Source organism: Bubalus bubalis, chromosome 6, assembly GCF_019923935.1.
Source record: "Bubalus bubalis isolate 160015118507 breed Murrah chromosome 6, NDDB_SH_1, whole genome shotgun sequence".
Classification (NCBI taxonomy): Eukaryota; Metazoa; Chordata; class Mammalia; order Artiodactyla; family Bovidae; genus Bubalus; species Bubalus bubalis.
This window is the reverse complement of record NC_059162.1, coordinates 55,809,047-55,953,225: the sequence shown is the minus strand read 5'-3', so window position 1 is coordinate 55,953,225 and position 144,179 is coordinate 55,809,047.

Here is a 144,179-nt window from a genome sequence, read left to right as displayed (position 1 = left end):
GAAATTTCTAATGGAAGTATTTCTATTTTTTCCCTTGTTGTCTGGCTCTTCCAACTTTTATTCTTATTTTCCTCTACAAAGTTTTGTGCATACTGCTTATTCCTTAACCTTACATTCATCTTCCTCTCCAAGAATACATTCCCAGCCCATCCTGTGTGTGCACGCTAAGTTGCTTTAGTCATGTCCAACTCTGTGCGACCTTATGGACTATAGCCCAACAGACTCATCTGTCCATGAGATTCTTCTCCAAGCAAGAATACTAGAGTGGGTTGCCATGCCCTCCTCCAGGGGATCTTTCCGACCCAGGGTTTGAACTCTAGCCTCATATCTCCTACATTGGTAGGGAGATTCTTAACCAGTGGCACCACCTGGGAAGCCCCTCAGTCCATCCTACAAGGCACAAATTAAGCCCCCATTTCTTGGTGAAGATTTCCAACTGTTCCATCCCATGATGACTCTTTCATTCTTCAAGGTTCTTGGTTTTCAAACTTGAAAGCACAGTGAGCAATTTTCCTGTGATTGTTTGACTTCTGTTCATGTTGCTGCTACTGCTGCTAAGTCGCTTCAGTCGTGTCCGACTCTGTGCGACCCCATAGATGGCAGCCCACCAGGCTCCCCTGTCCCTGGGATTCTCCAGGCAAGAACACTGGAGAGGGTTGCCATTGACTTCCCTGGTGACTTCTGTTCATACTACCTTTCAAAGTACTTCTAAGCCTCTGAGGTCAGAGATAGTCCTATACAAGGCCACTGCACTTCTGTGAATCTTTAAGGTAGGCATTTTGAAATAGTGCAACTTAAAATATTAGTAACACTTTATGCACAAAATTTGAAATAATTTTTAAAAATTAATTTATAATTTTAAAAATTTATTAAGAATCTTACAACTTCAAATGTATTCTTTTTAATGGCTGAGTAATACTCCATTGTGTATATGTACCACAGCTTTCCCATCCATTCATCTGCTGATGGACATCTAGGTTGCTTCCATGTCCTGGCTATTATAAACAGTGCTGCGATGAACATTGGGGTACACGTGTCTCTTTCCCTTCTGGTTTCCTCAGTGTGTATGCCCAGCAGTGGGATTGCTGGATCGTAAGGCAGCTCTTTTTCCAGTTTTTTAAGGAATCTCCACACTGTTCTCCATAGTGGCTGTACTAGTTTGCATTCCCACCAACAGCGTAAGAGGGTTCCCTTTTCTCCACACCCTCTCCAGCATTTATTACTTGTAGACTTTTGGATCGCAGCCATTCTGACTGGTGTGAAATGGTACCTCATAGTGGTTTTGATTTGCATTTCTCTGCTAATGAGTGATGTTGAGCATCTTTTCATGTGTTTGTTAGCCATCTGGATGTCTTCTTTGGAGAAATGTCTATTTAGTTCTTTGGCCCATGTTTTGATAGGGTCATTTATTTTTCTGGAGTTGAGCTGTAGGAATTGCTTGTATAGTCTCGAGATTAGTTGTTTGTCAGTTGCTTCATTTGCTATTATCTTCTCCCATTCTGAAGGCTGTCTTTTCACCTTGCTAATAGTTTCCTTTGATGTGCAGAAGCTTTTAAGGTTAATTAGGTCCCATTTGTTTATTTTTGCTTTTATTTCCAATATTCTGGGAGGTGAGTCATAGAGGATCCTGCTGTGATGTATGTCAGAGAGTGTTTTGCCTATGTTCTCCTCTAGGAGTTTTATAGTTTCTGGTCTTACATTGAGATCTTTAATCCATTTTGAGTTTATTTTTGTGTATGGTGTTAGAAAGTGTTCTAGTTTCATTCTTTTACAAGTGGTTGACCAGATTTCCCAGCACCACTTGTTAAAGAGATTGTCTTTAATCCATTGTATATTCTTGCCTCCTTTGTCAAAGATAAGGTGTCCATAGGTGCGTGGATTTATCTCTGGGCTTTCTATTTTGTTCCATTGATCTATATTTCTGTCTTTGTGCCAGTACCATACGGTCTTGATAACTGTGGCTTTGTAGTAGAGCCTGAAGTCAGGTAGGTTGATTCCTCCAGTTCCATTCTTCTTTCTCAAGATTGCTTTGGCTATTTGAGGTTTTTTGTATTTTCATACAAATTGTGAAATTATTTGTTCTAGCTCTGTGAAGAATACTGTTGGTAGCTTGATAGGGATTGCATTGAATCTATAAATTGCTTTGGGTAGTATACTCATTTTCACTATATTGGTTCTTCCAATCCATGAACATGGTATATTTCTCCATCTGTTAGTGTCCTCTTTGATTTCTTTCACCAGTGTTTTATAGTTTTCTATATATAGGCCTTTAGTTTCTTTAGGTAGATATATTCCTAAGTATTTTATTCTTTCCATTGCAATGGTGAATGGAATTGTTTCCTTAATTTCTCTTTCTGTTTTCTCATTATTAGTGTATAGGAATGCAAGGGATTTCTTTGTGTTGATTTTATATCCTGCAACTTTACTATAGTCATTGATTAGTTCTAGTAATTTTCTGGTGGAGTCTTTAGGGTTTTCTATGTAGAAGATCATGTCATCTGCAAATAGTGAGAGCTTTACTTCTTCTTTTCCAATTTGGATTCCTTTTATTTCTTTTTCTGCTCTGATTGCTGTGGCCAAAACTTCCAAAACTATGTTGAATAGTAATGGTGAAAGTGGGCACCCTTGTCTTGTTCCTGACTTTAGAGGAAATGCTTTCAATTTTTCACCATTGAGGATAATGTTTGCTGTGGGTTTGTCATATATAGCTTTTATTATGTTGAGGTATACAGAGTGAAGTAAGCCAGAAAGAAAAACACCAATACAGTATACTAACGCATATATATGGAATTTAGAAAGATGGTAACAATAACCTTGTGTATGAGACAGCAAAAGAGACACTGATGTATAGAACAGTCTTATGGACTCTGTGGGAGAGGGAGAGGGTGGGAAGATTTGGGAAAATGGCATTGAAACATGTAAAATATCATGTATGAAACGAGTAGCCAGTCCAGGTTCGATGCACGATACTGGATGCTTGGGGCTGGTGCACTGGGATGACCCAGAGGGATGGTATAGGGAGGGAGGAGGGAGGAGGGTTCAGGATGGGGAGCACATGTATACCTGTGGTGGATTCATTTTGATATTTGGCAAAACTAATACAATTATGTAAAGTTTAAAAATAAAATAAAATAAAAAAAAAAGAATCTTACAACTTCATAATTTTACATTTAAGCCTTATGAAAGCATCTCTTTAGCTGCTAAACAGAAATATTCTTCTTTTGCCAGGATCATATGAGCCATACTTCTATTTATCTTAAGTCATTTTACTATTTTGTAGTTATTTTAATTTCAATACAATTATCATTTTAAAATTACAGCCTATTAAAAGTGAATCCAGTCATTTGTCCACATTAATGCTAATAATTAGTACTAAAGAAATATGCCCCAAATAAATAACTTTGAATTAGAAGTTAGATTTGATAAGAAGATAGCAAGAAAGCCAAATAGCACCATAATGCACTGTGAATCACTTAGGACAAAGAACTCTGAAAATTTGGAGAGAATATGGTGAACAAAAAAGAAACACCAACATTAAACACATTTTTGTATTCTCAAAAACTACACAATAATTGGTCAAGAATGATTTTTTAAGTGAAAAAAATAAATAAACCTCCCTGAGTGGTGTGGTTATGAGATCAGTACCCTTAATCTGCCCCAAAGCTATGAAGGCCAGAGATGTATGAATGAATTGTGGCATGCCATCCCCGATTAGTATGTCTTACATTAGTTATGTAAATTCTGAAGAATCTCACACAGCTCTCTTTCATTATGTTGCTCCCTACAGCATAAGCTTACCAGATAAAATATAGAATGCCCAGTTAAATTTAAATTTCAGATAAATAATAAAGAAAAAGTTGGTATAACTGTTCCTTAAAAAATACAAGCAATTTACTTATAATAAAAATATTCATTGCCTATCTAAACTTCAACTTTGACAGATTATTCTCTGTTTTAGAAACTAACTGAATGATTTACAAGAATTAAAAGACTATTGTGTGTGTGTGAGTGTACAAAAAGGCAGTTTGAAAGATACTTAATAATGAGTCATCTGATACTGCCTTTCACCACTGTGGTCCAAATGCATTTTGGGCTTTTCCTTGGGTACTTATTCATATAATCAACAAATATTTATTGAGCACCTACTAAGAGCCAGCCACTGTTTGAGGCTTGGGAGACTAACAATGAACAAAATGGACAAATATACTGCTTTCATGGAGTTTACATTCAAGTGCAGAAACAAACAAAAAGGCCTAAAAATGGTGTAGTTTGTCTGGTGGTGATAAATTATCTGCTGCTGCTGCTGCTGCTAAGTCACTTCAGTCATGTCCGACTCTGTGCGACCCCATAGACGGCAGCCCACCAGGCTCCCCCGTCCCTGGGATTCTCCAGGCAAGAATACTGGAGTGGGTTGCCATTTCCTTCTCCAATGCATGAAAGTGAAAAGTGAAAGTGAAGTTGCTCAGTCGTGTCCGACTCTTAGTGACCCCATGGACTGCAGCCCACCAGGCTCTTCCATCCATGGGATTTTCCAGGCAAGAGTACTGGAGTGGGGTGCCATTGCCTTCTTCGGATAAATTATCTAAAGACAAATAAAACAGCATGAACAAGATCAGGGGTAGGGAGTGGAGCTATCCTGAAAGAGGTGATCAGGGAAGGCCACTTTGATAAAGTCCCATTTTAACATATATCCAAGGAAGAAAGAGTTTGACCCATGCTGATATCTAGGATAAGAATATATAGACAAAGAGAATCTAAAAATAACAGTATGCTTGGTATATTCCATGAGTGGTAAGAAAACCAGTGCATCTAGAATGGAGAGAGCAAGGTGGAGAGGAAGGGAGAAGAGAAGAAAGAGGTAGCAAAGGGGCAGCATTCAGGTTATTTCTGAGTAGAACATACCTGGAATGCAAAACACGAAACTTCCCCAGGGCAAGGACCATGAAGTGGGGAATACTGTTTGTACATGAGAGTGATCTGGCTGGGCTATTTCTTTCTATGGAACACAGCTCTGATTTAGCAGGAGGAAAGGCTGGGAGTTGTTCTTTCATTGTTCCACTTGGTTTCCTCCTAAAGTTGAAAGTTTGAATGATTAGAGTGGGCTTCCTACATCTAAAAGAGATGACGTTTGGTTGAAGCCACATCAGCCAGTGCATTATCTGGCTAGAATAGCTAAGAGAATTCTTGCTCCACAGTAACTGATAATCCTTGCTTCTTTAGTAGTACCCATATTTCTGCCTGTGTGTATTGTGTGTTCAGTAGCTCAGTCATGTCTGACTCTTTGCGACCCCATAGACTGTAGTCCACTAGGCTCCACTGTCCATGGAATTTTCCAGATGAGAATGCTGAAGTGGTTTGAGGTTTCCGACTCCAGGTTTGCTGTTTCCTTCCTGAACCAGGAGTCAAACCCATGTCTTTTGCATCTCTTGCATTGGCAGGCAGATTCTTGACCACCAGCACACCTGGGAATTAGGCATATTTCTGGCTAAGTCGTAATAAGTTAGAAGTAAATGTTTGCTAAGGGCTTCCCAGGTAGGTAGCAGAGTGGTAAAGAATCCATGAAATGTTTACTAAGCTCAGTTCTTGAGCCCCTCAATCTTTAGGTCCATTCATTGGATTGATACTATCTGGTAACTACAAAAGCCTCATCATTTCAGTGAGGATGGAAGTTTCCTAATTTGCCCTATTTTTGCATGATATCATTTGTTGATCTGTTCTTCTCTCAAATGTGACACTGTTCCAGAGATTCTTCTAAATTTTTAACTCAAATTGCATCAAGTAATTACAAAGAATGGTCATTAGTTATGCTTTCCTTCATTCTTCCTTTCTTATTCTAGTGCTATCACTACAGACAATGCTGCTGTTAATAGACAACCCCACATTGTATTCCTTTGTCCTGGTATCTTCTGCTAATCACTAATAGGCATATTTTGACTGCAGAAACAAACACTAACATTTTGACCCCATCTGGAATTTATTTTGTGCATGGTTACAAAACCCAAGTCTTAAATGTCTGAAAGTGAAAGTGAAGTTGCTCAGTCATGTCCGACTCTTTGCGACCCCATGGACTATAGTTTACCAGGCTCTTCTGTCCATGGGATTTTCCAGGCAATAGTACTGGAGTGGACTGCCATTTCCTTCTCCAGGATTGCCATTTTCTTCTCCAGCGGATCTTCCCCACCAGGGGATTGAACCCAGGTCTCCTGCATTGTAGACAGACGCTTTACTGTCTGAGCCACCAGGAAGTAGTAAATGCCTGTAGCCAGGTAACTGTCCTTGACTTACTGGTGATATTTTTTTTTTCTCTCTGCCTTTGAAACACATATTCAGTCTTCCTTTCCTGCAAATTTCAGTCTTTTAATCTTTGAGCTGGAAGACCTCCACAGTAGTCCCATAGCTTTCCTCTGTTGATCCATTCACTCTTATTCAGTGAAATTTCTTTCAATTTTTCCCTTCTATAAGATCCTTTCTTTTTTTTTTTCCTCTGTATAACATGGGAGCTCAATAAATATGGATTGTGTGACTAGTTTGTACAAGTCACAGTGTCTGATTTTCTTTATTTAACATTTCCTCAAGTATCATATCCTTGCAGACACCTATTTTAATGAACTACCTCTCCAAAGCCATCATCATTTACACATATTTGGCAAAAATGCTAAAGTTAAAAGCAAAGAGAAGAGGTGAAGTAGAGTGATGAGAGAGTTAATTATCAGAAAATATTCTATGAAGTGAGTGAATCAATGACCCATTCAAATTCAAATTTACATTGTGAGTCACAAAATCTCTATGCCCTCAAAGTTTCCTGGTTTGTCCCACATGAGAGATAATTAGCAGATACATTTTAAAAAGCCACCATGTCTCTAATCCACAAAGCTCTTTCTCTTTTGGTAACATTAGTAAAAGAAAAACACATTTATTTTCCTTGCTAAGCTTAAAACAACAGGCAAACCAAGCTAAGGTTTCTTCCTGCCCTGCCCTGCCCACTCTCTCTTGGCCTTTCTGCTGAATTACAGTCTTACTGTTACTCTGAGTGAAAATTAGGATGAACAGACAGTTACCTTCAAGTAGAGGGCCAGGTTGGGATTTGGGGGGCTCACAACTGTTCCCCAGTGGTTAATCCTTTCATTTCTGGAAACATAGTCTTCCGATGTATTTGTTCTTCTGCCTCATGAGGATGTTCCCCAAACCATTGTGTGGTTCTTCTCCTTACTGTGCTTTTTCCTAAATTCTACTATGGCAATCTGGGCACACATCCAACATCAGTAAATGAAAACCTCTTCATGCAGCCCAGCTTCAACACTGCATACCAGCAGTTAAAGGCTGTCTTTCCTGTCCCACATCCAAACGTTAGCATATACAATATCAATAAGCTGTGCCTTTCATCTTCTCAACACTGTGGAGGTGTTTATATTTGTGTGGGACATTTAAGCAGTTCCAGCCAATGGGCTTTTACATCGGGCTAGGCCCCAGGCAGGGAACAGCCTCAATTGGAAACAGGAACTGAAAGTGTTCTTGGTAAAACTCTGTATCTGCCCAAATCTAGCTGTCTAACTCAATGCCTGACCTTCTTTAAAGAGGTCATCCTCAGAATTATGGGGCAGTTTGATAAGCTGGGATATACTAATTTATTGGCCATTAAAAAAAGAGGAAATTTTATTGTGGATTACTCTGCTTTCTTGAAGATTTTTTTTATAATTAAAAACATCTGGAAGGCATTTTAATATATCATAAACAAGAGGAAATCCAAAGCACGTGACTTCTAAGAAAATGATGCAAATTGAATTCCTTGCCAAAATTTACTGTAATCTGTTTTTCTTTTTTTCCGGGGTGGGAGTTTGAAGGTGGGGGATTCAAGAAAAGAGGGCAAATGAGAATAGCATCAAGAATTCTACAGAGAAAAGAGTTATTTCAAAATTAGTCTACTGCTATTTTTGGCCAGTGTTAGAAGACGTTACACATTGGCAGAGTCTCTGAGATACATTTGGTTTCTTCTTAAAAATTAGTGATTTTACTGGTAAATTTTGTTATGAAATAAATGAATAATTACATAAACATAAACTCAGTTAAGAAGTTGTAATAAGAAATAGAAGGAAACATCTTCCAGGGTGAACTTAGGTAAAGAACAAGCTATGCTTAGTATTTTATTCTACTTCTCTATATCTATCATTTATTTGGATAATAGCATACCAAGGTTACATGCAGTTCTAATAGATAGTACCCAAAATTGAGGCCTGCATACAACATTGCAATGTTTCTCAATTTGTCTTTCACCAGACAGGGCATAAGCTAGCTTACAGTATAAGTGATATATTTTGAGGGCTTCTTCTTTATTTAACTCTGGAAATAAATGGGAAACAATCAGTCTCAAGAATTGAGTTCTCTTAATATGGTGGGTAATACACACATACACACACACACATCTCCATAAAGCAAACCAAACAGTAGCAATGTGGCTAATGGTTACTTTATTTGGCTTTCAATTCTTGGATGTACACTTGATAATTGTATAAAAATAACTTTGTTTAGGGCAGAGTATGTTTTTAAGTGTGTAATAATTTATAAAAGCTCATTAAACTGCTGTAAACATGTACTTACACAAAGTATGTGAAAGAATCAGTGGTATTTTAAAAGATGCAGGAATCTCTTGTTTTCCTAGAAAAATTCCATATCTGGCATTTTGGAAAAGCATGTTAACTAAAGGGAAACAAACCTCTGTCCAAATTGTATCTTTGCATTTCATAGCAGTAACTTTGAATTTCAAGCTCTTCACCTCTAAAACAGGAAAAAAAAAAAAATTACCCATATCTTCTAAAAATTAAATGAGATAATACTTATATATAAAGAATCTGATACAGCTTCTGGGATATAGTGGGTCTTTGAGTGATAACTATTATTATTATTGGTATTAATTGTATTATTATGCAAAGAATTTTAGCAAAAAAAAACAACAAAACAACAAACCAGCCAGTACTTAGACTTTTTGTTTATTGTTCTAATTCTTTTTCAGAAAAGTGATATTCTGCTTTGCCTCTCTCTTTCTGCTCAAGAAGTTAATCAATTGATTGAATGATTAACTCATCATTAACTTCAGTGCATTTTATCATGTGGGTGTGGGCTCTGCCTCTACCCTTCCAGGCACTGAGGCAGTCACCTTAGAAGACTTAGAGGTGGTCCTAACATCCAAGGAGCTCTGCTAAGTCACTTCAGTGGTGTCCAACTCTGTGCAACCCCATAGATAGCAGCCCACCAGGCTCCCCCGTCCCTGGGATTCTCCAGGCAAGAACACTGGAGTGGGTTGCCATTTCTTCCTTCAATGCATGAAAGTGAAAAGTGAAAGTGAAGTCGCTCAGTCGTGTCTGACCCTCAGCGACCCCATGGACTGCAGCCTACCAGGCTCCTCCGTCCATGGGATTTTCCAGACAGCAGTATTGGAGTGGGGTGCCATTACCTTCTCCGAAGGAGCTCTAGGTCTATGTAAAGAAGTAACTAACTAAAAAACTCCCATTCATTTAGTGCCAGAGATCGTGAGAGATGCAGAAGATAAGAAATGAAGAAGAGAAGCTTCCTGCTTGGTAGGAGGCGTCCAGGAAAAGGTCCTTCCTAGCATAGGAACATACGTGGAGGTAGCAACTAGCCGACTGAGAAGGTTATCAGTGTTGACTGCGGGAGCTGAGGTGTGAGTCAGAAGTCAACATATAGTTTTACACAACGTGGTAGATTGAAATAAAATCCATAAAAATAAGTATTTAGAGTTCCATTAAAAATATTGATAAGAATAATCTTGCTTATGAAAAATGTTATGAATTAATTAAGTCCATTAGGAAGTGTATAAATCTTACCAGGAAGTTTACATTTTCCAAATAGATGGAGCTAGCTATATGGGGCTTGAGGATGGAGAGAAAGATCTTCAAAGAGGATGGACACTGAAACTGGAGAGACATGGTTCTATATTCTAACTCTAACTGTCCAACATGAAGCTTTGAGCCAGTTGTATAACCTTTCTTAGCTTTGATTTCCTTACCTGCAGAACAGCAATAATACATATTTAGAGTTGTTATGAGGATTAGCATTAATTTACATTAAGAGTTTGGCAGATAGGTAGCATTCAATAAATGATGTCTGTTATTATGGCCATTATTATTATCATTATTAAGAAAGCCAAAGGACTTGTTTAATTTACAATCACTTTCCTGCAATGAAAATATAATTCATATAATTTATAAATTTACACATGTTATTCCTTTATTGGTGTAAGAATTAGGTAGTGTTGGTCATTGGCCATGATAAGTGGTGGAAGTTTTAATTATTTACCATTTTCCAAGAACTTTATTTTAAAAATGTAGAGTATAGCTCTTTCAAAATGACAACCAATGTTTCATCAAACTTAAGAAAAACTAATGTGAAGAAAAAAGAATCATTTAAAACCCATTCCTGAAGTAGATGATTGTGGATTATATCTACCACTTTTGACTCCTCTGTCTTTAATGGAAGCTCAAAGCAACAGCCTGAATAATATTCAACTACAGATGAGGTGAGCGAGAACAGACTTTTATTACAAAAGAAATTACGAGGCTAATTTGCATTGAGTAGTTTAAACAAGTCTACCAACTACACTGATCTGAGAAAATATTACCCAGAGACAGAAATGGAAGAGACTAGGCTAAGATAATGCTTTTTCATTTTTATATTCATATTTTAGAATCCTATCTTAAAATAGGTTGTCAGATGGGTTAATGGTCCATTTTGATACTAAATACCAAAAAAAAAAGTTTATTGAAACTGCACTTTGAAGCAAGCTTCCATAAGCCCAAATCTAATACTTGTTAGTTGCACAAGAGGCATGAAGAACATTAAAACCTTCCATGAGAGAAGTATGTTTAGTAGACCAAGGATTCCATCATAAATATTGCTATGAGGAGCATGGTATAAAAAAATTAAAGCAATCAAGTGCAGATAAAATATGAATATGACAAAAACATGTGCTGTATTGAGAGAAAGATATGGAGAAGCAAAATAAAATGTACTAGTATACATAGAATATTAATAGCTGGGTCACCAATTTTGTTTAAGCCTGACATGTTATCTATTGCCTTCATAGGATTCAGAAATGTCTTTTTCTCATTTTGGATCTTGGCCTATGGTGATATTCTTTAGATTGCAATAGCTACTCACATGGTTTATCAATTTGTATTGTCAACCAGTCCGTGTACATACATTTTGAAGAGATATTTAGCTTTTGCTAGTGGAGCCATTTCCAGATCAGAAAGTAAAACAAAGGAGAAACCTCTCAGTTTTATGTTAAGAAATAAAGCAAAAACAAACAAACAAAAAAGAACTCTCTAGAATTAGAACAAGGTAAATATATTTAGAACAAGATAAATATGCTCAATGATCATTAACTCTAACCTTATGCACTTAAGGTTGACAGACATCATCTAACAGATAAAAAGGGTAAAAAATATTTAGAGATGTTACTCACACTGCCCATGTTTAAGGTATTACAGCTGTAAGAGACCATCAGTAAATTTTAAAACAGTGCCCAATTACTCTTTCTCTGTGCTCAGTTACTGATACTATCTGCCAAGCTATAGTCAAACTCAGTAAATAAATAAACCAATAAAACCCTTGGGGGAAAGTCCTTAATCTACAGCACAGTGATTTTGTAGCTTGGAAAAAAAAACTTTGGAAAATAAACTTTTGCAAAATAATACTAGGAACTATATTTATCTTTCTACCTATGGTGTTGAAAAAACACAGGCAGTGCAGTTTGTTGATTTAACAGAATAATGTTGAACCAAACCGGGTGCTGATATGATTCTGGAGAATAAAACAGACTTGGTCTCTGTCCTCATAGAGCTTATGATATTATTGCTTAGTATCCCAATTATCCTTTTTTTTACATTCAGGAAAGATAGGTATTAACCAATCATCCAATCATATAAACTCTACCTAGAATTTAAAGAGCAAAGGTGTGCATGCTAGGAAATAATGTTGGGAAAGTGGGAAATCTGAAGTCTCGTACATAAACTTCATCTCAGTAGTAGCTCTCAATTTCCCAGTGAGTAATAGTACAAATAAGATAAAATTTCTGTTTTTTTTTCCTGCATTATAATATTATGAAAAATGAAAGAAATACTACAAATCTATGAGAGAAAATATGCTATATAAAACCTAGATATTCTTGTTTATATTTATTTATTCAGCACAGTTTGGTTGCATGCTCATTAGGCTCAAGAAGAAACTCATCATGGTCCTGCTCACTTTTATATACTTAGAATATAGTATGTTCACCAGAAATCTTAATAAAAGACAAAGAATAATAATGATCATGTGGCTATAGAAGTAAAATGTTCTGAGATTGGGCTCTCAGATGATGAAAATAGATCATTTAGACTGGAGAAATGGTCACTGGTCTGAGCCTTAACTTATAGGTAAGATGTAGGTTTGTGGAAATGGAAAAGGAAGAATCCAGGACAAAAAAATATGCACAGAATCAAAAATGCCTTCACATTTGGTCAATTAGATAATCTGTCCCCCAGGTTTTCCCAGGTACTTATGAAGCAAGTGTAAGCTAAGAGGTCAGGATCCTGTTATGTGACAGGAACGTAGAGAGACAGGCTAAAGTGGAACTAGAGGCTAGACTATGGCTGATCTTGACTGAAAATTAATGGCTTCACTTTGGTAAGCAAAGACAATCACCAAAGTTTTGCTTATGGTCACAGCTGTTCCTTAGGAAGATTAATCTAGCAGCATTTTCCCGAGTTGGTTAGAGATAAGGCAAGGCCTAGTAAGAAGCTGGCCAGGAGCAATGGAAATGATAAAGTCTGGAGTGGTGTAAATATTAGAGGACTGAGTAGTTGAATGGACTTAGAAGTTGAGGAAAAGAAAATAGTCCAAAATTAACTCCAAGTTTCAAGCTCAGGTTACTGGGGGTTATGATAATAAACAGTGAGCTGGAAAATGTTCAACAATCAGCTATAAAAAGGGAAAGAAAGAAAGAAAGAAGAAGAAAATGAAGCCCTGATTTGTAGGATTTGCCATTATCTGTGGTGTAAATATTTCCAGTATGGCCAACCTCAGTGTTGGGAAGAGACACACACAGTAAGCCCTCATATGCTGGTAAGAGTCAGATCTAGCATACCTCTGCCAGTGATGGGCATGAAGGAGTGAAGTTGAGGAGCTCTGAGAAGGGAGCTGGGAACCTCAACCCTGCACATATTGAATTTACAGGGATTAGTGGTTGTTCAGTCACTCAATGTGTCCAACTCTTTGCAACCCCATAGACTGCAGAATGCCAGGCTTCCCCATCCTTCATCATCTCCCGGAGCTTGCTCAAACTTATTCCACTGAGTTGGTGATGCCATCCAACCATCTTGCCCTCTGTTGTCCCCTTCTCCTCCTGCCTCCAATCTTTCCCAGCATCGGGGTCTTTTCAAACGAGTCAGGTCTTCGCTTCAGGTGGCCAAAGTATTGGAGCTTCAGCTTCAGCATCAGTCCTTCCAATGAATATTCAGGATTGATTTCCTTTGGGATTGACTGGTTTGATCTCCTTGCTGTCCAAGGGGCTTTCAAGAGTCTTCTCCAACACCACAGTTTAAAAGCATCAATTCTTCAGCTCTCAGCCTTCTATATGGTCCAATTGTCACATCCATACATGACTACTGGAAAAACTATAGCTTTGTCTATACAGACCTTTGCCAGCACAGTAATGACTCTGCTTTTTAATATCTGTCTAGGGATTAGTGAGAGTATCGAAATTGCATGCATGCATGCTAAGTCACTTCGGTTGTGTCCAATTCTTTGTGACCTTATGGACTGTAGCCCTCCAGGCTCCTCTGTCCGTACCCTTCTCCAGGAGATCTTCCCAACCCAGGGCTTGAACCTGTTTCTCTTATGTCTCTTGCATTGGCAAGTGGGCCTAAATGGTAACATTTAGTAAACAGTTGGAAATCTGGATTGTAGTTCAGTGACTAAATCAGTTTTACATACATGTGTGTGTGTGTGTATATATATATATATATATATATATATATATATATGGGTTCTGTGCACAGAAATTATATTAAAGGTAAAGAAAATTACCTTAGTAGAGAATTCAGGGAGAGACAAATTAGAAATAATGACAGATCTGAGAAAATATCTGATTTGGGGAGCAAGAGGAGGCAGGAGAATAGTCTGGAGAGGTAGGGGGCAAATCAGAAGAGTGTTTCATTCTAGAAACCAAGAAAATGCATCTTAAGAGGGCTTGGCTAAGGTGCCAAGGGTGGCAGCGAGGTCAAGGATGATTAAATTGAACTAAAAGTCTTCATAAAAGTCTTCTGGATGAATCTCTTTAGGCCACTAGGACCCTGAAGGATGCAGTTTCAGCAGAGTTGTGGGTTGAGAGAGCTTCAGCAGTGTATATCTTCTCATTCTTTTAATGTATTTGAAAGCAAAAGGAATGAGAAAAAATGAAAGGGTAGCTCTTGTTTTTCTTTTCTTCAGATAAACTACACTGTACTGTCTATAAAATGTATAAAAAAGAGCAACAAATATCTATTAAATACCTATTATAAACAGTGCACGTACATTGATAATTACTCCAAGTCTTGCATTGTACAGTATTCTGATTATTTCATGTATACATCCTCTCATTCTCTTAATATATTTGACATGTTAAATTATATTATTTACATTTGAAAAGTTCAAATCTTATATTGTCCTTTTGTAAACCTTTTTTTCCTATACAGGGAACAGTTATAGGCTAGTTAAAAAAATATTAAATGATTCTTATTGAATTGGATTGAAATTTAAAAAAAAAGTTTATTCATTGATATCTTTATGTATAGTACAACATAGTAACTCTTGTGTAGCTGAAGATAAACTATAGTATATCTTTGTTTAAAACACTGTGCTTTTTTAAAAGTAGGTTCTGGAGAAAAGGAATGGTTCCTCTAAGAAATGAATTTGGAAACAAGTGGAAGATAAGAGTAATTTGTCAATATCATCAATTCAGCTGTAACAAGGATAAGACTTTTTGAAATGAATTAATTGACCCTCCCCCATCCAGCTAGAGGCATTCATTATCTGAGGCAGGATTTGGATTATTAAAGCAGGGATACAAAGAGGAAAAAAAATCAGTGTTCTAGGAAGGCTGCTGTTTTTATTTTTTATCAGTGTGTAGTGAGACAAAAGTTTATGAATAAGGATTTGTGGCAAAAGAAAGTGGCTTTCTAAATTCCAAGAGCTACTTACTTATACAAATTAAACCTTGGAGATATGAAAATATGCTTTAGTATATATAGAAAGAAAAAAAAATGTAGGGAAAGCTCAACTTCAACAAAACAAAGCAAAAGATATGGTCCTGATAGTGATTCTGAGAGAATTCAAGGGGAGGAGGCAAGAATCCTAATTATGTGTCCTGGTTTTCCCCTAAAGAAGTTGCACAAGGTAAGAGGGAAGGTTTGAAAAAATTCTCTGTACTAGATGTTTCAGATGTAGCTCAGGAAAATGACAGACCTCTGAAGAAAATACCTCAGATCAGAATGATGGTGACCATATGGAGCCAACTAAGATGTTTCTAGGATGTCCTTTAAAAGTTGCTGTCCTAGAAGTGTTTCATCAGAGGAAAGTCCTGGAAAACCTTCACAGGCTTGCTCACATCAACATCAAGGTAACCTCTATATGGGAGAAAGGGCTGCATGGCATACTGAGGCAGAATGGAAGGGATAGTAGGGAAGAAATCTAGATGTTCCTTAAGAAAGTAGGAGGCGCAAGAAAGTAGTTGAATTGAGAAGCAACAGATGTTCAATGAGACCACCATAGTGAGACTAGGAGCAGATGAAAGGAAATTAACCAGAGATTCTTCAGAATCAATAAAAGCTGAGGTAAAGCTGATAGACCAATGGAAACTGAGATAGATTTATCTTTGACATTTACAAGCCATAAATTTCAGTAATGGCATTACTGAATGCCACCCCAATCCCCATGACACACCAAAAACAACAAAAAAAGCAATATTAACAACAATTCAGTGGGCATTAGTGCCATATGGCTAGTAACTAAAGAAACCAGACCACCTTTGTCACATCATAGACCAGCAAAGATATGAAGGACAACATGTAGACCACCTTTCTCTTTGCAAGGAGAATGCTGAAGCTTTTCCATAAACCCAGACATCATCTCAAGAAAAAGGACTGAAAGAAGAGAAATACCACTATGAAGAAGCTTACCTTTAAATTAACAGAATATTTTCCAGAAGACTGCTTAAATGCAGAAGTCTGCGATTCTTTTAATTACCAGGTGTAGGTTTGTATTTACTTATACCCAACAGGATGGAGGGCTTGAGCATTAGTCATGGCAAATGAGTAGCAGCATTTCTTTTTTGCACCTTTTGAATCACAGACTACACATTTTGATACATAAACTAATAGGAGAGTAACAAAAATGTTGGAAAACATGGTTTGCAGAAAGCCATTTTTTAAGTTGTCATGATATTTTGTTGTCATTTTTTTTATTTACAGTGAAAAGTAGGTAAAAAAACAGTTGGAAATATAAGTTTTCCTTTGTACAAGAAAATAGGGTATGTAGTACAATATGAATAGCAATGGTAAAGCAAGGCCAATCTCACATCACAGGATTGTTATTAAGATGAGTGCTACTGCTAGGAAACTGAACACAATCCACATTTCAATACCTGAAGCATCATGCTGCTGCTGCTGCTAAATCGCTTCAGTCGTGTCCGACTCTGAGCGACCCCATAGATGGCAGCCCACCAGGCTCCCCCGTCCCTGGGATTCTCCAGGCAAGAACACTGGAGTGGGTTGCCACTTCCAAAGCAAAACAGACACTGATGTATAGAACAGTCTTATGGACTCTGTGGGAGAGGGAGAGGGTGGGAAGATTTGGGAGAATGGCATTGAAACATGTAAAATATCATGTATGAAATGAGTTGCCAGTCCAGGTTCGATGCACGATACTGGATGCTTGGGGCTGGTGCACTGGGGCGACCCAGAGGGATGGAATGGGGAGGGAGGAGGGAGGAGGGTTCAGGATGGGGAACACATGTATACCTGTGGTGGATTCATTTTGATATTTGGCAAAACTAATACAGTTATGAAAAGTTTAAAAATAAAATAAAATTTAAAAAAAAAAGTGAAAAGTGAAAGTGAAGTTGCTCAGTCGTGTCTGACTCTTAGCGACTCCATGGACTGCAGCCTACCAGGCTCCTCCATCCTTGGGATTTTCCAGGCAAAAGTACTGGAGTGGGGTGCCATTTGAAAGGAAAAAGCTTGTTTTCTAAAACAAGCAAACTGGGATTAAATAAAGTAGATTAGGATAAAGTTTATTACTAAAGGTATAGCTTCTAGAAAGTTGTGTTTACTTAAATCTTGCTCTAAACTGTGTCCCTCTTTTGATATACTGTGGAAATGATAAAATGTAGCAATTTATCTGGGCTTCCCAGGTGGCACTAGTGGGAAAGAACCCGCTGCCAGTGCAGAAGACATGAGACCTGGATTCAACCCCTGGGTTGGGAAGATCCCCTGGAGGAGGGTATGCAACCCACTCCTGTATTCTTGCCTGGAGAGTCCCATGGACAGAGGAGCCTGTTGGGCTTCAGTCCATGAAGTTGCAAAGAATCGGACACAACTAAAGCAACTTAAGCAAAAACATGAAAAGCAATTTATCTATTTTTATTTTAATAAATGTTTTATAAGTAAAAGGTTAATTGAGGAAAAACATATACTGTATAAAATTCAGAAATGTATTACTGTACAGTGCCTTGTGGGACTTCTCAGGTGACTCAGTGGTGAAGAACCCACCTACCAATGTAAGAGACATAAGAGGTGCAGGTTTGACCCCTCAGTCATAAAGATCACCTGGAGGAGGGCATGCAACCCACTCCAGTATTCTTGCCTGGAGAATCCCGTGGACAGAGGAGCCTGGCAGGCTACAGTTCCTAGGGTCACAAAGAGTTGGACACGACTGAAACAACTTAGCACACACACACCCTTGTAGAACGGGCTCATGTTCGCAAGTCAAATATTATCAATAGCCTGTTGGCAGATACTAAAACAGGACATGTAGTTTCAGGGACGTGTCCCAAAGCTGTTAGGTGGCAACAGGTATCACTTTAATAAAGACATCATTTCATAAGTAATCTGTTTAAGATAATTATATTATCATAGAAGTTGAAGAAATCTTGTCAATTTGAGATTTGGGGTTTTTAAAATATAAAAATAAGATTGGAACTGTTTCTTTCTGGCTGAAAACCCTCAGTTCATTGGAAAAAACTTTGGTATATTTACTTGTAAGATGTATATTTTTTGTCTCCTGGTGTCTTCCAATGCTCTTGAAAAAGTCATTCATGTTTACTGTTATATTACTTTTATGAAGAAAACAGCTACTGCTTCATAGTTCTGCAAATACCATATAATGTCACATCATTTTTCAAATTTTATAATAAAATATGGAGATAACTTGATAATTATATCTGCTTCTTTAAAATATTCTCCCTCCCAATCCATGTCCCTCCCTCTCAAAAAGAATTTCCCACAGTTATGCTTTAGGTGTAAAAATGTTATTACAGTAAAGCTGGAAGCATTAAAAGGAAATACAAGCTATAATATGGATATACAAACATGTTTAACTTAACTAGTAATCAAAGAAGTAAAAACAAGATTTCAAATTGTTGCTCACTAAATTTAACAAAAAGTTATGTGTTTTGTTTTTATTATTAATACTGGGCTCTAAGAGAGATACTCTTATTTACTGTTGGTGGAAGTATGAGTGCAAGCACACATGCTAAGTCACTTCAGTCGTGTCCAATTCTTCGTGACTCTATGGCCTGTAGCCCTCCAGGAGCCTCTGTCCATGGGATCCTCCAGGCAAGAATATGGGAGTGGGTTGCCACGCGCTCCTCCAGATCTTCCGAACCCGGGGAGCGAGTCTGCGACCCCTGCGTCGCAGGCAGATTGTTTACCATTGAGCTGCCTGGGAAGCCCAGGTAGAAGCACAATTTGGTGCAATCTTTCTGTAAAGTACTTTGAAAATATGTATGGAATATCAACAAATGTTCATGGAGTTTGAACCACAGTCTCCATACCTAAGAATCTAAAGATATGTCAGGGAATCCTGTGAAAGCACTTTCACTGAATATTTTAAGGGAGAAAATGTCGATGCACGATACTGGATGCTTGGGGCTGGTGCACTGGGACGACCCAGAGAGATGGAATGGGGAGGGAGGAGAGAGGAGGGTTCAGGATGGGGAACACATGTATACCTGTGGCCGATTCATTTTGATATTTGGCAAAACTAATACAGTTATGTAAAGTTTAAAAATAAAATAAAATTAAAAAAAAATGGAAAATGGAAACTCTCTAAATGTCCAAAGATATGAAGCTAATTAAAACAGAACTGTTTTTGTTTGCCCAATTTAAAAATGGCAATATGGGCTCTTGAATTCAACTCTCTACTTGCCAACATCAGACTTGACCCAAGGGGCCATTTCATTCTGGCATTAATTCCTTTGTTAATGATGTACTAAGTTGTTGATTAAGAACATTTTCAAAGGAGAGATATATATATAACAACAGAAAATGCTCACCATGAAAGTTTTGTTGGTGTGGGTATATTTGGGAGGGGGAGAGAAATAGTCTAAAGTGCTAATAGATTTTATCTTTCAGTGGTAAAATTTTCTTAACTTTTCTCTTTTTAACATTTCTTCTTTAATATTTATGAGTTTCACAAATTTGCTACCAAAAAGTACATTCGTTTTAAAATCAGAAAGAAAATAAAATTATCAGTACTGAAGACAAAATAAGTTCTGAAAATTTCGTATCTATTATATTTTACAAATAAAATTCAAGTTTCCCTAGATTCACCTGTTTGTAAATAATATCCTATTAAATATTTTCATAAAAATAGAAATGAAGTTCAGATACTTTCAAAAATTAAGTTAGACCTTTGTCTCTAAATCATGAATAGCAAAGGTAGTATTTCACATTTTTATAGTAATCCACTTTTTCAAAGAAGTTACATATATGTGAATCATCTGTCTCTTTTCCTTCAACCTGATTTCATTATTGAATCAGAGAATGTGAGCTGCAAGAACCTTAAGAGTCAACCAATTGAAATCCTGCTTAGTGCAAAAGAATTTATCATAACATGTCTGTGAAAGTGTTAGTCGTTCCCCTTGTCTGACTCTTTGCAATCCCGTGGACTGTAGCTTGCCAGGCTTCTCTGTCCATGGAATTCTCCAGGCTAGAATACTGGAATGGGTAGCCATTTTCTTCTCCAGGGGATCTTCCTGATCCAGATTGAACCCAGATATTGTGCATTAAGGGCAAATTCTTTACCATCTGAGCCACTAGGAAGCTTGAGAGACACTCTACTCAACCTTGTAAATGTTTCTAAAGCTCATGACACCACAAGAATTTTTCATTTGCTGGACAGTTTTAGTGGTTATAAAGTCCTAATATTAAATGAAAATATGTCAAAAGAAAGCAGTGGCTACTAATCTTGAACTTTCTTATGTAAAAAGGAATTGGCCATACCCAATCCTGAGTGTCCATTTTTCTAAAACTGGTCCATAGACCACCTGCATGAAACCACTGAGAACTTCTTTTGAAATGTAGATTTCCAGACCCCATCTGACACCTTCTGAGCCAGAATATCTGTTGGTGGAGCTAGGAATATATATTTTTCACTAGCTTCTTACTGATTCTTGGATGTCTGGGTGGATAGAAGGTCCTTCTGAGAAGGAATGAACCCTTTTAGTTTCTTGCTTTGCCTTGGCGATGGCCTTGTAAGCTCCTGAATCAGTTTTCCTTTAGTCATCAAATAGGACTTGAGGGCCATTTCCCGCTCCAGCGTCACTACTCTTGTAAACTCCCATTTGTTCAACATCATTTACTGTGTCAGGCACTATACCTTGTGCTGAGGACACAAAAATTGAGTACATGTGGTCTTTGCTGGTAAGGAGCTCATTGCTAGGCACAGTATCCTCTGGTCTACGTACCTGACAGGTTGATCTTTCCTGGTATCAGGATTCGATTCTTTTTCCTCTATACCTTTCTCTGGAAGATAATTCAGTTGGAAAGCTCCTATCTCAAGAATACATACTAGGATTTACTTTTCTAAGAATTGGTCTCTAGTGATTAGAACCAATTCTGTCCCTTTATTTTGGAAAGTAGTCCCAGTTATATTCTTTCTAAACTGAAGTGAAATTTACATAACATAAAAGTAATTATTTTAAAGTGAAAAATTCAGCGATATTTAGTTCATTCATAATGTGTAATCACCATCTCTACTAGTTCTAAAACATTTTTTAGAAACCCAAAAGGATACATCATAGACATTGGGCAGTTTCTCCCCATTCACTGTCTACTTTGTGAATACTTTTGCTAGTTTCTTTTCTGTTTAACTTCTCATACCTCTTACTCTCTGCCCAGTTAAGACTTTTTATGCTAAAAGATAGTTTCTGACTTCATCAGCATTTATTCTGTTTAGTGTTCTATATTGTTGGCAGCTGATATCATCTTGTTTTTGTATTTCTGTAATGAGCATTTAAATTCCAAACTGTCTGATGTAATAAATTATTTTTTGTAATAAACATAGAATAAACTATTTTAACTATGAAAGTTGTATAAATGTATTGTGGACATTTAAATAATGTATAAATAAAGTAAAAAGTGAGAGTATTTCTTAAATTTACCACATTTACCAGAGAAACTATTGTGGGGCATTCCAGAATATTTCTTGATTCAATAAAGGCATATACCCCTCTCCCAAATTATATCACATTAGTCATGTCATTATATCAATAATCAGAGTTTTAACCACTTGTTCATTTATATTGCACTGTGCTGTGCTAAATCACTTCAGTTGTGTCCAACTCTTTGTTTCCCTATGATTTGTAGTCTGCCAGGCTCCTCTTCCATGGGATTCTCTAGGCAAGTATACCAGAGTGGGTTGCTATGCCCTCCTCCAGGGGATCTTCCCAACATTTATATTATGTTTTACTTATTCATTCATTCTTGAAACCACTATTTATGGATGCTTTTAAATGCCAAAAATTTTTCTAGGCTATGGAGATTGAGGAGTGAATAAACATCCATGTCAACATCTGTCAGGTCATCATTTGAAATAAATATACAGACTTACATCACCTAGATAGTCCATAATTTCACATAATTCATTTAATCATTCTTCTACTAAACAGCAAAAATTCTTTTAACTAACCTTTATTAATTAGCTACCAGATACCACAGGCATGACACTGAGGTAAGGAGTACATTTGTTTTTGTTTTTATAACTGAAATCTGAATGAAGTAGTGGTTAGTTTCACTTTTAGTGTTAAGTTAACCTCTTTTGTATCTGAAGCAACATTAAATTTTTGAGGAAGCTGTGAGTAAAGCAGACTCAATCATTCCAGCTATGCACCCAGGAGTATAGAAATACATTTAACCCACCCTAAACGATTGTAGAGCAGAAGAACTATCAAAATAATTAAAACCTTCCAAGCAAAGGTACCAACCATTAAGCGTAGACCTGACAAATGAGAACAGATATAACATAAAGAAATGAATGTCTACTAGCTTAGGTATACACTGTAGGGATATCCAATCTTCAATGCACTTGAGTCTTCTCTGTACCTTTTTGTGTTTTGCTCATTTGTTTTGTTTTGTGAGAAATGGGCAATATTGGTGCTTTTTCATTTACATATTTGGCTATGTAGAAACCCTGGGGAATGAATCATTCTGGATAGCTGAAAATTTTAATCATTTTTGATGGAAATCTTTCTAAAATGGATTTCACACTTCCCTGCCTTCTTAAACAGAGTGGATGGAATATAATTAATCTTTTTTTGATGACTTGGTTTTATCATTATGAACATTAATGACTGTGCTGTTCTATCCAGAGATGCCTTCCTAGACACTGCTTGAAGTATGTAGGATGGCCTGTGGTCCTATTAGTCTTTATGAATATTTGTGTCTAGGTTATATTCTTCCTTTACTAGTAGATCCCCGGTTGCCATTCTTGCTGCTCATAGTGAAGCAAAAAGAGATGGGATTAGAAGGAAGAGAAACTGTGTTCAGATCCAGCTCTTAATTTGGGGGTCAATTACTCAACCCAATTTCTTTATCTATAAAATGATCACAGCAACTCACTTAATTGAGATGTGAAAGTGAAAAGTGAAAGTTGCTCAGGCATGTCTGACTCTTTGCTACCTCATAGACTATACAGTCCATGGAATTCTCCAAGCCAGAATACTGGCATGGGCAGCCTTTCCCTTCTCTAGGGGATCTTCCCAACCCAGGGATCCAACCCAGGTCCTAGTGAAAATACCTAGTGAAAAATAAACCAATGTTAATTCCTGTTTCCTATCAGGGTGCTTACTAATAAAAATGAATTTTGCAATTTTTATTCTGCTGTAGAAATGGAATCTGGGTGGTTGAGTTGAAAGAATTACATACAAATTCAGATTAATGAATTTTTTGAGGAGTAAGACACCAGTACTCTCAGTTTTATTCCATATAGACTTTGTGACATCGACATTGGGCACTTACAGATACTTCTTAACTCTTAACTATGTAAAACATAAAATGGAGTTCTGGAGGGAAAAAAATGCAACTCAGGTATTTTGAAATCCACATGTAATATGGAAAATATTTTAAATCAGTTTAATTATTCTCTTCTAGGTTATGAACTTGGTAATTCTTAGAAAAATACTTTTTAAAATGTAATCAACTATACATACAAAGGGCCTATGACATACTAGGTATATTTCTAAATTCTGGAGATAAACCAGAGAGAGAAAAAAGAAAAGAAAAAAGTCTCTGTCCACATGTAGCTTACAGTTTAGTAGGAGAGATGGAAAACAAAACACAGATAATAAAATATATACAGTATCATTTTATATGTCTTAAAAAAAAAATAAACCAGGAGAGGGGACATACAAAGCAGGTAGTCAGGGGAGAGATTCAATTTAAAATACAATGGTTAATAAAGACCATGGATAAGGTGCGTATGGAGAAAAGCTTAAAGGAGAGAACCTCAGATACATTTTGCTGGAAGGCTCTTTCAAGAAGAGGGAATAGTAAATACAAAAGAAGGCAAGAAAGAACTTACTGAGTTCATGGAATGGAAAGGAGTCCCAGAGACTGGAAAAGAATAATTCTGTCAGATGGTAATGAGAGCTAAGTTCAAAGGTCAAATGCAAAAGGGTATTAGGAGTGTCTGGGCTGATGTCATGGGTGGTTGCAACTTTAAGTAGATAAAATGACTCACTTGAAAAGTTGGCAAGGAAGCAAAACTTACAGGTTCTGGAGGTAATAGCCTTCTAGACAGGAGGAATATCAAGTAGAAAGGCTCTAAGGCATGTGTCTGGGTGGTTCAAAGAACAGGAAGGAGACCTGATAACTAAAATGGAATAGCCAGCTTGGAGCATTCTTGATGTGCTTAGTCTCTCAGTCATGTCCCACTTTTTGCAACCTTGTGGACTGTAGCCCACCAGGCTCCTCTGTCCCTGGGATTTTTTAGGCATGAATACTGGAGTGGGTTTCCTTTTCTTCCTCCAGGGGATCTTCACAACCAAGGGATCAAACCCATGTTTCCTGTGTCTCTTGGATTGCAGGTGGATTCTTTATCAGCTGAAATAGCTGGGAAGTATACTTGGAGGTGATGATAAAGTGAAAGCAGAATCAAATGCATGGCTACATCATAAAATCTAACTTATTATTTATGGATATAACAGGAAACCACTGCAGGTTTCTTAGCAGAAGAGCAGTTTTGTTTATTTTTCCATAGAAATTAAAGAGATTATTCCATTTATTGGATTTTGAATAGATAATAGGTGATTAAAGGACAGATCAAGGCGAACAATTAAAAATAATCCAGGAAAGCCCTGGGGAAAATCCTGCAATAACCCAGGAAACACATGATGATGGCTTTCATGAGGTTATTTGTGAAAGAGATGGAAAGATGAGGTTGTATTCTGGATATATTAAAAGCATAGCCTATAGCCCACTGCCTGAGGAATATCAGAGGAATAAAGGAGTAAATTGCACCAGAAAGTAGTAAGTTGAGTAAATAAGAAGAAAGATTTACATTCAAAGAGGCAGTTACTTTAGCCAAGAATTATCTTTCTTTGTGAAACAACTTAAAAACTAGATGGAATACATGAAATAAAATCTTTCAAGATATTTACCATTACTAATGAAAGACAAGGATTCTTGACAGAGAAGAAATAAATAAGATGAATCACACACTTGCCCTGACTTGCTCTCTGGAGAGAGCTGCCATGTAGTAGCTCAGAGAGAGGTAACCTAGATAAAGCCCAGTGGTCTCCCATAAGTTGAGAAAAAATAGACTGGGGCTTTGAGAAGCCAAGGAATTAGGAGTTTCTGAAAGAGAGTAAACATCTTCCTGGGGTACTCTCTCTGTTGTTTTAAATTCTTTTTAATAAAAGGAAAAGTATTGGGCTTCCCAGGTGGCACTAATGGTAAAGAGCCCACCAGCCAATGCAGGAGACATAAGAGATTCAGGTTTGATCCCTGGGTCAGGAAGATCCTCTGGAGGAGGACAGAGCAACCCACTCCAGTATTCATGCCTAGATAATCCCCATGGACAGAGGTGCCTAGTGGGCTACTATCCACTGGGTCACAAAGAGTTGGACATTACTGAAGCAACTGAGCATGCAAAAGAGAATAACAGAGAGGAGAGAACTGTCTAGAGAGAAAGTTCCAGAGATCTCTAGAAGGAAGGCTCCCCTCAATGTTCAGCTGAGTACTGGCAGGTACAAATGTATGAGGAAACTCTCTGTAGCTGGAAAAGTAAACCCCAGAAAAAGTTTAAGTACTTTGGGAAATATTTTAGCCATTACTTGGATTTTTCCCAAACCCAGAAAAAGTTGAAAAAAACAATGCCCAAAGCCTACACGGAAAGAAGTAAGTTTTTGTTCCCAGGCAGAGTAGAAAATCCTCATAACTAATGGTAGATAAGATATACACTCACAAAGATTTTTGCCTCAGTAATAGCACAAAATTAATTCTAGACTGAACACTTTTCTGCCCCTGTCTAAGAAAGCTAGAAAGCAGGACTTAAAAGGGTCCAACTTTTTCCAAATAGCTTAACTATACCCTAGGTCATAGCTGAAGAATATTTATAGAGTTGTTATCCAGCACTCAACAAAGCAAAATTTGCAATGTCTGGCATACAATCAAACATTATCAAAACATGCTAAGAAACAGGGAAACACAATTCCTAACGAAGAGAAGAATAAATGAATCATGAAATCACACAGATGAGGAAACTAATAGAAAAAGGATATTAAAACATTGTAACTGTATGCTACATGTTCAAGAGGGTTAAGAGGAAACTGAGCATGCTAAGTAGCAAAGAAAGAAGATATATGAAAGGCCCACACGAAACTTCTCAGGCAGAAACTGCAATTCTGAGATGAAAAACAACAATAACAACACTGGATTGGATTAATTGGATATTAAACATTTCAGAAGAAAAGATAATGAGCTTGAAAATACAGAAATAAATTACTCAGAACTCAGAGGGAAAAGACACTGAAAATAATCTAGGAAAACGTAATCAAGCATTCGTGATTTGCAGAAATACTTTAAGCATTCTGACACATGTAATAGGAGTCCCAGAAGGAAGGGGAAAAGAAAAGGCAGAAAGGATAAGAAAAAAAAAAAAATATATATATATATATATTTGAAGAAATAATGGCTAAAATATTTCCCAAAGTGCTTAAATCTCTGAAACTACAAATCCAAGAAACTCAATGAATCCCAAGCATAAGAAATTTGAAGAAAACTATATCAACATTCATAATAAATTGTTTAAAATCAGCAATATATTTTGCTTCCAGGGTGGCTCAGATGGTAAAGAATTCGCCTGCAATGAAGGAGACCTGAACTCAGTCCCTGCGTTGGAAGATCCCTTGGAGGATGGAATGACAACCCACTCCAGTATTCTTGTCTAGAGAATCCTCATGGGCAGAGGAGCTTGGTGGGCTACAGTTCATGGGGACACAAAGAGTCAGACACGACTGAGCAACTAAACACACAGTAAGAGGCAAAAAATCTTAAACACATTTGGAAAATTATGTAGATGAACAAAAATAAGATTTATTCAGACTTATTTTAGGGGAAGAAAAAGAATGCAGGCCAGAAGACAAAGGAATATTATCTTTAAAACATTGCAAGAAAAAAAAGGCTAACTAGAATTTTATACCCAGGTAAAATATCTTTTGAAAATGAAGAAAGAGTAAGGCTTTTAAGATATACAAAAGAAGAAAGAAATCATCAATGGCTCACCTGCACTATAAGAATGATTAAAGGAAGTTCTTCAAGCAAAAGGAAAATTATACCAAAAAGGAACACTGCATCCAAGACTGAAAGACTCCTAAGATAGTAATTATATAGGTAACTATGTATATTTTCTTATTTTCTAAATCTCTTTGAAAGATAGTTGACTATTGAAAAAGCAAACAATGTATTGTGGAATCGATAACATCTATAGAAGTAAATGCATAAAAACAATAGAACATGGACAGGGTGGGATAAGTTAAATTATGTCACTGCAAGTTTCTGATACATTAAATAGCATAAGATCACTTGAAAATATTCTGTAATAAGTAAATGATACATACCATAAACTAGTCAAATAAAACACACAAAACAGAGTTATAGATAATAAGCCAAAAGAGCCAATTACTATTAAAGAGAAATTTTAAAATAGGAAATAAAGAACATCAGATAACTAGAAACTGTTAGAAACATTCTTTACCATCTGAGCCACCAGGGGATACACCAGTAGAAACATGGTAGATTTTAACTCAGCAACATCAACAATTACTTTCAAAGGTAAATATTTTAAATGCCCCAACTAACCCAGGTCTCCCACATTTCAGGCAGATTCTTTACTAGTTGAGCCACAAGGGAAGCCCAAGTATACTGGAGTGGGTAGCCTATCCCTTCTCCAGCAGATCTTCCCAATCCTAGGATTGAATCAGGGTCTCCTGCATTTCAGGCAGATTCTTTACCAACTGAGCTATCAGGGAAGCCCATAACTAAAAGACAGGGATTATCAAATTGGAAAAAACAAGAAGACCTTGCTTGCAAGAAAAACATTTGCAATATAAAGACACAGACAAAAGGAAAGGAGAGAAAAAGTATATATAATCTGGTAATACCAATCAAGAGATTTTGGAGTAGTCAAATTAATATCAGATAAAGTGGATTTTAGAGCAAAAAATATTACCATGGGTCAAGAAGTACATCTTACTAATGAGATATGGGTGAAATCATCAAGAGGATATAATGATGGGTGGATGGCATCACTGACTCTATGGACATGAGTTTGAGCAAACTCCAGAAGATAGTGAAGGACAGGGAACCCTGGCAAACTGCAGTTCATGGGGTTGCAAAGAGTCAGACATAATTTAGCAATGGGACAGCAATAACAAATGTCTATGCATTTAATAACAGAACTTCAAAATATATAACATAAAATCCATAGAGCTATAAAGAGATATAAACAAATATTTAATTACAGAGATTTTTAACATTCCTTTCTCAATAATTGGAAAAGAGATGAATAGAAACCAGTGAAGACATATATTTGAACACTATATCAACCATATAGATCTAGTTGATATTTTAAAAACACCTTATCTCAAAACAGAAAAATACACACAGAATTTACCAAAATAAGCCGTGGTTTAGGCAGTAAAATAAGTCTCAAGAAACTTAAAAAATACATACTTTCTGTCTACAATGTAGCTGTATGCAATTTAAGTAGAAATCAATAGTAGGAAGCTCTTTGGAAAAGTCCCCAAATATTTGGAAGTAATTAACATAAGTGTAAATAACCAATGGGTAAAGTAAGAAATCAAAATGGAAATTAGAAAGTGGTTTGAAATCAATGAATATGAAAACAAAACATAAAAAAAATTTGTGGGATGCACTACTGGTGGAAATGAAGAAGGAAATTTATATTACTAAACTACTACTAAATTACTATATCTACATTAGAAATAAATAAAGGTATAAATCAGTAGCCTTGGCTTAAGGAATTATTAATAGAAAAAATAAACAAAAGTAAGCAGAGTAAAGAAAATAATGACGATCAGAGCAAAAATCAATTAAAATTTTAAATATATATATCAGGGAGTTGGTGATGGACAGGGAGGCCTGGCGTGCTGCAATTCATGGGGTCGCAATGAGTCGGACACGACTGAGTGACTGAACTGAACTGAACTGAAGATTAATGAATCCAAAAGCTGGTGTTTTGAACAGATCACTCAAACTGATAGAACTCTAACAAGATGATCAGAAAAAAGAGAGAAGATTCAAATTGGTAACATCAGGAATGAAAGAGGTAACATCACTACAGCTTTCACAGGTATGAAAAGCATCATAAGGGAATATTATGGCAGCTTAGAATAAATAAATCTGACAATTTAGGAAAAGAGAAAAATTTCTTCCAGTCACAAACTATGAAAACATAATAAAAAAGAAACAGATAATATAAATGGTCCTATATGTAGAAAAGAAATTGTTACATAGTTAAAAACCTTCCCACAAAGAAAACTGTAAGCCTAAATGACATCACTGGATCACTTAAAGAAGAAATAATACCAATTCAGCACAAACTCTTTTAGAAAATTGAGGTGAGGGGAATGATGTCCTAGTTCAGTTTGTGAAGCCAGAATTATGCCAATAAAATATCAGGGAAATAAAATAAACAAAGAAACAAAAAACAGCTATAGACCAAAATCCTTCATAAACAAAGATACAAAAATTTAATCCAACAATATATAAAATGCAAATATACCATGACCAAGTGATGCTTATGCCATGAATCCAAGACTGGCTTAACATTTGAAATCAATACGTTAGGAATACATGAGCATTTATTCAAATTGTTAAATTGCACCAATGAAAAACATACCTCTAACATTAAAATCAATTATAATCTTGAAAGATTGAATGCATTGTCCAATCTACTCCAGTAAATGGGAAGAATGCATACTATTGTTATTTTGATTCAAGTTGTACTGAACACTAGATAGCAAAATGAGACAAGATATTAACTTATCTAGCTTAGATAGGAAATAGTAAAACTCTCCTTATTCAATGACACAATTGCTTATGTATAAAATATTACATAACAATGAGATACAATGGTATGGACCTAATAGAAGCAGATGATATTAAGAAGAGGTGGCAAGAATACAGAGAAGAACTATACAAAAAAAGATCTTCATGACCCCAGATAATCACAATGGTGTGATCACTCACCTAGAGCCAGACATTCTGGAATGTGAAGTCAAGTGCGCCTTAGGAAGCATCACTACGAACAAAGCTAGTGGAGGTGATGGAATTCTTGAGCCACTTCAAATCCTAAAAATGATGCTGTGAAAGTGCTGCACTCAATATGCCATTGGAAAACTCAGCAGTGGCCACAGGACTAGAAAAGCTCAGTTTTCATTTCAATCCCAAAGAAAGACAATGCCAAAGAATGCTCAAACTACTGCACAATTGCACTCATCTCACATGCTAGCAAAGTAATGCTCAAAATTATCCAAGCCAGGATTCAGTAGTATGTGACCGTGAACTTCCAGATGTTCAAGCTGGATTTAGAAAAGGCAGAAGAAGCAGAGATCAATTGCCAACAAGCACTGGATCATCAAAAAAGCAAGAGGGTTCCAGAAAAACATCTACTTCTGCTTTATTGACTACACCAAAGCCTGTGACTGTGTGGATCACAACAAACTGTGGAAAATTCTTCAAGAGATGGGAATACCAGACCACCTGACCTGCCTCCTGAGAAATCTGTATGCAGGTCAAGAAGCAACACTTAGAACTGCACATGGAACAGCAGATTTGTTTGAAATCAGGAAAGGAGGACATCAAGGCTGTATATTGTCACTCTCCTTATTTAACTTATATGCAGCATACATCATGCGAAATGCCAGGCAGGATGAAGCACAAGCTGGAATAAAGATTGGCAGGAGAAATATCAATCACCTCAGACATGCAGATGACACCACCTTTATGGTAGAAAGTGAAGAACTAAAGAGCCACTTGATGAAACTGAAAGAGGAGAGTGCAAAAGCTGGCTTAAAACTCAACATTCAGAAAACTAAGATCATGGCATAAGGTCCCATCACTTCATGGCAAATAGATGGGGAAACATGGAAACAGTGAGAGACTTTATTTGGGGGGGGGGTCCAAAATCACTGCAGATGGTGACTGCAGCCATGGAATTAAATGACACTTGCTCCTTTGAAGAAAAGTTATGCCCAACCTGGACAGCATATTAAAAAGCAGAGACATTACTTTGCCAACAAAGATCTGTCTAGACAAAGCTACTGCTTTTCCAGTAGTCATGTATGGATGTGAGAGTTGGACTATAAAGAAAGCTGAGCACTGAAGAATTGATGCTTTTGAACTGTGATGTTGGAGAAGATTTGAGAGTCCCTTGGACTGCAAGGAGATCAAACCAGTCAATCCTAAAGAAAATCAGTCCTGAATATTCATTGGAAGGACTGATGCTAAAGCTGAAACTCTAATACTTTGGCCACTTCATGCGAAGAACTGACTCATTGAAAAAGACCTTGATTCTGGAAAAGATTGAAGGAAGGAGGAGAAGGGGACAACAGGATGAGATTGTTGGATGGCATCACTGACTCGATGGACATGAGTTTGAATAAGCTCCAGGAGTTGGTGATGGACAGAGAACCCTGGTGTGCTGCAGTCCATGTTGTCACAATGAGTAGGACATAAGTGAGTGACTGAACTGAACTGAACTGAACTGAACAATGAGTTAATTTGTCAAAGTTTCAGGACACAAGTTCAGCATACAAAAAGATCAGTATATTTTGATATGCTAATGCTATGCTAATGCTGTCGCTTCAGTGGTGTCCAACTCTGTGCAACCCCATAGATGGCAGCCCACCAGGCTCCGCCATCCTTGGGATTCTCCAGGCAAGAATACTGGAGTGGGTTGCCATTTCCTTCTCCAATGCATGAAAGAGAAAAGTGAAAGTGAAGTTGCTCAGTCGTGTCCGACTCTTAGTGACCCCATGGACTGCAGCCTACCAGGCTCCGCTGTCCATGGATTTTCCAGGCAAGAGTACTGGAGTGGGGTGCCATTGCCTTCTCCGTTTGATATGCTAGCATTAAACAATTGAAATTGAAAATCAATATCATTTACTAAGTGTGTATACTAAGTCTCTTCAGTTGTGTCTGATGGTTTGCGATCCTACTATCTGTATTCTGCCTGGCTCCTCTGCTGATGGAATTCTCTAGGCAAGAATACTGGAATGGGCTGCCATGCCCCTTTTCAGTGGACCTTCCCAGCCCAGGAATTGAACCCATGTCTCTTATGTCTCCTGAATTGGCAGGCAGGTCCTTTACCACTAGTGCCCCCTGGGAAGCCCCTTTACAAAGCATAAAAATACAAAATAGTTAGGAATGCATACATATACAAAAATATATGAAGAACTTTTATATTGAAAACTAGAAACTATTGAAAAAGACTATATAAAGAGATATGAATCATAGATCAGTATTTCAATATTGTTCAGATATCCACTATCCCTCAAATTGATCCAGAGATATAATACAATCCTAATTAGAATTTCAGAAAAAATGTTCAGTGTTGACATTAACAAGCTGATTCTGAAATTCATGTAGAAATGCACTGAACCTAGAAAAGCTAGAGTGAATTTGAAGAAAAATAAAATTGAACAATAACAGAAACTGATATCAAATAGAATTCAGAAATAGACCCACATATACATGGTCAATTTTTGACAACAGTGTGAAGTAACTCAAGGAGAAAAGATAATATTTTCAACAAATAGAACTGAAATAATTGGATATCTCTATGTAAAAACAAACAAACTTCAATTTTTACTTTGCATTATGGAAACATTAACTAAAAATGGGCCTTAAACTTAATATAAAATCCAAAACTATAAAAGCTCCAAAGGAAAAAAAGGAGAAAAATCTTCATACTCTTGTGTTATGCAAAGATTTCTTAGCTACGTTAAATGCAAAATCCATACATTAATAAATGATAAATAAAACTTAATCAAAATTTAAAACTTTTTACTTGAAAGAGAATGAAAAGCAAGACAGACTGGGAAGAAATCAAACTCAAAAATAAGGACACGAACAATACAGTGAAATATGAGTAAAAGATTTAGGTAGCTGTTCCACTGTACCTCATAGGCCTACAAGACCTGTGCTTGCCTATTTAAGACTGAAGAAAGACCTCAGTGTTTCATAGAGACAATGGTTTAATGGAAGGAGGAGCTGACACTCTGAAGCAAAGTCTTAGAGTAACACCTCCCTGTGTGTGGATTGTGGCAGGTAGGACAGGTCATGGTGGCAGTCTTTTCTCCCAGGGAAGGAGATTGCCATTTATAGGGATACTGACATCAGATGGGCTCATTAGTTACCAAGGGAACCAGTAGATAGGCACGCATTCCTCACCACTCCTTTGATAAGAACAACTATTCACTGGGGCAAGTATGTGAGTAGGGTGCAGGTGTAGCAGACCCTGGACAGGCAGGGGATGTACAGAGAATAACAGAACAGCTATCTTGAGAACCTTGACCACACAATAGCTATTTCACCAAAGAGGATATATGAATAAAAAAATAAGCATATGAAGTATGCTTAACATTATTAATCATTAGAGTAAAAAAGATTAGAATCAAAATGATAAACCTCTAAATACCTTTTCAGTTAAGTTCAGTTACTCAGTCATGTCCAACTCTTTATGACCCCATGAACAGCAGCACACCAGGCTTCCCTGTCCATCACCAACTCCCGGAGCTTGCTCAAACTCATGTCCATCGAATCAGTGATGCCATCCAACCATCTCATCTTCTGTCAGCCCTTTTTTCCTCAGGCCTTCAATCTTTCCCAGCACCAGGGTTTTTTCCAATGAGTCAGTTCTTTGCATCAGGTGGCCAAAGTATTGGAGTTTCAGCTTCAACATCAGTCCTTCCAATGAATATTCAGAACTGATTTCCTTTAGGATTGACTGGTTGGACCTCATTGCTGTCCAAGGGACTCCCAAGAGTCTTCTCAATACTACAGTTCAAAAGCATCAATTCTTCAGCACTCAGCTTGTTTTATAGACTAACTCTCACACCCATACATGACTACTGGTAAAACCATAGCTTTGACTAGACAGACCTTTGTTGGCAAAATAATGTCTCTGCTTTTTAATATGTTGTGTAGGTTGGTCATAACTTTTGCTCCAAGGAGCAAGCATCTTTTAATTCTAATCTTTTTCAGGCTGTGGTTACTATCTGCAGTGATTTTGGAGCCCCCCAAAATAAAGTCTGTCACTGTTTGTACTGTTTCCCTAGTTATTTGCCATGAAGTGATGGGACTGGATGCCATGATCTCAGTTTTCAAAATGCTGAGTTTTAAGCCAGCTTTTGCACTCTCCTCTTTCATTTTCATCAAGTGGCTCTTTAGTTCTTCACTTTCTACCATAAAGGTGGTGTCATCTGCATATCTGAGGTTATTGATATTTCTACCAGCAATCTTTATTCCAGCTTCTGCTTCATCCCAGCCAGATTTCTCATGATGTACCCTGCATAAAAATTAAATAAAAGGGTGACAATATACAGTCTTGATGTACTCTTTTTCCAATTTCGAACAAAGCTGTTGTTCCATGTGCAGTTCTAAATGTTGCTTCTTGACCTGCATATAGATTTCTCAGGAGGCAGGTCAGGTGGTCTGGTATTCCCATCTCTTCCAGAATTTTCCACAGTTAGTTGTGATCCACGCAGTCAAAGGCTTTGGCATAGTCAATAAAGCAGAAATAGATGTTTTTCTGGAACTCTCTTGCTTTTTCCATGATCCAGCAGATGTTGGTGATTTGATCTCTGGTTCCTCTGCTTTTTCTAAATCCAGCTTGAATATCTGAAAGTTCATGGTCACAGACTGTTGAATCCTAGCTTGGATAATTTGAGCATTACTTTGCTAGCATGTGAGATGAGTGCAATTGTGCAGTAGTCTGAACATTCTTTGGCATTGCCTTACTTTGGGATTGGAATGAAAGCTGACCTATTCCAGTCCTGTGGCCACTGCTGAGTTTTCCCAATTTGCTGGCATATTGAGTGCAGCACTTTCACTGCATCATCTTTTAGGATTGAAATCGCTCACCTGGAATTCCATCACCTCCACTAGCTTTGTTCGTAGTGATGCTTTCTAAGGCCTACTTGACTCCGCATTCCAGGATGTCTGGCCCTAGGTGAGTGATCACACCATTGTGATTATCTGGGTCATGAAGATTTTTTTTGTATAATTCTTCTGTGTATTCTTGCCACTTCTTAATATCTTCTGTTTCTGTTAGGTCCATACAATTTCTTTCCTTTATTGTGCCCATCTTTGCATGAAAAGTTCCTTTGGTAATTCTAATTTTCTTGAAGAGATATCTAGTCTTTCCCATTCTATTGCTTTCCTCAATGTCTTTGCATTGATTATTGAGGAAACCATTCTTATCTCTCCTTGCTATTCTTTGGAACTCTAAATTCAAATGGGTATATTTTCCCTTTTCTCCTTGCACTTTGCTGTTCTTCTTTTCTCAGCTATTTGTAAGGCCTCCACAGACAACCATTTTTCCTTTCTGCATTTCTTTTTCTTGGGGATGGTCTTGATCCCTGCCTCCTGTACAATGTCATGAACCTCTGTCCATAGTTTTTCAGGCATTCTGCCTATCAGATCTAATCCCTTGAAACTATTTGTCACTTCTACTGCATACTCGTAAGGGATTTGATTTAGGTCATACCTGAATGATCTAGTGGTTTTTCCTACTTTCTTCAATTTACATCTGAATTCAGCAATAAGTTGTTCATGATCTGAGCCGCCGTCAGGTCCTTGCCTTGTTCTTGCTAACTTGTTTTTGCTTCTCCATCTTTGGCTGCAAAGAATATAATCAATCTGATTTTGTTATTGACCATCTGGTGATGTCCATGTGTAGAGTCTTCCCTTGTGTTGTTGGAAGAGGGTGTTTGTTATGACCAGTGTGTTCTCTTGGCAAAACTCGATCAGCCTTTGCCCTGCTTCATTCTGTATTCCAAAGCCAAATTTGCCTGTTACTCCAGGTGTTTCTTGACTTCCTACTTTTGCATTCCAGTACCCTATAATGAAAAGGACATCTTTTTTTGGGAGTTAATTCTAGAAGGTCTTCATAGAACCATTCAACTTCAGCTTCTTCAGCATTACTGGTCAGGGTATAGACTTGGATTATTGTAATATTGAATGCTTTGCCTTGGAAAGGATCAGAGATCATCCTGTGGTTTTTGAGACTGCATCCAAGTACTACATTTTGGAATTTTTGTTAACTATGATGGCTACTCCATTTCTTCTGAGGGATTCTTGCACACAGTAATAGATACAATGGTCATCTGAGTTAAATTCAGGCATTCCAGTCCATTTTAGTTAACTGATTCCTAAAATGTCAATGTTCACTCTTGCCATCTCCTGTTTGACCACTTCCAATTTGCCTTGATTCATGGACCCAACATTCCAGTATTGCTCTTACAGCATCAGACTTTACTTCCATCACCAGTCACATCCACAACTGGGTGATGCTTTTGCTTTGGCTCTATCTCTTCATTCTTTCTGAAGTTGTTTCTTCACTATTCTCCAGTAGCATATTGGGCACCTACCAACCTGAGGAGTTCATCTTTCAGTGTCCTATCTTTTTGCCTTTTCATACTGTTCATGGGGTTATCAAGGCAAGAATACTGAAGTGGTTTGCCATTCCCTTCTCCAGTGGACCACATTTTGTCAGAAGTCTCCACCATGACCCATCCATCTTGGGTGGCCCTATATGGCATGGCTCATAGTTTCATTGAGTTAGACAAGGCTGTATATCTTAGGTTATCAATATTTCTCCTGAAATCTTGTTACCAGCTTGTACTTCATCCAGCCTTGCATTTTGTATGATGTACTCTGGATACACCTAGGAAACCCCTTTTATACTTTAAATATGTGCAGGTCTGTTAAAATTAAAAATGTTAAAGATCCTAATAAGGGTGTTAATTCTAAAATTTACATGAGGAGAGATATATTCAAGCATTAAGAAATTAGGCAAATAATCTGTAAATTTCAAAATTTTAATTTAATGACCACTAATAAATTCAAGGTCAGGAGGGGAAGCTGTGAGGAGATACACCTTGTCCAAGGTAAGGAGCAGTGGCTGCACTTTGCTGGAGCAGCCGTGAAGAGATACCCCACGTCCAAGGTAAGAGAAACCCAAGTAAGATGGTAGGTGTTGCGAGAGGGCATCAGAGGGCAGACACACTGAAAGCATAATCACAGAAAACTAGTCAATCTGATAACATGGACCTCAGCCTTGTCTAACTCAGTGAAACTAAGCCATGCCGTGTGGGGCCACCCATGATGGGAGGGTCATGGTGGAGAGGTCTGACAGAATGTGGTCCACTGGAGAAGGGAATGGCAAACCACTTCAGTATTCTTGCTTTGAGAACCCCATGAACAGTATGAAAAGGCAAAATGATAGGATACTGAAAGAGGAACTCCCCAGGTCGGTAGGTGCCTAATATGCTACTGGAGATTAGTGGAGAAATAACTCCAGAAAGAATGAAAGGATGGAGCCAAAGCAAAAACAACACCCAGTTGTGGATGTGACTGGTGATAGAAGCAAGGTCCGATACTGTAAAGAGCAATATTGCATAGGTACCTGGAATGTTGGGTCCATGAATCAAGGCAAATTGGAAGTGGTCAAACAGTAGATGGCAAGAGTGAATGTCGACATTCTAGGAATCAGTGAACTGAAATGGACTGGAATGGGTGAATGTAACTCAGATGACCATTATATCTACTACTGTGGGCAGGAATCCCTTAGAAGAAATGGAGTAGCCATCACGGTCCACAAATGAGTCCGAAATGCAGTACTTGGATGCGATCTCAAAAAAGACAGAATGATCTCTGTTTGTTTCCAAGGCAAACCATTCAATATCACAGTAATCCAAGCCTATGCCTCAACCAGTAGCACTGAAGAAGCTAAAGTTGAACGGTTCTATGAAGACCTACAAGACCTTTTAAAACTAACACCCCAGAAAGATGTCCTTTTCATTATAGGGGACTGGAATGCAAAAGTAGGAAGTCAAGAAACATGTGGGGTAACAGGCAAATTTGGCCTTGGAATACGGAAAGAAGCAGGGCAAAGGCTAATAAAGTTTTGCCAAGAGAACACACTGGTCATAGCAAACACCCTCTTCCAACAACACAAGAGAAGACTCTACACATGGACATCACCAAATGGTCAACACTGAAATCAGATTGATTATATTCTTTGCACCCAAAGATAGAGAAGCTCCATACAGTCAGCAAAAACAAGACCGGGAGCTGACTGTGGCTCAGATCATGAACTCCTTATTGCCAAATTCAGACTGAAATTGAAGAAAGTAGGGAAAACCACTAGACCATTCAGGTATGACCTAAATCAAATCTCTTATGATTATACAGTGGAAGTGAGAAATAGATTTAAGGGACTAGATCTGATAGATAGAGTGCCTGGTGAAGTGTGGACTGAGGTTCATGACATTGTACAGGAGACAGGGATCAAGACCATCCCCATGGAAAAAAACTACAAAAAAGCAAAACGGCTGTCTGGGGAGGCCTTACAAATAGCTGTGAAAAGAAGAGAAGTGAAAAGCAAAGGAGAAAAGGAAAGATATAAGCATCTGAATGCAGAGTTCCAAAGAATAGCAAGGAGAGACAAGAAAGCCTTCCTCAGCAATCAATGCAGAGAAATAGAGGAAAACAACAGAATGGGAAAGACTAGAGATCTCTTCAAGAAAATTAGAGATACCAAGGGAACATTTCATGAAAAGATGGGCTTGATAAAGGACAGAAATAGTATGGACCTAACAGAAGGGATCAGGACCATCCCCATGGAAAAGAAATGCAAAAAAGCAGAATGGCTGTCTGGGGAGGACTTACAAATAGCTGTGAAAAGAAGAGGAGTGAAAAGCAAAGGAGAAAAGGAAAGATATAAGCATCTGAATGCAGAGTTCCAAAGAATAGCAAGAAGAGATAAGAAAGCCTTCTTTAGCGATCAATTCAAAGAAATAGAGGCAAACAACAGAATGGGAAAGACTAGAGATCTCTTCAAGAAAATTAGAGATACCAAGGGAACATTTCATGCAAAGATGGGCTTGATAAAGGAAGAAATGGTATGGACCTAACAGAAGCAGAAGATATCAAGAAAAGGTGGCAAGAATACACAGAAGAACTGTACAAAAAAGGTCTTCACAAACCAGAAAATTACGATGGTGTGATCACTGACCCAGAGCCAGACATCCTGGAATATGAAGTCAAGTGGGCCTTAGAAAGCATCACTACGAACAAAGCTAGTGGAGGTGATGCAATTCCAGTTGAGCTATTTCAAATCCTGAAAGATGATGCTGTGAAGTGCTGCACTCAATTTGCCAGCAAATTGGGAAAACTCAGCAATGGCCACAGGACTTGTAAAGGTCAGTTTTCCTTCCAATCCCAAAGAAAGGCAATGCCAAAGAATGCTCAAACTGCCACACAATTGCACTCATCTCACACACTAGTAAAGTATTGCTCAAAATTCTCCAAGCCAGGCTTCAGCAATATATGAACCGTGAACTTCCTGATGTTCAAGCTGGTTTTAGAAAAGGCAGAGGAACCAGAGATCAAATTGCCAACATCTGCTGGATCATGGTAAAAGCAAGAGAGTTCCAGAAAAACATCTATTTCTGCTTTATTGACTATGCCAAAGCCCTTGACTGTGTGGATCACAATAAACTGTGGAAAATTCTGAAAGAGATGGGAATACCAGACCACCTGACCTGCCTCTTGAGAAATTTGTATGCAGGTCAGGAAGCAACGGTTAGAACTGGACATGGAACAACAGACTGGTTCCATATAGGAAAAGGAGTTCATCAAGGCTGTATATTGTCACGCTGCTTATTTAACTTATATGCAGAGTATATCATGAGAAACGCTGGGCTGGAAGAAGCACAAGCTGGAATCAAGATTGCCGGAAGAAATATCAATAACCTCAGATATGCAGATGACACCACCCTTATGGCAGAGAGTGAAGAGGAACTAAAAAGCCTCTTGATGAAAGTGAAAGAGGAGAGTGAAAAAGTTGGCTTAAAACTCAACATTCAGAAAATGAAGATCATGGCATCCGGTCCCATCACTTCATGGAAATAGATGGGGAAACAGTGGAAACAGTGTCAGACTTCATTTTTCTGGGCTCCAAAATCACTGCAGATGGTGACTGCAGCCATGAAATTAAAAGACGCTTACTCCTTGGAAGGAAAGTTATGACCAACCTAGATAGCATATTCAAAAGCAGAGGCATTACTTTTTCAACAAAGGTCAAGGCTATGGTTTTCCACTGGCCATGTCTGGATGTGAGAGTTGGACTGTGAAGAGAGCTGAGCGCCAAAGAATTGATGCTTTTGAACTGTAGTGTTGGAGAAGACTCTTGAGAGTCCCTTGGACTGCAAGGAGATCCAACCAGTCCATTCTGAAGGAGATCAGCCCTGGGATTTCTTTGGAAGGAATGACGCTAAAGCTGAAGCTCCAGTACTTTGGCCACCTCATGGGAAGAGTTGACTCATTGGAAAAGACTCTGATGCTGGGAGGGATTGGAGGCAGGAGGAGAAGGGGATGACCGAGGATGAGATGGCTGGATGGCATCACTGACTCAATGGACGTGAGTCTGAGTTAACTCCGGGAGTTGGTGATGGACAGGGAGGCCTGGCGTGCTGCAATTCATGGGGTTGCAAAGAGTCAGACACGACTGAGCAACTGAACTGAACTGAAAATCACTGCAGATGTTGACTGCAGCCATGAAATTAAAAGATGCTTACTCCTTGGAAGGAAAGTTATGACCAACCTAGACAGCATATTAACAAGCAGAGGCATTACTTTTTCAACACAGGTCCGTCTAGTCAAGGGTATGGTTTTTCCTGTGGTCATGTATGGATGTGAGAGTTGGACTGTGAAGAAAGCTGAGTGCCGAAGAATTGATGCTTTTAAAACTGTGGTGTTGCAGAAGACTCATGAGAGTCCCTTGGACTGCAAGGAGATCCAACCAGTCCATCCTAAAGGAGATCGTTCTTAATATTCATTGGAAGCACTGATGCTGAAGCTGAAACTCCAATACTTTGGCCACTTGTTTGAAGAAATGACTCATTTGAAAATACCCCAATGCTGGGAAAGATTGAAGGTGGGAGGAGAAGGGGACAACAAAGGATGAGATGGCTGGATGGCATCAGTGACTCGATGGACATCAGTTTGGGTAAACTCCGGGAGTTGGTGATGGGTAGGGAATCCTGGCGTGCTGTGTGTGATTCATGAGGTTGCAAAGAGTCGGACAGGACTGAGCAACTGAACTGAACTGAACTGAATAAATTGCTTACTTTGTGCTAGGTACTATTCTATGTGCATTGCAAGTATTGACTTATTTAGTCTCTGTGGAGTCAAGGCTATCATTTTTCCTGTGGTCATGTATGGATGTGAGAGTTGGATTATGAAGAAGGCTGAGCACCGAAGAATTGATGCTTTTGAACTGTAGTGTTGGAGAAGACTCTTGAGAGTCCCTTGGACTGCAAGGAGATCCAACCAGTCATTCTGAAGGAGATCAGCCCTGGGATTTCTTTGGAAGGAATGATGCTAAAGCTGAAACTCCAGTACTTTGGCCACCTCATGCGAAGAGTTGACTCATTGGAAAAGACTCTGATTCTGGGAGGGATTGGAGGCAGGAGGAGAAGGGGATGACCGAGGATGAGATGGCTGGATGGCATCACTGACTCGATGGACGTGAGTCTGAGTGAACTCCGGGAGTTGGTGATGGACAGGGAGGCCTGGCGTGCTGCGATTTGTGGGGTTGTAAAGAGTCGGACATGACTGAGCGACTGATCTGATCTGATCTGAGTCTCAGTGGTAATTCTATTCATTGTATACGGCATTATCCATACCCATCTTTGGGGTTCCCAAAAGGCACTAGTATTAAGAATCTGCCTGCAGTGCAGGAGTTGTAAGAGATGCAGGTTATATTCCTGGGTCAGGAAGATCGACTGGAGGAGGCAATCCACTCCAGTACCCTTGTCTGGAGAATAACATGTTCACAGGAGCCCGGCAGGCTATGGTTCATAGGGCTGTAAAAAGATGAATACTACTGAAATGACTTAACACATACCCATCTTACATATGATGAAATTGAGGCACAGAGAGTAGCAGTTTTATAAATGCAAAGCTTGGGTTTCAACCCAGGTGGTCTGGCTTCAGGGATACAGCTCTGTTTAATCTTGCTTAAAAAGAGAATTTATTTTGACTACTTCACAGATTCAGTGACTGTACCATAGAATTTTACTTTCGTTTTCTTACCGCCCACATACTGAATGGATTTTTGCATGCAGGTTGGTTCCTCACTGCCTTTTTATAAGATAATACTTCAACACAGACTACGCACTGCTTTCATGAGCACACGGTGTCCTGCCCACGGCACTCCTGCTTTAAAACCTCTTTGTGCCCCTATTCTTTACTTCTTTTCTGAATTGATTCCATTCTACAAAGCACAAATCTTCAGATTTTGAAATAAATACAGCAATATGACACCTATTTTTATTCCCACCCAAACGGATTCGTCTCATTGTAAAGCATTCATTATCCAGGTACAACTCATAGTTTTGACTGAGTATTGCTTCTAATGATCCTTAGTCTGAGAATGTAAATTTTGTGTTGACAATGACTTTGAGATCAGAAACCAAGTCTTCATCTTATGTCATGCATATGCAGAAACACATATTTCTGATACAGAATTACCAGCTTCTCAGGACTCAGGGGAACATACATGCTCCACTTGGAGAATATAATCATATTTTTTTTTAAAATCCTCATGTTGAACAAGCAGCTCAGCATAGGAGGGTTGGCAATGCATCTCTCCCATCACTATCTCCAAGTTTTGCCTTGGGTGTGTAATGAGGGATGTCCACTCAGGCATGAAGAATAGAGGCTAAATGAATTGTGTTGGAATTGTGAAAATGGTGTGCTTTATGTGGTTAGGGCACATTCCACATTTTTTCTTCTTAAAGAATGGGACATTTGTGTCAACTGGAGAAGTGTGGGGGTGTCCTTTTGGTATGGGTACAAGTTCATTAAGCTAGTTCAGCAGCGAACATCAGGATCCACTTCTTACCCAGTCCTTCCTTCTCAAATAGTTTACATTAACTCTCTGAGTTCTAAAACAAGTCTTTCTCATTTTTTCATTACATGTTTCATATAATTTATTGTACATAATAAATAGTTTGCAAGAGTTGGGTTTATGAATAGCTTGAAACAGGTTTTCCATGTCCAAATCAAGCTGCCATAGTAACCATTTTTCATTTCTGCCAAACGTATGGTCTTTTCCCTTTTTTTCTGCCTTGAAATATGTTGTTTAAAAAAATCCCAAATTATTCACGAAAGTTGATCAGGTTTCATTAAAATAATGACTTCATTGTTAGCAAATGCTCATTTCAATCTCTTATTAAGTGACTCCTTCTTGCATTATGGGCATCAAACTGAAAATAAAATTATATAGCTTTAAATTTTGACTTAATGATATTTATCATAAAATAAATTAAAATACATTTTCATTCTCCTCCCACTTCCCCATAAAAGAATCTCTGCTCCCTTAAAACAACAGAACAGGAACTCAACCAGGTTAAGTTTCTGAGATAGTCCCATGTAGAAAGTCCAGGAGGACAGTAGTCTGCTGGATATTTATATCCATACCTCCTCACACAGCCTCCAAATTCTTTGCCAAGAAAAAGAATAAAAAAAAAAAGTTTTCTACAGGTGTTTTCCAATGTCTCATCATTATAATATTTTGACTTTTCAAAATCAGATCTCTTATCAAAGTAACCAGTCCCTTCTAGGTAAATGCCCGAGTTCCAAAAGACAACTTAACTCAAAAGATTGCAAAAGCTGCACTCAACACCTATTTGCTTCAGATTCTCAAACAAAAAACTACCTTCAGAAGTCACTGTGATATATGACCCTTATAACAGTAAAAGTGTTATGGAGGTTGAAGGGAGCGGTTGTGTTTTGGCAAGTAAAGAGATATGTTTGTTATGACTCATTGACTTTGAGAGTTTTCAAAAAACTTTATAAAAACTTTTATCCTTTAACCTCTACACACTATTATTTAGCTTAGAAAAAGAAAGTGATTTATTAATCAGTCCAGGTTTATTCTGTAACCCAGTGACACCATGAGATGTATATACTTTTACCTCTGCCCATTAAAGTGCCTTGTTTTAAAGTACTTTCAAAAACCTCATTTTTTCTCTATATACTCTAGACTTTTACATACCTAATCTAACTTTATTCTCTTCACAAGTTTTTCCATTTTTTATTCAGCAAATATTTAATGAGTGACTTCTCTCTGCAATATCTATTGGTTCCATGGAGCCATAGATTCAAGAGTTATCTCTGAACCTTATCATCATGGATATAAACAAAACATAAAGGTGAAATAAACATAAGGGTTGGAACTAGATGGTGTAACACACTGCATGAGAAGCCAAAGAGTTTGGATTACACTATCCCTACTACTCCTAGTCATGGTGTCACTTTCACTATTACAATGACTACTACTAATTACAGTTTAAAACTTTTATTTTGTAAGTTTCAAAAACCAGTTGCATCCAATTTAACTTAGAAAATGGGTGGGGATAAGAATCTATTCAAATAATCTAGACTATCTCATGGAATCTGAAGAAGAGATCAACAATCAGCCTTGAGAACTGTAAGAACCTGTGGCGGATTCATTTTGATGTTTGGCAAAACTAATACAATTATGTAAAGTTTAAAAATAAAATAAAATTAAAAAAAAAAGCTAAAGCTAAAAAAAAAAAAAAAAAGGAAATAGAAAACTTGAACTTTTGGAACCTCAACTGCAAGAGTTTTGGAAATAGCTTCTGGCTCTTGATTCACAAACCAGAATTAGTCCAGCTTGAGTCACTGTCCATTCCGAATTAGCTACGGTCAAATGAACAGAGTCAAGTATTACAGGCACTGCTTCTCCTCATTCCTGAAAATGGGGGGTTGGAGGAAGTAATTCCTTGAGAAGGGGAAATCTTATGAGATAGTTGGAAAAAGTGTCTTCTGTAACATCTAGCATTCCCTTGGTTAAGCATTGTGCTAAGTATACCTTTTACATTCCACTTAAAAACTCTCCAAGAAGTCTAACACGGCTGTTCAGTCACTAAGTCATGTCCATTTCTTTGCAACCCCATGGACTGCAGCACACCAGGCTTTCCCATCCTCCACTATCTCCCAGAGCTTGCTCAAACTCATGTCCATTGAGTTGGTGATGCCATCCAACTATCTCATCTTCTGTTGTCCACTTCTTCTCCTGCCTTCAGTCTTTCCCAGCATCATAGTCTTTCTAATGAGCTGGCTCTTCACATCAGAAGAATGTCCAAAGTATTGGAGCTTCAGCTTCAACATCAGTCCTTCCAAAGAACATTCAGGATTTGTTTTAGTATTATCATTTAACCTATAAAAATTACAATTTTAAAAGGGTAACAACCAATAAGTAGTGGAGCCTAAAGCTAAAGTCTACTCTTTCTGTCTGCACAGCATATTCTCTGTTCTTCATCTTGATGCTGTCAATCCGAAAGGTTTATAGGAAGACTGAGTCTGACACCTCTGTCTTTGTAAACTTTCTGTTCTCAACTCTTCATTTTGAGTGGATGAAGAATTGATTGATGGCAAGAGTCATTTGAAGAGCTAGTAAACATCTAACTGGTACCCTCAAAGCACCTACTGTTTCCTGTCATGTTTTAACACAAAATGAGATGGGTATGAGTTTCAGGTAAACACATTTGTGTATTTTCATGGACTCTATGTGATATACGGTACTCAGACATAGATGAACTGATGCTACCAGTACTGTATTCCAGACTAAATATATACCAGAGTAATACAGATTTTCTTATATGTGCGTGTGGAATTCAAGACACCAGTTATCATGCTGTCTAAACATTTTGACTTAGAACTAATGACAGGTCAGATACTGCTTGTAGACTGTTTCTTTTGGACAATCATCATGGTAAAAATAAAATATGCTTTTCTCTAGTGAATCAACTTTTAATTTGAAAAATGGAAAATAATTCACATCTCTCTTCCAATCAGAAGTGTAGAAATTCACAATCAGAGGACCTATTAAACATGGAGAGAGAACCCTGGTATTGGGTAGGATGAATCCAGACCAGTGATAACTTATCTGTCTATTTGGCACAGGAGAGGTAATAGTTTGGGTCTGGCACTCAGACTTTTGAAACAAAGCCCAGTTCATTATCTCAGCAGTGATGGAGTGGATGGTGGGTGGTGATGGGAAGAAGGCACAGGGAGAGCAAAGTTTTGGCCATCATTGCCACTGCCTATTCATAGTCTCAGGTTATTACCAAGTCCCAAATGCACAAGTATGGAACTTCCTATGAGAAAAGTCAGACTACCTTTAAATACTACAATAAAATGTGTATAAATCACTATCAGGGTCAGCCTTTTAAAAAGAATTGTAAGCTTTTCCTGTGGAGGTGGGGGGGACCTGTTTTTGATAGTGAACCCTTTACAAAAGTACTAAACAGAAGTTTATTGACTTTCTTTGGGGAAGACCATAGGAAACAAATTCTTTGAAGAAATGAGAGTTTTGTCCTAGATGGAATCCAGGACTCCACTTGTGCAGTGGAATTCTCAATAATGGGAAGATGAACTGGACTCCCTCGGTTGGATAAACTTAGGGTGTTCCTAGCAAAGCTGATTGTCTGCCTCTGTTAGTCATGATGTCTTTATAAACACTGCAAATGAGTTAAGGAAGAGCTCAGAATGCAAAAATATCCAAATTTACATTGATGAATGAATTAAATAGGACACGACTAACTCAAAAATTCTGATAACAAAAATAGGAGCCAGTGGGAAAGTCAATTGCCTCTCCTCTGTTGGAGAGGGAAACACAAGCAGACCTTATCATTTTAAATTCAGTTTAAATATAGCCCAAACACAGTCCAGATTACTTTTTGTGATCATAGAGAACGTACTTTTGACTAATTCATCTGGCTTAGGTTTCCAAGAAGATTTTGGCACAGTAAGGAAAACTTGTTGTCTGAGGGGGTGCACAGAATGTACCTAAATGGCTTTGGTACTAAATGGCTCGGGCAGAAGGGTGAGGCGTCTTCACTTGCCAGATCAGAGCTGGAAGGAACGACGTGCAACTGCTAACATTCTCTCACTTTCTACACTGACACAGACATCCTGTTAAGAGGAGAGGGAGGGCACAGGGAGAGAGGAAGGGAAAGATTAGAGCAGAGAGCAAAGAAATAAAGGGAGAGAAACCAGATGAAATTTGTTCAGGACATTGGATATTAAATTAAGGTGTTTTGATATGGGAATATCCCCCCTAAACCTTGTCCCAATTTTTAGGATATTAGAAAATGATTCCCATTTAAGAGAGAGAGAAGCTTTCTTAAAAGCTAAATATATCTCCCCCAAATTGGCTACAACTGTCTTCACACAAAGACAAGTTTGAGAGATACGAGTAGTCATGGGAGGAATATTTTATGGAACAAAATATTTATTCTTGCTTCTCTTATGAGGATATCAAGACAGAAAATGGTCTCTGGAGGAAATCCTGCCTGTGCAAGATATTTTAAGATCAAAGTTTACCTGACACATAAAACAACTCACTAACAATGAAAATCATGAAATTCTGTTTTGGAAGGCACTGATTTTTCTTTTTTCCTTTATCAATTTAGCCCTTTGTCTTTTACAAAATATATGTGCAACTATGACACTGTGATCTTTTTTACTGTTAAAACTTGAAACTTGTAATTTGATCAGAGAATTCAAACCCCACATGGAACACTAGGAACTTCGTTTTCTTGACATACTTCTGATAATTTTTTGAAACAATGAAATTTATCTCATACTAAATGCCATCAATCTTCCCATTTATATATACAATGAATTCTAAGCTTTTGAAAGAAAGAAAAACCTATTCAGTAGTATAATACCTTTTTTTGTGTGGCTCAATTTTTCTTCAGTTGCTGATGAGAAAATCAGAAATACATTATTCTTACTAACTAGAGCTGAATGAAAGTCTTCATTTAAAGTAACTTAATTATATACAGAAAGTATGTAATAAAATAATGACCTCCATTATAAATCATAAGTAGCAATCAAAATAATGATCAAATCAGATAATAAGTTTGATTATGTGTAGAATTCCACTTTCCTTAGGTATGTTATTACTCCCAGAACAGGATGGAAACAAAAGAACTTGGCTGGAAATAGGCTCTCTCTTGATCACATGCCTAGTACAGTTCTCTGTGCCCAGTGGGTTCTCAATAAATATTCAGTGATGATTATAATGAGTCTTCTGGAAACATTGAAATGTGCAGGTATACACAGATCTGAGATTAGGAAAAAAAGTTGTCAGTGTAATTGATTGTATCAGAAGAGAAAGAATTCTATATTGGATATCATCATATAAACTGTGGACTGAGACAAACAAAATTGCTGGATGGCTTTTTCTTCTAATTTTTTTTTTTCCTGGCCACCCCACATACTAAATGGAAACTCGTTGGAGGTATCTGTCACTTGATTAAATTATCCAGGAGCAAAGCAGAACAGTCACACTGTTACTAAATGTTTCTGGACAGTGTACCTTATTTCCTGAATCAGGTCCTTGATTCTTGACTGTTCTCTTCCAGGGAATAGTTCTATGGAGCACAGTACTTTGGAAGGACCTGAGATTGCTGTCATTGACTTTAGGCCATTTGGAGGTTACAGAACAAAGTTGCAAGTGCCATAAGTCTGCATGTTAATGAAATAAATGCTGAATTAAAACAAACAAACAAATGTGAACCCTGGCTCTTGTTATCTGCAGATTGTGATAGTGTTTAGGACAAATAAATATCACACAAATATCACACCAGTGGAAAAGTGGGCCAGATATTTTGTTTCACTGCCACAACCTAACAACTTCATCTTTAGCAAATGTGAACCTTAGATCCCCAAAGAGAAAAGGAAAGAGTAGATGGTTATGTTGTTCATGTGAAAGGTGAAAGTCAATTTTGACTCTTTCACCTCTACTCCTCTCCATGTAATCTATGGTCAAGTTTTCTCTACCCTCTTGAAATACTTGAAATCTTTCTATTTCTTTCTAATTTGCTGTCACCTTCATTTCTTATATGGAGTGTGCTATAAACATGTAATTGCTGCCTATGCATCTTAATATTTTCAATCCATTTGCCTCTCTGTAGTTGGGATCATTTTTTAAAAGATCTGACATGATACTTACTCTGTATAAGACACTATGCCAGGCACTATGATAGGTACTTTATTTATATATGTCCAATTTCATCATTTGATCCTCTTAAAAACCCAATTTGGTAAATATAAGTGTACTCATTCTCTATTTTTTTGGTAAAAACATGATGAATTTAATGCTGTAAAACAATAGTAACCTATCACCAGTCTTACATTGCCCAGTCAGGGCCGTGAGCCTGAAACATTCCCTTATGACCAGTGCTGAGACATAGCTCAGATTCTCCTTCCTTATTAGGGGAAGTATTTCCCTATTCTGAGTACAAAGTGAACTTCCTTGTATTGCTTAAGTGGTGCATGGCATAGCATCTGGCCAGTCCACTAGCATTTCTCCTCTGAGGGAAGGGAATGGAATTTTCACTCACAGGACAAGAGGGGCCTGTGCAGTTCACCACTCTGTATAGGCTATCCTGCTGCCCATGGAAGACAGGCTCATGCCACAGACCCTACTGTTGCTAGGCCTTTTCTTCCATTTGTGATTGAAATGTTCTTCCAACAAGCACCTTGTGAGTGGAGTTCTCCTTGGTGACTCAGAGCTGCAATCTGTGAGTTCTTACTTCTGATGGTTGACAGTGTTATGCTCTTTGCTCTCTTCCATAAGGTATAAAACCTCACCAGTGATTGGTAGTTCGAACTTCCAGCTCAACAAACAGAAATGTGTTCTTTTTCAGCTCTTGAGGCCCAAAGTCCAAAATGAGCCTATGGGAAAAAAGTAAAGTCAATCAGTGGGGCTGTTTCCTTCTGGAGGCCCCAATCTATTCCTTGGCAGAAAGTGAAGAGGAACTAAAAAGCCTCTTGATGAAAGTGAAAGTGGAGAGTTAAAAAGTTGGCTTAAAGCTCAACATTCAGAAAACGAAGATCATGGCATCCGGTCCCATCACTTCATGGGAAATAGATGGGAAAACAGTGGAAACAGTGTCAGACTTCATTTTTTTGGGCTCCAAAATCACTGCAGATGGTGACTGCAGCCATGAAATTAAAAGACACTTACTCCTTGGAAGCAAAGTTATGACCAACCTAGATAGCATATTCAAAAGCAGAGACATTACTTTGCCAACAAAGGTTGGTCTAGTCAAGGCTATGGTTTTTCCTGTGGTCATGTATGGATGTGAGAGTTGGACTGTGAAGAAGGCTGAGCACCGAAGAATTAATGCTTTTGAACTGTGGTGTTGGAGAAGACTCTTGAGAGTCCCTTGGACTGCAAGGAGATCCAACCAGTCCATTCTGAAGGAGATCAGCCCTGGGATTTCTTTGGAAGGAATGATGCTAAAGCTGAAACTCCAGTACTTTGGCCACCTCATGAGAAGAGTTGACTCATTGGAAAAGACTCTGATGCTGGGAGGGATTGGGGGCAGGAGGAGAAGGGGACAACCAAGGATGAGATGGCTGGATGGCATCACTGACTCGATGGATGTGAGTCTGAGCCAACTCCGGGAGTTGGTGATGGACAGGGAGGCCTAGCGTGCTGCGATTCATGGGGTCACGAAGAGTCGGACACGACTGAGCGACTGAACTGAACTGAACTGAACTGTCTCTTCCAGCTATGAAAGTTCTTGGATATCAGTAGTTCTTGCTTTGTGGTTGCTTGTTTACCCTAGATGACCTTATGTTTCCAAAATGAGGCAGGGCAAAGGCTAACAGAGTTTTGCCAAGAGAATGCACTGGTCATCGCAAATACTCTCTTTCAACAACACAAGAAATGACTCTATTCATGGACATCACCAGAGGGTGAATACCAAAATCAGATTGATTATATTCTTTGCAGCCAAATATGGAGAAACTCTATATTGTCAGTGAAAAACAAGACCGGGAACTGACTGTGGCTCAGATCATGAACCCCTTATTGCAAAATTCAGACTTATATCGAAAAAAGTAGAGAAAACCACTAGACCATTCAGGTATGACCTAAATCAAACCTCTTACAATTATACAGTGAAAGTGACAAATAGATTCAAGGGATTAGATCTGATAGACAGTGCCTGAAGAACTACGGATGGAGGTTCATGACATTGTATAGGAGGCGGGGATCAAGAACATCCCCAAGAAAAAGAAATGCAAAAAGACAAAATGGTTGTCTGAGGAGGCTTTAAAAATAGCTGAGAAAAGAATAGAAATGAAAGGCAAAGGAGAAAAGGAAAGATATACCCATTTGAATGCAGAGTTCCAAATAGCAAGGAGAGATAAGAAAGCCTTCCTCAGTGATCAATGCAAAGAAATAGAGGAAAACAACAGAATGGGAAAGACTAGAGATCTCTTCAAGAAAATTAGAGATACCAAGGGAACATTTCATGCAAAAATGGGCACAATAAAGGACAGAAATGGTTTGAAACTAACAGAAGCAAAAGATATTAAGAAGAGGTGGCAAGAATATGCAGAAGAACAATACAAAAAAAGATCTTCATGACCCAGATAATCATGATGGTGCAATCACTCATCTAGAGCCAGACATCCTGGAATGTGAAGTCAAGTGGGCCTTAGGAAGCATCACTACGAACAAAGCTAGTGGAGGTGATGGAATTCCAGTTGAGCTATTTCAAATCCTAAAAAATGATGCTGTGAAAGTACTGCACTCAATATGCCAGCAAATTTGGAAAACTCAGCAGTGGCCACAGGACTGGAAAAGGTCAGCTTTCATTCCAATCCCAAAGTAAGGCAATGTCAAAGAATGTTCAAACTTCTGCACAATTGCACTCATCTCACATACTAGCAAAGTAATGCTCAAAATTATCCAAGCCAGGATTCAACAGTATGTGAACTGTGAACTTCCAGATGTTCAAGCTGGTTTTAGAAAAGGCAGAGGAACCAGAGGTCAAATTGCCAGCAACCACTGGATCATTGAAAAAGCAAGAGAGTTTCAGAGAAACATATACTTCTGCTTTATTGACTATGCCAAAGCCTTTGACTGTGTGGATCACAATAAACTGTGGAAAATTCTGAAAGAGATGGAAATACCAGACCACCTTACATGCCTCTTGAGAAATCTGTATGCAGGTCAGGAAGCAGCAGTTAGAGCTGGACATGGAACAACAGACTAGTTCCAAATTGGGATAAGAGTACATCAAGGCTGTATATTGTCACCCTGTACATTTAACATATATGCAGGCTACATTATGCAAAATGTCAGGCTGGATGAAGCACAAGCTGAAACCAAGATTGCCAGCAGAAATATCAATAACCTCAGACACCACCCTTATGGCAGAAAGTGAAGAACTAAACAGCCTCTTGATGAAAGTGAAAGAGGAGAGTGAAAAAGCTGGCTTAAAACTCAACATTACAGAGCTAAGATCATGGCATCCAGTCCCATCACTTCATGGCCAATAGATGGGGAAATGCTGGAAATAGTGAGATACTTTATTTTCTTGGGCTCCAAAATCACTGCACACGGTGACTGCAATCATGGAATTATACAATTCTTGCTCCTTGGAAGAAAAGCTATGACCAATCTAGACAGCATATTAAAAGACAGAGATATTACTCTGCTAACAAAGTTCTGTTTAGTAAAAGCTATGGTTTTTCCTGTAGTCATGTATGGATGTAAGAGTTGGACTATAAAGAAAGCTGAGTGCTGAAGAATTGATGTTTTTGAACTGTGGTGTTGATAAGACTCTTGTGATTCCCTTGGACTGCATGGAGATCCAACCAGTCAGTCCTAGAGTTAATCAGTCCTGAATTGGAAAGACTTTCATTGGAAAGACTGATACTGAAGCTGAAACTCTAATACTTTGGCCAACTGATGCGAAGAACTGGCTCATTTGAAAAGACCCTGATGCAGAGAAAGATTGAAAGCAGGAGGAGAAGGGGATAACAGAGGATGAGATGGTTGGATGGCATCACTCCCTCGATTGACATGACTTTGAGTCAGTCCCAGGAGTTGGTGATGGACAGGGAGGCCAGGCATGCTGCAGTCCATGTGGTCACAAAGAGTCAGACATGACAGAGCGACTGAGCTGAAAACTGAACTGATATTTACCCATTCTTCATTGTCACATTACATTCTGTTCTGTGGAAGATGGTCAAGAGAATGAGAAGACAAGCCACAGAATGGGAGAAAATATTTGCAAATGATATATTCAGTAAAAGATGTTAGCCAAAATGTGAAAATAACTCTTAAAATTCAATAACATGAAAAGAAACAACCCAATAAAAGATGAGCAAGAGCACTAAAAGACAACTTTCAAGGAGTTTGCAGGGAGGAAGGTAGGAATAGGTAGAGCAGTAAGACTGTTTCGTGATACTATAGTGAATACATGTCATTATACTTTTGTCAAAGTCCACAGAATGTACAACACCCAAGAGTGAACTCTAATGTAAACTGTAGACTTTAGGTGATAGCGATTTATCAGTGTAAGTTCATCAATTGTAACCAAAATTAAAAAAAGGAGGGTGCAAGGGATTTATGAGAGACATTGCAGAAGCAAGATGCTAAGTTTTATTCCAGTCAAGAGATTGGACATGTGGTGGTGATTTAGATGAAAGAGTCAAAGCTTTATGCCTTAATGCTAGACAGAATGGTGGTGCCATCGGTAAAAATAGTGAAGTTCGAAGGCAATACTTTGTTTTAAGAGGGAGATAACCTCAGTTTAGATAAATAGAATTTAAGGAACAAGTAAGACAACTAAATGATCATTGTAATTTATGGACTAGAACTTGAGAGGATCCCTAAGGCTAGAGATAAAGATTTGACTATTATTTATACAGATGAAGGCCAATTCTCTGCAGCAATTAGCTTTCACTGGACACATTTTATTTTACAGCACTTGTTTAATTCTCACAGCAACCCTACGAGATAGATATTCTTTTCCCATTTCATAGATGAAAAGTCAGGCTCAGAAATGTTAAAAAACTTCTCAAGGTCACATACCCAGGAAGTGGTGGAACGTGGAGCCATATCCTTCAGATTTCAAAGCCCCTACTCTTAATTACTTTGCTAAACTGGTATAATAGTAAATACAATCATCCCAGGCAGTGCTTCTCTAAGGCAGTTTCTGGAAGGTACCTTGTGGCCAAGAAGTATGCTGCTGCTACTACTGCTGCTAAGTCGCTTCAGTCATGTCCGACTCTGTGCGACCCCATAGACGGCAGCCCACCAGGCTCCCCCGTCCCTGGGATTCTCCAGGCAAGAACACTGGAGTGGGTTGCCATTTCCTTCTCCAATGAATGAAAGTGAAAAGTGAAAGTCAAGTCGCTCAGTTGTGTCCAACTCTTAGTGACCCCATGGACTGCAACCTACCAGGCTCCTCCATCCATGGGATTTTACAGGCAAGAGTACTGGAGTGGGTTGCCATTGCCTTCTCCTAAGAAGTATGCTAGCTGATCCTATTTCTGCCTGAGTGAAAAGGGTTGGTTATTAAGAAGTAGATAGGAACTCTCACTGAAAAAAGAAATTTTTTATCCTAAAAATTCATCCTAAGATTGAATTAATATAAAAATTATGTTTTCTACTCCACAGTGTCAAGTAAAATTTATAATCTAAGGAGATGTGTCTTATGTAACCTCTGCCTTTACTCTCAGCAGACTATCAGATGTTCTGGGGTAGAGAAGGAAGGATCCAGGCTGAGCAACATAGACCCCAGTAGAACACAGACAGCTAGGGACAGAAGCCTATATATGTCAACATTTATGAAATAAAAGGAAGAAGGAGGGCTTAAAAGAGTAATGGAAGAGTTGTCAGAGAAGTGAGGCCTGAACTGGCACACAAAAATGTGGGTGCGAGTTTCCATTCTGTCAGACACATGTAAAGGAAATATCCAAAGTTTGAGAAATTAAAATAAAGTTTAAAAGACCTTTATATTTAGCAAGAAGTAACTTTCAAAAGTGGAGTTCAAATGAGTTAAGAGTCAGATTGAATAAAAGTAAGAAACAAGTAAGTGCTCAGAAATTGGAAGGGCAACCAGTGAATGCTCCTGGTTTGTGAAGTTTGTAGGAAGAAATTAATACGCTGGTTCAAGTAAAACAAGAAACCCTGAAACAGCTGAGATGCTGCTATTGCTTACAACACAAATTGCATAACCTAAGCAAAATAAGGATTTAGTACAATGAGATAGGGTAATTCTCAGAACCAAAATGATAGGTACTTAGAATAGGAAAAGGGAGTCCAAAATGTCAGTGACTATAAGACAAAGAAGGGAAAAGCCCATGAAAATAGAACAAAGGATGGTCCAAGGACTGAAGTGAGGACCTCAGGTAAAACAAACAGCCCTCCTGGCTAGCACAATTTACATAGGGCAGGCTCATGGGGGAGGAGATAAATGTATAAAAGGAGGAAGCCTAGAAAGATTGAGGCCTCTCTTCTCTTCGTCTTTTGGGTCAGCTCACCCTCACTCCCTGAGTGCATACTATCCTTTGTTTTTCCTAAAAAAACTGAGCTGTAACACTGATTTGTCCGTTGCTTCAAATTTTTGCTGTGGTGAGACAGAACTGAGGAAAAATTACACACTCCCCCAACATATATGGTGCCATTTCTTGGATTTAACCTGGCTGAAACAACCTTGGCTTGGCCCCCGTAAGGCTGAGGCCAAGCACAGCAGAAGCCCAACTCAGCAGAAGCTCCCGCGGTGGAAGCTGAACACAGTAAAACCTAGCACGGTGGAAGTGACAATAAGCCCACCATGCTTATCCCAAACTGGGACAGCAAAAACAAACTAGGCAGAAAGCTCACATGGCTCAGTCTCAGATTCCAGAAGACCTCCGGTTAAGGTAGGAGGTCCTCGCTCCTATGGCTAGAAGGACATGCGGCTAACAAAATCTTAATTCCTTTACAATCTCTCATATCTCATTTCTTCAAACTCCCCCAAACAGGCGAGCAGCAGTGCGTGCCCCAGGGTGTCCTGAAGGCTCTACTATCTGTGGTGCCCTAGTAGCTGTTGTCCAAGCACTAGGGGTTCTTCTATCCTTAATTTTCTTTGTGACGAGGATCAGGCCAATGAAAAATGTGAGCACAGGTCAGGTATTTAGCAGATTTTCTGGCAGGTTATGAAGAGGATTCCTCAGCACGTTTTCCTCACTGCTAAAGAATTAAACCTGAGAAAGTACAGGAACAAGATCAATTCTAACAGCAAGTAGCAGAGAGGAACTGGTGAACAGTCGCTTCAGAGCAAAGCCATCTTGTGACTCCACTCCAGCCCCTTTCAAGCCTTGAATTGCTATGGTTGAAGATGTAAGTTCTTCGGGGAACATTTAACTGGCCTAGTTCTGGTCATGTAATCACACTTGGCAAGGGAAGGACAAGGTCCTTGAATTACAGTTTATCTACCAAGGCAAGGTTCGTTCTTCAAAGAAAATGTGAAGAATGAGGTCCAAGAAATAAAACACTACTAAGGAATAGAAATATACAGGCAGTTCTTACTTGGCACTGTGCAATACTAGCTGAAACCCATGCACTCTGGCACTGATTCTTCACTTGGCACGGTTCTGTGGTAACTAACATTTGACCTCTGACACCATGGATGTTGCAGTGAGGAACTGGTATCAATAGGTACCAATTTCAGTTACCAGGAATCATGTAAAGTGACAATTGCCTGCATGTATGACCAAGAACAATTTATAAAGGATCCAAGACTTCAGAGATAGATTTGGAAAACAAACATGCTATAGTAAAAAGGGAACTTACAGGTCATCAGATCCAGCCCTTTCTTGTTACAGAGGAAGAAATAGAAGCCAGGGGAGGAACATTGACTTATCCAAGACTTCCTTCTTGGACAAACAGAAATTATAATAACAAAAGAAGTACTAAGGAAAGGAGCGATTCCCAGAGCTGGCTTCAACTTCAGAGGGAAAGCAATTTTGTGGGAAGTAAGTTTTGAGTTAGGGGTTGAAGGACTTCTGAAATGTGTTTGCTCAGGTGTAAATTGAGGGCTGATCTAAATCTATAAGAGCCTTTTCAGCTTTGACATGCTATGATTAAGAGCAATATGTGCTAAAATTAGCAAATAATAGATAGAGAATAGTAAGCAGGATGGTGTGGTTGGAGCAAAGAGGCTTGTTAGGGAATAATGACAGCTCTAGGATTGTTGGCTGATGGCTGTTGACTGGGAGTCCAGGGTCCAAGGGGGTCAAGGGAACACTCCATCCCCAAGGTAATGCAGTATGCCCACTGTTTATGAAGCAATGGACCAACACACTTGTTAAACCATAGCGCCTGATACCTTCCCACAGAATGTGACTGAAACATTATTGGGAAAAATTTTTCTGCAGGGCTATAATAAGCTGACATTCCCTATTGTCTTATTAGATGAAGCATCTATAATTTTTAATTTTGATTCTCACAGAGTGTATGTGACTTCCATCAGATGTGTGCCATCCCTAAGGCCAAGGCCCAGGGATATACAGAATGAACATACAAACTGAAGATTGAATATAACTCATTTTAGTAACCATATGACAAACTCACTTATAGATGCTAAGCAGGGTTTGCTCAGTGTTTTATTCCCTAATGGAAACATTTACTTTTCATATGTATGGAAGTTAAATGATATTTTTAAAAAAGAAAATTGCTCTAATTCTTCTGGCTCTGTTATCTATGCTCTCTACATAAATCCAAACGCTTTTTGATCAGATTACCAAATTAATAGACAAGGAAATATATTCAGTTCTTTCATTGAAGTCCAGTTATATTTAGATATCTTAGCATACAAAAACAAAACAAAACAAAACAAAAACCCACTAACATCCTATGCTTGCTTCTCTGTCTGATCTCTTCCTTTTTGGTCAGTTTTATCATTCTTCTCTCATTTCATTCTTTTTGTTTCTTTGTTTCCTTGTGCATTTTTTTTTCTTTCCTGTATCTCACTCTCCACCACTCACTCTGATTACCACATTAATGTTGTTTGTTCTGAGCTAATTAAGATGCTTCATCTTCCCCTCTTCCCCTCCAGTTTGGGCCACTTTTACCAACTTCCACTGTATTTTTATAAATGGAATGGAAATGTTTACTCTGTCCAAAGCTGCCAGATGTGCTCATTCCAAATTAAAGTGATTCTAGAAGCTACACACAAGAGCCTGAACAGCCCTGGAATGAGAGCAGCAGAGACTTTCTTATCTGGGTGTCTACCCTCTCTGTGATACTCTCGTATTATGGGCTGTGGAACACCTGCTCTCTTATTAGTAGGTCTCCTAGATTCACTATTTTCCTCAATCCATTTCTGACCTTAACCGAAACCGAACTTTATCCTCTGGATACCCATTACAGCCCATCATCCTGGCCAGTGCACACTAGCACTTGACTGAGTTGCCCAGCTATTTTCCCATCATCATCACTCATCAGCTTCCTCTTTTTTTTTCAACATATAAATACATCATAGGCCTATGCAAACATTTTGCTACTATTTCATGTTTTTAAATATATATAGGCTTTCCCTTTTCTGGGAGACATTGCATATCTCTTCATCATTGATTATTATCATTTTCAAAGAGTTAGACATCTAAACAGAGGTATGTTTCTCCAATTTCTTCTGCTTGCTGACTCCAGTGATCCTGAAATACAGTCATTCCTTAGATTGTGTTCTTATCAAAATGTCCATTTTCATACCTCAAATGCTAAGCTTCCCTTCTCTAATTTTCACTTTCTTTGATTCCATTTTCCAAAGTTTCCTTTCAAATGCAAATAAGACATTTTCATCCTCCACCTACTAAAACCCTTCATTGACTTCTTTGCACTTGAAATAAAATGTAAATTTCTTACAAGACTTCTTCTTCTAGGTAGCTATCTTAAACTACTCTAAAAAATAAAATTTTAATAAAATTTAAATTAAAAAAATCTGCATTTGTTACCAGCAAACATAAATTATAAATAATGCTAAATGAAGTCAATAACAGAAGCTTACCAAAAAAAAAAAAATGATACCAAATGGAAACTTGGATCTCACAAAGGAATAAAAAGTGTGAGAAACATAAATATGTGGATAAACATAGTAAAATTTCCTATTAAAAGAAAAATCTATAAATACAGCTAATTAAAACAAGCAAAATAGTAGTGCATTTTGGGGTTTATAATGTAATGTTTTAATATTTTTATACTGTATGAGAAGAGTAGTGATCCATTTCATTCTTGTGTGCCTGAGACTTTCCTGATTTTAGCATGAAAATTTCAAGCTGGGAATCCCTAAGACTTAGCACACTGCTATGGTTAGTCATCCAAAATGGAAAAGCAATTACGATAGTAAAATGCATCTTGTAAGCTCTAAGGCAATCAGTAAAAAATAAACAAAAAAGTATTGCTAATAAGCCAATATACAAAAGTAAAATAAAATACTAAAAATATTCAATCCATAAAAAGGCAGGAAAAGACTAAAAAAGGAATAAAAAATAGATGTCACAAATAGAAAAAAATAGAAAACTAATAATTTAAACCTGTTAGGTAGTTAGAATAGGAAACAGGAGTCCAAAATGGTGGTGGCTAAAAGAAAAGGAAGGGAAAAGCCCACGAAAATAGAAAAAGAAAGGTCAAGGAAGGTCTAAGGACCAGAGTGAGGACCTCAGGTAGAATAAACAGCACTCCGGGCTAGCCTAATTTACATAGGGCAGGCCCAGGGGGAGGAAAAAACATATAAAAAGAGGAGCCAAAGGGCTCTCTCTCTCTCTTCCACACGCTGGCACGCTCCCCCACTCTTTTTAGTTCGTGTCCTTGGGTCGGCATGCCCTCACGCCTCAAGGATGGATTCTCCTGCTATTTTCTAAATAAAATAGAGCTGTAACACGGAGCTGTAACACTGATTTGTCTAAGAGCTATAACACGGTCTGTTCAAGACCTGAAAGCTCTAACACGGTCTGTCCAAGACCCGAGAGCTGTGACCCACCGAGGGCTTTAATGTCCATCACTCCAAAACTTTGTTGTGATGGGACAGAACCGAGGAGCATACACTCGCCTGACAAACCTTAGCATATAAATACTCATATTAAATGCGAATGGTATGAACTTATAATGAAAAGAAATTATCAAACTGTATACTTAAAGTCCAAATTCTATGCTGTTAACAAGAAACTCATTTTAATATAATAACATAGCTAGGTTAAAAACAAAAAGGGAAATAAATTCATATTATGCAAACTCAGCATAAAGCAACTGGAGTGACTATAATTAATATTAGATAAACTATAAAACAAGGTGTATTACCTGAACTTTCATGATGTTAAAGGCGTCAGTCCATCAAGGAAACAAAGCAATCTTAAATATCTATGCACTTAATAACAGGACTTCACAATGCACAAAGCAAAATCTGAATAAACCAAAAGGACAAATATTGATGGAGCAAATTGACAGAAAGTCAGCAAGAATATAAAAGAGTCGAACTATGCTAAGCAACAATTATATGCTATAATTAGCTTTTTAGAATGCCCCAAAGTCCTTGGAATACATATCTTAAAATATGCAAATGTTCATTTAAATCAAACAGATTGCAACAATTTTTAAAATGAAATTGAAATTTCATAGTGTATGTTATCTAGCCATAAAACAAACTAATAACAAAGTTTTCTGGGAAATCCTCAAACATTTGAAAATAAAACAACATGCTTCTAAATAACTCATGGAAAAAACATGAGAAAAATTATAAAATGTTTTGAGTGAAACTTAAAATATTGCATATCAAAATCATGAGTGTAGCTAAAACTTGGAGCAAATCTTATAGTGTTAATTGTTTCTATTTGAAAAGATAAAGTTTAAAATTTAATGATCCAAGTTCCCAACTTAACAACTAGAAAAACAAGAGGAAGAATATGCATAAGAATGGAAATAATAAAGAGGAGAAATTAATGAAATAGAAAAAGAATATAGTGAAACAATGAAACCATGTATTATTTGAACAACAACAAAAAATATGAACTTCCAGCTAGACAAATCAACATAAAAAGAGAAAAGACAAACTACCCACATCCAGAAAGAGAAGATATCATTATGACTCCTATAGAGATTAAATCACAATTAGAGAATATTATAAATATTTTGTACCAATAAATACAACACCTTAGATTAAATGGACAAATTTTAAAAATGGAGAAATTTCAAAATTCAAACTTTTGAAGGACACAAATTATTAAAACTAACTCAACAGATCCCATTGCAACTAGATCTACAATATTACTTCTATGAAACCATCTTTGATAAAGTCACCAGTGAATGCCCAGCTACTGAATGCAAAGAACTTTTCAGGGCCCACTTCTCTAATTGATAGTATTGAGCAGTTCAGTTCAGTTCAGTCACTCAGTCATGTCTGACTCTTTGTGACACCATGGACTGCAGCACACCAGGTTTCCCTGTCCATCACCAACTCCCAGAGCTTGCTCAAACTCATGTCCATCAAGTTGGTGAGGCCATCCAACCATCTCAACCTCTGTCATCCCCTTCTCCTCCTGTCTTCAAACTTTCCTGGCATCAGGGTCTTTTCCAGTGAGTAAGTTCTTTGCACCAAGTGGCCAAAATATTGGAACTTCAGCTTTAGCATCAGTCCTTCCAATGAATATTCAGGACTGATTAACTTTAGGACTGACTGGCTTAATCTCCTTGCAGTCCAAGTGACTCACAAGAGTCTTCTCCAACACTACGGTTCAAAAGCATCAGTTCTTCAGCGCTCAGCTTTCTTTATGGTTCAACTCTCACATCCATACATGACTACTGGAAAAACCATAGATTTGACTAGATGGACCTTTGTGGCAAAGTAACATCTCTGCTTTTTAATATGCTGTCTAGGTTGGTCATAGCTTTTCTGCCAAGGAGCAAGAGTCTTTTAAATTCATGGCTGCAATCACCATCTGCAATGATTTTGGAGCCCAAGAAAATAAAGTATCTTATTGTTTCCACTGTTTCCCCATCTATTTCCCATGAAGTGATGGGACCGGTTGCCCTGATCTCAGTTTTCTGAATGTTGAGGTTTAAGCCAGCTTTTTCACTTTCCTCTTTCACTTTCATCAAGAGGCTCTTTAGTTCTTCTTCACTTTCTGCCATAAGGGTGGTGTCATCTGCATATCTGAGGTTATTGTTATTTTTCCCAGCAATCTTGATTCCAGCTTGTGTTTCATCCAGCTCAGCATTTCACATGATATTCTCTGCATATAAGTTAAATAAGCAGGGTGACAATATACAGCCTTGAATCCTTTCCCAATTTGGAACCAGTCTGTTGTTCCATGTCAGGTTCTAACTGTTGCTGCTCTACCTGCATACAGATTTCTCAGGAGGCAGGTCAGGTGGTATGGTATTCCCATCTCTTCATAATTTTCCAGTTTGTTGTGATCCACACAGTCAAAGGCTTTGGCATAGTCAGTCAATAAAGCAGAAGTAGGTGTTTTTCTGGAACTCTTGCTTTTTCTATGATCCAACAGATGTTGGCAATTTGACCTCTGGTTCCTCTGCCTTTTCTAAATCCAGCTTGAACATCTGGAAGTTCTCAGTTCACATAGTGTTGAAGCCTAGTTTGGATAATTTTGAGCATTACTTTGCAAGCATGTGAGATGAGTGTAATTGTGTTGTAGTTTGAACATTCTTTGGTGTTGCCTTTCTTTGGGATTGGAATGAAACTGACCTTTTCCAGTCCTGTGGCCATTGCTGAGTTTTCCGGAATATTGAGTGTAGCCAGGATATTGCTGGCATATTGAGTGCAGCACTTTCACAGCATCATCTTTTAGAATTTGAAATCGCTCTACTGGAATTCCATCACTTCCACTAGCTTTGTTTGTAGTGATGCTTCCTAAAGCCCACTTGACTTCGCACTCCAGGATGTCTGACTCTAGATGTGATCACACCATCATGGTTGTCTGGGTCATGAAGATCTTTTTTGTGTATTCTTGCTACTTCTTTTTAATATCTTCTACTTCTGTTAGGTCCATGCCATTTCTGTCCTTTAATGTGCCCATCTTTACATGAAATTCTTGAAATTCTTTCTTCCTCATTTTGGTTACATAAAGCCTTCCTTGATTTATTCCTACCTCTTGTCCTAGACTCTACTCTAGAGTCTAGAATGTTCTTTTGGTGATCTCATTTATTCTTGAGATTCCACAGCACTCTACAGACAGACCAATGGATCCCCTATTTATGACTCTCAGCTAACTGAATATCTGCACTTATGTGTACAATAGATACTGCAAGTTCAATATGTCCAAAATGGATTTGATCCCTGTCCAGACTGGAGCTTTCATCTTTGTTTATGCTTTCTTAATAAACGAATGAATCATCTCTACAATTCCTCTTTTTACCAAGACTAGAAACCGTCACCCTTCACTGTCTTGTCACTCACTCACACTTTCATCATTCAACTGTTCATCATGGATTCTTTCTACCTAGCTTTTTGCATGATTACTATCTGAGTTTCTGATACTGTTTCTTGCTTAATTTACTAAAATAGCCTCTACCACTCTACCAGGGCTTCCCTGGTGGCTCAGAGGTTAAAGCGTCTGCCTGCAATGTGGGAGACACAGGTTCGATCCCTGGGTTGGGAAGCTCCTCTGGAGAAGGCAATGGCAACCCATTCCAGTATTCTTGCCTGGAGAATCCCATGGAGCGAGGAGCCTAGTAGGCTATAGTCCACAGGGTCGCAAAGAGTTGGACACAACTGAGTGACTTCACTTTCACTTTCACCACTCTTTTAATCCATATTTTTCCTTACTTATACCCATTCTCCACATTTTTCCAAAGTGATCTTTCAAAAGCAGAAATTATTCTCTTTAAGATCCTTTTCTATGCCCTTTTCCCACCAGGATGAAAATCAAACCCTATTGTGGTGTGCAATATTCTTTACAATTCTATTCTTTCTTTTCTTTTTAGCCATATCATCTATTGCTCAACCTTCACAATTTATTTTCTTTTCATACTGAAATCACACTTACAGTTTCATTAGTTATTCTCCTTTCTCATACTCTTCTTGAGTTTCACACATAAGATGCCTTCTCTGCCAAGATTGCTCAACCTCAGCAATCTGAGGTAGCATGTCTCCTAAGTTTTTCTATACCATCCTCTTAATACAATTTGTATAATACTTAGCACCTTTTGGAAAAACATTGAAAACAAAATTTGGAAAAACAAAATCATCACTCTACAGATACAGGAAATGGAGAGACATGTAAAGGGAAATATTAACACAATCCAACAGGATGAGCTTTGTTAAATGGAGATAATGGAGGAAGATATAAACAACAAAAATAATTGATGGACTTTGACACATTTTTAAAAAAAAGAAAAGGGAAGATGTCTATAGAAATATCACGAGGCAGAAGAATGAAATTAATAAAAATGAACTGCAGGCTGATTCTCTAGGGGAAATACCTCAAGAATCAAATTCATTGGTCTCTGGCATCTTCTCCTTGGAAAGGTTAATAACTCACAGCATTTAGGCATTTTTTACTGAAAATACCTAGCTCTTGAACCTTAAACTGAGTGACCAAGAAATTTTTTATTTTAAACTGAGATTTCTCAGATCTTTGTAGATCTTTCCTCTTTTTAATTTTTGCATGGCATTAATTGTGATGATGCACCCCCAGAAGGCACAGCTCTGATGGCTCAGACTCAGAGCCAAATATGTAAAGTCTGCAACAACTCTCATTCTCCAGGTCTAGAACTTTGATTCAGCTTTGTGTCTAAAGGTATTCACATCACAGTCCCTGAACGCAGAGGAAGCATCTTCAAACTAGGATATGCTGTTGAGAAGATGAAAACTTATTCTCCAGACATGGTGCAAAACACTTAATGTGATTCAAAGGAGGCCTGTGGTCAAATTGAGCATTTTGCAGCCACAGGGAGCAATCACTTCCACAAAAGTTTGAGTGACTGACCACTAGAAACTTCTTACTCTAAGAGTCTGTTATGTTTTTAATTAAATTAGTTCAAATGCTAAATTTACTTGCTTTTTGCCTTATATAGGCAGCTGCTTAGAAGTATTTGATACTAAGTACTGAGAATTATGGCATGTGCCAAAAGGATTTTAGAATTGGGACCAAGTTGTGATCTAATTAAACAATAAGACCTGACAAAACAGTCACTACTAGTCTGTTAATGACTTCCTGGGGCAGTTCAACTTCCCGTGTCAAGGCAGAACAAGGGCAAGGTCATCTGCCTTTGGCTGGGGCTTTTCCCCCTCTTAAGAATAATGCCTCTACTGTTTCTCTTTTTCTCTCCCTCTGCTATAAAATCATACCCTAAACCAGTGACCAGAAAGTCTGATTCAGAAGTCTCAAAACAGCAAGACTAAAATTAAAAAAAAGAAAAAAGTTCTTAACAATCCTATAAAAATATGCAAGAAAGAAATAGCACACCACAGCCCACAGCTCTACCAAATAGAGGCATAAAGTGAGGCAAAGGAGTTGAACAGCTTGAAACACACATCACCACAGTGAATGACACAAAGGAAAAGGCAGAGGCAGACTCAAACCCCAACTCCCACACGTGGAAGCATCTGTTCACATTGTGACCACACCTGTTGCCCTGTTCAGGACGCTAAGACAGACCTCAATGTATGAGAGATGCTTATCATCACCTACTTTATGTAGATTTCCTGAAGCTCTTGGTAGCTAGGTCCATTTTAGTGTTGGTAATTATTTAAAGAGCCACTTCACTTGTCTAGGTGAAAAATCAAGTACAACTTTGAGTTTGGAGGACAGATACATTTCTTTCAGATTATTTTCACTGACTAAAAACCTAGTTCTTTAAAAAACCACCACCACAACCATAAAGCATTGAATTAGGTTGAATTAAGGAACACAGTAAAATCAAAGTCTATAACAGAGGCTGTTACATTGTGAAAACGACTTTTGAACTTTTGTTTCCTAAATAAAGGAAACATTTTAAGATTTAGATTAATTATTTTAGGTGACAAATGCAATTTTCTCTGCATCAGTTCACAGGCAAGGTCATTTGCAAATAGTGTGCTGACTGCCTCCAGGCTGTGACATATGCCTTTTTGCATGGAGTAGACAGATAAAATATAGGACATTCATTTACACTGGAATTGGAGGTAAATAATGAATAATTGTTTAGTATAAGTATGTTTCATGTAACATGTGGGACTTTTTTACTTGCTAAATCCAGAAACCCTATTTTCACAGTATTTTTGCTTTTAAATACTTTGCTTCCTTCTGCCTTCATAAGGAAAGGAGATATGAAGGCAATACGCATGGGATATATTTGACACAAACCAAATTAACTGAAAAAAAATTAGACACTGTTTGAGGAAAAAGAAGGCTCCCTCTGTAAGGGCCCTATCTGTCAGAGGTCTTCACCTGTCAATAGAACTTTACAGTCTCCCAAGGGACCTGTTGGGGGCGAGGACTGAATGCATCCTGGGGATAGTAGATTCAGCTTTCTTAGACCTGGGGTGGCGACCAGCATCTCAGGCGATCCTAGTGCACAGTTACTGTTGGTCATAATCTTCAAAAACATGTGTCTGCCTATTGTGTAGGGTAGCATTGTTAATTATTAAAAATTTCCTCTTTAGCTTTTCCCATAATTATCGTTACATCTCAGAGTATGGCCAGGGAGTCTCATTTAGACAGGTAAGACGGATTCACTCATTTAATCGTCCTCGGAAGGGTTTGTTCACCTTCTTGTCCTCTAAAACACCAAGCTTTCTTTTTAAGTTTTTAATGCAGCAAACATTACCCTACCTGCCTGCTTCCTTTGGGATTTCTGCATGGTTTACTCTAATTACTCCCGATGCCAGACCTTGTGTGCTATGAACAACTTCAAAGAAAAAAAAAAAAAAAAAAAAGAACAGTGTGGTGTTTCTTTCTTGTTTTTTTTTTTTTTTTTTTTTCCTTTAAGACACTGTATCAAGGAGACAAGATAGCATTTTGTTCTTATAATGTGATGGACAAATCATATGTATAATCTATTAGGATGATGGATGATATAAATTTTAATACAAAACATCAACCGTAGTGAATTTCTTCTAGAATGTCTTTGAAAGTGAACTGCCTCTGTTTGGTCCAAATTTAATAGTCAGTTCTCTAAGTTTAAAACTACTCTGGATATAAAAAAATGTGATTAACTTTAATTATGTTCATTGCAGGAACCAGTCAAGTCTTAGTTCAGAGCAATTGTTTTAGGAGGAAGTTCCTGAAATGAATCCCATTCCCTGCCTCAAGGCTAAATAGTAGCTGACCTTAAATGTCTGTTACCCTTCTGCCCTGATAACATCCTATTTCTGTAGTCTCTATTTTTCTGTTTTTTCCCTGAAGCCAAATTAACCCAATGAAATTGTTTGTCTTATTCTGCTTTGCTTCACCCTAGATGCTGTATTTTCTTAAAATATATTTTGTTCAAAGGACAATTCTTATATGCCTACTGTGTGCCAAGATCTGTCTCTTGGCCTCATAAACCAAGACTGTTGTCCTCAAATCTTACTGTCTGTTGCTGGTCAGACAAGTTAAAAAAAAAAAAAAAAAGTTACAAGAAATGATGAATGTGTTGCTAGTTTTATATATGTGTGTATAAAGTGCTTTGGGAGCAAAAATACAGAACAACTAACTCATAACCATTTTGTAATTCTAATCAAAATAGAATTTTCACAGAATCATAGAGCTAGAAAATATCCTTCCTAGTGGTTAAAATTAAACAGACCTAGTTTCAAAATCTGACTGTCACTTCCTAACCACATGACATTTTAAAAATTGCTTAACCTTTCTGAACTTCAGTTACATCTATAAAATATGGATATTAATACTTATAAAGTTTCAGGCTGTGAGAATTGAATTAAAGAGCTAGTTCCTGGTCCCCACTGCTATCCTCACTGCTACAAGTGGCTGACATTTATGGTTAAGCTGTGGCAAACATCTCACATGTATTATTCAGTTAACCTTCACAACTACCCTCTGAGATTCATGTTACTTGTGTTCCCATTTCACAGGTGAGGAAATTAAAGTTCCCAAGGTCACATAACTAGTTCTTTGAATTCAGGCAAACTGCAGGGTCTCTCCAATAACTGTAAAACTGATTAATCTTGGGAGCTGCTCTTTTTTCCTTTTTATACTTACTATTATAACTTACTATTGAAGAAAAATCTGGCATCACCTACTTGAAATACCTTCTCTTATAGATGAAAGATCAGAGAATAGAGAAGTTAAGACACTGGGGGAAGTCACAGCCAGTTTAAAAAAAAAAATCTAGGACTAAAACTTTTGAGTAAATCATCATATTGCCATCTGTTTTAATATCGAACATTGGTTGTTAACTTGTAAAATGATATCATAACTTTTAAAACAGAAAATTTAGGATTCAAGGCCTATCTCACATCAATCCTCAAAACAAATTTTTTGGAGGTAAATTGAAAGTTGTCCTCTTCTTGGAGGCTGACTAGGTCAGCATATGTGAGCCTCCACGTCATGGGTGATTGATGCAAACCAGAAATGACTTAGTCATATGGAAAGAAGCGTCCCTTCTTGAGTTCAGGGAACTCAGGCTCATATCCTCTCATATGTGCATCACAGAAAAATACCTTCAGGGACATACAGAAGCTGAAAATGCAAAGAAACAGCTCAAACAGCGGATGGGTGTTCAGAATATCCTTTAAATAAGAAAATTAAAATCAGATCACTGCATTTCCTGAACAGGTTATAAAGTAATTATTTTTTAGGCTTACCAACTAGACTCACTTAACAATTTAATGTCCTCACTATTCCACTCAATGTTTGCATCAAAGAAGCAGAGAAATAATATAAACTTCATTGTCATTTAGTAAAGGGAGAAACAAATTCCTCTTTCACTAGACAACTAATATTTCTTCAGAAGTGACACTGCATCCATTGAAAAAGAAAAAAGAAAAACAAAGATACCAGATCACAATACCCTATGTTTTTACTTATCTGTTTATGTTCTATTATTATTATAATTGGTTCCCTACAATGTAACTTATACTGTGCTGGTCACTATATTTATGAAGTTTAATTAAATTCTCACTAACAGTTCTGCAAGGTGGGCAATCTGATTTCCATTTTTCAGATAAGACTCTGAATCTCCAAAAGAATAAATAATTTGCCTAAAGTCTCACACCGTATTCGTGGCAGAATCAGGACCACCACTCAGATTTTGCTGACTCCAAAGCTGGTGTTCTTTCCACCACATTAAGTGACCTCTAAAAAAACCATGGGCTTAAGTCTTACCTGAAAGAGAAAAACAAACAAATGAACAGACAAAAATCAACATGGTCTTAGGGAAGAGAACATTGTATGACTGGGCCAGGAATAAAGTCCAAATTTTTCAGTCCTTTTGTTCAGGGGCTGCGACATTAGTCCCCATCATCTGCTTTGGAAAAAAAAAAAAAAAAAAAAGAAGTGTACAAGCAGAAAGGAGTCAAAAAGGTCTCACCAAGAACAACAATAGTCTTTCAAATCCATGTTCCAATGGGAACAGACCACTGTCTGTGGTTTGTAATGTAGTACCTGCATCAATCACATCGAGTGCCATGAAAGTCAGTAACATACTGAAATATACCTGACACCTGCAAACCGCCTCTGCCATTGTTGCACAGGGAGGTGGAAGTTCATTTTGTTCATTTGCATTTGGTTGGTGATGAACTTAACACTGTTCTTTTTCCAATTTCTGAAAAAAAGCCCGTTTCCCATCAAATATATATCAAACATATCCTCACTAAAAGAGATGATAATCCTTCCCATTGAGTCAGCTGCAGCAAGGTTTTTTCTGTGTTCTTAGGTCAGCCTAAAAATGTGTAGGTCAGATCAGAGATGGTGGCATGGTAACTATGATGCAGTAGGCATGCCCTTGTTTATTATGATGCATGTGAAAATGATGCAAATGCATTTCATGCTGCCTAAAATATTTTTAAACTCGAAAGTGGAAGAAGGAAAAAAAAAATCACCCTGAGTCACAGATTCTATATTTTGTGGAACAGAATTAAATTGTCTAAAATATTGCATAAGAAGGATCACCTAGGGACTCTTGTTCACACAATAACTTTTAAAATCCTTTACCCAATGTCGCAGGTTTTTCTAATCCAGAAATTTGGTGGAGATGCCAAAGGGTCTTTAAGCAAAAAAAGAAGTAGAAATCAATGCTAGAATTATTATTTTCAACAGGGTATTGACAGCTATAATAACGTTATTGCAACTGGACCTGGGAATGTAAAGTCAGTTAATGGACTTTATTTAGACAACATCAGATAAGGACATTAGTAATAACTGTTATCTTGATAGATAACCTTAAATTCAAGAAAATGTTTCCCCAAACACAACTTGTTGTGAATTCTTTTCCCTTTTATCTTATAGTAGGCAGAAGATTGCAACCTCCTATTATGAAATAGCATCATAAAATGCAGAGCACAGTCACCCTGACTAAAACCACTGTTCTCCTTTGCTGATACAGACAAACTAGCAGTAAATGCTTTTTGAGCTCCTGGCGGGCAGATAAATTCCTATGAATGTCCCCAATTGGACTGGGAGATTGAGAGACACTGGGGAGAGAATAGCTGAGGCCAGGAGAATTTAACATGGCAATTAGCAACCCTTTGGCTTCGCTAGACCCCACAGCACAAGATGGGATGCAAGGAACCAAAAATCTCTGTAGCAGAGTAGATGATAAATTGGTTGGGTCCCAGGGGTTGCTGGACACAGTTATTATCCAATGGCGGGCCTGGATGATGTGGAAGTCTCTGTAGTGAGGTCAGAAAATGAAACACAGGGCTCTAAATTCCCAAGGAGAGTGCCTTGGCTTACATCTCAATCGGTGTGCCCTTTCCCCTCATTTTAGAAGGCTCTGGATCACATCACATCATCTGTATTACCATCCCTATCTTAACAACTTCCAAAGCATCAAGTATATAAAACACTGTAACCATGATCACCAGTGATTCCCTCTTTGAAAAGTTAAGAAAGTAAAAGATAACCTTTAAAATAAAGCTACTTGAAGACTTTCAGATGTATTTTTCTTTGAGCAGAGGGAGGGTATACGGAGGAAGAGAATCTTGATTTTCTTTCTGAATTTTGATAGCTGCTTTTAGTCACCATTTAAACCATCACATCATGGATCACAACAACTTTAGCAGTATATTGAAATTCACTCTGTAATTCCTAAGTTTTTAGAGCTTTAGTTTCTTCATTAGAAAAATGAGGCTAATATTGTCTGCTCAAAATGTTGTTGTAAAGATTAAATGAGGTGAAAAGTAAAAGTGAAAGTCACTCTGTCATGTCCGATTCTTTGCAATCCCGTGGACTATACAGTCCATGGAATTCTCCAGGCCAGAATACTGGAGTGGGTAGCCTTTCCCTTCTCCAGGGAATTTTCAACCCAGGGATCAAACCCAAGTCTCCTGCATTGCAGGCATATTCTTTACCAGCTGAACCACCAGGGAAGCCAAAGAATACTCGAGAGGGCCTATACCTTCTCTGAGGGATCTTCCTGACCCAGGAATCAAACCAGGGTCACATGCATTGCAGGCATATTCTTTACCAACGGAGCCCAAATGAGGTAATATATGTAAATGCTAAAAGACTACCTGGAACTGAAGAAATTCTCAAAATGTGTTAGCAATAATGATAATGAAGAAAAAGATGATGACCAAGGCAATAATAAAGACTGTTGTCAAATATCACTCTAGCTAGTTTTTATAATCCTTAGATCAAGGACCATATATACCTTGTTTATAGTTAAAGCCCAGGCACAATGCCTGAAGTGCAATTAATATTTATTGGTTGATGGAATGATTGATTACATGAGTTTTTTTTTAATGCCCCGTTCTCCACTTGTGCTACTATTGATTTAACTTAATTATGAAGATTATTAGGAGTCATTAAAAAGGAAGTGGGAAATAGATTTAGTAAAATCAATGTCATCATTTGCATTTATTGAAGGACTACTACATGGAGAACACACTGCTTGGAATACTGTATCAATTTGCAATGGGCATAAAAAAGAAGCAAAATACAGAGGCAGCTTAACATGAAGATAATTTTCTAATAAAGAAGCCATGTAACAACTCCTCAGACATTTCAATTCTGTTTTGCAAATTTCTAACCAGTCCATTCTGAAGGAGATCAGCCCTGGGATTTCTTTGGAAGGAATGATGCTAAAGCTGAAACTCCAGTACTTTGGCCACCTCATGCGAAGAGTTGACTCATTGGAAAAGACTCTGATGCTGGGAGGGATTGGGGGCAGGAGGAGAAGGGGACGACAGAGGATGAGATGGCTGGATGGCATCACTGACTCGATGGACATGAGTTTCAGTGAACTCCGGGAGCTGGTGATGGACAGGGAGGCCTGGCGTGCTGCGATTCATGGGGTCGCAAAGAGTCTGACACGACTGAGAGACTGAACTGAACTGAACTTTCCTCAAATTGTTGATATCAAGGGTCCCTCCCTCTTTCCTCCCCTTTCTTCTTTCCTCTCTTCTCCTCCCCTTTCTTTACCCTCTCTTCCCCCCAAAAAGTCTCTCTCTCTCTCTTTTTTTCTTTCCTTTACAGTGCTCTTACAGGCTACATCGTTAAATATTCTAAGTAAAAAAAAAAAAAAAAACCCTGAAAATATTTCTTTTTCTATTAAAATTGGCCCTTGAAATTTTCCATTTAGATTCCATTTTATTTAAAACTCTGAGCCAATTCTATGTCTGGGTTCTGCAGCTTTGGCCAAATAACATTCTTGATTGACCTGGGTCTCAGTATTAAAGGAAGAGTCTCTCTCTCCCCCTCTCTCTAGTTAGTTCCTCTTATTTTCAGAGGTCTAAAGTGATCTTTGGTGAGTTGTTTAGCAATGTCAATATTAAAATTGAAGAGTATTTAACTAAATACTTGAGATTTTTATTTTTTGTAATACTTTGTGCCTACTACTTTCTTTATCTTCCACTGGCATTTTAAAATACACAATCACTGATTTTTGGAAACATTTAGGAAAGTGAAGCCCAATCACAGATAGGTAAACACTGGCTCAAATTTTGTAGTCTGGTGTTTGTATTTAGGCTTCCCTCGTGGCTCGTATGGTAAAGAATCTGCCTGCAATGCAGGAGACCCCGGGTTCAATCCCTGGGTTGGGAAGATCCCTTGGTGAAGGGAATGGCAACCCAATCCAGTATTCTTGCCTGGAGAATTCCATGGACAGAGGAACCTGGCAGGCTACAGTCCATGGGAGTGCAAAGACACAACTGAGCAAGTCTGCATTTGAAGCTCTCTTGAACTTGTAAAATCTTAGCTTAGTGCAATAGTTTGAAAGGAAGTGCCTGAGAATGAATCAGATTTCCTGTCCTAATGCTACACATTGTCTGAACCATGTTTTTTTTCTGCCCCAAACAAAATGCCATTTGCCTACACTTGTTCCATAGCCAACTATTTTGCGATTGGTCTTTTTTTTTAATTAGTTTTTTCTTTTTTCTGTCTTCTGTTTGTTTTTGTGATTGCTTTGTCCTCTCATGAATACTTGATTCCATCATTATCCAGTTTACTTGATAGACATTTATTAATCAATACTATGGGTGAGTCACCCAGGAACACAGACTAAAACGAAACATGATCCCTGTCCTTCAAAGGCTCTCTACATGTAAAATAACCCTCTGCACCTTCACCTGGTGTCTCCCTAAACCCCTCTATTTCTCTGCCTATCATATATCTGCCTAACATGTTATATATTTATTTGCATATGGTTTATCTTTCCCACTGACTCTAAGGATTCCTATGATAGTGCTGGGCATAGTAGGGACATGAAAAATTTCTAAATTAATTTATGAATGTTGTAAGAAACACTTCAACAGGCTTTACAGTTTTAGGCCTGGGCAGTAGTCACGGAGAAGGCAATGGCACCCCACTCCAGTACTCCTGCCTGGAGAATCCCAGGGATGGGGGAGCCTGGTGGGCTGCCATCTATGGGGTCACACAGAGTTGAACATGACTGAAGTGACTTAGCAGTAGTCACAGAGGTATTGCCTTACAAGAAATCATTGAACTGCACATTTTTGATTTGTGGAGTTTTGTGTATGCCTTGTATTTCACAATAAAGAAGGCTACAAACTCCAGGCTTCTTTTAAGCTTCAAGTCACATTCAATTACTTATTACTTATTTGTTAGCTACACCAACTAGTTCTTGGACAGCAAGGAGATCAAACCATTCAATCCTAAAGGAAATCAACCCTGATTATTCACTGGAAGTATTGATGATGAAGCTGAAGCTCCAATACTTTGGCCACCTGATGCAAAGAGCCAACTCCATGGATAAGACCTTGATGCTGGGAAAGATTGAGGGCAAGAGGAGAAGGGGATGAGAGAGGATGAGATGACTGAATGGCATCACTGACTCAATGGACATGAGTTTGAGCAAATTTCAGGAGATAGTGAAGGACAGGGAAGCCTGGTGTGCTGCAGTTAATGGGGTCACAAAAAGTCAGCCATGACTGAGTCACTGAACAACAATCTAGGTAGCAAAACCTATTTAGTCATTTACAACCAAAAGCTTTATTGAGCACCAACTCTGTTTATCTCTCACTATATAAAAGTAAGTTCAAAGAGCATAAAATTCTTTAGAATGTGACACTTCTTCACAGGCCAGGGGTATAAAGAACAACAGACTTAGCAACCTCACTTCTCAGGCCCTGAAAATACATACTGAGCTGTAGATTTTGGAGAAACCCACTTGAGTGAGGGTGGTTCACAGAGGAAGGTGGATAGACCAAATACTTTGTAAGATCGGTCTTTTTCCAGACTGAAAGTGGAAACAAAACCATATCCAGATTCATTGTAAAAAGTCACAGATGCAAAGAAAACTGCTAATTTGGCTTCAGTATTTAAAATAAATTCATTTGATGAGTTTGCTTTGTTTTTTAGAACCATAAATCTGTTTCGTAAATAAAATGTAGCTGGTAAGGTTGGTGGGGGTTCAGCATAGAGAATAAGATGGTACATGCCTTCTGCGTGCTTCTCATGTGACCCCCTCTCCAGTGTGTGTCAGCAAGACATGCCCTCCATCTGTAGCAGCATCGCCCACGTGCCTGTGAGACAGTGCTGGGATTTTGTGCCTGGGGCTATGGTTACATTTGATAAATAGGTTAGGGCCAGTTGCATTAAATAAGTATTTTTTATGGCTTATGGTAGCCAATATTTTAGAAACCAAAGAAAATAATTATGTCCTACTTAAAGGAGTTTTATTTCAAACCCTAGCTAGGGCCCCACAGCGGTCACTGCTTACATTTTTCAAAATTGATTTTCCACCATATAAACAGTCTGAAGTTACGTGTGACACTTCCTCCCAGTAACAATGATACAATGTCTCTGAAGCATTTTCTGGTGTTTATCATTTTTTCTTTTTTCTGTAGCACTCATTTCTTTAACACAGTCTCTTTAGGAGAACTTGTTCCAGGGATTCTACCATACTAACTATTGACCTGTATGACCCAGGGAGCTAGGGAATTAGGAAACTTAAGCAGAATTTTAATTTATCCTTGGAAATGAAAGCTTAGCTTGCATTAGTCTCCCCTCAATAAGTGTTATTCACTTTTGTTATAAAGCATTAAGGCCTGCGTTAATCGGCTCTGATTGTATTGCTCCCTAAGGCAAACTTGAGAAGGAGAAGTTGGTCTTGAGAGTTTATCCAAGCTCTCTTTCTCCTCTATTAGAAACATCCACTATCTGCTTCTTCCCTGAGTCCCTGGTGTACTGGCTTCCCTGGGCCTGAAAATTGACCCAGGCATGATGTCACAGCACAAATCTACACAACTTCCTCTAAGGTCACCTGCCTGTGTCTTCCTCCCTGAGATCTCTGCTTCCTGTTTTGCACAGCAGCTATAAAAAGAATTAAGTAATGTTGCTAATATCTGACAAAGGACCTATAGATGTTTTTGGAGGTAAAAAAAAAATCAGTGGACTTAGAAAGAGAAGGTCTCAATTCCCATACCAGTTCTTCCACTTAGCATTTGGGTGGCAAACTGATTGTTTATAAGACTTGCTTTTCTCACCTATAAAGTGGAATTGACAATACATAGTCTGCTGCTGCTGCTGCTGCTGCGTCGCTTCAGTCGTGTCCAACTCTGTGTGACCCCATAGACAGCAGCCCACCAGGCTTCCCCGTCCCTGAGATTCTCCAGGCAAGAACACTGGAGTGGGTTGCCATTTCCTTCTCCAATGCATGAAAGTGAAAAGTGAAAGTGAAGTTGCTCAGTCGTGTCCGACTCTAGCGACCCCATGGACTGCAGCTTACCAGGCTCCTCCATCCATGGGATTTTCCAGGCAAAAGTACTGGAGTGGGGTGCCATTGCCTTCTCCGATACATAGCCTACAGAGGCTCAAATTAGGTGGGGTAGGTGAATTTCCTTGCCAACTCTAAGTTTATCAACAGTACAATATTGTTTTAATTCAGGTGACTGGGGAAGAAACGTTACACTTTTTTACTTTCAGCACAAAAGTTGACCCTGCTCCACCCAGTGTGCAGGCCTTTTCCTGGAGAGCAGAGTATAGTGTGTTTTTCAGAGTTAAGGAACAGGGACTCAGTTGCTTAATTTGAACCCCACACCCAGCCCCCAGCCCTCAAGCTTTTGATTCATAAATGCTTTAGCTCCAGCAAACCTTCAGTGTGAAAACTCTGAGAAACCCAACCTCCCTGGACAGTTGACTTGCCTTAGAGAACCAGTGCATGCATAATGATAGTATTTATAACCTGGGAGTAAGAACCCAGCCTCTGTTCCAGGCCTATAGCCCCACTAAATAAATCCAGGGCAAGTAGCACTTGAGAGGGATGGAACATACCTTAAAGATACTAGGAACGTCTGGCAAGAGAGGCTGAGTGTAACTGAATATTGCGTGACGAGGTGTGACACCTAGGTGAAGCTGGTTGTCAAAGGAGCCCTCTCGGTACAAAATCCTCAAGGACGGGGGTAGAGGGGTCCACTCGTCATGCCCGAGCCTTTGCTTCCTAAATGTTTCCAAAAATGTGTAAGTGTACATTTTGAAGTGCCAGAGGAGAGCAGAGAAAGCAGTAGAAGAGATATTCAAAAAATGAATACACTGAAAAACATATGTGCTGCTTACTCTTTACGTGAGTGCTACTAAATAGAAAACCAAATATCATGAGAAGCCTCTATCATGAAAAGGAAATGAAGCAAGTCTCCATTCTATAAGGCTCAGGTTAGTCATGAAGATTGTATGGCCAAGACTGCCAAATTCTGCAAGGCATTCCAGTGTTAGTGGGCTTTCTGGTCTCCTCTCATGTGGAATGGGAAACATCCACAAGGGCCCATTTCAGTAAGAAAATACTTTCAATTATTTTTATTGGCTTTCAAGCCACCAGTACTCCTAGCCATGTCTTGATATAATTTTGTTCTAGAAAAAGTTTTGAGTGCCTCAAATATATAATTAATCTTCTTTTCATGGGTTAAACTTAAGACACACATGTAATTGCACTATTTGATTTATTATTAAAGGAAATTCACAGAAATAGAGGATCCTGCATATCCTGCATGACAATAAAATGATTCCTTATCAATATATTGTGTGAACTGGTTTCAATCAGTCCATTTAATACCAGTTAAATCTGTTGTAATATTATGCTGGTTAGCCTCAGATAATAAACATATTGTGAATAAGCTCTCCTTAGTTCCAAGGACTGATAGAAGACTTCCTCTGCGTGTGTGTGTGTGTGTTGTGTGTGTGTGTGTGTGTGTGTTAGTCACTCAGTCGTGTCTGACTCTTTGCGACCCCACGGATTATAGCCCACCAGGCTCCTCTGTGCATGGGATTCTCCAGGCAAGAATACTGGAGTGGGTTGCCATTTCCTTCCCCAGGGAAGACTTCCTAGCCAACTCTGAATTACTGCAATGCCTAGAAAACTTTATTGAACAGTGTGTGAGCAGGGCAGCTGCCTCTGTTTTTCTAGTATTACTGCCCCTTCAGAGCAAGAGCTCATGGGCTCATTTGAAAATTCTTTTAGTGTTTTCATTCTAGCTCGTGGCATCACATTATATTTTGGTGTATAGAAAGCGCAGTATGTGAGGAGGATAATATCATATCAAAAAGAACCCTGGAGATAGCTTTAAAGTATACCAGTTAGCAACTAGGCAGAGAACCTTCCATCAAACAACCTGAAGTGAGGTTGCTTTGTTCATTAAACTGACCTACATGAACCATTATTGCTATTTGGCTCTGAATTATTAAAAATCAGTAGCAAGATTTAGCACACCTCTAACTCCAGGCTCTCCTGTTCTTTAAGATAAAAACAGTCTCTCTTTGAGCTAGTTAGAAAACATATGTGAACGTCCTAGCACTCAGCTTCTCGTGATAACCTTGTTAGTGTCTATATAACTGCATGTATCCACTCAGCATGACATCCTTTTCCATTTCTCTTTATGAATAATTTTGTTATACCTCATCCATTTTCCAGTGCTCTTTATTACAGCATGCTACTACATTTATTAGAGTTCCCATCAGAGAATTCTTCTTGTTATCCTTAATAGTGCCATGTACTGCCCTCTCTTGACTGTAAACCTGGCACTGTTCAAAGCACATGTGTTAGTTTATAAGCCTTGCATTTTAAATTCCTGCCAAGAACTTCCTGGGTGAAGAATAAGTTTGCAATAAATATTCACACACACACACACACACACAGGAAACACCTCCACCATCATCACCCCTGCTATTAGAATTATAGCACCAATGACCTGCCTTTCAACCCACAACATCAGAAACCTCACAGGTTAATAACTTATTCATTTAAACCTATTATGACCAGGCACTTCAGCAGGCTCTAAGCAGAAGGTGCTTTCATTTGATTCCAGAGCACATGCTTGGACTTGAAGATTTGGTTCAACAACCTTGCTGCCCTGGATTTTTATTGTGTGGACTACCTCACCCTGACTACAGGCAGTGAAAGGCTGAGAATAAGCAGAAACCTCCATTTTTGATGTCTTCTCAATAGTCTAAATTGAAATCCTTTTGAGGTTGGCCAGGTTTGGTATTAGTTGCTTCACACTGGCAACTTGCCTCTTTTGGGCTTCTTACAAGATCACATTTGAAACACAGCCATTGATACACAGAGATAATGGAAAATGAGTGGGGAGTATGTCCTTTTGTTCTTTAATCTGTATCTGTATCTGTACCTGTATCTGAAGAGAAGCTTCTTCTCCCAAGGACCAGCTTATCTTCTGTTCTTTAGAGAGAGGAAGTAAAGTGATTGGAAAGGGAGGAGCAATGCCAACAGGAGCAAGAGGAGAAAAGCGGGCATCAGAAGGAGAAACGGGGGAAAACTATTACTACCAATACACACACAAACAAATCTTTCAGCAATGGAGTCTGCCAAATGTGTATTTACATACAACCATAAACATTACTAAAAGCTTTCACCACTTTTGCTTCAAGTAGATTTACTCCTTCTTTCTCCAAATGATAAAACATATTGTTACAGGAAGACGTAAGTGCAGAGATGCTAAATATCTTATGATTTTTGGAGCTCACAAAAACCCGTGTTATGCAGCCGATTCCCCAAAGTCCTCGTAGGTAGTGAGAGGCATTCATTGACAATAATAACAGTACCAGGTGATGAGGGGGAATTCTACTGGGCTTCATTCATAATTAGATTCTGCTTTGATTCCCAGAGATGTGTATTCACTACCACCAACTCCAGGAACTGCTCTACATATCATCAGAAGCAGTCCTTCGACAGTCAAGAAACGGATCTCTCTGCCTCCTGGTGTTATTTAGCTGTTACTATTACTCCATACTAAAACTTCTGTTGCTGCCTTTTTCTCCCTCTTATCACTGTTGATATCTAGAAATTATATGTTGGCTGCTTTCTATGAGGAGGTAAGACTACTCGCCTTGGGAAAGGTTAGCTATCATTTCAAGATGACAAACAGAGGTGGCAAATTTAGAAACAAAATATTCAGAGTTAGGAGGAGCTTGAAAGGGATGTATCCCAATTGGTTATTTTTGTACTTTTATACAATGACTGTCAGAATGGTAGCAGCCCTTTTTTGTTTTCTTTTTTTGTCTTGGTCATCTAAGAAAGACAGACATTTCATACCCCTTTTCCCCTTCCCCTATCTATCTGCTTCCTGATATTGAGTTCTCTACTACTGTATCCATAAATACTGCTTGCATGAGATGTTCCATTTTCAGCAAACTAGAGGTAGATTCTTGTGTGTAATTAAAAGAATTGTCTGCCAATCCCTGCAAGTATTTAGACATAAATTCTGGAGTATGCTCAAAGATGAAGCTCCAGTGATGTCTTAGAGGAAAGTTTAATATTAGTATTTCAGATATAAGGAGAATTGGCTCATGAAATCTTAATGTAAGGAGACCTCTTCAACTAGAACTATATTCTGTAAAAGAGAGACCAAATGAAATGGGCCCAGGACATGGAAATATCAGCTGCACAATCAAGAGAAGTACTAGAGGAAGAAAATCCAAGAAAATGAAAAACCTTCCAAGAGATCTGCCATGCTGGTGGGAACAGAAGACAGAAGAAAAAACAAACAAAAAGAGGCATAAATGTCAAGAAAATGAAAAGCTTAGTTTTAAGAGAACAACCAAACCTGGGGTTACATCTGGGATTGTTGCTGCTGCTGCTGCTAAGTTGCTTCAGTCGCGTCCGACTCTGTGCGACCCCATAGACGGCAGCCCACCAGGCTCCCCCATCCCTGGGATTCTCCAGGCAAGAACACTGGAGTGGGTTGCCATTTCCTTCTCCAATGCATGAAAGTGAAAAGTGAAAGTGAAGTTGCTCAGTCGTGTCCGACTCTTAGCGACCCCATGGACTGCAGCAAACCAGGCTCCTCCATCCATGGGATTTTCCAGGCAAGAGTACTGGAGTGGGGTGCCATTGCGATTAAAAGCTGGCAAAAGGAGAACTCCTCAGTGACTTAGAATGACGTAAAGAAGACCAAGTGCAAGGGGCTTTGTTTTTAATATATTTCATTCAGAGTAGGCTCTGTTGCAGGAGTAGAAAACAGTAACAGAGAAAAAGAGGAAAACAGTCCATTTTTAAAGCCAAAGAAAATCTCAGTCAATTATCACTATGAAATTGTTCAAAACAGATTAAAGATAAAATTGATCACTATTTGATGACAATTGATTTGCACATAATCTAAAATTTTCAGTACACACAAAACTTTCAGACTCACAAAACTGCCCAAAGATGCACACGAGTTTCTGTTTAGATAAACGCAAGTGGCCAAAGATGTCTTCCCTCTGGAGCCTCTGGATGAGACTTAGGCCACCTAGCTCTCTTACTTCCCAAGCCCTTCCCTAATCAGAAGGTCATGGGTTTTTTACTCTTGCTTTTTTGCTCCCATATCACCTCATTTGTTTCATAAAAATGTTTTAATCCAGCAAACCATATTTTTTCATTTTGTTAATAGTAAGGCCTTATCATGGTAGATCCCATATTTGATCCAATGGTTAAATTTCTTCTTGAATGATCATTTCTTCTTATCCTCATTACTCACTGGTGAACCCTCTCAGAAAACTTGAGAACTTAGAGAAATTGTTTACCTCTACTTCTTGAGCCAACTTGGAAGCAAGTTAAGAGATACTATGGTTAGGTAAAATTCTGAATCCTTGTCATGATTATAACATTTTTTCCCATAATTACTTGCATGTGTCCCTGATGGTAGATGATTAGAGTGGGCTGAAGAAGGTAGCTTCTCAACATTCTGACAGCTATACTTTTTATAAATATTATCCAGCTTCTTGACCTCTCCTACTACAACAAACAAGCTCCATCACCGCCACATTCTTCTCCGAATTGAGTTCTACCTGTCCTTTGGTCATCCACCAAAAATCTTAAATGCCAAATACAAATTCTCATAATATGCCACCTACAAAGCAGGTGTTATTTATTTTTATCTCCAGCTTCGTAGATTTTATTAATTTTCCCCATAAGTTATGAAGAATATGTATTTTCTTAAAAAAAAACCACAAATTTACTATTGTCTCCATTTTTCTCTTTAAATTTTATATTTTATTTATCGACAGTTATCTAATTCCTAAACATTAACATGTGTGCATAAGTAGCTGCCACTGAAAGTCTAATCTTCAGTTTTACTGAATGTACTGCTACTACTTTCCTATAGCTTTTTACATTCTGGGAACACACATCACTGAAGCAATTCAAGCCTTGAAGTTAAATGGAGTTCACACTGCAGTTTCTATTTTGGATTTACCCCTATAAACCTTTAGCTAAGATTTCTAGTGAAGATTGCACTCTCTGATCACCCAGAACCAACTGAGGGCCATGGGAAGATTCATGAATCTTAATGATAGCCAGTATGCCAGTGTAAATGCCACAGCTTGAATATGTAGCCATATTGTTTATAGGAAAGTTTACACGATTAAATGGAAACGTATTGATAAGTCAACTTTTCTTCATGGATTTCTTGTTATGAAAGACTTTTATGTTACTGAATCAAATAAAATAGTCCAAACAGAAACAGCTTGTTTGCTTAATGGACTGTGAAAGTAGGGCCAGTGATTGCACTTGTAATTTCTGGCACTAAGACTCTCAAACATTTAATAAAATCATCACATTGCTAAAATTTCTTCTCTTGCCTCTGTGCCCTGTTACAGCTCAGAGATTTAATTTCAATAATGAGATCAATAGTGTGATGAGAAGATTGTGGCTTTCTTTTCAGGGATGTGTTACACAGAGAAATAAAGTGAACTCCTTTCTCAGCTGGTATGATGAAGGGATATAAGCAGTCACAATCCCTTTTGACAATCCCTGTGTGTGTGCGTTTAGACGCTCATTTGTGTCTGACTCTTTGTGACCCTATGGACTATAGCTCACCAGGCTCTTCTGTCCATGGGATTTCCCAGGCAAGAATACTGGAATGGGTTGCCATTTCATCCTCCAGAGGATCTTCCCAGCCCAGGGTTCAAATTCTCATCTCCTGAGTCTCCTGCATTGCAGGCGGATTCTTTACCATTGAATTAACAGGGAATACTACTTGAAGGATGTATTGACTCCTTCGTTCACTGCTTTCCAAATCTTGTGGATTGTTTATTTCTACACTTAAAATATTTAAACACCAGAAACCAGTCTTCTATATATGTACCTTATTTGTTAATTACATTATGTGATTGTCTCTGAATACCTTAAAATATATGCACAAAATATAAGTTTACAATAATGAAATAAACATTATTTTTAAAGGTCATTAGCTAATATCTCAATTCATATTTTCTATTTGAAGCTCTTTGTCATGACGGTGGATGATAATCTGTATTTCAAGTAGCTTTTCTTGATTTTTTTAAACTCATTTTGAAAGAATATTGGAATATCCAAATAAATTTTCATTGTTTTTAGTTCCTGTGTTTATTCTGTGAGTGGACATGTCAGCTCTATATGTTTCCTATATCATCTGTGGTATTATCTTTAATCAACATTGTTTCCTTACTGGAAATTTTGTGAACTGCTTGCTAATTTAGAAGTATTAGGCTGCTAAGTTGCTTCAGTCATGTCTGACTCTTTGAGACCCCATGGACTGGAGCCTTCCAAGCTTCTCTCTCCATTGGATTCTCCAGGCAAGAATACTTGAGTGGGTTGCCGTGCCCTCCTCCAGAGGATCTTTCTGACCCAGGGATCAAACCAGTATCTCCGACATTGGCAGGAGGATTCTTTACCACCAGTGCAAACTGGGAAGTCCTTAGAAGAGTTAGTTTAGTTGAAATCTGATAACATAATCTGTGGATTCTCATCACTGTCCCTACACCAACTAGAAAAGACTACAATGCAGGTAAAATAAATGAGTTGAAGAGGACTCTGTTAAGTATTTTGCCTTATAGAATTATTATCCTCTTCAAAGGACTCTTGAGAGTCCCTTGGACTGTAAGATCAAAACTGTCAATCCTAAAGAAAATAAGTCCTGAATATTCATTGAAAGGACTGATGCTGAAGCTGAAGCTCCAATACTTTAGCCACCTGATGCAAGGAACTGACTCTTTAGAAAAGACCCTGATGCTGGGAAAGATTGAAGGAAGGAGGAGAAGGGGACAACAGAGGATGAGATGTTTGGATGGCAGCACCTACTCGATGGACATGAGTTTGAGCAAGCTCTGGGAGTTGGTGATGGACAGGGAAGCCTGGTGCGCTGCAGTCCATGACGTCACAAAGAGTTGGACACAACTGAGCGACTGAACTGAAGGACCTTGAAACATGGACTGAGTTATTTTAATTTGTTATTAGATTTTTCTTATAAATTAATTGCATTCTTTTTCATAATATGTACAATAAACATACTTAGAAGCTTCAGTATTTTCTTTCTGTACCTCAATGGATCATTTTATACAATAGGTTATTATTATTTTTATTACTGGTGATATTAATGTTAAGATTTCCATTCATCTTTTTAGGATGAGGGTGTAATACATAAAGCTGTTTGGAGAGCCTTGTGTATGCAGATATGACTTGTCCACTTGAGACCTCTGCTTTATGACAATTGCTCAGAGAACTCTCTTTAAAGGTATACTGTTTCTCTTTTAATTTTTAATAATCTTTCTGGATGATTTTATAAATACTGAAAATGCCAGATATACCACCAGCTTGAACTTTACTTCTGTGCTACAAACCCAGTATGTAATAATTATCTATTGGGTATCTCCCCATGAAAATCCTACATTTCCAAAATTGAACTTACCTTTCTGATTAATGGTTCTACCATCCACTTTCTACCCAAGCAAGAAAGGTTGGCCTCTCCTCTCCTCTGTCTCATTCATGACCACTTTGCTTGCTTCATTCATTCCTTTTATTCCACCTCTTAACATCTCCTCAAGTTGCCACTCTGACTTTGTCTTATTTAATGCTTTTATTATTTCTTCTGAAATGATGGCAAGTTGCCTGCTGATTTCCTCTAGTCTTATTACCATCTAAAAATTGATCTTTATCATAGGGAAAATTACATGTCTCCACTTTCATAACTCTACATGAATGGTTCCCCTTTTCCCACAAGATAAGAGAGTTTGCTTCTCAAGAGCACAAAGACTTTCTAAGACCTGGATGCTGCCCTCTTCTCCTGCCTATTCCTTGACACCCTTCTTTCATGCTATGAGATCTTGTCATTCCAAACTATTTGAAAATATTGAAGGTAACATGGTTTTCCATAGAGCCATCATTTTAGGCTTAAATGTCTTCCAACTTCTATTTATGTTCATCCGGAAAACTACTCATTTGAAAACCTAAATTCTCCTCTCTAAATTCAAAAATGGCCATTATTCTACCCAAGCATATATCTTTTAATTTATTTTAATGGATTTACTTATATTCTCACTTAGCTTAGGGTGAGTATCTTTTTAGGAGGAGCCATTTCTTATCAATGTTGATAGAATATAGCACAAAAATCTAGTATATAATAGCAAAACGTATCATTAGCAGTATGTATCAGGAACTGTTCTAGGTGCTGAGCATTCAGGAGTGAACAGACTATACAAAAAAATTTCAGTTCTTGGAACACACATTGTAAGCTATAATGGTTGTTATCATATATTATAATTTATATAACAATATATGATAGTTTATATCACATTGATGCAAAAGAATTGTCTCAAATAGTAAAAATCATTTTAGAGTCACCAAGCTGACTGTAGACTGAAATTTAACTCTGCCTTCAAGCAAGAAAACTTGTATCTTGTAATCAGATCAAGAAAAGGTCATATTACTGAATGCATTTTATATGACATCAAATTTCTTTTAATAAAAGACAGATTTATGTAAAATGAAGCACATTACCTTTAAATACCTTTTTTGGGGTAATGTTTACTAACCTCTACCTTTTGAGTATACTTGCTCTGATAACTTTTGTTGTTTTATTTGTTATTGTTGTTCAATCACTAAGTCATGTTCAACTCTTTGTGACCCAGTGGACTGCAGCACGACAGGCTTCCCTGTATGTCACTATTTTCCGGAGTTTACTCAAATTCTTGTCCATTGAGTTAGTGATACTATCTAACCATCTAATCCTCTGCTGCCCTCTTCTCCTTTTGCCTTCAATCTTTCCCAGAATCAGGGTCTTTTCCAATGAGTCCGCTCTTCCAATCAGGTGCTTGTGTGCTAAGTTGCTTCAGTCATTTACGACTCTTTGCAACCCCATGGACTGAAGTCAGGTGGCCAAAGTATTGGAACTTCAACTTAACATTAGTCCTTCCAGTAAATATTCAGATTTTACTTCCTTTGGGACTGACTGGTTTGATCTCCTTGCAGTCCAAGGGACTCTCAAGAGTCTTCTCCAGCAACCACAATTCAAAAGCATCAATTCTTTGGGGCTCAATTCTTTACAGTCCAACTCTCACATCCATACATGACAGGAAAAAACACAGCTTTGACTATATGGACCTCTGTCACCAAAGTGATGTCTTTGCTTTTTAATATGCTATATAAGTTTGTCATAGCTTTCCTTCCAAGGAGCAAACATCTTTTAATTTCATGGGTGCAGTCACTGTTCTCATTGATTTCGGAGCCCAAGAAAATAAAATCTGTCACTGCTTCCACTTTTCCCCCTTGTATTTGCCATGAAGTAATAGGACCAGATGCCATGATCTTAGTTTTTTTAACGTTGAATTTTAAGCCAGCTTTTTCACACTCCTCTTTCACTCTCATCAAAAGTTCTTTAGTTTCTCTTTACTTTCTATCATTAGAGTGGTATGATCTGCATATCTGAGGTTGTTGATATTTCTCCTGGCAATCTTGATTCCAGCTTATGCTTCATCCAGCCTGGGATTTCACATGATGTACTCTGCATATCCGTTAAATAAACAAAGTGACAATATTTGACGAACTCCTTTCCCAATTTGGAACCAGTCTGTTGTTTTGTGTTCAGTTCTAACTTTTGCTTCTTGACCCACATACAAGTTTCTCAGGAGACAAATAAGGTAGCTTATATTCCTATCTCTTTGAGTGTTTTCCACAGTTTGTTGTGATACACAGAGTCAAAATCTTTAGCATACTCAATGAAGCAGAAGTAGATGCTTTTCTGGAATTCCTTTTCTTTCTATATGATCCAGGGAATGTTGGTAATTTGATCTCTGGTTCCTCTGCCCTTTATAAACCCAGCTTGTTCTTAAATAACTAGCTCTCTGATAACTAGCAGTAGTAAATACTAAATATTCAATAGTTATTTGAGATTATAACCAAATAATAATAACTAATGATCTTGGATCCAGAAGCTAGAATATTTTTATATATCTTATAAGGCACAAACCCAGATTACGAAGGGAACAAGCTAGAGCTAGTGGTTAATTTCACCATATACATTTCCTGTGATGCTCAGTGTTCTACTTCAGTCTTTACAAATCACAACACTACAGTCCTGCTGATGCTGGCTTTCACAGTTTAAAAAGTTTTGCCAGATATAACAATGATATATTATTAAGTGTCAGATCTTACATGAAGCATATCTTCCCTAGTTTTTTTGAGGTATGATTGATATAATGTATGCAATATTTTATATGAATTGTCTTGTTGAATCCACAACTCCATGAACTAGGTTCTATAATTCTTTAAATTTTACATGAGGAAATTGAGACTCAGTGAGGCTTAATAATCTGCCCATTATCACAGTGTTAATGACTAACAGAGTAAGAATTTGAACTCAGAGCAAGGATTTGAACTTGAAATGCCCCTAACTTGACTCTAACCTCTGCTTCACTGCAACTCATACAAGGCACTAAGGCTGAAGAAGAGAACTCACAGGTTAATAAAATCACCAAACCCTAGGTGGGCAAATGTATCCATTATCTACTAGGATTGAGGTATGTGCACAAATAGCACAGTTAAGAGAGGAGACAGAGGAGGGGAAAAGTGCTCAATGTGAACTGAACATGGAAGTTATCAATCTTCAGCCTCAAAAAGTTTCAAATAAGAACTTGTCATTAGCGCAGGAAGAATGAAGAGGAAATAGTTCCGTACTGTCTATTGTGGAAATTGTTTGTGGGAAAATACATCAGAGCTACTTTTTGTTTCTGCTTCATGTCAATTTCAATTCATGCTGGCATGCTCCATGTTAAAGTGTCCTGATGGTGTTTGGAAGCAGTGGAGCAGGCTGGGTGGAAGGGCCAGAAATGAGGCTCTGCAAGTGAAACTGAGTAGATTTCCTACAAACTGGTCTACTAGATTAGCTCTAATTACCAAACATGGCCTTGATAACTGAGACTTCGGCAATTAGGTTTCAAATTAATTTGATTTGTTGAGTTTACAACAAAATGAGAAAAAACGAATATGAGAGTGAATGATTGGAAAGGATGATGATAAGAAAATGAGTGAAAGGAGAGCCAGAAACAAATTCTACCTATCTCTTCTATACAACAACTAGTATTTCCATGACTTAGAAAGTTAGGAACTCCTAAAGGTAGTTCAGTTCAGTTCAGTTGCTCAGTTGTGTCTGACTCTTTGCAACCCCATGAACCGCAGCACGCCAGGCCTCCCTGTCCATCACCAACTCCCAGAGTCCACCCAAACTCATGTCTATTGAGTTGGTGAGGCCATCCAACCATCTCATCCTCTGTCGTCCCCTTCTCCTCCTGACCTCAATCTTTCCCAGCATCAGGGACTTTTCAAATGAGTCAGCTCTTCACATCAGGTGGCCAAAGTATTGGAGTTTCGGCTTCAACATAAGTCCTTCCAATGAACACCCAGACATGCCTCAAAAATGAGTTCTTTATTAGAGCAAGAGCCCATGTCTTGGAGTCATACCTGTGCTCAAGCCTAGGTTCCTTATCTAACTAGTTCTGCAAGTTTATCTTGTCTGGACCTCTTTCTCTTCTTTTAAATGGTAATGGAGTATTTACGTCTCAATATTATTGTAAGATAATGTGTAATGCCCCCAGTACAGGCCTAAGACATAGTACAGATGAATGTGCCATCCAAAAAAAATTCACAAATGCTCATAACACACACATACACACACACTCACACCACATACACATCACTGACTTAGAGGGAGGAAAAAAAAAAGAAGCAGGCACTTTTACAATGTGAAAAATAGAAGCATTATGCTTTGACCCCATTTTTTCTTATATGTCATGCTAAAGATTTACAAAGATCTTTAGAAAGAGATTGTCATTCAGCAGTCAAAGAACTCAAAGGGCAGCTTCTTACAAACATCAGCATGCCAAGGGTTTACTGAGAAAGTGCCCTGTCTACCCACTAAACTGATTCTTATCTTTGGGAAAAGTTGTTTAGAAGAAACTTCATGTTTTCTTTAGAGCCAATCACATCTAATCCTAAACGATAAGACCCTTTGGGAAATGAGATCGGAGTCTAACATCTGCTTGAGACTCAAGTTAACCAAAATCAAAGCCATGATCTCCGCTAGATACGTTACCTTGCAGTCCAATGCACACCTTCTACTCTACTTTGGAGTCCGCTTTGTCTGCTTCTCCCTTTCTGTGTGTCTGATGGCATTTCATAGAGTTCTGTTTCTTGTCCCTAGATGTGTGGAACCAAAATATAAAAGTGAGAAATGCTACTCACAGTTACTCTGACTATATAAGTCACATAATAATTATAAGAAGTATGCTTTGTGTTAACCTATATGTAACCTGAAAACATACCTTAATCATCAGTGAAGCTGTCTGGACAAGAACTTAGAGAATTTAGCTGGCTCTCTAAGATAATATTAAATAACAAACACATAGTTGTTTTATATGCCTGGTACTATTCTAAACGTTTACCACATATTAATTTATTCAGTGTTCCCTGAACCTTATAAGGCAGTTACTGTTATTGTCCTCATTGTGCAAATAAGGAATTTCAGGGACAGAGATGTTAAACGATTTGTCCAAGGTGAATTAGCTGGTACGTGCAGAATCTGTTCTGTGGTCTAATGCATTTTGCCCTATGTTATCATTCCTCTTGGCACTTTGAACACTTTGTGTAAAACAAGATGGCTTCTTCCTCTCACTGTCAAAATTTTCCAGGTACAATAAAATCTTATTCTGTTCCACCATTTTTCCAACTCCTTGAGGATGGACAAACAACTTTCTTATAATACAGAGAAGTATTATTGCAAAATTTACTGCCAGGTTGAGACCTTGCATGCCATACTAAATTTTTATGACAGTTATAAACACCTAAAAAATCTAAGTCTATCATGGGACTGCTTATAAATCCTAATAACTCTCTGACCAAGCAGCATCATAAAAGAGTAGAGTGGCTGACTTCGAGTAAGCAAGAGCAAAGGTTTGGATAATTTTAGTTTGATGTTTGGTTCTTCTTCCCTTTCTCTGCAAGATGCTAAGAGAAGGGGGAGGTGATGAGAGGTGAAAGAGAAAGAAGGCTTCCCATAGAAGCCCTGCTAGCTAACTTTCTGAACTTCCCTTTTCTTTTAAGTATAATGGTATTCAATACATTGTAGCATCCTTTGAAATTCCATCTTACTAAAGCCACTCAGAATTTAGGAGAATAATTTAATAAATGATTGTAGAATTCCAACCATCTGAGTGCTACCTCAGGAGTTATTTCCCTGCTGTGTGCTTATTTTTAAGTATTGGAAGGCCTGGGGAAATACTCAACAGAATTACAAAAATGAATTATCCAAGATCTGACTTTAAAGTAATGAGACTAATTCTACAAGCCAGACCTGAAAATCAGCGTTATTGCCATAATCACACTTGTGCTTGCAGTCAAGAAGTCATAACACAACTCGGTGGGATTAGGGAGAAAAAATAGATTAGAAGAATACACATCAAACTCAGAATAGTGTTTACCTCTGAGATTAGAGGGGCTTCCACAGTGGATCAGTGGGTAAGGAATCCTCCTTCAATCTGCCTGCATTAGACACAAGAGATGGGAATTTGATCCCTGGGTCAGGGAGATCCCTGGAGGAGGGCATGGCAACCCACTCCAGTATTCTTGCCTGGAGAATCCCATGGACAGAGGAGCCTGGTGGGCTATAGCCCACAAGGTCTAAAGAGTCGGACACAACTGGAGCAATTGAGCACGCAGGCAAGCTGTGATTAAAGAGGACTCTGGCTTACTCTATAATGTTATCATTTATTAAGCATAGTGTCTTTATATATTCTTAAAATAAATCAACTAACACATTTTGGTCTAAAGAGTACCTAAACTAATCTTTAAAATTGCTGTTCAATTTTTTTCTCATGAATTTTTCAAAGAAAAAGACTTCATGCTTTCAAGAAGTAACCATTCCAAGGCTTCAATTCTTAGGCAGTACTGTGTTCACATGTTACTTTCATTTTAGGGTTGGCATTATTATCACTACTAATCAGAAACAAAACATTTGTTTGCCATGAGTAGGGAATCTCACTGGCTTCTTTGATGTAGGAATCTAACCCTGTCATGTTTCTCACTAGACTTGATTAATATATTCTGTCACTCTCTCCCATATACTTGAGTCTCACCATTAATTTCATTACTTTTAGTTGACTTGTTTCATTATCACCCACTAGACTAGGCCCAATGATTGATTTCCATATACATTTCTCAGATATTCAAGAAGAAAATTCACTTTCTCTCTTTAGAAGGAAAAAGGCAAAGGGAAATCATTTATTGCTAAACTTGAATTTGTCATCATAAGCAAGTTTTAATGGATGGTGGTGGGAGGAACTATATCTTCAAGCAAAAGTGATTTGTCCATTGGCTTGACTCTTGGAAGAAGTTAGGTATATACCCTAGAATGCCTAGTTCTTAAAAATACATATCTTGGTTAAAACACAGGAAAAAGTCTATTTTAATTTTACCCACAGTAAAAATATTGGTCAACATGAAATTAAAAGTGAAAACAATACTTCTCCTTGTCCCAGCCTCCCCCCAAAAAACTCAACCTCTTATAAAGTCTTTAAAAACAAAATAACATGCAGTTATGTGTTTTTTCTACTAACATTCTTTTGGTATTTATAATGTAGTACAGAAAGACTTTTAAGAGGAGAAAATGGCAAGTTAGAACAACATACCAATGTGCTTAGCACTGAGATTACAGAGGGTACCCACTCACACCACAGTACTCTGACCAGGCGAGTAGAAGAGAACAGCAAGGGAAGAAGAGAACTGCTTGCCATAATGGCTACAATGAGGCAAAATAGTTATTCAGAAAAATCACCTGGGAAAATAAGCCTCTGGCCCTCTTCATCTGGTGCAGGTGGGCATCCATGCATACATTCACATATATAATTATTGACAGTAAAATATAAGTACATTGGATCATAATCATTAGTGAGAATTTATCAAGCCTTACTGTAAAGGGTACTGACAGTATGAAATGGGAAGGCAAATCCCTGTGGAAGGACCTCTGATAAGACATTCTTGATTCTTTATCAAATAGTGAAATTAACTGAGAATGCCTCATGTGACTGCACCCTGAGGCCAAGTGATATTCATACATTAACACTCCAACCCAGGGAACTAAGGTATAGATACCTTCAATTCCTCCTCCAGCTTGCTCCGGTTAGACAAGAAAGCCTCACATTACTCTGTGTGTATAGGGGCAGCATATGTGTATTAACAGATGAGACATCATGGGAAAATTCACTTCGTAAAGAAATTCAAATGAGCATGCTTGTAAATATCAAATCTTAGTATTTTTTAACTAGATTTTAAGAAAACTGAGAAATAAAATGTTTACTATCAATAGAGTTCAGAGCTATAAGAAAAATACCCAGACATTACTATGATGTCTATAAAGCTTAACCACTTTTGATGTATCCATTCCTGTAGTCATTTGTATAAATGATTGATTAACTTCTTAATTACAGTCTCTTGACTGACACGTGTGGACAAATAGAAAGAGTATAAGCTGTAGAACCAGGCCTAAAACCACATGCAGCTTCAGTGACTAGCTATGTGTTCCTAGACGAGTCATCTAGCCTCTTTGGGTTTTATTTCCTTTATCTGCAAAATGAAGATAATAAGGTTTACTTCACATAATTGTGTGATAGAGACCTTCTTAATCTGGAACAAAGTAGGTGTTCAATAATTGGTACATAACTTTCTTATTCTTACTATTGATAAAGTGAATACCATTTTCCAAAGAACCCGACCGTCTCCTAGGCATAAATCGTGTAAGGCACTAACAAGCACAGAAAGGACACAGCATCTATTCAACTCCTAGTATATGCAATGGCACCCCACTCCAGTACTCTTGCCTGCAAACTCCCATGGACGGAGGAGCCTGGTAGGCTGCAGTCCATGGAGTCGCGAAGAGTCGGACATGACTGAATGACTTCACTTTCACTTTTCACTTTCATGCATTGGAGAAGGCAATGGCAACCCACTCCAGTGTTCTTGCCTGGAGAATCCCAGGGATGGGGGAGCCTGGTGGGCTGCTGTCTATGGGGTCGCACAGAGTCGGACATGACTGAAGTGACTTAGCAGCAGCAGCAGCAGCAGCAGTATATGCCAGGAATTTCATTTTGCACTTTATATACGTTATCTCATGAAATTGTCCCAGTAATCTGAAGAAGTAGGTATTCTTAGCTCTGTTTAAAGATGAGATGACTGAGACTGAATAAGATTAAGCATTATCCTTAAAATCAGACAGCTATAAATGTCAAAGTATCAGAGAATGAGAATTTTTGGAATGCTGCTTGTTCGTCTTTGCTTTGCTAATTGAGTCTGTGTATCTTTCCAAATTCATTTTAACCATGAGATGGTGTCAGGTATAATATCTACGATCATAAAGTTCCAGTTCTTACTAAAGTTGTCTTCTGGCAAGCTTTGCAAAGAGCTGCAAATGCTCCTTAGCAGTTTAGTGATAATGTCCAGAAATCTTAGTATTGCAGAGCTTGGGATTTCAACCTCAGTGTTCCATAGATCTTCTCTAGAAGGAAAAGGGTAATTTTTCCTTCTCATGGTGGAAGAGAAGAGCTTGCATTTTCAAGGTTCAAAATAGACCCTTCCTTTTCCTACATTTCCTTCAAATTGCCTTGGGTGACAGTTGATCAAGTATTCTATACTACGTCAAAACTGTTCGTGGAAAGGCTCCAGGAAACTGTAAATCTCAAAACATCTAGGCTTGCTGTCTTCAGAGTACAATAGCCAATAAAGTCATAAAGGCATCAAGGTTTAATTTTTACTTTGTGGTCCCCATATTTGCAAAAACCACAAAGATACACAGATGCACACCCCACCCCCAGACAATCACACATCATTTCTTGCATTTGCCAGATCCCTGGAATATTTATATTTTCAAAGATTTGAAGAGATTTTATTCAAGATGACTAAACTTAGAATTGCCAGAGTAATTCTAAAACAATGCATGGCACACAATTGTTTTGTCACCCACTTGATGTTTAAGAACTACTTGGGTGAATCATCATAAAATGTGCCTAATATAGTACCTTGCCTTAAAATATCTTAATAAATAGTTGCTAATTGAATGAATAAGTTAGTTCAAGAGTTAAATATATCACAGTTATCTTTCTTCTTTAAAACATAAAAATAACTTTTGGTCAATGTGGACAGATAAATCATAATAAATATGTGCTTTCAGAATAGATAAGTTTATTCTCACTTAACTAATTCATAGTGAAGCTATTCTTAATATTTATACATGGAACAGATAAAAGTGTATGAAAATCATAAAGAAGAGTGCATACACAGCATTATTCCTATGTATTTATAAATGTCTTCATCTAGGCAACAATTATTATTTTGTGTTCCAAATACAAAAAGGGAAAGTACAAGGAGTGCTATGAGCTCGATATTCATTCATTCTTGAGCAAAATTAAATCATTTGGAAAGCTACAATGACTTTAATAGTATTAGGAAGAATAACAACGGTTGCCATGTTTTCTTTGTCTTACTGAGGGCTGTGTGTTTAATATATTACCTTTATGGAGAATTCCAGATTCTTAGGAAGTTGGTAAGTTAAAGTGACCAGACATTTGACAAGTCATTTAGCCCCATTTCATTCATGTTTATTACAGTTCTTCATTACCTTAAAAATAAAGTCCAAATTCCACAGCTGACATTCAAGGCCTTTGATAATCAGGCCATGCTTTCTTCTAATATCAGCTAGGACTCCAATTTCAATCTATTGATACTGACTATAATTTATTTAATAAAAAATCAAATTTGTTAGAAGGATATATGGTGCTAATAGGTTGGAACAGAAGGCGGCAGAAGCAAGATTAAATGCTGGGGAAAACCAGGGTATTTCAAAAGGGCTCAAAGCTGGAAGCTGCTTGACTGTTTCACATGGGAATGCTTCTGTAAACATAAGGATCTCAGTAATTTTAAGTCTTTTTGTCACTCTTTTTGTTTTCAGGCTAACAGAAACCAGGCATCATATTAGTCCTGCCCAATGGTTCCCATTGGAAAGAATCCAAATAAAATCAAATTTATATTTCCATAAGAAAGGTAGTGAATGAAGCTAAATAGCAACAATTGTCCATCTCTCCCCTCCAATTTATTTGTGCCCCTCTTTCTGTTTTTTCAGTCACATGGAAGAAATTTCAGGTCCATAAATTTCTTGGATCTGAAGATCTCATAAGACCTCAAGATCTCATAAGTGATCTTATGCCTCCGTGCCTCTATACATCCTTCCCTCTACTAAACAACCTTCCTTTTTTTCTTCCCTCATAACATAATTCTAACCAAGCCTCTAAGATTTAACTTATCTAAGAGCCTTTGCCAACATATCTTCCTCCCACCCACATTGCCCACCTGAGTTGTGTCCTTCTTCCATTTTCCATAGCATTCTCTGTTCACTTCCACCATACCTCTTACCATGGGTAGTGTTGTAATTCCTAATTTAACCTCCTTTTCTCAGACCTGTCCCTAAATTTTGTTTGGAGCTGTCCACTCTTCTCTTCCCGTCCTTTGCTGTTTTTTGCTCCATGTTGGCTGTTTTTTTTTTATTATTTTTTTTATTTTATTTTGCAGAAATCTATCTGGCCTAGGAATTAGTGGTGTGCCCTTGGGAGAAGGAACCTGGGGAAGAGGCTCTGCACAAACCCAGGAAGCAGGGCTTCCTCACTGAGTGGAGAACTCTGGGTCTCAGGTACCTGGCGTGTGGTCTAGAAGGGATGGTGGCTCAAGTTCTAGGTGAACACATCTCTTTGGTCCTATGGGAAAAAACAAAAACAGTCAGAGGAGGGCAGTAGAATGCTCTAAAGCTCCATGTCTAATGCAGGGGCCCTGGATACCTGAATCTAAGGACCAGCCAGCCTCATCTAGGCTATGAGTTACTGGAAGCAGATCCAGCACCTCCTGTGGCTCATACGTAGTCAGTGTCCTATCCAAGGATTAAATAGGTTAAAAAACTTAAGTTTTCTTTGTAAAATATAGATCATATGTAAAATAGAGATATTTTACATATTTGTAAAATAGAGCTCATACTATCATACAGGTATGATCTCATTCCATGGTTGACACGAGAAAAAGGAGCTAATCGATTCAAGGGTGTTTTGAAAGAATTTAATTTTTTAAAGGTTGTTTTTAACATTTTCCCAAACAGGTTATGAATTATTTTTGTTGCCTTCCCAGAACAAGAAATAGCAAAATGTTTAACCAAATCAACAGAATAAAGTTCAGATTATATATACTAAACTCTTAGCACTGCTGCTGCTGCTGCTAAGTCGCTTCAGTCATGTCCGACTCTGCGCGACCCCAGAGACGACAGCCCACCAGGCTCCGCTGTCCCTGGGATTCTCCAGGCAAGAACACTGGAGTGGGTCGCCATTTCCTTCTCCAAACTCTTAGCACAGAACCTTACAAATTGGGTTATGATTATGAACAATAGGATAAATAGAAACATTAATATCTTAATTTCTATGATTTATACTTTTACCCTTCCTATTAAAAAATGTTAGGAAATCTATAATATGCGACCTCCGACAGAAGAAACAAACACCAGTTGGCACAGGATGCTAATTATTCTTAAGACACTCAGCTTCCTACCAGATAGTCATTTCAGTGCAGCAATTTCAGGCTGAGGTCCATTTTGAATGTGATTATAACATAATTATTTTCTCTGAAAATTTACTTATATAGGAAAGAACATCATCTGAGGTGTGAAGTGACCCTGGGAAAGTGAAAAGAATAACTAGGATTTGATGCACATAGGTCCTACTCCTGACTAAACTGTGTTCATTCATTTGTTCATTCATTCACGTTATTCATCCAATGTGGAACAGTTCTTGAGCACTTTCCTGCTGCAGAAATTGTAAAAGATGCTGGGGACAAAAAAAGAAGAAAACAAAACAAAACATGAAAGCTGCCTTCTAGGAGTTTGTGATTTGGTGAGAAAGAAAAAAAGTAAGCCATACAATGTGAAACACACCATGCATGCTCAGTCATGTCTGACTCTATGCAGTCCCATGGACTGAAGTCCGCCAGGTCCCTCTGTCCATGGAATTTTCCAGGCAAGAATACTGGAATGAAGTGTCATTTCCTTCTCAAGGGGACCTTCCAAACTCAGGGATCAAACTGGTGTTTCTTGCATCTCTTACACTGGCAGGCAGGTTCTTTACCACTAGAGCTAATCTGGGAAGCTGAAACACACCATCAGATCAGATCAGATCAGATCAGTCACTCAGTCGTGTCCGACTCTTTGCGACCCCATGAATCGCAGCACGCCAGGTCTCCCTGTCCATCACCAACTCCCAGAGTTCACTCAGACTCATGTCCATCGAGTCAGTGATGCCATCCAGCCATTTCCTCCTCTGTCGTCCCCTTCTCCTCTTGCCCCCAATCCCTCCCAGCATCAGAGTCTTTTCCAATGAGTCAACTCTTCGCATGAGATGGCCAAAGTACTGGAGTTACAGCTTTAGCATCATTCCTTCCAAAGAAATCCCAGGGCTGATCTCCTTCAGAATGGACTGGTTGGATCTCCTTGCAGTCCAAGGGACTCTCAAGAGTCTTCTCCAACACCACAGTTCAAAAGCATCAATTCTTCAGCACTCAGCCTTCTTCACAGTCCCAACTCTCACATCCATACATGACCACAGGAAAAACCATAGCCTTGACTAGAGGAACCTTTTTTGGCAAAGTAACGTCTCTGCTTTTGAATATGCTATCTAGGTTGCTCATAACTTTCCTTCCAAGGAGTAAGAGTCTTTTAATTTCATGGCTGCAGTCACCATCTGCAGTGATTTTGGAGCCCAGAAAAATAAAGTCTGATACAGTTTCCACTGTTTCCCCATCTATTATCTTGATATAGAGTTAGATATCCATTCCACTCCTCTTAAACTTTTCCAGAGTTTCCAACATTGCAAAGTTGATGATAAAAAAGGTGCTAGCCCATCTAGTTTATTCCTATTAAGTTCTATGTTTGCTTGACTTGCAGGGTTTTTCTTTTTCATACATCTCATTCAATTTTGTCAACAGATCAGTTGAGTAGCTGTTGAGTAACAAGATGAAGACAACTGTGTCTCACTCAGCTTCAGTGTCACTAAGACCGACGCCACCCTGGAAAACAGGTATAGGGCATTTAATTCATTCTACTCACCACTTAGGTCAGTGCCACTCACACTCATTTCATAAGTATTACTTGATGAGTGAGATGTCTGCATTTCTAACGTGTGTCCAAGTTTCTATTGCCTGGCCCAGACCTTTGAACACTAGTGTAATGAACAGAAGCTGAACTCACACTTATTTTTATCCCCACTCCCAGCTCAGATTGGTGACAATGAGTTGCAGTCTTGGGTTGAATGAAAAATGATGTTAAATTGATTTGTTAAGAAAAGATTAAAAAGAACGTGACACTTGAAAGTGAATCAAATCTGACAATGAAAACCAACAAAAATTGAAGAACACTAGCTTCATGGTAATCAACAATTTTCACAATGAAACATTATGCCACGCTAAGAAAAGTGTAGCAAAATAACCTAGAGAACTCCAAAGAAAAATCAAATAAATGCCTTTTAAAAAATTATTGACTCTGATAGACCAACTCTTGACACTTAACACCTGAAGTGATCATGAACCATGCCAGGTCCTTTGAACCGTACCATTCCATCGTATACAGAATCTTTTCTGAGTTCCTGGCACAAGCCTATGTTTGTTTAATATCAGTCGTGCATTTACTCCCCTCCAGCCAGGGCTTGCAGGCACCAGCTGCTTACGCATCTTCAGGAGGAGGAAGGGGAGTGACTTGTTCGCTCTGCACATTGTCTCCTGTCAGAAAACTTTCCAAGTCACTGAGGGTTGTGTGAGACTGCAGAGTTGAAGGAAAGTTTGGTCTTTAGTATTTCCTTTTCTGTCTTCTTACGTTAAAAGCACTACACACAGACTTGACCAGTGTCATTTCATGGGGGCAATTGCATGTTTCCTCTGTTTCCTAATGACCTGGATGGTGTGGCAGTCAATTGTTAAAACAGTAGTGACTCTAAAACCTTTTGTAACCTCTCTGAGCTGTCTAGGATGTGACAACATGCAACCATTCTTGAGGTGTTGTTTAGGCAGCTGAAAAGACTTTGCCAGGAGAAAACAAAGAGTCGGAGAAAACCTGCTGATGGTGGAGAGAAACTAAAGGTGTAAAATGCAAATAACATGAAAATTATACAATGGTCTTATGTAGGGTAATCATTAACATTGACTTCCTGGCCAGCCACTAGAGTTCTTAGTTCACACTGTGCCTCTAGACTGGGCACCAAGTCTTTGCCTTGCTACCGAGAGACTGGTGAATTGTGAAGGTAACGATTTGTTGCTTAGACGGCTGGATAAAAACTACATAATTTGAAACTCACTAGTTTGAGTTGTAGTTTTATAAGTCATTTTGAAAAGAGCAAGACATTCACTATGGACAAAATAATAGACGTGACAGGAAACAGGGGCAGAAGGCCTCAAACTGCTGGAGAGCAGAGACCAGTTCACCCAGATTTCACTCAGGGAGCCTGGCTGTGCAGAATGCCCAGCATGAGAGTGTGCAAACACAATTATAATCCAAACCTTATGCTCACCGAGTTTTACAAGCAAGTGTTAACTTACACTAGACATCCACTCTACAAAAAGCACTCACAAATGTTAGCTCATGTGATCCTCTGGGCAGGGCTACCTAGTGGAGAGAAAACCTCGGGAAGGTGGTTTAAGCCTTGCTTCCCAAACGCCTGAGAGTGAAGTGGAATGGAACCATGATTTCAGCACCTGGGTTCTTTGTGCTTACAACAGGAGTAGTCTACACCTGTGTGTGCATGCTATGTCACTTCAGGCATGTCCGACTCTTTATGAGTCTTATGAGTCCTATGGACTCTAGGCCACCAGGGATCCTCTGTCCATGGGATTGCCCAGGCAAGAATACTGGAGTGGGTTGCCATGCCCTCTTCCAGCAGGTCTTCCTGACCCAGGAATCGAACCTGAGTATTTGGCAGCTCCTGCATTGTAGGCAGATTCTTTACTGCTGAGCCACCAAGAAGCTTTAGTTTATACCAAGGAAGAGAGAAAAATATACCTACTGAGCAAGCCATAATCTGGGAGGTGATATTCTAGGATTAAAGTCTCATATTTTGTTTCCTTTTTTTCATCCTTCCACAAATGTACTTGTGGCAGTCCTTTGAATCATCTGTTACTTACTTGCCACAACTGTTGGCCAATTAGAAATAAATACTGCTTACGTTTATTACCAGGTGGCTCAGTGGTAAAAAATCCACGTGCCAATGCAGGAGACTCAGGAGATGTGGGTTTGATCCCTGTGTTGGGAAGATCCCCTGGAGGAGGAAATGGCAACCCACTCCAATATTCTTGCCTAGAAAATCCCATGGACAGAGGAGCCTGGTTCGCTGAAGTCCATGGGGTCACAAAGAGTTGTACACGACTGAGCATGTGTGCACATTCATTATATCATCATTATAATTTTCTTAGGAAGGAAATCTTTCTTAAGATGTGTCCATCTGCTTAATTTTGCTCTAAGAATTAAGATGATTGGATCTTTGTTGAACATCTTAAATTTCTTTTACTTTTTTAAAAATAAAAAGTATAAGACCATAGTTGTGAATTTTCAGAAACATCTTTCCGTGGAAGGCAATGGAAATCTAAGGGAAACACACACACACACCCTCATAATGCTTTACTAACATCCTGCAACATTCTTTCACCAACAAAGCACTAAAGATGCAAAGTACCAAATGGTAGATGATAAACCATAGTTCTCTGCCTGTTTTCCATTTGGTATGGCTGTACTCACAACCTTGATAGCAATAAGCAAACCTTCTGTTTCTTCTTCAAAAATTTTATGGGATAATCTCATGTCCTTTTCTTCCCCTATTCCTCCCTGCTACAATTCAGCTCACTCAGAAAATGCTATAAAGTTTCAGAGAAGAGGTTTGCTCAAAGCAACTACAAATAAAGTGCATGTACATAAATAACTTAGCCTGACTTTTTGTTTAATGTCCAAGATGATTGGAACAGATTGTATCATGAACTACTTTCCCTTTGGCTAATTAAATAGCAGTCCCCACTTACCATAAAGCATATTCTTATTAAAACAAGTATCTATAGTCACTCTGCTGGATAAATTACTCCCAAGTAGTGCCATAAAGCCCATTACATTCCTGCTTTAGGAATGGAGCAGGTCCAAACAGACAATCAAAGGATTTCACTGGGATTATTTTAGATTAGAAAAACTAAGGGAGACATGCGGCCCTGACAAAATCGTAACGGCATAAAGGATAAATTAGCAGTTCCATACCAAACAAAGTGCTCTAGTGGTATCATAGTATATCCAAAAGTAAAAACAAATTCCTACTGTATTAACCTTCGCCAAAATGGAAATCTGTTTATGCAGAAATAAAAATGTCATGAACAACTGTTATCTCCTTGCAAATCAAAATGACTGTTATGAATAATAATAAAAAAATCCTTTCAAACCAATGACTATGGAAAAGCGCCATAGGGAAGATGTCTTCATTTCAATAAATTACTTTCTACAGTTAATAGAAAAGGTTATGTTATGATTTGTCATGTTAATGAACCATTATTGCATAACCATATTTTTATTGCAATATATTATCTGCTAAATGATGCCATTTTTTCAGAAGAAAAAAATTTTGTCAAACAGATTCTATAGGAGTTTTTCTTGCTGCCAGTTGTTAAATCTTTCAAAAGCTGTTAGGAGTCTCAGAAATCAAGTTCAAAATAACATAACCAACATGAGTATAGGCATAAGCTAGTTCATTTTTAAACTGTAATACAAAATTGCCAGAGAAATATCTAAACACAAAAAATTATTTAAAAAATGAGATCATCTTATCTAACTTGTCAATATAAAGGACAAAGCCCGTGAAGTGTAATTTAACCCACAACTTCTATAAACATAGCTAGACATTTGAGTGCTATGTGATTTTTTTTTCAGATTAATTTTTCCTTAAATGTATCATGCACCAGAGCCTTCATGCACTCAGCCTGCACAGATCTGGTCCACGACAGCCACAGGTAGTATGGGATGCTAATCGGCCAAGGCAGTCAACTGGCTCAGTTCCCTACTTTGCCTCGGTCAAGCAAGCCCTTCTCTCACAGGATGAATGGGTGGCAAAGACATTGGCCTCTGCCCTGGAAACTTCTGCAGGAAAGGAGCCATATTTGTTCTTACAAACGGCATTCTGGATTTGCCCTGTGTCTGAGCACTGATTCACCACGCTGCTTTTGACGGACAAGGCTCTGTCCTTGGCATTACGGTAAGAGCGACACCAGCTGGGATTCCCTCAGAATATCCCAAGCTTGTGACAGTGATCTAGTGGCCTGATGGAAACAGAGGTGAGTTATTTAGGATTATCTTCCTGCTTAAGCTGCTGCTGCTGCTGTCATATTCTTGGAGGGAAAGGACAGGCAAAACGAAGGTATGAGCTGTCATTTCCTTGGGCATGGCCTGCCTTGTCTGTCAGTTTATGGGTGTGCTCACCTTTGGCCGCTGCTGACAGACATTACAGCCCATCATTCATTCCAGACATATTTTTTTAAAGTATTTTATGTGACAGCAGTGCATTAGGTGCTGGAAACAAGAGTGAACAAAGTTCTTACTCTCAAGCAACTTTAAGTCTAGTGACGGAATCCAATATTTAATGAGTAGTCAAAGACATTGCATATTTGGAATCTGCAAAAAAATATAGCTTGGAGAAATTCTTACCACTTTTAAAAATGATACAAATATTATACAAATTATGCATGTTGCAGAACACCTAAACAATTAATACTGTGAAAATTCTCTACCTTCTCCCTCCAACCTACACCCTTTCTATAGGTAAATATGGCATTTTACATTTAAAAATAATATCTAGGTAAGTTCCCACCTCTGTACTTATATGAACACACATACAGGCTTACTTTTCTTTTTCACATACATAGTCTAAATATTATGCTGCTTAAATTTATATCTTAGAAAAATTTTCATGTATAAAGCCACCACTTATCGCAATGATTAAATTCCTGTATATCGACAGAACATAATTTATATGACTATTCCCTTTTGGTGGGTGTATTAATTTCCTGTGGCCACTGTAACAATTAAGCACAAACTAGATGAATTAAAACAGGATCTTATTTTTTCATGATACTGTGACCAAAAGCCTGAAATCAGTATTGATGGGCTAAAATCAGCTTGGCAGTTGGGCTATACTCCCTGCAGAGACCCCACTCCTTGCCTCTTCCAGCTTTTGATTTCCCCAAAGGCGCTCAGGGAAAATCCATTCCTTGCCTTTTGAAGCCTGCCAGGATTCCTTGACTTGTGGCCACATCACTATACAGTTTTTAAGGACAGCATCTTCAAATCTCTCTCTGCTCCATTTTCATGTGGCCTTCTCTTCAGTGTGTGTCAAATTATCCTCTGACTCCCTCTTACAAGGCTACTTGTGATGGTATTTAGGGCCTATCTTGATAACCCAAGATAATTTTCTTATCTCAAAATTCTTAGCTTATTAATATTGTAATTTATAAGTCAAATTTTGAACCAAATTATGGTCCTTTTTTTGTCATAGAACGTTATAGTCATAGGCTCTAGACATTAAAACTTGGTAACTCTGGAGGTCATTATTCTGTGCACTATGGTGGGTATTTGGGTTTTTATATTTCTTAATAAAACAACACAGAAACTATGATCATTGAAATTTACATTTGTACACATATATAAATATTTTGGTAGATGAGATTCCTAAAAGCAAAATTTAAAAATCAAAGAGTATAACATTTTTTACAAAATATTGTTAAATAATGCCAAGTATTCTCTGAAAAATATTGTATCACAACACTGTATAGTCTACAAAATACTTCATGGAATTCTTTTTTCCTATTTTTGTCAAAATTATATATTTTATCTTTGTTCTTATAAATTTGAAAAGTGAAAATTGACAATTTATCATTGTTGATTTGAATTCTTTTCATTATTAATAGGTTTAAAATTTTTTATCTGTATAGTTTCTCATTCTTCATTTTTCAACTTTTTTTTAAAATTTGTAAGCAATCATTTAAAAATTAACATTATTTTATTCTTATATTTTTACCAATCTATTACTTATCTTTATAGACTTGTTGAAATAAATTATAATTAAAGTCTATACTATTTTCCTTTTGCATATTTTAAGTTTTGCATCTTATTTAGAAATATCTTGCTCATTCTAAAAAGATGAAATGTATTCTTACAATTTCTTCATTTTTTTTCCTTAGTTGCCAGGAATTTAAGTGTAGAAGTCTAGTTTAATTAGCTCTCTTTCCAATGGATAACCAATTATACCACTGATATTTTAAAACTAATGTATCTGCCCTCTCACTAATTTTGAAAACTACCTTTATCATATATTAAGTATTTCAGTACACCCAGAACTGTTTTGAACTATCTATTGATTATCAATTATTTGTTTTTATAATAAATCTCCACACTGTTCTCCATAATGGCTATACCAGTTTGCATTCCCACTAACAGTGTAAGAGGGTTCCCTTTTCTCCACACCCTCTCCAGCATTTATTGTTTGTAGACTTTTTAATGATGGCCATTCTGATGGGTGATATCTCATTGTGGTTTTGATTTGCATTTCTCTCTAATACTGAGTGATGTTGAGCATCTTTTCATTTATTAGCCATCTGCATTTCTTCTTTGGAGAAATGTATATTTAGTTCTTTTGCCCACTTTTTGATTGGGTTGTTTGTTTTTCTGGTATTGAGTTGCATAAGCTGCTTGTATATTTTGGAGGTTAATTTTTTGTCAGTTGTTTCATTTGCTATTATTTTCTCCCATTCTGAAGGCTGTCTTTTTACCATGCTTATAGTTTTCTTCAATGTGCAAAAGCTTTTAAGTTTAATCGAACTGCCATACAACCCAGCAATTTCTCTGCTGGGCATATACCCTGAGGAAACCAGAATTGAAAGAGACTCATATACCCCAGTGTTCACTGCAGAACTATTTACAATAGCTAGTACGTGGAAACAATCTATATGTTCATTAGCGGAGAAGGTATCAGAGGAAGCTGTGATACGTATATACAATGGAATATTACTCAGCTATAAAAAAGAACATATTTGAGTCAGTCCTATGAGGTGGATGAAATTGAAGCATATTTTACAGTATGAAGTGAGTCGGAAAGAGAAAGACAAATACTATATATTAATACTAAATATATGGAATTTAGAAAGCCAGTAATGATGATCCAACATGCTGGGCAGCAAAGGAGATACAGATGGAAAGAACAGACTCAGTGGGAGAAGGCGAGAGTGGGATGATTTGAGAAAATAGCATTGAAACATGTATATTACAGTATGTAAAATAGATGACCAGTGCAAGTTCGATGCACGAAGCAGGGGTGTCCAAAGCAAGTGCTCTGGTACAACCCAGAGGGATGGGCTGAGGAGGAAGGTAGGAGGGGGTTTCAGGATGGAGGGACACGTGTACCTGTGGCTGACTGATGTTGGTTGATGTATGGAAAAAACCATCACAACATTGTAAAGAATTATCTTCCAATTAAAATAAATTAATTAAATTTTTTTAAAAAGTATTTGTTTTGCTATTTCAGAGAGTTCTATGAAGGTTATGTTCTATGAGGGTTATATTCTGAGAGTTCTATGAGAATTATGTCTGTCTCTCCATTCTGTACCTCAGTGGTATACAGGGTACATCTATATGCACATACATATATATATATATATACACACACACACACATACACACACACAAGCATTCAGTTAATGTGCCAGTAAAGCATAAGACTTCCAGTTAAATATGAATTAGTATAACTGTGTTGCAAATATTGAATGAAACATACTTATGATAAGAAAAATTATTCATTGTTTACCTGAAATACAAATTTAACTTGGTTTCCCATATTTTTACCTGCTAAATCTAAAACTGTACAGTTGGTATGCATTGAACACTCCATTATAATTTTGTAATTATATTTGTTATTATATTTCATAAATATATTTATTATCATACAGGGAAAATTTCTTTTTAGTGTTCTTCTTTTATAAAAGATTTTGCTTATTTTTAAGAAGTCTCCATCCTGCATAATTCTCAGAATCATTTTGCTAAGTATTTTTATTGGGATTGCATTAAATTTATCAATAGTCTTTATTTTGCTTTCTGTACTTCTATAATTCTCAATACTCAGACACGTTGAATAAAAGGTGATGAATAAATAAATAACTTTAGCCAATATATGTTTAATGTTTAAACACGAAGGGCATTATCATTTAACAAAGAACAAGAAAAGAATGAAAAACTGCCACCTTTAGAAATTTTAGCCTTTTTAAAAAACAAGGAAAAGGCATGAAATAAATGAACACTGGGACATGGAAATTATTTGCTCATAATATAATTTCTTACCTAAAAGTTCCTATTTAGAAAACCCAAAGAATCAATTAAATATATTCAAATTAATATGAACTAATTTAGTAAATGGATCAACTATAAAATAATTGTATAAAAAAGTAACTTTTATTGATTTTCAATAAAATCAGTTAGAAATCATGACATAAAAATATAATTCTTAACAGGAAACAAAAATATAAAAAAATCTAGAAATAAGCTTAACCAAATATACCTAAGTTTATATAAAACACTCAGAATTATAAAATTTTACTAAGACATGTGAGAAGTCTTTAATACATGAAGAGATTTATCATATTCTTGGGTAAGAAGTTTTAATGTTCAAAATGAGATTTTTATTGAAATTACTTTCAAATTTATTATAATCTTTATGATACAGTATAATTTTTGATGTCATTTGTAAATCTGAAAAATCTCTCAAACATGTCCTACACCTCTTTTAATAATGAAGTTTTATGACTATGTCTTCTCAAGTCTGTGGAAAACTATTATATCTCATAAATCAAGTTTGCTAACTTAAAATATATGTTATCTGAAATGATAAAATTGCTTGATTGATATTTTTACATATCAAAAACCAGTTGCATTGTGTACCCTGAGTTAATAAAATTACATCAATGAGAAAAAATGATCAAGATTATTTAGAAAAAACAATACCATTAATAACTAAGAAATAAAGAAGAATGAGAGAAGGAAATGGCAACCCACTCCAGTATTCTTGCCTGGAAAATCCCATGGATAGAGGAGCCTGGTGGGCTACAGTCTATAGGGTCGCAAAGAGTTGGACATGACTGAGCAACTTCACTTTTTCAAAGAAGAATGAGGGGAACTTGTAGTAGCAGATATGGAAGAGCAAAATAAAGCTATGAAAATCAGAATGATTTTTTAATGAAAGAATAGACAGAAAACAGAGCAGATTAAAAAATGAACAGAACTACTAAATAAAAGCACAGCTGCTGCTGCTGCTAAGTCGCTTCAGTCGTGTCCGACTCTGTGCGACCCCATAGACGGCAGCCCACCAGGCTCCCCCGTCCCTGGGATTCTCCAGGCAAGAACACTGGAGTGGGTTGCCATTTCCTTCTCCAATGCGTGAAAGTGAAAAGTGAAAGCACAGCACCATACTCTAATACTCCTGGTCACTTTTTACCCCAGTACTGAGCCTGAGTAGTTTTTCTCCAAGAAATCTTTTTATGAGAGACTGGTTCAAAATGGCAGACTTCATATGTGACTCAATCTTCCTTTCCTCTTGCGGTTCCACTTGGTGCAAGATATGTATATTTACAAACATATACCACTCAATGCTAGTAGAATAAAAAAATTGAGCAGGAATAGACTAGAAACAAAAAAAAATTGAGAAAAACATGAAAGTTATAAAACAGATGGTGCTTGATTAACCAGGAAAATACAACAGGGAAATAGAGAGCTTGAGATACCAGAGGAAGTGATTCTTTCTATCCAAAGCAATGACAAGTATAGGGCCATAAATTTCCAGACTAAGAGAGTGGGAATGGGGTAAACATCAGGGGAACTGGCTGAAAGAAAGATTCAGAATAATTGAGTGGATTGTGCCTCTTCCTCACCACTTTCTTTGTGAAGCAAGGGAAGAAGGACTTGATTGTAATTTTCTCTTGTTCTTCCCTTGGTTCTTAACAATCCCTTTTTTATGAATTTATCATTTTAAAAAATTGAATGTGTCCTTAGGTTATCTTGCTGCTAAGTCACTTCAGTCGTGTCCGACTCTGTGTGACCCCATAGACAGCAGCCCACCAGTCTCCCCCGTCCCTGGGATTCTCCAGGCAGGAACACTGGAGTGGGTTGCCATTTCCTTCTCCAATGCATGGAAGTGAAAAGTGAAAGTGAAGTCGCTCAGCCGTGTCCGACCCTCAGGGACTCCATGGACTGCAGCCCACCAGGCTCCTCCGTCCATGGGATTTTCCAGGCAAGAGTACTAGAGTGGGTTGCCATTGCCTTAACCAAACCAAAATGTAAGAATAGAATTTAGTAAACAAGTTGTTAGAAGATATTCCTTTATGCTATTTGTAATTTGGTTGTTAACGATTCCTCTTATTGAGGAAACTAAAGAGTCACAAAGTAAAGTAATTTTAAATTTTAATCAACTATACCCCATACTATAGTCATGTGAAAAATGCTAAGTTTGGGAAATGTAGGTGTACCTTGATCCACATGATCTAGGGGAGTGAGTATGCACTCTGACACTAATTAGTTACTCATTTGTACGATCACTTCCCTTTGTTTATGATTCTATTGGAGAACAATTGATTGTTACTTGATGACAGTAACCTTTAAGATAATACAACTTCATTTCTCATTGAATATATTTCTTAAATAGACTTCTCTGTGAGGAACACAGTTCCACACAGCTAAGAGAGATATTTTTATCAGTTATATCTGCTGTTCTAAATTAACAGAATGGGCATTCTGAGATACAAATCTAGCCATTGTAAATGTGGTTGACAACAATTAGTGTTCATTCCTACTTTGTTCTACCCACCCTAATTGAAATTTGCAAATAAACTAATTATATTGTGCTGTTGAATCTGAGATACCACTCACATGATAACCTCTTCAGATAATCACTTGACTTTCTAGGATGTATTTACTGAAAAACTACATCATAACACAGAAGGCCCCAAAGTCTTAACTAGTCTGTGGGCCATTCTCATAATGCATTTTCTTCCTTCTTCTTTTTTTTAATAACTATTTATTTGGCTGCATCATATCTTAGTTGCAGCACAGATCTTATTTGCCCCACAGCATTCGGGATCTTCCCCTACCAGGGATGGAACCCACATCCCCTGCATTGGAAGACAGATTCTTAACCCCTAACCACTGGATCACAAGGGAAGTCCCTTCATAGTTTATTTTCTGTCTTTCTCATCTTCCTGTTCTATCCAATCTCTGTTACTCTGATAACCCATCCTCTCTTCTATTACCCAGATGTGAAGTTACCCTTTGACCAACACAGTTTTTAAAAACTGTATTTAACATCACTATTATTCCATTGTCACATTAGTAGAGCTCTTGTTTTTTTTTTTAGCATAAGTTTATAAATATCAGCCCATTAGAACGTTGAGACTCTAGTTTTACCATTTAACTTGGAAATATGTCTTATATCTGTTTGGGCTTACTATCTGGTTCTACTTATACTCTTAAGATGGATTTTTAGAATAGAAATTAATAGACAGACAGTTATAAAAGTTGAACGTTAGGCAGTTGAAGGAAGCTGAACTAGAAGGGGAGCCCACAGCCACACATAGCTGTGTCTCTAGCAAACCTTAGCCTTTAATAAAATAGTTTTTATGCATCATCCTGCTTATCTGCGTGTTCACAGGTGTGTGAAAGGCTATGATCTGCAGAATAAAACACCCCAATGGCACCAGGACAATAAAAAGTGGTGACTCTCATCTATCTTTGCCTGAGGAAAAGAAGGCTTGAGAACATATAGGAATAGAATGTGGGAGAGAAAGAAAAGGCCACAAGCAAAGTTTAAACGGTTTCCAGTTTGGGTCAGTGGAAGGGGTATGCACCACACGGAGCTAAAAGGCATTGACCTTGCCATCCAGCAGGTGCACTTAGAGATGTGGCAAGATGGCCCAGTACAAGGCCCCTCTTGGCACAAATGTAGCTGTGCCCTAAATTAAGGAAGCAGAGAGCCACATTAAAAAAGCAAGATAAGACCCTAATCGCATCTTTCTGGAAAGAGAGAGAAAGATATTGTAAACAGAATAGATTGGAGAGAAAGGACAAAAGTACGCACAAATACATATCCCAAAATGTAGACAAATTCCCTTTAAATTCAAAATTGAGAAATCCAGTTCTAAGAGATATGTTTGGCCAAGTGGGCTGAGGGTTTATTTATTTCACTGCTATATTAGCTTTAGCCTTTCTGGCACATAAAACATTCTATTAAACAGGAAAAGGTCTATTTTTTCAAGTATAAGAAAACTTTTCTTTAAAAAAGTTTCTTTTAATTGTCCAAACTATTCCAAACCTTTCTCTATATTAAAAGATTAAATGAATCAAATAAATTCTGAACTGAAACTCAAAGTTTTTCTGTCATTATTTTCAAACTAATGCAACCTTCAGAAGAAGGCAAAATAGGGATAAAGAAGTGAGGCCAGAAAAGTCTTCTTTCCAATGTCTGTACCTAATTGTCAGTTCCAAAGTTGCCTGAATTTCATCTCGTTGCCTGAATTTCATCTCGTTGCCAGAATTTCATTCTGAATGACTAAGGGAAGAGTATCATTGTAACCAGAGTTCTGGGGAGACCTGAATGATATTATTTTATTTAGGAGAATGGTAGCCACCTGAGCAAACAGACAACCCCAAATTGGGCCTGATTTGAAACAACATAACTTGTTCTCAGACACTTAGCCTCCCGGTAAGCCGGTTACCTGTTAGACAGGATAACACAGCCCCAGCATCTATTTTCAAAGATTTCATCATTTCAGATATGTGGGGGAAACACACATTGCCAGACACACAAAATAAACTCTAACATACTGAAGGGCACCAATTTTCTTGTACCTGAAATGCTTATGCATTTGAGTCAAGTATTCTGAGTATGAAAGGGAGGTTACATTGTAGAAACAGTGGGGTGTAATGATTTTCACTGCAGTGGAGTGAGATTTATATCATACTGAAGAGCATTCAAAAGAAAAAGGTCTATACATGGACAGGGTGGACACATTTTACTAGGTTTCTCCCTCTCCACAATTTTACCTTCCCAAGCTTGAATTTATAGGCTTAGGTTTCATAGTGTAATTACTGGGCTTAATATCAGAGAGGAGAGCAGCTTTGGTTTTTGGAGTATGTTTGGTGTTTATTCAAGGGAAACAATCTCCAACGCAGTTTCATTTTCTTTTCATTTTCACTGGGGTGGGGGCGGGGGATGAATACTGATGTTTATGGAGTTTAAGGGTCTGGCAGCACTGGGAACTGCAGAACTTTGTTTATCCAGCGTCCAGTTTCAATCCAGAGGGTGCCAATGCAAACTTCTCCAGACCACCACGCCAAAAATGTCGGCCCTGTCTTGGAGGAGCAGCTTTCCCGAGCAGGGAGAGGTTCTCAGAGCCAGCTTAGTTTGCAACTGAACTGGGGAGAAAGCCCAAGCACTAAACCATGCTGTCTCAAGCACAGCAGTTTAAAAATATGCTTTTTATCAGATTTGCCTCATATTTTGCCTCATATTTTTTATCACAGCAGGAGCCTGCCATCACCAGCTAAGCTGACTGACTGTGTCCTCTATCAGCATTCAGCTTTGATATTCATGTCTTCAGGAAGGCTCCCTCCCTTTCACTTATACTCTTGCTGGGGTCTCTTATGCACCCACTATTACCGCAGTCACAGCATCCGTCCCCCAACTGGGAAGGAAGCTTAAACTCATCAGGATCACCTGCGTATCTACTAACTGTGGGTGCCATCGGAAATGCAGCGCACTCAGCACTTTCTTTCCATTCTTGAGACATTACAACTCCACAGCCCTTGGGGGGTTTCATTCCAACAGCTGGAAAGTCCTGATTTTCAATACAATTTGCTTTTTCCTCCTCATATTGCTTGGTATCAGGGCCAACTTCGTAAGGCAGTTTTTAATGAACCCGTAGCCAGTGTGTTAAATATGTTAGTTGAGTTTTTCCATAAAGCCAAGCTAATATAACCCGATTGTTTTCTTAGGCACCCTGTGGGGAGTAAGGAACATAGAGGGTAGGAAAAGTGGGGGTGTGTAGTTGATACAGTTGGTATGCTGCCAAAGTTACCCACCTTTCAAGACTTCCCACCCAATAGTGAGCTGATGGCCTTCAAGTTAGCTGAGCTTTCTAAAATAAGGAGCTCATCGATACAGTGGAGCCCAGAAAGATTCAAATTTGAAGTATAAGCCTTTGGAAAATGCTGCCATACTGAGAAAAAACTAGCTCGGTAATTAGCATGGACAAACTTTGAAGTCAAACTCTATGCTTGCTACTTTTATTCCTAGAATTCTTGTCACTGTAAAACTATCTAAGAAGATCACTGCCAAACTATTTGATGTTAATCAAGTGCAATAAAAAGACTGATACACCGTATTTGTTTTTCTGTAACTTGTGCAGCCTGTGGCATTTGTCCAGTGCCTACTAGGCAGCACATTCTCAAGCGCTGGGGACGGTTTTGGACTATTCCCGTGTGAGTTCACTATGCAGTCCTGTGAGAGGTGGCAAATATCTGTCAGTAGTCAGAGCAGTTCATTTAAGTGCAAACCTCTAAAACTACGAAGTGAGAAGACAATATCAAACATTAAAACAAGCAAACAAACAAAATATCCCAAGTGCAATAAGTTAGTTAAAATCCCGGACTCTTGAGTCAGACTACCTGTTTCAGTTCCAGCCATTCACTAGCCGTTATGGTCTCAGGCAAGAGTTCTAACCTTTCTCTGTCTCAGTTTTCTCCTCTGTACAATCGGATATATACAAAAGATAATAATAGTATTTACTCATTTTATTAGAGTGATAATTAATTGATGATATCTGTAAGAGGTTGGTGATTAGTATATAATAAGTTCATTTATATATATGTTAAATAAAATACTCTCAAGATGTGGTCACTGATTAGAGGATAATAGTCCCTTGTCAGATTTGAAAGTACTATACGTGGAAAGAATGCATACATTGCACAGAAGAACTAATTCCATCAATTATTAAATATTCCAGTATCATGGTATGTATTCAAATTAAAACAAACTATTGAAAACTAAGCATTTACAACATTGCCAATGATGATAATTTAAAACATTGTGTAACATTTAAAGCCGAACTGACAAAGGTTTTGAGTTCTAACTCTGATGTTTACAAATTTGTAACTAAAATTTCTGCATTCTACTTTCCTCATCTGTAAAAGGAGCTTTTATAGCACTTCTTGCAGTAGATTATGGTGAGGACTAAATAAATGTTTAGTACAGTGTTTGACATATAGCAACCAACCAGTAATACAGAGAATTTTATTTTTTTAATTAGGAGGCCATGATACATTTTTGGTAATGAAACTTCAATATAGTTATCAAGAAGTAGGGTTCTTATAGCATAAAATCTTCCTGATTTTAAGGACTCAAACTAACAAAGATCAGGTTTAAAGATTAACCAACATCTTATTTTGTGACATATTTTGGGACTTGTAATTGTCAAGCAATGGCACCTATCATAAAGAAAGATTTTATTCCCCTTTTAATCAACATTCAAAAAAAGAAATGGTTAATTATGACATGAGAGATGATAATTGTTCATGGTTAGCAATGGTGTTTCTAAGAAACATACCTAAAACTAGAAATTAGTAAAGGGCAAAGTATACAGCCCTTTAAAAGGATGTAAAATAATTATTGATAAAAATTTCTAAGAACTTTAGCCTGGAGTTTATATTTTTATTCCAGGTCTTTCAGTAGTTTTATTTCTGAGCCCCATGTTTTATTTCCTGTCAAAATTGATTTGGCTCCATCTTCCTTCAAACTCCTCACATGTAAGGAATTCAAAGTTACGTAATCTTAGATCTAGGAGATGCCTTATCAACCATCTAGTCAAGACTTCTTAGGAGGAAGCTGAGGCTCAGAGAAGTGAAGTCGTCGGCCCAAGCCCACAGCGATGCTCAGAGGCAAAGGCAGGTTTAGCATCTAGGATTCCCGGTGTTCTTCCCACTTAATTTAGTGGAATGAAAAAATTTTGTCAAAGTTTCTGGAGAGGTGACAACAATCATCAGTTTTAGTTTTTGTTTGCAAGGTATGCATGTGTAAGACTGTTTGTTTCCTCTCAGATACCATATCTACAGCTCCAATACCTGTCACAGGGTGAGTAATGGTGTCTAGGCTATGGTCTTCTGTGTAAGCAAACAGGTTTCCCAAATAGACTGAATATTGGATTTTAGTACCTGCTTCCATTCATGTGTGTATGTAGTTTATACATACATATGCCGTTCTTACTGTGTTAACTTTTTGTTATTTTAATGTATATGTGTGTGTATATATATATATGAAAGTGAAGTCACTCAGTTGTGTCCAACTCTTTGTGACCCCGTGGACTGACTATGGCCTACCAGGCTCCTCGGTCCATGGGATTTTCCAGGCAAGAATACTGGAGTGGGTTGCCATTTTCTTCTCCAGAAGACCTTCCCGACCCAGGGATTGAACCCAGGTCTCCCTCATTGCAGGCAGACTCTTTACCATTTGAGCCACCAAGGAAGTCATATATATATATGTATATGTATATGTGTATATATATATATATATATCATACATATATATGTATATATGTATATGTAAATATATACATATTTACTTAAGTAAATACATATATATATGTATGTATATATGTATGTATTTATATATAAATACCTTGCACACTGTACATACATATACATATATATGTGTATGTAAATATATACATATTTACTTAAGTAAATTATATATATATATATATAAACTTAAAGAAATATAATGCTTAGGTGCAAGTTAATGCAATCAGTTGTTAACAATTTTTATGTCTAACCCCAGCCTTCTGTTCAGATAGAACACAATATTCCCAATAAGTTTGAACTTAATCTTGAAGTCCACTAGGATAAATAGGCAGCTACTGAGTCAAGCATTTGGGAATCTTCATTTGAAGATGTTTAATTTTCTTATAGGATTCTACTGATCTCTGCTTATAACTCATCACAAATGAGGGATGACATTCCCTTGCCAGAACTGTCAAACAATTTTTTACTATCTGGATTCCCAGGTCTCCTAACCATTTTGAGAAAGGTAAAACTGATTTGGTTAAAAAAAAGTTAAAAAAAAATAGAATATGTAATAAGAGGTTTGGTTCTTACAAAAGTTCTATGGAGTAGGTTCTGTTATTATCTCCATTTTACACGTGAGGAGACTAAGACACAGAGAGGCTAAGTAATTTGTTCGATAAGTAACAAAACTGAAATTTAAACCCACACAATGGGGCTCCAGAGTCTACATTGTTAACCACAACAATTACAGCCTCTCTACTAAGCCAGCGGACTTCTAAGAGGAAGGGTGGTTTCTGGTCTCTTCCACCTGAAATCTGTTAGAGAACCCAATTATTCAGTAGTCTTTATGGTTCCCTAGCTCATCTTTTGGAGAAGGCAATGGCAACCCACTCCAGAACTCTTGCCTGGAAAATCCTATGGACGGAGGAGCCTGGTAGGCTGCAGTCCATGGTGTCGCTAGGAGTCAGACACGACTGAGTGACTTCACTTTTCACTTTCATGCGTTGGAGAAGGAAATGGCAGCCCACTCCAGTGATATTGCCTGGAGAATCCTAGGGACAGAGGAGCCTGGGAAGCTGCCGTCTACGGGGTCACACAGAGTCAGACACGACTGAAGTGACTTAGCAGTAGCAGCAGCTTATCTTTAACCTAATTTCAAATTCAGAGAGCAAGATTATACTCTATTTAATAAATTATGCATTATTTCATATCATATATTGTTAATATTATACATTTTATGCGGGAGACCTGGATTCGATCCCTGGGTCACGAAGATCCCCTGGAGAAGAAAATGGCACCCCACTCCAGTACTATTGCCTGGAAAATCCCATGGACAGAGGAGCCTGGTAGGCTACAGTCCATGGGGTCGCTAAGAGTCGGACATGACTGAGCGACTCCACTTTCTTATAACAAATACATGCAGACAAAATACCATGGAGTTTCAAAGTATACTATATGAACTGCATATGTGGTTTTGTCAAGAATATCTTGCATTATCACTATATTTTGGATAAACATACAGATTTTAAAATTTTTTTTGCATGAAAAGAGCAACTGATCATGTTGCATTAAAAAATTATATTACTTGAGCAACAGATTTTGGAAACTGAACATAAAGAGAAAATAGTATATAATCAAATTAAACATATAAAATATTATTGCAAAATACATATAAGAAAATGCATAATCATTGTGGTATAGTAGTAAGGTATAAAAACCAGAGAGCACGATGTAAGTACTATAATGGTTAATACTCTTACATAGCAAAATTATGCTTTCCTATTTTTCATTCCCATTTTATTGGTTCCCAGAATCTAGAGTCATCATCATTATTAGCAGATTTTTTCCAGCATATATAATTAGGTCTTGTTACCTACTCATACTGGTATGCATATTAGAAGATCATGTCCTAAACTCAACAAGCTAGTATCTTGGGTTCCTCTACCTGTAGGGTTTGCTCCAACCAGAAACAATGCTCCGTGCACATGGTATGCTACCAGGAGCAATGGAGTTGCTCCCTGACCAGAATGTAAAAGTCATCCACCAAGAGCTCCTGTGTCCCCAAAGTCTCAAGATGGGGATTCGGGGCTATCAGCACAAAGAGATGGAAACTTTAGACAAAGCCAGTGCTCCTCCATCTCCCAAAGGAGTTTAATTGCAACTCTGAGGGGAAGCAAACTGAGCTATTGAATGTGAGATGATAAAACCTTAATGGGAGAGGATGTCGTGAGAAGAGCCTTATGGAAGGCTGAAGTCAGTTGCATGTGGAGAGTGCTGGTGGAGAGCAGAGAAAAGCTGAAAGCTACGAAAGGGAGATGAGAAGGACTGGGGAAAGCAGTGGCTGGGGTAAAGTCCAGAATGGGAAGTATGGAGAAAAGCAGTGGCTGTGAACGTGTGCTCAGCCCAGGGAAGATGGACTCTAAGTCTCTGGTCTCTCAAGCAGAAAGCTAAAGATCCCATTGCTGTAGAATTGTTCTTCTCTTACCTCCAGATGTCTTCCGGTGACATTCTGCTGCTTCATGGGTCCTTGGATGGCAAATCTGAGACCACTGTTAGGTGGAATTACTGCTTTTAGATTCTCCCTGCAACCTGAAGGGTTAAAAAAAAAGTGAGAAAAAAATTCTTTCCAGGTAACTAATACCATTAACAACTCTTTACCTCTAGAGGGGGACAAATATGGTGTAATATCCCAAATCCAAAAAGTTCCTGCTGCTTTAAATCCATTGCATACTCAAAATACACTTGCAACCGAAAAACACTTTGCTCTACTATCAGACAATAGCTTAAAATGTTTTTGCCCTTAGGAACAGTACCACATAATTTTTATTCTTAAAATGATTGAGCTTTCTTATGCCCAAATTTCAACAAATATGGATGCAAGCAGAGAGGAGTCTGGATAACTGAGCCACTGAAATAAGTGTGAGGAGGTACCTGAAAAGGTATGTTGAGTATCTTAAAGAAAACTAAATGCTTCTGTATTTCCACCTCAGATTGCTTCTTCAAGGAGCCTAGCCAAAGGCAAGCCATAACCATAACCAAGAAGGTAAAGAGCACTAAGCAAGAAGTATGAAACTCTCTACTCTTCCATGATACCTGGTTTGCTCGTTAGTAAAATCAGTGTTTTAGTGGACTTCTATAGCCCTTTTGGAGAAGGAAATGGCAACCCACTCTAGTATTCTTGCCTGGAAAATCTCATGTACAGAGAATCCTGGCAGGCTACACTCCATGAGGTCACAAAGAGTTGGATACGAATTAGCAACTGAGCATAAGCATGAAAGTCCCTTTAAATTTTAGTCTTATAATTGCTGGGGTTTTCTTCAAACATTTACTTTTTAAAGATTTTTTGATGTGGATCATTTTTAAACTCTTTATTGAATTTGTTACAATGTTGTTTCTGTTTTATGTTTCAGCTTTTTGTCCACCAGACCTGTGGGGTCTTAGCTCCCTGACCAGGGATCAAACCCTCACCCTCTGTGTTGGAAAGTGAAGTCTTAACCTCTAGACTACCAGGGAAGTCCCTTAAGTATTTATTTTTAAGCCAGTAAAATTATTATTTTTCCAACAAAATCTGAAATAAGAAACAAATAAAAACACTACTCTGATTAAAAATAAGATCGGGAAGCCCACACCCTGTGTTCTCAGCCTCTTCATTTCCTCAAGGACCCCTGAAGGATCATTAAGGGGTCCTAAAAAGAAGTCCATCCTTAACATTATTGGAGCCCAGGGCAAGGGTACAAATGGAGACCATACATCTAAACATTTAAAATGAAGCATTTATAAATGAAATTAAATAATCATTAAAATAAGCATATTCCATTATGCTTAACCATTAAAATAATAAGTATTAACCATTAAAATAAGCATCCTCCTACTTCATCAAATAAATATTCATAATGATGGAAACTAAGATCATGGTATCTGGTCCCATCACTTCATGGGAAATAGATGGGGAAACAGTGGAAAGAAACAGTGGCTGACTTTATTTTTTGGGGCTCCAAAATCACTGCAGATGGTGATTGCAGCCATGAAATTAAAAGACGCTTGCTCCTTGGAAGGAAAGTTATGACCAACCTAGACAGCATATTAAAAAGCAGAGACATTACTTTGCCAATAAAGGTCAGTCTAGTCAAGGCTATGGTTTTTCCAGTGGTCATGTATGGATGTGAGAGTTGGACTATAAAGAAGGCTGAATGCCGAAGAATTGATGCTTTTAAACTATAGTGTTGGAGAATACTCTTGAGAGTCCCTTGGACTGCAAGGAGATCCAACCAGTCCATCCTAAAGGAGATCAGTCCTGGGTGTTCATTGGAAGGACTGATGTTGAAGCTGAAACTCCAATACTTTGGTCACCTGATGAGAAGAGCTGACTCATTTGAAAAGACCCTGATGTTGGGAAAGATTGAGGGCAGGAGGAGAAGGGGACGACACAGGATGAGATGGTTGGATGGTATCACCATTATAGATACCATAACAGACATGGGTTTGGGTGAACTCCGGGAGTTGGTGATAGACAGTGAGGCCTGGCATGCTGCGGTTTATGGGGTCGCAAAGAGTTGGACATGACTGAGCTACTGAACTGCACTGAACTGAACTGAACTGAACTGAATGATGGATAAGAACATGTTCAAATATAGAATTCTTAGATGCCTCAGAGTTTGTGATGGAAAATTCTGGAATGAGAAAAGCCAGCTACTGGCCCCTAGTCCCTGGTGCCCAGCCTAGAGTCCACTCATTTTTTCTTACTATTCACAGTTCCATCTCCCATGGTGGAAATTGAGAGGCATCCTGTGAGCACCAAGCTTACAGTTAGAAACACTGCCTCAATTTCTGTGAAGTGGCTTTGTGGTACATCCTTGGATGATAAAACGTTGTGGGGGAGGATTATTCAGGTTCAGACCATCTGAGCTAAGAAATCCAGAGCCCAGAATACCACCCATACAATGGCTTAGAGAGCAGTCAGTGGCTCCTGGTGGGCACATGTCCATCAGGCCCATAGATCTCAGATAGTATTGCCTGGGGAGGGTTACACTCACCCGGGCAAGGTGCTTTAAGTGTGAAACTGTTACCAACCAGGGTTCTTGGCTTCCTTAGTCAATGAAAGTTGACAAAAGGCCAGGCAAGAAATTCAGGCAAGGCTTTGGTGGGGCCCCTGCTGTAGAAATGGGAAGAAAACAAGTAGCAGCTTCCCTTGCTTGCTTGTTCATTGTAGAGGGGAAGCAAGCTGGTTCCTTATGTGAGGTGAGGGTAAGGGTGTGTCCAGAGGTTGGGCTGAAGGGGTGGCGTGGGTGTTTTGCCCACCCCCTTGGTGGTGGTGTATGCAGGGGGCATATGTAGTACCCTGATTTTGCTCCTAGCTCTTCGGAAGTGACAATTGCAATTGGGATTTTTGGGGGTTTCGGTATTTTGTTGTCCATAATTTTCCCCCAACTGTGCATGCATGCTTATTTTTTAACCCCTTATAATTTCTCTGTATTTTGTTGTTTAGGGAGACATTTGTCTAGGGGCAAGCATTGCAGCAAAGCGTCCCAGGTCACAGGTCCCAACCTATCTCAGAGCCTTGACCCAAAGGCTCTCTTGCTCAAGTCTAGGGCAGTACTGACTGAGCAGAGGTGGAGACTAGGAAACCATCCTGTGGGGCCTTGAGGGCTCTCTTTTGAATGCAGTTTGGCAGAATGTTTTTTAGTGGATTTCAATGTCAGATCTTTATAATCAACCCCATTGCATATGCCTCTAGACTGCAATGTCAGCTGCTGTTGAATCTCCAGCCTTTGAATCTCTGTCCTCCTCCTTTATACATTTCAGACTTGCCAGCCTCACAGCAGCAATGAGGTAATTAATTTCTTAAAATCATATATATATCAGAACTTCAGTATGACACTTATGTTATATGACCTGGGGTTGGTTCCTGACTTCTCTGACAGTTTATTACTTCATCAGTATCATCAAGGGGAAGGCAATGGCAACCCACTCCAGTATTCTTGCCTGGAAAATCCCATGGATGGAGGAGCCTGGTGGGCTGCAGTCCATGGGGTCGCGAAGAGTCAGACACAACTGAGCGACTTCACTTTCACTTTTCACTTGCATGCATTGGAGAAGGAAATGGCAACCCACTCCAGTATTCTTGCCTAGAGAATCCCAGGGACGGGGTAGCCTAGTGGCCTGCCGTCTATGGGGTCACACAAAGTTGGACATGACTGAAGCGACTTAGCAGCAGCAGCAGCAGCAGTATCATCAAAATAGTAACAGCAACCTCTTGGCCAGTGAAAGATTAAAAAAAGATAAAGTATGGCAAGTTCATCATACTGAGTTTGACACAGGATAATGACTTCAAAAAAGTAACAACCACTACTTATTATTACTATTAACAATGAAGCAAAAGCTATTAAGCTGTAAGTTAGTTATAGAAATGTCAAAACATTCATTCAGTGTAATATATTAATAGTAACTGAGAACAGGGTCTTTGAACTCAGGTCACAGGTGTTTGTATGTTTGCTCTATCACCTACTACAGAATATTCTAGGCCCAGTCACAGTCCCTGCCCCACAGAATCACTATCTGACTGACATGAGTGCAAAACTCATGAGAGTTTTTCATGATTATTAGACCCTACCATATTGACTTACTTTTAATTTTTTTTAAAAACTAAAACTCATTTTTAGTTTAGGCTCTTATATTTGAAAAGCACTACCAGATCTCAAATATAGAGCACAGTCATTAACTAGTAGGAACTTAGGTTCATTTGGAAAACTGAGTCTGGCAATGGCAAAATTGTTCAATTTTTGCACAGCAGCTTAGAGGAAGCAGCTCAAGTCACTGTTATAATCAGAAACATCATCACAGTCAGGATGCATGAAAATCCAAAACGTTTCAAACACGGAATCTCACAACATTGAATTGGTCATTTTACTGATGTCTTTTCAGCGTTGCTCCCTGGAAGAAATAAAGTTTAAACAAAAAGTTTGGTTTTTTTCTGAATACTAAAAAATACTTAAGGATATGACATTTAATATGATAATGGCATGAATTTCTCTGTTACCTATCAATTGAAGGCTATTTTTAAAACACAAACATTACATTTATATGAAGGAAAGCAAGACCAGGAATGACAATTGTCATTTTTATGGGAGCCAGATCTCTCCAAGATAATTGCATGTGTACATTCAAGGACAGAGATTTATAGCTGAAGCACACTTTGTAGATTTCAGTGACAGGTACAGGCCTTGAAATACATCTCCAATACAGGAGATCAAACAGATTTTTTTATTTTTAATTTTTGGTTAAAGCTCCTGATAGCACGGTAAGAAAATGAGCTGACAACTTACTGAGGTAATCTCTCCCTTTTCACCTCTTGTACAATAGATTTTTCATAGTTCCTACCACTTTTACTGTCTCTTATCTCAGACATTCTCCCACATCACACGTGGAATATGTGGCTACTGAGTCAGGTCCCTGAGCTTTTCTCTGTTGGTGGGAGGCTCTGGCACTGAAGGCTGTCCTGTCTTGTAATAGTAATAAGTGCTGCTAACAGGAGGGATTAATCTAAACCAAGCCCAGGGGTTCAGTAACCCCTGGAAAAACTGGTCTTTTCCCTGGAGTTGACCCTTGTCTGTAAGTGTTAAACCTTATAACAACCTAGAGAAACATAACAAGTACAGTTCACTCAATTTCTGGTTCATCAGGTATGGAGTGTCAAATTGCAGTGAGCTCCATTTATTAACATACTGAAGAGCTGAATCAACACCTAAGCCTGTTTCCCTGAACAAGAGAGTCATAGAATCTCAGTCATGCAAAGAACTTTTAATCATGGTGGGGGGTGTGAAAAAAGAAGACTAAAAGGGGCAAGGATAATAGACAAAAAGGACTAGACAGGTGTGGAGCCCTTGGAAAATTGTACAGTGAGAAATGAAAATCTAAGCTGTTCGAGTTAAGTCTTATCATAACAAAGAAAATTTTCAATCCTCCAAAACAATTCCAAGTCCTAGAAAATGCCTCATTTATGTTAAGGGAGATTTTATATTGTAAAACTTGCCCACAGCAATGGAATTTATACGATCCTTTGGTGTGGTATAAAATAAGGATTGCATGGCAAAAAGGAAAGATGTCTTGGGGCCAGATGGATCCATGTTCAAATCTTTTATCAATTCATAGCTGGGTGGTCTTGGCCAAATCACTTAGTCTATAGCTTTAATTTCCTGATCTGTCAAAAAGAAGTAGTTTATTATAGACTCTAGTCTATAAGGGGTGTTCTGTAAGTGGTGGTTATTATTATAAAAGAATATGACCTTCAATCAGAAAAATACCAGGCTATAATACCAGGCAAAATATACTGGGCTAAATAGTCAATAGGTGGGTTGGTCATACATCCCAGTTTTCTCAGGACAGAACCAATTTATATCTGTTGTCTTGGCATAATTGTTAACATTGCTTCCTTTCATTCATGATGGATGATATGGTTGTTCTGGTAATAGGCTAAGTCCTCACTGGTCAGCTAAGGCAGAAAGGAGCAGGTACAGGCATCAACCAACTGAGTCCTGGTGAAGAAAGCAGAGGAGTCCTAGCAAGCCCAGAACTTTTGATGCTGAGCTCTCAACATAGGTCAGTTGCCTCTTCATTTGAGAGTCAGAATCCATGGGTAAAAAATGTCCTTATGTATAAAACTTTCTGGATATAATTTTGTTTTATCAAATATTATTGGGTATATTGACCTCCTAGGTGGTGCTAGTGGTAAAGAACCTGCTTGCCAATGCAGGAGACATAAGAGATGCAGAATCGATCCCTGGGTTAGGAAGATCCCCTAGGGAAGGACATGACAACCCACTCCAGTATTTTTGCCTGAAGAATCCCATGGACAGAGGAGCCTGGTGGGTTACGGTTCACAGGGTCACAAAGAGTTGGACACAACTGAAATGACTTAGCATGCATGCATATTAGGTATCTACTAGGTTCCAGTTAGTGCCCTAAAGGGCTTCCCCGGTGGCTCAGATGGTAAAGAATCTGCCTGCGGTGCAGGAGACCTGGGTTCAATCCCTGGGTCAGAAAGACCCCCTGGAGAAGGGCATGGCAACCCACTCCAGTATTCTTGCCTGGAGAATCCCATGGACAGAGGGGCCTAGTGGGCTACAGTCTATGGGGTGACAAAGAGTCAGACACGACTGAGCGACTAACACAGCAACACAGTTCCCTAAAAATGTCTCCTTTTAAAATTTTCTAGTTTATACCCAAAGAAGGACCCAGAACATTATTTCATATTATACTTGTTAAACTAGCTTAATAAAAGGTCTAAATAGGAAGATTTGTAAGGAATATTTAACTTTGCCCAAGAAGAGAGCAGCAGTATAGGCTTAGAGCCTGGCTTTGAAATTTGGGTAGGTAGGTATGTCTCAGGCAAATAAGGGGATACTATCTATTTTCTAGGGTCGAATGCTTGAGGACAGAGCTGTGAAGAAGACTTGTCTGCTCCAGAAAATTCTAAGACATCAGACATGAGAACAGAGTAACTTTTATAAAGGTAGATGAATCTAGAAAGGTTACCTGTGTCAGGCGAGGAGAGCTTATGTGAGCCAGAATAATCTTGAGCCAACTAAGGATTATTTTATGTAATGAAATGACTGAAAGGGATAAAGCTCTCAGTATGTGGTCAAAACCAAACCAATAACTCTTGGGTTTATTTTTAGTGCAATTCCTGAAAACTGAATATTTGAAAGGGAAAAAAAAGTTGTAGGGAATATAACGCATTGACACATTTGTTCAAGTTGTATTTCATAACCGCTAAAATAAACAGAATTAGTTCTTCATCACATTGCTTTCCTTGACTCCTTTATTTATTATTTTTCAGTAGCTGCTTCCTCTGAGTCTGGAGGTCCCTTCTAGACTAACTGTGGAACTTAATGTCCTTTTGCCGTTAGTGGGTTAGGACAATATTCACCAGGCTGCTGTGAAAGAATTCTTTCAATAGAAAGCATTGAGCCAGTTTAAACTGTAAAATAGGCTTGGAAAGAAAATTAATAATTTTGTGAATGCTTTGTTGTGTTATTTTTATTCAGCTCAGTAGTCCTGGACAAGTCATTAACAGAATCTCAGACATCTAGAGATAATAAATCTTGTATGAGTTATACATCTAAACAGAAGTATCCATCAAAAATAGGGTGTGGCAAGAAAATGCTTGTCCAGTTATCTAATCCTTTAATTAATGCATTTATTCAGTAAGAATTCACTCCGGGCTAGGAAATATTATAGATATTATGAGGGATACAATGTTTGAGGAACTCTGCTTTCTGCCTTAAAAGAAGAAGAACCTCAGATAAACTCAGAAATACATGATAATATGTAGAAACATTTGAGACAAACTGGTGATATTAAGCAACTATTAAACATCTTCCTCTTCTACTCCAAGTGCTTAGCTATACCAAGCAAAATAGTTAATTTTTCTCTTCAAAAACATACAGCTGATCTTGAATGGAAGGAAGGGAAATATTCAGGTACCAGATAAGTTTAAGAAATCCAATGAAGTAACTGAAAGTCAAATGAGTTATGAAGGAAAATGTTGAGAGGGGGTTTTAACAACCATGTGGTGATAGTAGTTAAAAATGCGACCTGGGAGGTGAAGTGCACAAAGGGAGGTGAAGCTGGGATCTCAGCATCTAAAGATGGGAGCCAAGAACTAGCTAACTTCCACAGAAGGAAATTTTAAAACATCTTTATTCTGACTGGGTTGGAACCTAAAGATAGCTGTTAACTTTTGCCCACAAATATAAATAATAATCTATGATGGACAGAAATCCACATTTAGGAATTGAGCCGATTTAAGCCATGTGTTGGGGGAATATAAAGAGCAAAAACATTACTTAGAATACTCTAGGGCCTGATTACATAGTAACTGCAAAGCCATGACATAGTGGATCTCCATAACCAAGATACACTTGGAAGAAAGCAATTATAGAATGTGAGAAATTCTACTGTTAAGAGACAATGTGTAGCAAAGGAAAAAAATTACTCTGAGGGAAATTAGAGATAAGAGATATACTGTAACAGTAAAGTTATGAAACAAGAATAAGCAATAAGAGATAAAAAAGAATAAAAAAGAGATGGAGATAAGGTACTCATTAAAAAATCTAGATAGGTAAAAAGATAAAGCTAAAGAGAGAATTAATTAATTGGAAGATAACAGAGGAAATCGTCCCTAGAAAAAAAATAGAGAAATGAGAAATGAAATGAATGAAAGAAAGTAAAAATATTTGAAAAGTAGAATAAGAAGCTTTAACAAATGTATGACAGTTACTTTAAAATTTTATTTAAAATAATCATAGATTCACAGAAATTTTTAAAAACAGTAAACTGAGGTCCCATATACCCTTGACCTAGTTTCCTCTAAAGGTTACATCTTACATCTTAATATTTCATTTAATATAATATCATATACATGTGTATTAGTTGCTCAGTTGTGTCTGACTCTTTGCGACCTCATGGACTGCAGTTTGCCAGGATCTTCTGTCCATGGAATTCTCCAGGCAAGAATACTGGAGTGGGTTGCCACATCATTCTCCAGGGGATCTTCCCAACCCAGGGATTAAACCTGGGTCTCCTGGATTGCAGGCAGATGCTCTACCATCTGAGGCACCAGGGAAGCAAAATAGGTAAATTAATAGCGGTATAATATGTATAATTGTACCAATGTCTCCTTATTCCTAATAATTTTCTTTACTCTGATGTCCACTTACTCTAATGTTAGTATAGCCACTCCTACTTTCTTTGGATTAATGTTAGTATACCTTTTACTTTTAACTTGCCTATTTCTATATATAAACTTAAAGTGAGTTTCTTACAGGCAGCATATGCTTCAGTTAAGCCAAACTGCATATTAATTGGATATTGGTGTATTTAAGTTATTCACTTATTGTTAAAGTTAAAATAAATTTAATTTTTTAGGACAGTTTTAGATTTATAGAAAAATTGCAAAGGTAGTATAGGAATGGTATCATATAACCAACCCCGACTTCCCCTATTATTTACATTGTTATGGTACTTCTGCTGCAATTAATGAATCTATAGTGATACACCATTACCTTTATTCATGTTCATAGTCTCTATTCATATTTTTGTTTTTTTGTTTTTTTTTTAGTTTTTACTTCATGTCCTTGTTCGATTTCCCACTCAGGGTACTACATTATATTAGTTGTCATGTCTCCTTAGGCTTTTCTTGGCTGTGACAGTTTCACAGGCTTTCCTTATTTTTGATGTCTTCAATTGTGTTAAGAAGTACTGGGGAAGTATTTTGTAGAATTTTCCCCAATTAGGATTTGTCTGACCTTTCTCTCATGATTAGACTGAAGTATGATTTTTAGGGGAAATCCATGGAGATAAAGAGACATTTAACCCCATCATATCAAGTATACATACTATCAACATGAATTATCATTGCTGACTTTTAACCTTGACCTTAAAAGCTTAAAAGCACTGTCATTAAACTTGCTTTCCCTTAAAGGTAAAGTACCATAGTGCTCTCAGGGTTTTTTTCTTTGCTTGCTTTTTAGAAGTTTGACTATTATGTGTCTTGGCATGGATTTCTTTGAGTATATTCTGAGTTTTCCTAGCTTCTTGAATCTGTAGAGTTTATGGGTTGTTTTGTTTTTGTTTGTTTATTTTTCTAAATCTGAGAAATTTTCAGCCCTTAATTTTTTCAAATACTTTTTCAGCTGTCTCTTACACCTGCCCTTTGGACTTGAATTAAACAAATGTTAAATCTTTTGTTGCAATACTTAAGATCCTGGAGCCACTGGGTTTTTGCTTTGTTTCTTTCATTTTCTCTTTTTCCTTTTCTTACTTTTTTCTTTGTTTACTGTCCCAGTCTGTTTTTGTCTGTTCGGATTGGGTGATTTTTATTGTTCAGTCATCAAGTTCATTGAGTCTTTCTTCTGTCCTCTCCATTCTGCTGTTGAGTTCATCCATGAGTTTTTCACTTTAGTTGTGTATTTCAAATTAAAAAAAAAAAAAGTCCATTCAGCTTTTCTTTATATCTTCTACTTCTCTATTGAGACTTTCCATTTTTTCATTTGCGTCGTTTCTTTGTAATCCCTCACCCAAAACATTTTTCTGATGACTGCATTACAATCTTTATCAGATAATTCCAACAGCTATACCATCCCAGTGGTGGTATCCACTGATTCTCTTTTCTTACTCCAATTGAGATTTTCCTCACTCATGTTATGAGTTGTGATTTTCAATTATTCCCTGGCTATTTGGGGTGTTATGTTTTGAGATTCAAGCTTTTGTTTAAATCTTCTGTTTAACAGGCCTTCTATGATGCTTCATGAGTGGGAAAGGGAAGCATCGCCTTGCCATTATTGCCGGGTGAGGTCAGGGGTCCAGATTCCCCATGGGGCTTCCACAGACACTGGAAAGGTGGGGGACTCCATTACCTCTGAAAAGCAGTGAAGTTCTGGCTGTCCTCTAGGTTTCCTTTGACACCAGTGCAGGAAGGAGGGGAGAGGTGAGGCATGCCTCACTACCAATAAGTCATGGGGAAGTGTAGGAGCCCACATGGTGAGAGTTTCCTTGTTCCTCTCTGTGGGTTGAAATCTTGTCTTCATACTTGGCCTTCTCTAATATCACCCTGGTGGGTGGTGGGCAGAGAAACATCTCATTCAAGTCAGGCAAAAGTGAAGTCTAGATGCCCTAGACTACGACGAGGGATGAGGTAGGGGTTAAGCCAAGTCTGGTTGGGGCTGAGTATTATTGTTTAAAAGTTTTCTATTTTGCTAGGCTTTTCTTCCTAGTCTTTAGTGCAAAATGAGCTAACATTTCTTGGGTCTTTTCTTGCTTATGCCCATCATGTTTCTGGATAGCTGGGCTCTCCAGCACCCAATAGGGCAAAAATATAGCCCACTACCCTTGTTGTCTGAAAGTGCTGAGGTCCCCAATGGTCTGCCGTCTTCTTTTTGCTTTTCAATCCTTTGATGTTCACTTTACACGTGATCAAAGTTTTCTTAGGTGTATTTAGCTGGAGGAACAGGAAGAGGTGCATCTACTTCTGACAGGAGTTTGTAGAAAGAATAGTGAGTAGGTAATATTTGAAGAACAGTTGAGAAATTTCCAGATATGACAGAAAAAGGAATTTAAATTGAAAGGACACATTGAGGACTTGGTAGAATTAAAAATAAGTCTATCACTTAGAAACACTATAGAGAATTTATAGAATATCATAGATAAATAAAAAAAATCATAAAACTCATGAGAGAGAGATCATCCCAAAGGGAACAACAATAAATTTAGCACCAGATTCAGCAGCAGCAGCAGCTATAAATGTCTAAAATAATCTAATTAATACATTTGAAAATATGTCATAAATTTGTTAAAAATTTTCATAAATCTAGAACTGAAAACAAACAAATCTATCACTTAAACTGAGATTAAAATAGATATATTAATAGACATCAGTTCAGTTTGGTCGCTCAATCATGTTTCTTTGTGACCCCATGGATTGCAGCATGCCAGGCCTTCCTGTTCATCACCAACCCCCAGAGCTTACTCAGATTTATGTCCATTGAGTCAGTGATGTCATCCAACCATCTCATCCTCTGTCGTCCCCTTCTCCTCCCACCTTCAGTCTTTCCCAGCATCAGGGTCTTTTCAAATGAGTCAGTTCTTCACATCAGGTGGCCAAAGTATTGGAGTTTCAGCTTCACCATCAGTCCTTCCAATGAATATTCAGGACTGATTTCCTTTAGGATGGACTGGTTGGATCTCCTTGCAGTCCAAGGGACTCTCAAGAGTCTTCTCCAACACCACAGTTCAGAAGCATCAATTCTTGAGCGCTCAGCTTTCTTTATAGTCCAACTCTCACATTCATACATGGCTACTGGAAAAACCATAGCTTTGACTAGACAGACCTTTGTCAGCAGAGTAATGTCTCTGCTTTTTAATATGCTGTCTAGGTTGGTCATAACTTTTCTTTCAAGGAGCAAATGTCTTTTAATTTCATGGCTGCAGTCACCATCTGCAGTGATTTTGGAGCCCCCAAAAATAAATTCCCATATAATGGGCAAATAATGTTTCCCCATCTATTTGCCATGAAGTGATGGGACCAGATGCCATGATCTTAGTTTTCTGAATGTTGAGTTTTAAGCCAACTTTTTCACTCTCCTGTTTCACTTTCATCAAGAGGCTCTTTAGCTCTTCTTCACTTTCTGTTATAAGGGTGGTGTCATCTGCACATCTGAGTTTACTGATATTTCTCCCAACAATCTTGATTCCAGCTTGTGCTTCATCCAACCCAGCATTTCTCATGATGTGCTCTTCATATAAGTTAAAAAGGCAGGGTGACAATATATAGCCTTGACGTACTCCTTTCCCGATTTGGAACCTGTCTGTTTTTCCATGTCCAGTTCTAACTGTTGCTTCTTGACCTGCAAACAGCTTTCTCAGGAGGCAGGTCAGGTGGTCTGGTATTCCCATCTCTTGAAGAATTTTCCACAGTTTGTTGTGATCCACAAAGTCAAAGGCTTTGGCATAGTCAATAAAGCAGAAGTAGATGTTTTCCTGGAACTCTCTTGCTTTCTCGATGATCCAATGGATGTTGGCAATTTCATCTCTGGTTCCTCTGCCTTTTCTAAATCCAGTTTGAACATCTGGAAGCTCACGATTCACGTACTGTTGAAGCTTGGCTTGGGGAATTTTGAGCATTACTTTGCTAGCATGTGAGATGAGTACAATTGTGCAGTAGTTTGAGCATTCTTTGGCATTGCCTTTCTTTGGGATTGGAATGAAAACTGACCTAGAAATCTTAAAGTTTTCTACCTACAGGACTTCACTGAAAGGGCTACTGGCAAAACTAATACAGTTATGTAAAGTTTAAAAATAAAATAAAATTAAAAAAAAAAATAAATTGCTTCTGTGAGGTAAAAATATACTAGGAGGAAAGTGTGGGCTTCCAGAAGAAAAGAGATGTGTCAGGACATTGATAAATCATGGTGGCAAAGCTAAAGCAATAATGATGAAGAACATAATAAACACACTATTACTACAAATATTTATAAATAACATGGATGTAATTATGATGCAACAATAGTTAATAATATTCTTACTATATTTAATAGCATTCATTACAGAACAAGAAAGAATAAAGCTTGAACATTAGAAAAGATGCTAATATAAAGGAAAATTTTAAATATGTTAAGAAATTTACCTTTTTCATGAGGAAAATAAAGATATTTATCCTAACTTGCTTAGAAAAATATTAATTTAAAAACATACTATTACTTAAGTATAAAGAATAAACTAAATATTTTTCAAAAGAGAAGGGGGGAGAAAAAGAAACTAGCAAAACTCATTATCAAACAGAAAGCAAAAACAAAGGGGCAAAAAGCTAAGACTGTAGGAGAATAACAAACATATAAATTATAATAACTCATATAAGCAGCAAACTCATGGATTAAAACATAGAGACTTTCAGATTAGATAATATCAAATCCAGATATATGCATTTTTCAAGAGACTATTTTAAAAGCAAATAATAGAGAAGGTAGAAAATAAAGATCTGGGAGAAAGTAAGTGGCTTTTCAGGTGGCACTAGTGGTAAAGAACCCACCTGCCCATGTAAGAGACATGAGACTCAGGTTCAATCCCTGGGTCAAGAAGATCCCCTGGAAGAGGGCATGATGATCTACTTCAGTATTCTTGAGAATCCCATGGACAGAGGAGCCTGACAGGCTACAGTCCATAGGGTCACAAAGAGTTGGACATGACTGAAGTGACTCAGCACTGACAGATCAGGTAAGTACCAACCAAAGTGTACCAGTAAATCAATGCAAATATAAAGCAGGGTTTCACAGCCTCAGTACCACTGACACTGTAGGCAATATATTTGTTGCAGGAGGCTGACTAGTGCATTGTAGTATCCACCCTACTACACAGCAGTGGTACCCTCTCCCCTAGTTTTGATGACCTTAAAATGTTTCTAGACATTTTGAATATTACTTTGCTGGATATTGACATTACTGAATATTACCTGGGGCAAGTTACTTCTGGCTGAGGACACAGACTTAAAGAAAATTATATTGAAAGGGAGGAAAGCAAGGACTTTCCATATACTCAGAATTCTAAGATTTTCTCTAAGATTACTGCCTCTTGTTGTATACACATAGTCTTCCTGTCATTTAAACAAATACTAATCTTGGTGCAGTTGAAGGATCTGCAGATCTAATTAAGGTCTCAAATCAACTGACCTTAAAATAAAGAGATTATGCTATATGGAAACTGACCTAACCATGTGAACTTTTAAAAGGGCCTAGGCTCTTCCTGGAGTTAGACATTTGAAGTGAGGGGGACTTCATGAAAGAGTCTCCATTACTTATCTTTAGAGGGATGGTATGGGGAGGGAGGAGGGAGGAGGGTTCAGGATGGGGAACACATGTATACCTGTGGCTGATTCATTTTGATATTTGGCAAAACTAATAAAATTATGTAAAGTTTAAAAATAAAAAAATAAATAAACATGGATGGGACAATGTGGCAAGGAAAATGGCAAAAAGTGGCTATCCCTTGGAAGTTGAATCCAGCCTCTGGCTCTGATAGCCAGCAAAATATGGGGACCTCCATCCTGCAGCTGCAAACAGCTGCCAACACCATCTCTTTGCTCATCTATTTCAAACTTTCTTGCTTATTCTTATACTTTTACTCTTCCCCGTGAATTTGAAGAATTCATTTCTTGCATTCTATAGTCCATTATTTTGCCTGTAAAATGGAGATAATATAAAGATTAAATAGTGTTAAGAGACTGGAGAAGATATTTTTAATATGTAGTAAATAACTGATTATCAATTAACTTCCAGAATATGTAAAAATAACTTTTAAAAACAATAAGAAAAAGACAGCAGAAAAATCAGAAAATTAGTCAAGATATTGAATTGCAAAAAAATCACAAGAAATTTGAAATATAATCTCCAAATAAAAATTATAATCTCCCAATTTAGGACCTCTTCTATAGTATCTTCTCGTAATCAAAATGTAAAGCAATTTAACAGTTCAAGAATATAAAATACTGAGAATGCTAAGTGTTGAATTGTTACCAACACTTTGGAGAGAATTTGGCAGCACTGGTAAACTGTAAGGTAAATACCTGAGGGTCCAACAATAGCACGTTTGGGTGTACAATACAGAGAGACCCTTACAGTTGTGGAAAGTAGAGACAGTTATAAAAAGCTATAAAAACATGTATTTTTAGAATTGTTTTAATGGAAAGAAAAACCTTCCTAAAAGATCATATTAATAGATAGGGAAATGCATAAATAAAATGTGGAATATTCACATGAAGAACTACACAACAGTTTAGTAAAATAATCAACTTGGCTATATTTTTTGCATAATCCTTAGAAGGGTTTAAAAATAAATAAGAAACAGAATGTTACATCTATTACAAAATCATATCAAAAATGTCATATATTATTTATGGAAGCGTATATAGGTTTTGTTATTAAAATATAGATGGGAAGCATGCATGGCAAATCCATGATAATAGTTGCCTCTAGGGAGAGAGAAATAAACAAATAATCATTTAATATTTAATTAAATAATTTATTAGCTAATAAATACAAGTAATATTATATATTTGTGTGCAATATATAATCTTAAATATATATGTGAAGTTTTATTTTTTTAAATATTAAAAGCAAATAAGACAAAATGTTACTTATATTAGGTTTTATAAATGTGAGCATTTGTTTTACTGTTTCTCTGTTTTTTTCATAACTCTTTAATTTCTCAAAACAAAAAGAATGGAGGAGAAAACTTTGGAGGAAAAAAAGCAGAAAAGACTTGGAGCTAGGATTTGGATGACATAAGACAGAAGGAAAAAATCTTCCTAGGAAGAAACCAGAGGAAAATGGGAAATCATTGCATTCAGTGGTTTTCTGAGGTGCTTTGTGGACTCTAAAGTGGAAGGTGGCATGGTATGGGGTGAGCAGAGCTCATGTGAACAGGGCTTTAGACATCCACACACATTTCAACTCCAAGAGTTTTCATCTGTATCTGTTTCATAAAATGGGCTTCCATGTACACAACTTTGAACTCAGGGCTCCCTTGATAAAGACTTTCCCATCCTATGGTTCAGTGCAACTCTCTCATAGATTCACAGACTGGCTCAAGGTCATATTGGATGCAATATGGTTATCAGATGCAGTATTGGATCCATTGGAGCTTGATGTAGAGGCCCAGTTAAACTGTTGTCCTAACATTCTCTCCAGGGCTTATCTTTTCTGGCTCTTCTCAGAGTTAAGGAAGATAATCCTCAGAGTTATGGACTGGGCTTAGAGTTAATTCCTAAAATGATCTGAGGATACAAAATTCCCAGCATTCCACATGCTGTGGCCCATGAGAGACCACTTAGGGGCTGCCAGGCTACTTATTGCTGGTATCCTTTGGCTGAGAGTGAATGTCACAGATTTTAAGTTTCTTCATTAGAAATAGTGGCACTGTATAATTTTGGTTGATTGATATCATTCAGTTGACATGGCATATTACTTGTTAGCACAAATAACCCTGGCCAAAGCTTTGTTTATGGAATGCAAATAACACGATTTCAGTTCAGTTCAGTTCAGTCGCTCAGTCATTTCCGACTCTTTGCGACCCCATGAATTGCAGCACACCAGGCCTCCCTGTCCATCACCAACTCCCAGAGTTCACACAAACTCATGTGTGTCGAGTCAGTGATGCCATCCAGCCATCTCATCCTTTGTCTTCCCCTTTTCTCCTGCCCCCAAACCCTCCCAGCTTCAGGGTTTTTTTCCAATGAGTCAGCTCTTCACATCAGGTGGCCAAAGTATTGGAGTTTCAGCCTCAGCATCAGTTCCTCCAATGAACACCCAGGACTGATCTCCTTTAGGATGGACTGGTTGGATCTCCTTGCAGGCCAAGGGACTCTCAAGAGTCTTCTCCAACACCACAGTTCAAAAACATCAATTCTTCAGTGTTCAGCTTTCTTCACAGTCCAACTCTCACATCCATACATGACCACTGGAAAAACCATAGCCTTGACTAGATGGACCTTTGTTGGCAAAGTAATATCTCTGCTTTTTTAATATGCTATCTAGGTTGGTCATAACTTTCCTTCCAAGGAGTAAGGGTCTTTTAATTTCATGGCTGCAATCACCATCTGCAGTGATTTTGGAGCCCCCAAAAATAAAGTCTGACACTGTTTCCACTGTTTCCCCATCTATTTCCCATGAATAATGGGACCAGATGCCATGATCTTAGTTTTCTGAATGTTGAGCTTTAAGCCAACTTTTCCACTCTCCTCTTTCACCTTCATCAAGAGGCTTTTGAGTTCCTTTTCACTTTCTGCCATAAGGGTGGTGTCATCTGCATATCTGAGGTTATTGATATTTCTCCCGGCAATCTTGATTCCAGCTTGTGCTTCTTCCAGCCCAGCATTTCTCATGATGTACTCTGCATATAAGTTAAATAAGCAGGGTGACAATATACAGCCTTGACGGACTCCTTTTCCTATTTGGAACCAGTCTGTTGTTCCATGTCCAATTCTAACTGTTGCCTCCTGACCTGCATATAGATTTATCAAGAGGCAAGTCAGGTGGTTTGGTATTCCCATCTCTTTCAGAATTTTCCACAGTTTATTGCGATCCACACAGTCAAAGGCTTTGGCATAGTCAATAAAGCAGAAATAGATGTTTTTCTGGAACTCTATTGCTTTTTTGATGATCCAGTGGATGTTGGCAATTTGATCTCTGGTTCCTCTGCCTTTTCTAAAACCAGCTTGAACATCTGGAAATTCACGGTTCACGTATTACTGAAGCATGGCTTGGAGAATTTTGAGCATTATTTTATTAGCATGTGAGATGAGTGCAATTGTGCAGTGGTTTGAGCATTCTTTAGTCCCTGTGAAATCCAAAGAACCAGAATATGAGCAAAGAACAAAGAATATGAATATTACATTGTGCCTTTAAAAAATGTTCATCAATATTTCGTAAGTTCCTTTTCTATTGGTAAAGTGTTTTTGCACACATTTTCCCTCATGATCCTCAGGACACTGCTAGGCGTTTATGTTTTATGCCTAAGGAAATTAGAAGTCAAGAGATGTGAGTGCCATCCCTGAAGTATGATTCCTACCTTGGTATTTGTAACATCATTACAGTTAAAGTACTAGCTTACATGTTATCTTATGTGACCTATGCAAAGGGATCAGACAGATTTAACAGAGAACACGCCATGCACATAAGCTGGTTGCCATGTGGTTCAAGCTCCCTTTATAACGAATTTTAGAAGTTTTGGCCTTGAGGATCAACATGGTCTACAAAATACAGCTGAAGACCATACTAATTTCAGTAAATGTCAAATTTTTTTAAAATGATGTTTTTATTTCCTGTTCAAAAAAGGCACACACACACACACACATAAATGTATATGCATAACTGAAATCATACAGAACTCTGCAAAATTAAGGAACATCTGATACCACTTGGAGAACTCTGAAATATATTTTTTTCAAAAGAGAACAAATAGGATGCAATATAACTTTCATTTGCAGGGCTGCTTTCATGCTAATCATTGCCCCCAGAAGCTTTACAGATCAATATAATAGGAGGCAGCAGCAGAAAGCATATGGTCCAGTGTAAATTACTAGAAAAAACGAGTTACAAAGACATTATATGATGAATAAATTAAAGTATTCAGTCATAAATTCAATAAGAAAGGGAGAAATTGAGAAGTTGTGAATAGAAGGGAAGAAAGTGCTCAGAATTAACTCTGAGATGAAATGAAGAATACATGTTACGGATGTGTGTCTCCGAAGTGCAGTGGAAAGAGGGAGTGTGAGAGCCTTGAACTCCTCAGCCAGGCCTCTAGGAGCCAGAGTGAAATATTGGCAAGAAGAGGGCCCAGCCAGGAAAATAAATATTGGGTCACTGCCTAGGATCTAAAAGAAATAAGGTTAAACCTAATGAAAATCAGACAGCAGATCTAAAGAAAAATGTATAATATTCTGTCCTTTCTTTTTTCTGTTTTGATTGGTTTTGATAGGAACATGTGTTTATGGGAGGGCTCTAATCTATGCATGCAGAGGTTTGTTTTCTTTTAAAACCCTGAGATGGAGAGAAATAGAAATGAGAGAACATTGTGCTGGGAAATTGGCTTAAGCCAGTGCAAATTTTGTGGGATATTAAATGTTGGCATCCAAATGATATTCTTAAATTATCTGTATATTCTTTATATGTTCTGGAGACCAGAGAGCCAGAATTTCGTCTCTGAGGCCCACAGAAGAGGCAGGTGAGCCAAGAACACATTCAGAACATTTATTAGGTCCTTTAATTCAAAAATATTAGGAGGATCGTGGACCAGTATCAAAGTGGAGCTTGTATAGGTTACCAGAACCAAGTTCCAGTGGGGGCTGCTACAACAAATAGGCAGAAGAAATTAAAGTACCAGCAGAAGCTGGTTGCACATATAACCCATAATTTTGCTACAATCCATGGACATGTGTCTATACATCAAATATTACTAAATTCCTAATCTATGGCATGGGAGAAACATTCAAAGTGAAGCCACTGTGTAATGCACATTGATACACATACATACACCCATATACATGTACAAACACATATACACACGTACACACACACATACAGTGAGAATCACAGAGGGGCAAAAGGGGCCATCAATAGAGAAACACTGTTTCTAAGAGGGGAAAAAGAGAACGTGACCAAGAATGAGAATATAGATCTCTGTATAGTTGTGATAGTTTCCAAAGTTATAATATTTCTCTATTTACTCATTTATTCAATTACTAAACACCTATAGCTCATATGCCATGTATCAGGCACTGTGTTGCGTAGTGGGTGTAAGCAAAAATGAAGAAGGTACCACCATCCTTGGGCTGGGTCTTCCCAGGTGGTTCAATAGTAAAGAATTTGCCTATCAGTGCAGGAGAAACAGGAGACGTGGGTTCTATCCCTAGGTCGGGAAGATCCCCTGGCAAAGGAAATGGCAACCCATCACAGTATTCTTGCTGGAAAGTTCCATGGACAGAGGAGCCTGACAGACTGCAGTCCAGGGGGTCGCAAAGAGTTGGACACAACTGTGACAGAGCATGCAGGCATGCATCCTTGGGCTACCTCTAACCTAGAGGAATGATTTTCAGGAGAAAATCGCTGAAAAGAGGAAATCTGTGCGTGTGTGTGTGTGTGGTGTTATTAAAAGTGAAAAAGAGACTAACTCTAATTGAAAGAAGAAAAATAAAACCTGTTCAACAGCATTAGAAGGTGGAGAAGGGACATCAACCAAAATGGAAAGTGAGTTTAGGGGTACAAAGGAAAACCTGCCCTTGCTTTTAAAATGTAGAATTTTCACAAAATCAAAGCCACCTGAAGAAAAGAGTGTGGCTCACCTTCCCCGCTCTGCAGTCTGAAGGGAGCAAGCCACAGGAGATACATGCTGCATGTATAGCTCAAGTTTCTTGCTCTGAACAGAGTCTAGCTTATTGTAGGTGCTCACTGTATACTTGCACACCTGGAGTGTCCACCTAGATCTCACCTTTCAGGTTAAAGTGGCAACAGTCATCAAGGGAGGGGAAAGGGGAAGTCAGCAGCATTTTCCTGCCGGCCCCAGATTCTCCAGGGAGCATCTCCCGTCAGGCACGTGGTGTTCATCTGCTCTTTGTCTTGTGGTACAAAGGTCTGTGATCACAGACTGGCAGGTGTGAAAGGAGCAAAGAGGATGATGGAAGGAGGAAAGTAGAAAATGATCTGATGTATATAATATAATGCCTTTTTCTGATTGCTTTGCTCTCTTCAGATTAAGAGCAGTCCTTAGTTAAATTGCAACTTGTTTACCTGATAGTTGATCAATCTCCCTTTTATATTCTCTATATTTGGTATCTTACTTACATTTTCAGCCTAGATTACTTTCAGACACACTGTAATTAAGGTTAGAAGAAAGATGCAAGAAGGACAGAGATAGAGCATATACAAGATAATCTCAAATATAGTTGTTAAAATGAAGAGAAGCAAGGAAAAGAGAAAAAGGTAGTATGAATAACATTAGATTCATAATTTAGTTAAAAGAATATATGTTAACATCTCTGTATAGAAAGAAATGAAATCAACAGCAAATAAAATAATTTGGAATATTTTCTTTGTGGAATGGCTATAAATTAGTTTACTTTAAATTGTGAATGCTTCTTTCTTTTCTCCAGAGATCTGAATAAACACATTGACACTGAATCTTAGTAACAAAAAAAAAAGGAAAAACAAAACAGACTTTAGAGACTGATCAATACATTTACTATCTGCTCAAGTTCTCCAGCAATGATTTTTTGTTCATTGTTTTGGACTTTAAGAAAAACAATTTAAAAAGAGAAAGAAAAGAAAAAGTGCATTTACATTCACTCTTCCAGGCTTCAGGGAATACCTTTTCTCTTGGATTCTTCATGAAACACTTTTTCTGCCTGCAGAGGTCTCTCTCTGGCACTCTGCTCATTCCAGCACATCAGCCCATCTTCCTATTGGCATCTTCCTTCATTCTAACAAGACTATCATTGGTGCCAAACTCCACTGATCTATGCAGGAGTATTTTTGAAAGGCTGGTTCTATTGGGACCTAAGTGCAGATCTGTGCTGTGCTCAGTCGCTTAGTAGTGTCTGACTCTTTGTGACCCCATGGCCTGAAGCCCACCAGGCTCCTCTGTCCATGGAATTTTCCAGGCAAGAATACTGGAGTGGATTGCCATTTCTTACTCCAGGGGGTCTTCTTGACCCAGAGATTGAATCTGCATTTCCTAGGCCTCCTGCATCGACAGGTGGATTCTTTACAACTGCATCACCTTTGAAGCTCAAGTGCAGATCACCGTATTAGAAAACAAAGCATCTGACTACAAAACCAATTTACAGCAAACAAACCACAGATTGCAAATCCCAATGGTCTTCAGTCACATCAGCACTTAGTCATGCCATGCTTGGCCAGACACCATTAACCCATTGCTGTGAGCCATGGTAATGCTGATGCCCAAACTGTAAAGGATATTCTAGAAATAACTATCTTTATACCTGTTAGACTCTTATTGGATATCAGATTCTAAAAATGTTTAAGGGTCATCCACGCTGTCTGCTGGAGTCCCCCGTCAAATTAAAATGGGCTGGAGGGAGGGCAGTGAGAGGGGAGACCGCTAAAACCATCTCACACGGCCTTCTCTGAAAAACAGACAATATTGCCAATGTCTGGATGTCTATTTAGCTATTCCACTCAAGTTCATTCTTAGGGGGATCTTGTCAATAAAGTCAAACCAAGGCTCTTGGTGTGTAGCAGAGTTTCTGAGGGTCTTTTTGAGAGCTTCATTAAAAGCAGACAGTTTCTATAACCTTTTAGCAGAACCTGTTATCTGATGACGTGAATTAAAGTCTCTCAAATGACTAATAATCGTATCAGGGCTGCCATGTCAGCTTGTAGATTTGAATAAGAGGGTCTGAAAACATTTGCATGCCTCGATGTGCCAGTGCTAAGAAGCTAATGTGATACTGCTGTCATAAAGCACTGCAAAGACATGACTTAATGTAATCTGTCATGTCATATGCTAATCTTCAACCATTACTTGAGTGCTGTAAGTAAGTAGAAAGCATTTGGGAGAAATCCTTTCCAATTTCTCTGAGTACCACTTCTGCTGCTGGTCAGCTCAAATGGGTTTTGTGCATTTAATGCAGAGCTCAAGTCAAGTTGGTTTAGGTCACACTTAATTAACCAGCACACTGATGGGCTGGGCCGCTACAGCTCTATGGAAAATGGTTATTTCAGAGGCGGCCTAACAAGTAAATATTTCATACACTGAAGAAAAAGGGAAAAGGACACTTTCTCAGTCCTTGATAAAGAATATGTTCTTTTCAGAGAAAACACTATGAATCTTAACTAGACATCATTTTGGCTTCTGCTTGCCTTCTTCTATATTTGAGTTGAGTTTACAGAGAGTAGATAATAAATAGTTAAAGACATTCCTCTCACCCTGATAGCAAGAACTCCCCTGTTCACCAGATATGGACTTCTCACTCAAACAATAGAGGCTGCTGCAACTGCAAGTCCACGGAAACAGAGGACAAGTGATCAAAGGAAGATATCCACTTGGCACACTCTTTAATGAGATGACAGCATCTCTTAATATACCGTCATTAAAGAAAGAGACGGGTTCTCACAGCTAAGTACGGTTTGCGAGACAGACAATGAGGGAGACTAGAGAGACTGACAAATTTTTGCCCAATTTTTTTAGGAACGTGTGCATGGAATTGTGATTCAAAATATGAAGGTTATTTTTATCAGCCACACTGAGTCAAGTCAAAAACACGCCTAAAAACTCGAAGAACTGCCTTCTGGAATAGCATTTTTGAGGACGCTGAGCAGATGGTATGAGATTGGCCCCAACAATACTGCCTGAATTTCCCAACATTCCAATGAGGCCCACTATTGGTAACCCAAGGGAACTTTCATTCACGTGGGAACTGTCTTTTTATAGGGTCTAATTAGAGAGCACAACCAATTCCTACCTACAGAATTAAAAGAAAATGTTTCTATAAAATATTTTTCCTTGACAAATGTGTGTCAAATTCATACAGAAAAATGAATATAAATCAAAACTGGTAGAGATGCGAGGTCAGTATTTTCCTTCCAGCCATGGATTTTGCTAAAATGTGGGACTAGCTCTCAAAAGAAGGACAAAAACTGATCACAGAAGTGGTGAGTATCTGTGCTACTTACAATGCTTCCAGAATATCTTGACCATTGATCATGGACTGATGGCTGCCTAGCATAGCTACATTCTCCTTAATGTCCACTTACAAAATTTCAGCTGACATTTCAAAGAGGTGAAGAATGAGTGGGATTCTTGGTGCCAGTGAAATGTGGTTCCTTATCTAGTTCTTTTTGCTCCTGACACAACCTAATCACCAGGGAACCCTTTGATCTTTTCAGCTCTTATTCAGCTGTGAAAACTGGTCAGATGACTTCTTTGGGCGGGTTGGAAGCTGGTCTCACTGGCACAGATTTCCAAGGCCAATCATCATTTGGACCAACCATTTAATAGCACTTTCAACTCCATCCAGGCATCTTGCATTTGTATATTGCTAGCTCTGGGAAAACTCATTATTATTAAGAGAACAAAGTAACACATTCCTCAGATTTGAGGTCAATGGCTTCACCTTCCAAATGAGGGCAGTAAAATGCCTTCTAAGGCCTCTAGGGATTTATCAGCTTGAGTTTAACATCACAGAAGTGCGTAGGACTAGGTCCCAGAAAACGATACTCCCTAATAACATTAAGCCAAAGCCAGCCTCTTTCCCCCTCCTATATCTTCCTATTCTTGATAGACTATCCAAATAATCTGTTTGGGTTAATCCCTCTTAATTGCCATAACTTCCTGATAGCCTCTCAAAGTTCTGACTCAGTCAACTTAAATTATTCTTTACCCCAAGCTCCAATGTGTGCAACTTTCCAGGGCTCACAATCACTCTTTCTGTGCCATTCCTTAACCCTTTCTCTTAAAAAAACAAAACAAAACAAACAAACAACTATTTGACTACCTTCTCCTCCCTGTGATTTCCTAGGCTATAACTTTTGCCTAAACAGTCTCATTTCTTGTGAAGCCTCAAATTATGTCCCTTCCCATCATTAAATTAATATTTTCCCCCAGTGTATCTGGCAAATATTCCCTGGTTAATCCAGCCAATAATTAGTATTATCATTGATGATTTTCATCTATTCCTTCCTTCAAGGAAGCTCATATATATGATTAAACTCCTCTGTTGGGTCAGGTGCTATGCTAGTCAGTAGTAATGGTAATACAAGTAAGGAAATAGTTCTCACTCTCATATTCATTTTGTCTTAAGCCTATGTACACAAATGTAAATTATGTTGGCTAAATACTCTTCCTTCTGACTTTTTATATTATGTTCTCCTTAAGGGTCTCATGAACTTCCCTTGTGGCTTGGTTGGTAAAGAATCTGCCTGCAATGTAGGAGACTTGGGTTCGATCCCTGGGTTGGGAAGATCCCCTGCAGGAGGGCATGGCAACCAACTCCAATATCCTTGCCTGGAGAATCCCCATGAACAGAAGAACCTGGGGGCTATTGTCCATGGGGTCTCAAGGAGTCAGACACAACTGAGTGACTTTCACTTAAGGGTCTTATACAGACAATGTTTTTAGATTATGCCTACTATTTTATATATCAATGTACTCTCTTGCTCCTACCTACTACCTTCTGAAAAAACCCAGGCAGCTTTCAGTTATGTAGAGGTGGTCATTCAGTTCTAAAACGACTTATAACCTTTAAGTTATTGTGTAAATAGCTCTGACTAGGGCAGTATAGAAGATAAACATGAATCGTGAGGCATTCCTCTGCTATCAAATGATTGGGAATCTTTAGTAGAAGGTAATACTCTATATATTAGAAACTTGAATGGCTCAAAGACAACATGAAATAAAGTGCCAAACTCAGCATGATCAGATTGGGTCAACAGAGATGGTACAGGTGAAATACACATATAAGGACTAGAGTTGATAGGAGAAGGAAGAAATGAAGATTGGCTGGAGTAACCCATACATTTCTGCAAATTTATCATTAATTAAGTTTCATCAGAGGAGGAGGATATTAGGGAACCATGGATGTCTAGTATGGATCCTGTTGGGCTAGAGAGAAACAAGAGAAATCAGGAGGAAGAGGGGTCTTTAATGTGAGAGGATCAGAGGCAGGGAGAAAGTTAGCTGAAAAGTATGAGACCTGGGAAATCTATGTGAGATACTATCACTCTAAAGTACTAAATTTATTAGTGTATCTCCAAAATCAAACTTCTTGCCATCAAAAATGGAAACAGAATTTAAAGGCAAATGGCTGAGAGCTGTAAGATATCTTATGTTGGTTCACCAATTAGGATTTTTAAGTATGGTCAAG